Here is a 144,179-nt window from a genome sequence, read left to right on the forward strand (position 1 = left end):
AGATTTTGCATGGAAAAGGACATTCTAGAGGTAAAAATATCACAACATGCATATTATATTACCATGCACTGCTGTGGTGCCAACCCAAAAACCCTGCAAGAAAAAAAAAGAAACATGGAACCTATATGGTATTGGGTCTATTTTAATGTGTGTTGGGTGTGGGCTTGGCCACCAGAAAGCCATAAGTAAACTGAATTACAATTACAATGATTGTACACAACCCAAACCAAAACCACACAAACTGCCAGCACTTAGAACATAAGAACATAAGAAATTGCCATGCTGGGTCAGATTAAGCCCAGCTGGGTCATTAAGCCCAGCATCCTGTTTTCAACAGAGGCCAAACCAGGCTACAAGAACCTGGCAATTACCCAAACACCAAGAAGATCCCATGCTACTGATGCAATTAATAGCAGAGGCCCCACCTAAGAAAGGCCTGTCTAAGAAAAGGCAACACTGCAAATATTGGGCCGGATTTTAAAAAGGTTACAGTAACCGGTCTTACACGCGCCGGGCCTATTTTAAAAAGGCCCGGCAACGCACGTAAAGCCCCAGGACGCATGTAAGTCCCAGGGCTTGCAAAAAGGGGCGGGGAGAGGGCAGGGCCAGAGGCTCCAGGCACAGGGGCCATATGCTGCTGTGCTTGGGATCGCGCGCTGGCACTCGGCCGGCGCGTGCAACTTACTTCAGCCCCAGGGCTGAAGTAAGCCCCGGGGCTGAAGTAAGTTTGGAAACAAAAAAGGGGGAAAAGGGCGGGGGAGGTAGGGGAAGGGAAGGGAAGGTGGGGGGGAGGTAGGGAATGGGGGAAGGCAGTGCGGCTTGGAGCGGGCTCGGCACACGCAAGGTGCACAATTGTGTACCCCCTTGTGCGCGCCAATCCCGGATTTTATAACATGTGTGTGCATGTTATAAAATCGGGCATACATGTGTGCGTGCCGGGTAGCGCCCAGACATGTATGCCCGTGTGCAGCCTTTTAAAATCTACCCCATTATACTGGGCAGTAAATACATCTATTAAGAGAAATGAACAAGCCAAGCTGCTTTTGATCAGTACACAGAGACTACATGCCAGCACAATACCTCACCTCGGTCACACATGCAGAACACAGACAACCCTCACCAAATGCAGAATAAAGATACCATAAATATAAATAAAAACATGAAGACAAAAACTGAACTGGAAACTGCAATAAGCCAGACTCTACATATAGTGCAAAAATGGAAAAAGCAAACATTTTCATTCCTCATAAAACATCAACCAATAAAATCAAGAAAAATAAAAATCATAATAATGAAACCATACAAATAAAAAGAATACATATTTCAAAATAGTTGACACATTGACTAATATCCAATAATTAATAGCTCATATTTAATTTTTTTAAAAATTACCAAACATCAATAAAATATGTGAAGGGTGAGTACGCCCGGTCGTAGGCTTTCCGCGGATGGGACTTGCAACAGTGGGCGGCTGTGTGTGTGTGTGTGCACATGCATGCATGGGAGCCTTCCTGGGATGAGCAGGGGTGTGTGTGAGAATGGGAGCCTGCCTAGAATTTGGCTGAATATGAATGGAAGCCTGCCTGGGGGTGTATGGGTATAAATGGGAGCTTGTTTGGGGTATGTGTGTGTGTGTGTGTGTGAGAGAGAGATAAAGAGAAAGAGAGAGAATGGGAGCTGCTTGGGTTTTAGGTGTGGGTGTGTTTGTGTGTGTGTGTGTGCATGCATGTGAGAGAGAGAAAAAGAGAGAGAAAATGGGTTGCTAGATCCCAACAAAGAAGAGCTGGAGACACTTGTGGGTTTGTCTGAGAGGGAGAGAGAGAGAGATAGTGAGTGTGTGTGTGTGTGTGTGTGTGTGTGTCAGTCAGAGAGAGAGGATGAAGTTTGTGCATCCCACTCCCACTACTCTACTACAACCCCAGGGTGACTGGAAATCAAAAGTTCCCAGGTATGGAGAGCATCAATTTTTAAAACCCTTTTTAGTTTTATTTTTCAGGTGTAATTTGCTGTGTCTGCTGTTTTGAAATATTTTATTGGTGTTTAGGACATTTAAAAAACTTGTATATAAGTTTTTAATTATTTGATCTTTTAGTCATCAGATTTTTTAAAAATAATGGGGTAGATTTTCAAAGGGTTACGTGCGTAGAAAATGGCACTTATGCGCGTAAGTGACAGGAGCGTGAATTTTGCACAGGGGTATTTATGCATGCAAATGACCCTGTGCGTGTAAATTTACGTGAATAAGAAAGGGGCGTGTCGGGGGTGTGTCGGGCGTATACCTGACGTACGCGCACAAATCCACCGGCGCGTGCTGCCATTGTGACGCGTGTATATTTACTACTGCTTGCCTGTGTGCGCAAGCGACTACTGAAGCATCCACGCCTGCTGCCTCTCATCACTCAGGGACCCTACAATCTGGAGATAGGCAGAAGGTGGAAGGAAGAGGTTGTGGGGGGTAACTGGTGATAACTACACATGTTTATAATAGCGATATGGGTCCTGCGCTCTATACGGCTCAGAAGAGAAAGAGAGAGGAGGAGGAGGAGAAGAATGCTGAGACAGAGACAGTACCCTTTACATAGAGTTTACAGGACTCGCACACAATTTCTGGATCTGTCTGAGGAGGAAGGAATGCACCGTTTCAGATTTATTTAATTGTTTTTAAATACCGACATTCGATCGAGATATCACATCGGTTTACATCTATCAGAACAAATAAGGCAAGGTCTGCTTATTTTACATTGTAACATGGTAACTTGTATAAAAATTAAAGAGGAAAATTTATATAATAGGATTATAACATTCTGATATTGTAACATAAGAAGGATAATTTAAAATTAACGATCTACCTGGAGCAATATAACATTGTGACATTGTAGCTTGAGAGGATAACTTAACAATAACGATCTACACATGGAGTCAAGGAATGGATAAATGTAGAAAATGTCTTAGTGAGGTAGCACTTAGCAAGTGGCTAGGGTGGGATTAGGGGGAGAGGCAGGGAGGGGAGGGATAGGGTACTACTAATTTAATAAGGATACCATACTGTACCTCTGCCAAATGTTAGAGGCTGACTTGCAACCTATCACCCAAAGGGGCCATGCCTTGCCTGTACACATCAAGGTGACTACTGCCCTGGCTTTTTTGGCTACTGGCAGCTTCCATACACCGCTTGGAGTAACTTCCGGAATCACTCAGTCTGCCACATCAAGGTGTCTGGAGCAGTTCCTGGCTGCCTTGCTCAGAAAAACACACTTTATCTCCTTTCCCTTCAGAAGGGAGGAACAGCAAGAAATAATGAGAAACATTTACCAAATTGCATGCTTCCCCTCAGTCTTGGGAGCTATTGATTGCACTCACGTGGCCCTAAGGGCACCAGGAGGAGATGAGGCCACTACCGCAACCGCAAGGGTTTCCACTCTCTAAACATGCAAGTGGTGTGCAACGCCAAGGGCATCATCACCAATGTGGTGCCCCTCTTTCCAGGATCCACTTACGACGCCTACATTCTATCACAATCCAGAATTCATGACCACTTCCAGCAAGGACACATCACTGGGGGATGGATCCTAGGTAAGCTTAGAAACTTCTAACATAATACCTCCCACCTATATGTCTGGAAAGCTTCTATTTAGGGTGGCACGGCATGCCTCATGTTTGCTTGCCCTCTGAGCTGTGCCACAATGAAGCACAGAAGGAATGTAACCTTGATGTGCTGTCTTCTCCTAGAGGTGACAGAGGCTATCCACTTAAAACCTGGCTCATGATCCCCATTGACTCCCCCGCAACTGCTGCTGAGACTCGCTACAGCAAGGCACACCGTAAGACCAGGGCTGTCATAGAGAGAACATTTGGCATCCTGAAATCCCGCTTCCGCTGTCTCGAAAGATCTGGAGGATGCCTTCTGTACAGCCCCCCTAAAGTGTGTGAGATCTTTCTAGACTGTTATGCTACATAACCTTGCACTTAACAGACACATGCCTTCTCCAGAAGAGGCCCCTGATCAGAATAAGGAGGAGGCAGAGCATTTGACTCAGGAAGAATTGGCAGAAATCCATCGCTTGAGTCAAAGGCAGGCTATACAACAAAGGAACACTCTCATAGAAAGCCATTTCATAAGGTGATAATGCATTTATTTACAAGTGTGTATTGAAAGTGGATGTATGCACAAAAAGTGCACAGAAATAAAAAGTAGAAACCAATAAAATAGATAAATACAGTGAAAGTTCACTTCCTTGGCTGTCCTCTCTTTCAGCCCTCAGGAAACTTCGGCTGCCCCAACCGGGAGCTTCTGCGCAGAGGACTCCGCCCACTGCTGATGCTACCCTCAGAGGGCAGAGGAGGTTGGGGCAGTTCATGGCTGCAGGAAGGTACAGCCAGTGACAGCAGCAGCTCTGGTGGTGGTGGTGGAAGCATGACTGGTGGCACAGGTGGGGGTGGTGGTGCCATCCATGGATAGTCTAGGGCAGGCTGAGGCGCAGGTGGCTGTCCCACAGCGGGCTCTTCAGCACGGGCTGGTACCATCAATGGGAAGGGTGGCCCATAAGGTGGAGGGTAATGCATCCAGGGCCACATGAAAGCCCATGGTGCCACTGGTGACTGCAACTGCACAGGAGGCATCCGCTGCAGCATCTCCCTCCACACCTCAGTTTGTTCATCAGTAGCCCGGCAAAGGTCCCGGATTGCCTGCTGAATCCCCTGTCCTTCCTCCCTGATGGTATCACGGAGGGCTTGTGATTCCTCCCCGATGGTATCACAGAGGGACTCTGCTTCCTGCCACACCACATCAGGCAGGCTGGAGATAGCGTCCAAGAGTCTGGCGCCCTTCTGTAATAGCAGTCTCTCAGCCTGACTGGCAACCAGTTCAGGTTCGGGCTGGTCCAATGTACTGCTGTCCTGCAGGCGATCCTGAAGCAGATCAGCCAGTGTGTCCTCCGGCTCCTCTCCCTGCTGCTGCAGCTCCTCTTCCTCCTCAGGCTGTTCTGGCTGTTCACAGGCTCCCCCTTCCTCCTCTTCCGACGAGTCAGACGGAACAGCCTTTGGAGTCGTCTAGGTGCAAGTCCAGGTTGCTCATCATCTGGCTCCCCTAAAAAGATCAGAAACAAATGAGTACACACTGCCAAATGGTGTGTCATGTCCTTAGGTTCATATGGCATGCATGGTACAGTACATACACCTCACTACTAATCCAGTGGTATTTTGATCCCTATCTGCACTACACCCCATGTTTACTGTCTAAGCAAATAAACCTAAATATCTCCTATTACCTTAATGCCTACACTGCCCTGTCTCCCTATGCTCTCAGTAAAGTAAACATTGTTAGGAAAAGAGATGACAAAGATATTTCTATGTCCAGGTCAGTTAACATCCCAGCTGTATGTCTGCAAGAGATGTTGTTGGCCATCTTTTGCAGTCATACAGACGATACCACTCCTTGCCTTCCAAGATGACCACTGGATGATTATTTGCAGTCTTACTGTACCTATACTCTCCTTCCCTCCCCCACCTTCCTTCCTTCCCTTCCCCACCTTCCTTCCTTCCCCCACAGGGACAATACATGAGCCCCTTCCACCTTCTACCCTTACCTGAAATGAAAACACCAGTTTAGAAAATCAAACTTTTATCGGTATCAAACAATATTTACAATGAAAACAAAAAAGTATGGGAAGAGGAGAACTAAGGAGAAAAACTATTTACATAACCCCACCCAAGAGTTAGGGAGGCAGGGACCAGAGAGGATGATCACGGACTATGGATCAGAATCCCCAGGACCCTTACATTCACGGCCCTCAGTCCCTCTCGGATCCCCCTCAAAGCCATAAACTGCCTTTGCATCAGAAGCTCATCTTCCGGAAAATGTGCTCCGGAGGATGAGCCTCTGCGCTGCTGCCGTGAGGTGGGGGCGGTGAGGCACGAGAGGGCCATGAATGCCTCCCTGGGTCAGCAAAGGCTGACCCCTGGGTACCCCAGCATCCCTAACTCCCTGGGCAAAATGAGGAGAATGTCCTATGGGAGGGGCTAGGGGGAGGCCTGGGATGCACCTCTGCCTGGGGAGGTGGGTGCCGTCGGTGACGTCTCCTCGTGGGGGGGGGGTGGAGAATCCAGCTCCCCCCCCCCCCCCCCCCCCCAGAGCAGCTGCGGCTCCTTCCCGTGGAGCTGGGCCTAGCCTGGCCTCTTCAGCATCTGTCAAGCAAAAGGAGAGGTCAGAATAAACAGTACATTCAGGTTCAGAAAGGAGATAGAACATTCCAGTAGCTTGGAAGGATCACTTACCACCAGGCTCAACCCGCTCTGCCCACAGCCACTCCAGCCACCTCCACCTCTTGAGGCACAGCCACCGGGCTTTCTTCTTCAGGTCCTCTAGCTATTAGAAGGAAAGGAAGAGAGAACCATTACTGTATTCTGATTGTAATAATAGGAACTGCATACTTGAATGTGAGTGTTATAACATTAATGAATCTTGAAGAACCATGATAATAAGCTTAAATAATCATGTAGTTATCAGCTTTGCCAATTAACATTACAGTAAACTATAACACTACAATATTCTGACTGGTTCCTCCTCTGAGGCCTAACCTGACATTCACACTCCCACATTAACCCCATCTGCTGTAGTAAAGTCTACTTACTCCACGTGGGTGCGATGCTCGCTCATTATAGCGGGCCTGCAACCACCTCCAGGACCGCTGAAGGCGAGGGAAGTCGGTCCTACAGCTATGCACTGGAAATAGCGAACTTTCCCTCTCCACCACCAGAGATGCCAGCAGTTTGACGTCCCTGGTGGTGAAATTTGGCTGCCTTCCACGTCCTGCCATTTTGGGGTGTGGGTGAAATGGGAAGTCCTGCCCTTGCATTCGCATGCGCACGGGCATGTGCGCGCGATTGTGGGAGGCGCACAGATATAGTGGTGCGCACAAATTTACTTGCGCGGCACCTCGAACAACACGCACAAATCAGGGTCCACATATACGCTGATTTTGATTAGTGCACGCACAAGTGCGCAAACTATGCAAAATTTATGTGACCCGCCTTGTACGCAGCAGCGCGCGCCGTTGTACAGCCACGAGCACTTCTTTTAAAATCTACCTCAATATTATTAGTATGTTTTTAGTATTATGGCTATGTATTTATTTTATTTCTTTGTTTTATTGTTTGATGTTTGAGGAATGGTGATGGTTCAGTTTATTTCATTGTTGCACTGCATAAAGTGTCTGGCTTCCAGATCAGTTTGTGTCTGCGCGTTTGTATTTCTACTTTATGGTTGCTCTATTCTGTTTATGCCTGTTTATGTTCTGCATGTGTGAGCGAGGTGAGGTATTATGCTAATATGAAGTGTATTAGTGTATTCGGGCTTTCAGAGGGTCAAGCCCACACCCAACATACGTCACAATAAGTCTAATACCATATGGGTTCCAAGTGCCTTTTTTGCAGGGATTTCTGGTTGGCATCACAGCAGTGCATATTAGGGATGTGAATCGTTTTTTGACGATTTAAAACAATCGTCAGATATATTTTAAATCGTCAAAAATCGTTAGAGCCGCGATACAATAGCAATTCCCCCGATTTATCGTCAAAAAATCGTAAATCAGGGGAGGGGGGAGGGCAACATATGTCGACATAGTGAGGGCAAAAGTAGCGCTGGCGCCATTTTGAATATTGGCAATACGGCCCGCATGCAGGAGGTCGCTCCCGGACCCCCGCTGGACTTTTGGCAAGTCTTGTGGGGGTCAGGAGGCCCCCCCAAGCTGGCCAAAAGTCCCTGGGGGTCCAGCGGGGGTCCAGGAGCAATCTCCTGCACTCGTGACATCGGGTAACAGGAACCAAAATGGCGCCAGCGCTACCTTTGCCTTGTCATATGGTAAGGGCAAAGGGCCACCGGCGCCATTTCTATTAACGCAGCCGTGGCCCGAGAGCGGGAGATCGCGCCGGAACCCCCCCCCCCCCCCCCCAGGTAATTTAAAACATTTTGGGGGGCTTCAGGAGGGTGAGGGATTTGTTTTAAAGGGTCGGGTGGGTTTTAGGGTTGTTTTGGTGTGCCGGTTTTCCCGCCCTCCCCCGATTTACGATTTTTTACGATTTTTTAACCAAAAAAACCATGACGATCAGATTTCCCTCCCCCCCAGCCAAAATCGATTGTTAAGACGATTGATCACACGATTCACATCCCTAGTGCATATAAACATAATGTAAGTGATATTTTTACCCCAGAATACTGTTCTTTGATATTTTTCATGTAAAATATAAATGCATAATTTTTAACTTTGTTTGTGGAATAGGGCAGGGGTGTTGTGCAAGGTTATGAGGTTCACCCTTGCACCAGCTATGTGTTTGGGGGGGGGGGGGAGTCAGTTTTTAAAGTTTGTATCACTGAAGGGTGCTGAGCTTTTTTTTTATGGGCCTGGGACAGAGAATGAATAATTGGGGGGGGGGGGGGGGGGGCAGCACAGTAATTGGTTGCACAGGGCAGCAAAATACCTAGCGCCAGCCCTGGTGTGAGTTGCAGTTGTATTTAAGGAGTATGTGGGCAGGTGCCAGGGACTGATCATTTGAGAAAGGGGTTCAGAACAACAGGAGGGCTCTGGAGGGTCCATGCCATCGGGTGAGAAGAGAAACAGCAGTGCTTCAACCAGAAGTGCTACACAGTACTTACCAGGGGTTATTGGAGGACAAACAGTGCTTCTTCCAGGAGTTCTGCCAAGGATCCACAATGTGGATGTGAATTACTAAGAACCTACAGTGTAAGTTGAAAATTGGAGAGACAGAGAGCAGTGTGGATTGCAAGGTGTGAGCCCAGAGGTGAATAGAAGTGTCAATGATTTGGAGCACAAGTTTTGGATTTGGATTTGGATTTGGATTTGGGATTTGGGATGCAGAGATTGTGCTGGGGAGGGGGACGCTGGCTGCACCTAAGGGGAAGCTTGCAGCTGGTTATTTCAGTGCAGGGCTTGAGACTAGCACTAAGCTTTGGATTTGGATCCTCACTTTCACCCACCCTCTTCAACATCTACCTCCTCCCTCTCTGCCACGTACTCGCAAACCTTAAGCTTACCCATTACCTCTATGCAGATGACATACAAATCCTTATCCCGATCACAGAATCCCTTCAAAAAACTATTACCTTTTGGACTGACTGCCTTCAACCAATTAAAGCCCTACTCTCTAGTCTCAACTTAGTTTTGAATGCCAATAAAACAGAAATGCTCATTATCTCCCATGACCCCCCCCCCACCATCTCATCAAGCTCCTCTCAATCAACAAACCCAAATATCAATCTCTCTCCTGACGTCAGGGATCTAGGAGCTCGGTTAGACAACAATCTAAACCTAAAAAAGTTTATAAATACAACCACAAAGGACTGCTTTTACAAACTACCTCAGAAAGCTAAAACCCCTCCTTCACTTCAACGACTTCCGGCTAGTACTTCAATCCATCATACTATCTAAGCTCAATTATTGCAACTCCCTTCTACTCGGACTCCCCATAAATACGATCAAACCCCTACAGATGGTACAGAATGCCGCCGCCAGAATCCTCACAAACTCCAACAAAAGAGAACACATCACTCCAATCCTCCGTAACCTTCACTGGCTACCTATCAAACACAGGATCCTCTTCAAAGTTCTCTCAATCGTTCACAAAGCGATTCACAATCTCGCGCCCATCAGGTTAAGCACACAACTCCAACCCCATACATCTTCCAGACCCATCAGAAGCGCTTACAAAGGCACTCTATATTAGGGGTGTGCATTCGTTTTGAACGCATTTGCACTCCGCAACTTATTTTTTTTCAAACTTAAAAAAAGTGATGATGCGCAACGCATCACGACTTCCAACTTATTCAACATAGCTATGTTGAATACGTTGAACCTAAATAAACACTTAAACCCCCCACCCTCCTGACCCCCCCAAGACTTACCAAAACTCCCTGGTGGTCCAGCGAGGAGTCAGGAAGCCATCCCTGCACTCCTTTGCGATTTCCTCATGGCGCCGATGGCCTGTGTCACAGGGGCTGCCGGTGCCATTGGTCAGCCCCTGTCACATGGTCACCGGCGCCATCTTGTGCTCCTACCACGTGACAGGTAGGTCATGTGGCAAGTGGTCGCTCCGGGACCCCCGCTGGACCCAACCGGAACTTTTGGCCAGCTTGGGGGGGCCTCCTGACCCCCCAAGCTGGCCAAAAGTTCCGGTTGGGTCCAACGGGGGTCCCGGAGCAGAGTCGCGGAGGAGCACGTGACGCCAGCGTCACTCCGCTCCGGCGTCACATGCTCCTCCACTCCCGGACCCCCGTTGGACCCAACCGGAACTTTTGGCCAGCTTGGGGGGGTCAGGAGGCCCCCCCAAGCTGGCCAAAAGTTCCGGTTGGGTCCAACGGGGGTCCCAGAGTGACCTCCTGCCACATGACCTACCTGTCACGTGGTAGGAGCACAAGATGGCGCCGGTGACCATGTGACCGGGGCTGACCAATGACACCGGCAGCCCCTGTGACACAGGCTATCGGCGCCATGAGGAAATCGCAAAGGAGTGCAGGGATGGCTTCCTGACTCCCCGCTGGATCACCAGGGAGTTTTGGTAAGTCTTGGGGGGGGGATTAAAGAGGGTGGGGGGTTTAAATTTTTATTTAGGGAACCGGGAAAAGTATGGACAGATCCTCAACTTATGGAATTCTCCATGCGTCCATATTGAACGAAATCGACACCCCACGAAAACGTATCAACGATTCAACGACTACTTTTTGTCTGCACATCCCTACTCTGTATGCCCCGCCTGCTAAAACATCACTAAGGAAACGAGCACTATCTTCAGCAGGCCCACACCAATGGAACGCGCTCCCCCCAGATCTAAGACTCGAACCAAATCATCATGAGTTCAAAAAAAGACTAAAAACATGGCTCTTCCGCCAAGCCTTCCCAGACACTTAACGCAGCTAGATGCTCGCATACTCGCGTACTATTTATTCAGTAGTCCCTCACGTCAACCCGTCCCCTTGTTCCCTATTAAGATACTGTGCCTAATTGTTTTACTTGTTACTGTACTATGATACTGAGTTCAAACGTTTCTTGAAACTATACCATACTATGTTTAATTTGTACTTTGTTCTATTGTTACATGTAATATGTATATATTTGTTCTATTGTTATATGTAAAGCCCCTCCCTTTTGGGCATTTCAATGTTTTATGTAAACCGGAGTGATTTGTATTTCATACAAGAACCTCGGTATATAAAAATTAAAAATAAATAAAATAAATAAATAAGCTCCAAAGGACCAGGGAGGGTGCACTGTCTCCAGAGCCGCTTCTGTGTGCAGAGGATGGATTGTGAGCTGAAGCTGAATAGTGAGTACCAAGTGCTGGCAAGGGAAAGAGTGGATTTGGACTTAAGCTCAGGAACTGTGTTGGGGAAGCTGCCTGAACCTTGGGGAGAGGGGGGGGGTGGCGGTTGGTATTTCATCACAGAGCTGGGAACTGACACTAAGCCTGTCCAGACCCTGATGCCACTCCTGTTCTATGTTTCTGGATGGGTGTTATTTCTGAATAGAGTGAACAGCGGCGGTGCCTTCTGTAACATTATCCTGTCCCCAGCCCACATCCAGAGACTGAATCTATCCCACCCTGTGGTCACCAGACAAATGCTCTCTAGGGCTGGGAAGGTGGCCCCTTGACACAGGGCTTACATATAGTATCTTCAACATTAGTGCAAAGACCTAGAGCACATACCATCTGAATTTGTAGTAGAATTAGTACAAATAGTTTTATGTTACTAATTTTTCTGTTTCAACCAGGAATTCTATTTACAAATTCATGGCATAGCTGTGGGAGTTGCCATGGCCTCAGATGTGGTCAATCTCTATATTTCTTGTTTTTGAAGAAAACTCCTTATACCCATGTACATGGTACACATATATTCATATGTGAAGGAGGTACATAGATGATGGATTCTTCATTTAGACATCTTTTCTAGAGCATCTTAACCAGTTTCTTTGTTAGATCAATTCCGTGGATTCCAATTTAAAATTCAGTATGAAGTCAGACTCAGAATCTATATCCTTTTTGGATATAAAAATTTTAAAATATGAGGGATATCTACCAACTACCACAATTAAGCTCTGGAATTTGTTGCCAGAGGATGTGGTTAGTGCAGTTAGTGTAGCTGGGTTTAAAAAAGGTTTGGATAAGTTCTTGGAGGAGAAGTCCATTAACTGCTATTAATCAAGTTGACTTAGGGAATGGCCTCTGCTATTACTGGCATCAGTAGCATGGGATCTTCTTAGTGTTTGGGTACTTGCCAGGTTCTTTGGCCTCTGTTGGAAACAGGATGCTGGGCTTGATGGACCCAGCATGGCAATTACTTATGTTCTTATTTCAAAAGTCAATTGACCAGAACAACTTGCTTAGATTTGAAAGCTTCCAGCCATACAAATTATATTGTACCTTAACTATTAGTCATTTCGTAAGAATTCATCATCTGTGTTCTTATTTGACAGAAAACGCACACCTGCAAACACAGAGGTTTTTAGAGAGAGGATATCCCACAACAGCAGTTTGATCATCGTATAAGAGGACCCGATTTGCCAACAGAGAATTATTATTGAAGTACAGCCAGCCTTCTGAATGCACCGAGTTAAGTATATTGTAGCACTCCCTAGCTGCAACTGGTGGAAATGGCGACTCTCTTCTTACGGTGTTTCGAGTGGTGGTGGAGTAGATTGATGGTACTGGAGTTGAGTTGCAACTAAAGGGGTTTCACACATTGCCCTCTTCCCAACTAGATAATTTAAAAGAAATGGGAAATCCCACTGCTATGCCCGTCGGTCGCAGACGGCTACGACCACTAATGCTCACCTCTTTCTTTGCTGCCTTGTCTTCATTGGGTAGAGTGGAGGCCTCCGCCAGCTACCGCCAACCCTCCTGGCTTTCCCAGGACAGCGTGGTCGCTGCTGACTGCCATCTAGCCTCTGAGATCACTTAGGCGCGCGTGCACAGGCCAGTCTTAAGCACGTCATGGCGGGAACATCGGTGGCATCCTCTCCGGATGACGTCTTCACTCTGCTGTACTTAAGCTGGTTGGCCCTGCCTATTGACGAGTTAGCAAGGAGTTCCCTCATTGCTGAATTCCACTTCATGTTTTCAGACTTCCTGTTCCAGTTCCTGCACTTCGGCATGAGATGCTCTGGGTACCCACTCCACGGGGGCCCTTCCTCGTCTCTGGCTATCCAGTCCTCAGAGGGCCTTCTACCTTGGACTGCTGTCTGTTCCTGTTCCCCGGGACCTCTACTGGAACTACCATTCTGAGTACCTTATCTCCAAGGATCACTACTGTACCAACTTCATTGTGAGATCCTTTGTGGTGTACCTCAGGCCTTGGGCCACTACCGCATCTCTGCTATAGGACCCTCACTGGTGTACCCCGTACCTCAGGCCACTACCACACCATCTGGAAGTGAGGAATCCCTCGGTGTACCCTGCACTGCAGCCCACTACCGCATCATCGCCACAGGACCCTCACCGGTGTACCCGTGCCTCGGGCCACTACCATACCATCTGGGAATGAGGAATCCCTCGGTGTACCCTGCGCTGCAGGCCACTACCACATCATCCCTACGGAGTAACTTCTTTGGTGTACCCCACTCTATGGACCATTACCGGATCTCCACGTCTGAGGTATTCCCTCTGGGAATACCCCTTGCACAGACATTTTTATTTCTTTCCTGCACTTCCCACTCCACGGGCTGTGTCTTTCTACCTCTCTAATAGATTCTATTCCACAGCTGTGTCTGATGTCCGCTGAGACCTCGCTTCCCAACGGTGAGCCTCACAGGGCTCCTCCTGGGTGGTACCGTCTCTCACCTTGGCCCAAAGCCCACATACCTACATGCCATAACACCCACCTAGTCAATGGAGCTCCCAGAGGTTGGGAGGAAAAGCAGAGTGTAAGAAAGATATTATGTAGGAAATAATAGTTTCAAATTAACAAAAGCTTTATTGTGGTAACAATTATGAAATTCAAATTTAAAAAATTTAATGAGCTAGCAATGATGTTAAAACCAGGTCCAGCAGCTATTGTGTACCAGCAGTAAATGCAATTCACTTTAAATCTTTTGCAATTGAGATATCAGAACAGAACAATCTTTACCAACTAAGTCATTATGGTAATTAGCATTTCCTTCTAAGTCTCTCTCAAAAGAAACAAGATGCATTCAAAATAGTTATTCAGGTAAGTCACAATATTGTCCAGTCTTGTTCTTTATATTGTATTTTACTTAACACCAGTGCATTCTTTGAACTTGAAGTTTTGGACTGCTCTCTAGCTTGCAGTATCTTTGAACATGTTTTCTTATGTATGTATAATTTTCTTCCTGTAATTCTGCTATATATTTCTTTTGTTTTGGAGTGAATATCACTAGTGTCTGGCCAGACCTAGGCAGTTGTAAGAGTGCAAATTTAGCTGTAGGATGCAGGGTGCATTGTTTCTGATGCTCCAAATAGGTGCTTGTGGTACTGATTGAGAGCAAAGCACTCCTGGTTTTGTGGTTCTGGTCCTCCTCTTTTTGGTTGCCTTCCAGGATTCACTGGAACAACCTATTGACCTGACTTTAAGAAAATTAAAAAGAGAAACTATCTGCCTCTCACCATATATCTTCCAGCAATCTAACAATGTGGCCCTATTATGTGTGCAATAGGAACCTACCATGTACTGAAATTCTAACTAATAAAATAAAAGGATAAGCAATTGTCCTTAACTACTGTTATTTTCTCTTTCTGTGGGAACAGATAATATTTTAATTATTTTTCCTGTCACTCTTCCACAATGTCCCACTCCTTCCTTGTGCAGAGAGGAGTTTATCTGAATTTGGAATCTCCTTTAGAAGTCTGGCTTTTTGCCTGGATTATTAAAAAAAAACAAAAAACAGTTTAATTGTCCTGTTTAATGTCTTCTGATTGTTCACCAAACAGTAACACTGGCTCAAAACAATGATTTTTCTTCAGTGGAATTACTTCTCAGTATATAGAAGGCAAAATGGGGTAAAGTCACTTCTCACTGACTCAGTCCAGCTTTTTCCCCTTTGTCCCTTCTGGCAGAAAAGTATATTGCACTTCATGGCACCTTCTGGCAGAAAAGTATATTGCACTTCATGCACTTCATTTCCCCTTCTGCTTGGAATCTTGACTTTACAGTTTTCCTGGTAACATTTTAACTGGCAAATCACTCCTGAATAGAATAGGTAAATTCCACGTTCCTGTTCATTTAATTATTTTTTAACTTTGTCTGCATTTCTTCCTTACCTTGGCAGTGGATTTTCTTATTTTCACAATCTCCTCCACTCTTTGACTTGCTCAGGCTTTAACAATGATAGATTTTCTCTCTCTGTTCCCACTATTTCTGTCTCAAACAGGGTTTTCTCCTTTTTCTCTGATTCCAAGGCAGAGCTTCAGCTGTAAGCCCCTGCCTCTGCACAAGACCAGTCTCTTTCTGCACGTGGCTTTTACTCCACAAGGAAGATTACTGCCCTGGATGAGGCCACAAAACAGAAAATAGTTCCTCACATAGTGCTAATATATCCTTAAACACTTCTTACTAGACTCTTTTATAACCTCCTTAAGATGGCAGAAGTGTGACAAGTAATATCATCCAATTAGAACTTTTGTTAAACACAGTACTAAACATTTATGAAACATAGTCAACTCACAGATCCTTGATTCTTCCACAGCCTTTTTACAAAAAACTAAACACAAGCTTTCTTGCAACTAATGTCAGCATCCATGCAAATTAGCCTGTCACAGGGGAACTATGGACATGCGGATCCTTATGGTGCCAGCTGAATGGTGCAGCTCCTTGACCTCCCATAGATTTGTATTGGCTCCAGCTGCTTCCTCTGAAACACCATCTTGAAACTCCAAAACTTTTTTAAAGCTTCATTTTGAAATAAAAATTATATGAAGGGATTGTTCAATGCTTGCTCACATTTAGTCTGGCACTGGTTTCAATACTTTTATTCCTTTTTTCTCAGAGTGATTTACATTACTGGAGATCTGTGCTGATGTCACTTCCTGTTTCCTTTCCCTGCAGACCCGGTTGATTTGAAAGGTACAACTGCAACTTTCTCAGTGTATTCTCTTTGTTGTTGTTGTTTGTTTTTTTCTGTGAGTCCTGCTTCCTCTGTAATAACAGGAGATGGATCCTTTCTCTTCTGACTTCTGACCTGGCTGAAGCCTGCTTTTTGCTGTCCTTTCAGAGCCATAAAAGGTAATCAGGCATGGGTGAGATAAAAATACATCCTGTTTTTAACCACTGCAATGTTTCTGGGATTTCTTTCAACATGGCATACAGAATGCAAGTATTTTTCACTTATTTACAATATCTTGACACATTCTGAAAAGTCTATGGCCATTTAGTCTAGTATCTGTAAGCTCTGGCATATTTTGGCATTGCATGCTGTATTTAAAGAGCAACCCTGTTTTACATATACAAGGGAACATAATATCAAGGCGTATGTCACACTAATGGTATTAACAGGTTTTATATCTCTTCTGGGAGATAATGCGAGTTGTGATTCACAGGATCATAGCACTTGCAGCAATTGCTCACATTGTGCATGGACACTGACAGGAGCAACATAGATATGGCAAGCTACAGGAAAGATTGTAATATTAAAGGGATGTACAGATTGTACCTGTACATGAGTTATTACATCATTTTTTGTCTGTGCTCACTGTTATGTGTTGACTATACAAAAAAGGTCATCAACATAACAGCTGAATGAACACTGGAGCTGCATCACTACTCTTAAAACCGCAGCCAATTTGTTAGAACATTGCATATAATAGGCCCATTTATTCAATAAACTGAAGTAGATGATTATCAAGCAGGTTTTGTTGGTTTTGTAGACCCTTGGTCCGAGGTGGGAGTTGACTCTGCCTGGGGAGTTGAGCCTCATAGGGCCCCACCGTCGAGAGGCGAGTGGAATGGAAACACAGGCAACTGGACCATGGCTGTGGCCCAGGAGAAAGGAGGCGTAGACAAGTTGTCTGCGTCACAGCCACGTGATCGCAGACACCTGCACTGAGGCAATACTGCGGGGTGCCCCGAGGAGTGGGGTTTGAGAGAACAGTCTAAAGTATTGCAATGCCAGGCAGGTCAGGAGACAGGATAAACCAGAGGAAGGATCTCCAAGATAGAGATGCACAGGGCAGGCCCAAGGAGTGGGGAAGCATGGAGACAGGCTCTCTGGTGTAGTAACGCTGAGGCTGCCCCGAGGAGCGGGGAGGCATAGAGACTGAATGTCCGAAGTGGTAAAGCTGAGGCTACCCCGAGGAGCAGGGAAGTGTGGAGACAGGAACTCAAGTGTGGTAACGCTGAGGTTACCCCAAAGAGTGGGGAAGTGTAGAGACAGGAACTCCGGTGTGGTAATGCTGAGGCTACCCCGAGGAGCGGGGCAGCGCAGGACAGGATCTCTGGTGAAGTCACGCTGAGGCTACCCCAAGGAGTGGGGCAGCGCAGGACAAAGTCCCGGAAAGGAAGTGCAGAGCAGGCCGCCGAGGAGCGGGTACTCAGAGCCAGAGCAGGGATCCAAGGCAGGAACCGCAGGTCCGGAGGATGGTACAAGCACCACAGGAGCTCAGGGAACTCGTTTCCAAGTCAGATAGCGTAGGCCAAAGGAGGTGCTTAAATATCTCAGACTTGTGATGTCATCAGCCGGGGACAACCCTGGAGTTCCCGCCAAAGGGCCTTTAAAGGGAGGCCAAGTGGTGCGCGCACACGCCTAGGGAGGCCCAGAGTCAGAGTGTAGGTCGGCGGCGTCCCAGCCGCCACATGGAGTCCCGAAAGCCAGGAAGAATGTGGCGGTAGCAACAAGCCACAGCCGCAAGCTTACCAGGAGAGGAGAGCAGGGCATGACACGACGTGAATTGTGGCAGCCATGGCCGCCCGCAGCCATGCGGTCATAACAGCAAACATATCAATCATGGAGAGAGAAAATAGAGAAGGCCATCTCAACACCCGGAACAATTTTGGATTTTTTACCTGAATTCAGTGACTCCTCAAGGGTTAAACTTTGAAATTGAGTGGTACTGTCATTTGAAGGAGGACTAATATTTCATTACTGCTATGATCAATTTTACCACATAAGCCAATGAGATGAGACATATAATATGACATAGTTAAAAAAGAATGAATCACTCATAAAAACATATTATTGGATGTGTCTAGATACATTTTTTAATTCACTGTGTTTGGTGTTTCTCCACTTACAGATGCCATTGATGATCAAATTATCTCCAGTTCTCCCTATGATGCAGATCTAATATTAGTATTAAAACATGGACCCATGTCGAGGGACTCAGAATTTGGGGACATGCCATTTAAGGTAAGAACAGGTTTTGACATATAATGATAAGATAAGGAACAGAGATTTGAAGCATTTTGGTTTGATGTTTTGAAGCATGCGTATTCCAAGTTTTACCTGCAAGTTAAAAATGTTACTTTAAAAAAAAGGACCTATGATTAGAGTTTGTAAGAATCTCTGAGCATAAATACTTTTGAATGCAAAGTGATAAGTATCTGGCCACACAGATGACAATCTTATACTTTTAGAGATGGCACTATAGGAGTAATTGAATCATAGGTAAAATTTAGACTTTTACAAATTTCAAATACATAAACTCATGTTGAGAAAATTTTCTGAGCCACATTAATAGCTGAATTTCTGAAGATATGCTACTTGCTGGATTTTTTTCTTATATAGAAAGGAAAAAGAAAAAATATAGGACATCTTGGGAGATATTCACCTCTGTCCTATGTGTACTATTTGCACCCCTCCAAATTTCAAAGAATTGACAAGAAGAAGAAGATAAAGTTATAATGTCCACTGTTTTCATGGCCACATGATGAACTTCCTTCAAAGTTTGATCCTGTAAAAGCATCACATTTAGTGGCAATTTACTATTGCCCTGACCAGTTTCTTTAAACTGCTATTAGCTATTATAATATTTTTTTACACCTGTAATACAGATAAAGTCCTGCTTAGTCAAAGTGAAGGTACAACAGACATCTGAGCGTGCTGGTCAGATGTAAGCTGCAACGACAGGATAAGTTGTGTTTTCATAAATCTGCTTCTTCAGCATACTTTCCACTTCTTAAAGCACGTGAACTTTTGCCTTGTTTAAGTAGAAAATAGAAGAGGCGGTTTGAACACCAGCTGGTGCGTCTCACTGTAACGTGACATATTTGCTGCTCTCAGCTTTGGCAGTTAGTTCAGTCCATAATTACAAATGGGCATAGCTACAAGAAAAAGTGGAAGCTGAAAGAAAAAAAATAAAATATTTAAAATGTACTTGTGGATAGAAATAGGAAAATCAGAATAAAACCCAACAAGCGAGCAAATTAAAACATTCAGGACTTGCTAGAGAGATAAAGTTCCTGGATGGAATAAATGACAGTTTTTTGGAGCAATTGGTTCAGGAACTAATGAGAGAGGGAGCCATTTTAGATCTAATTCTCAGTGGAGCACAGGATTTGGTGAGAGAGGTAACGGTGGTGGGGCCGCTTGGCAATAGTGATCATAATATGATCAAATATGAATTAATGACTGGAAGGGGGACAGTAAGTAAATCCATGGCTGTAGCGCAAAACTTTCAAAAGGGAAACTTTGATAAATTGAGAAAAATAGTTACAAAAAAACTGAAAGGTTCAGCTACAAAGGTAAAAAGTGTGCAAGAGGCGTGGACATTGTTAAAAAAATACCATCCTATAAGCACAGTCCAGATGTCTTCCACACATTAAGAAAGTTGGAAGGAAGGCAAAACTATTACCGACATTGTTAAAAGGTGAAGTGAAAGAGGCTATTTTAGCCAAAAGATCTTCATTCAAAAATTATAAGAAGGATCCAACAGAAGAAAATAGGATAAAGCATAAGCATTGGCAAGATAAATATAATACATTGATAAGACAGACTAAGAGAGAATTTGAAAAGAAGTTGGCCATAGAGGCAAACACTCACAGTAAAAGCTTTTTAAAATATATCTGAAGTAGAAAGCCTGCGAGGGAGTCAGTTGGACCATTAGATGATCAAGGGGTTAAAGGGACACTTAGAGGTCATTGTGGAAACATGAAATGATTTCTTTGCTTTGAGGTTTACTGAAGAGGATGTGGGGAGATACCCGTTCTGGAGAAGGTTTTCATGGGTAATGATTCAGATGAACTGAACCAAATCACAGAGAACCTGGAAGATGTGGTAGGCCTGACTGACAAACTGAAGAGTAGTAAATCACCTGGATCAGATGGTATACACCCCGGGGAACTAAAAAATGAAATTTCAGGTCTATTAATTAAAATTTGTAACCTATCATTAAAATCATCCATTGTACCTGAAGACTGGAGGGTGGCCAATGTAACCCCAATATTTAAAAAAGGCACCAGGGGCGATGCGGGTAACTATAGACCAGTGAGCCTGACTTCAGTGCCGGGAAAAATAGTGGAAACTATTCTCAAGTTCAAAATTGTAGAGCATATAGAAAGACATGGTTTAATGGAAAACAGTCAACATGGATTTACCCAAGGGAAGTCTTGCCTCACAAATCTGCTTCACTTTCTTGAAGAGGTTAATAAATATGTAGATAAAGGTGAACCAGTAGATGTAGTATATTTGGATTTTCAGAAGGCATTTGACAAAGTTCCTCATGAGAGGCTTCTAAGAAAAGTGAAAAGTCATGGGATAGATGGCAATGTCCTTTCATGGATTTCAAACTGGTTAAAAGACAGGAAACAGGGGGGCACTCTTTGCAGCATAGCAAGATGGATGCCTGATTCTTGAGCTCCTCACCCAAGCCCTTAAACATTTCAAAATTGAGCCTTCCTGTGACGTTTCACATTCCTTAGTGCTCCTTATTCAACCTGCTACCTAGATGGCTTCCTGAAAACTTATTGCGGACTTGAAGCAGTTCTCTTTTAACAAACTTGCTACTGGCCTGCCGGGAGAAGATGGCAGCCTACCGGATGGGGGTGACACCAATAAAGATCACGACAATGGGGAAGCCCCTATACTGTCCCTACATCCTAGCACGGACAGATCACCAGATCTAGATGAACTTCCTACCAAAACTGAACTCTGAGAGTGATTTATGGAACTGCACGTCGACATGCGCCAGCACAAAGCTGATTTACTAGCGTCCATTACAGAGGTCCACGAGGACTTAATGGCTCTGGGGAACAGGGTTGATTAAATCGACTCTCACACAGAGAACCATGGCGAGGCTATAACCACCCCATCCCAGCAGAATAAAGCAATGACAGATGAAATTGCAAGGCTAAAGGAGAAAATCGAGGATCTAGAGAATTGGTCCCAAAGAGCAAATATCCGGATTAAGGGAGTACCTGAAATGGAAGACTTTATTAATTGCCATCATACTGCCGCAGCAATTTGCTCATTCTTGTCATCACAGGGCCAAATAAAACAGGTCTTGATCAACCTGCAGGAGGCCTTATCAAAATCGAAAGAGCTCACAGAGCCTTAGTCCCGGTGAGAGACAATAAAGCCATCGTCCTCAATTTACATAGCTACTCCCAGAAAGAATAGATCAAGAATATCGCAAAATCAAAGCCCGAATGGATATGGAATGGTGTCAGCATTGCTGTTTATCATGATCTAGCCCCCAGTAGTCTGCGGAAACGTTATGAACTGAGGGAAGTAACACAGGCCTTCTGATAGGAAGATATCCGATATAGATGGGCATTTCATTTTTCTCTTCTTTCCAAGTAAAGGGCATTACCTATCATGATAAATCCATTATTGAAATGACCAACACCTTCAAGCAAGCAACCTTAGCAATTGCCTTCATCTCTTCAACAACCACTCCAACATCAGCGATTGCAGCCTTGCCTCCAAAATGGCAGTGAGCAGGGCTCGGAGGTCGACGTCCGTGACGCCATCTTGCAGGAATCCGAGAAACCTTAAGTGAGCAAGGCTGATTTTGAACTCTTTGGTTTCTTCTGAAGGCCATCTAACTTGGTTACTTTTTAAAAATACCATGTTACTGAAAAGAACTCTGTGGTATGCTCGTTCAATTAATTTTTTCTAGATATTTATTCTCACTATAAACATGCCGAACATTTACCTACGTCCTGTTGACGAGTTACTATTATTATTATCTATGTAATATTTAATTTATTATTAATATCTATATGTTATAGGTTATATGCTATATGTTATACGTTATATGTTAAGAAACGCTGTTCCATGTAACGCCTTTTGTGCGAAAGTTTTGTTATATGTAAACCGACCTGATTCGATACTTGTATTGAGAATGTCGGTATATAAAAATCCGAAATAAATAAATGATCGCCTAGATTTGGGCTTGTGCATTTAATGTTTTTCCTTTCCGCTATTTTGTACTTTCTGAGGTGGGTGGGTAGGATGCAATAGTGGGATTTTCCTCTGTGGTTGGAGATCCGTGAGGAGATTTTGAGGATCTGTTTTCAAATAGGAATATTGTGGGTTAAGTTCTCTACTGGATATTACTCTACCAGAATTTTATTTTCCAGTTATCTTTTTACACCATACATGTTCCTATGGACAAAGTTTCTGACCCTGCGGCCATTCATAGCTATGTTAATGCTATTTGTAAATTTTTGCCCCAATGACTCGAATTATGTCTATTAATGTTAAAGGCCTCAATTCTCATAGGAAGTGATACTTACTACGTAGGGAGTTGCTTTCCCATAATGTGGCAATTGCATTCATACAGGAGACTCATTTACGCTGAAGATATGAGCATGTCCTATCTTTTACAGAGCATCCCCATATCTTGCCGCCAGTGGAAACACTAATCACTATGCAGGCACTGGTATGCTTATGTCTATAAATCTTGTACATGACTGGTTATTGTACATAACCGATCCGGGCGGCTGTTATATGTTTCTCAAAATAAGGGTGGCCACGCTCTATTTTGTCTTTTAGCAGTATATGCCCCAAACGCTGATCAAGGGACTTTCTTCAACCATATTCATTTTAATTTCATTTTATTATGAGTTTTTGGGATAAAGTGTTAATGACTTATCCAACTTTTATATAAACTGACGTGAAGTGCATATGATATTTTCGGTATACAAATTGCCTAAATAAATAAATGAATACATTTTGGAAGATCAAGCATAAGGCTATATAATTCTTGTGGGGGGACTTTAACCTCTCGTTGAACCCAAACCTAGACAATTCGGTGTCTAAACCTTACTCAACTCAGCCTACTGGAAAGGGATCCAGGCACATACTTACCTCTTTGATATCTGGATGGGACCTGGTAGATGTGTGGAGATGTCATTACCCCACTTCGAGAGTTTATATTTTCCACTCCACTCCACACAATACCTATTCCTGTATAGATTTTTTCCTGATGGATAAAACTTTACTGCCTAAGATTTAAGCTGCTGATGTGGGTTCTATTACATGGATGGATCATAGCCCAGTGTGGATAGATATCTGCTTACAGGAGAGAAAGGGGAAACAGCACGGATGGTGGTTAAATGAATCTCTCTTTAGGGATAAAATATTTGTTCATGAATTTGATTCCCAATTGTGAGAATATTTTGACCTGAATTCTCAATCTATCACATCATGGGGAGTAATTTGGGAGTGCTTAAAAGTGGTGGCAAAAGGTTTGCTTATTTCCAAAGCAGTGACTTGTAAGAGGGAGCAGGAGTCTTTACACAAGTCTTTATTGGTTAAAATTGATCATTTTTCTCATTTCCATATGCGCTGTCAGTCACATAAGATATACAATAAGCTTCTCACCACTAAAGCAGAACTTCATCAGTTAGATGATCATAACATACTTCATTCGTTAGAACTTATTAAGCAAGCCTATTTTGAAGGCGGAAATAAGGCAGGTCATCTCCTAGCCCGCCAACTTAAGTCTAGAATAGCTCATAGAAACATAGAAACATAGAAATGATGGCAGAAGAAGACCAAACGGCCCATCTAGTCTGCCCAGCAAGCTACGCACTTTATCCATTTTTTTCCCCTTTTTTTCTCTCCCACCTGTTACTATTGGCTTCCAGTACCCTCCAGCCCTAATCAAATAGGGGTAGCAACCGCTGTAATAAGCAGGCCACACCCTTACCCCATACTCATACCCACCCCTGTTTTTATTTTTATTTTTTTTTAGATAGCAGCCCTCCATCCTTCCGCTCCGTGAAGGTGGAATACCAACTACTGGCCACTGGCATCCCGCTCCGTGAATGTCTCTATGGCTACTGCCGCTCCGTGCAGTGTTTGAATGCCTCCTCTTTATTCACGCCCTCTAGACTTGATGGATCCACAGTGTTTATCCCATGCCCCTTTGAAGTCGTTCACAGTTTTAGACTTCACCACTTCCTCCGGAAGGGCATTCCAGGCATCCACCACCCTTTCCGTGAAGAAATACTTCCTGACATTGGTTCTTAGTCTTCCTCCCTGGAGCCTCAGCTCGTGACCTCTGGTTCTGCTGATTTTTTTCCGACGGAAAAGGTTTGTCGTTGTCTTTGGATCATTAAAGTTTTTCAAGTATCTGAAAGTCTGAATCATATCACCCCTGCTCCTCCTTTCCTCCAGGGAGTACATATTTAGATTGTTCAATCTCTCCTCGTATGTCATCCGATGAAGACCCTCTACCTTCCTGGTCTCCCTTCACTGTACCGCTTCCATCTTGTCCTTGTCTCTTTGTAGATACGGTCTCCAGAACTGAACACAGTACTCCAGGTGAGGCCTCACCAAGGACCTGTACAAGGGGATAATCACTTCCCTTTTCTTACTCGATATTCCTCTCTCTATGCAGCCCAGCATTCTTCTGGCTTTTGCTATCGCCTTGTCGCATTGTTTCGCAGACTTCATATCATTAGACACTATCACCCCAAGGTCTCTCTCCTGCTCCATGCACATCAGCCCTTCTCCCCCCATCGAATATAGTTCATTCGGACTTCCACTCCCCATATGCATGACTCTGCACTTCTTGGCATTGAATCTCAGCTGCCATATCTTCGACCACTCTTCCAGCTTCCTTAAGTCCCGTCTCATTCTCTCCACTCCTTCCGGCGTGTCCACTCTGTTGCAGATCTTAGTGTCATCCGCAAAAAGACAAACCTTACCTTCTATCCTGTCCGCAATGTCGCTCACAAATATATTGAACACCAATCCTTGTGGTACACCACTTAAAACCTCCCTCTCTTCAGAGAGAGCTCCATTTACCATCACACATTGTCTTCTGTCCGTCAACCAGTTTGCAATCCAGGTCACCACCTCGGCACTCACTCCTAAGCTTCTCATTTTATTCACCAGTCTCCTGTGCGGGACCGTATCAAAAGCTTTGCTGAAATCCAAGTAGATGACATCGAGCGCTCTTCCTTGATCCAATTCCTTGGTTACCCAGTCAAAAAAGTCAATCAGATTTGTCTGACAGGATCTTCCCCTGGTGAATCCATGCTGCCTCTGGTCCAGCAATTCTCCCGACTGTAGATAGTTCACTATTCTCTCTTTCAACAGTGACTCCATTACTTTTCCCACCACCGAAGTGAGGCTAACCGGTCTGTAGTTACCAGCCTCCTCTCTGTTCCCACTCTTGTGAAGCGGAACCACCACAGCTCTTCTCCAATCACTCGGCACCACTCCCGTTTCTAGGGATCTATTGAACAGGTCACACAGCGGACCCGCCAGCACATCTCTGAGCTCCCTCAGTATCCTGGGATGAACCTCATGGATCAACAGTGGACCAATCTAAAAGGAGCAATTGCCAAGTCAACTAATCTATATGTTAGAAAAGTAAAGAAAAGCAAAAGAAAAATGAAACCTATCTGGTTCTCAAAGGAGGTGGCTGACAAAATAAAGGCTAAAAGAACAGTGTTCAACAAATACAAAAGATCCCAAAGAGAGGAGCACAAAGAAGAATATCTGGTAGAACTGAGGGAGACGAAGAAATTAATCAAGAGGGCAAAAAGTCAAGTGGAAGAGAGGATTGCCAAGGAAGTAAAGAGAGGTGACAAAACATTTTTCAGATACATCAGAGAAAAGTTCAAAGTAGTATAGTGAAATTGAAAGGTGGAAAGGATCAATGTGTGGAGAGAGACGAAGAAATGGCAGAAATATTAAACAAATACTTCTGTTCTGTGTTCACGAAGGAGGACCCTGGAGAAGGACCGTCCCTAGTTAACAAGATACTGGAGGGGAGGGGAGTAGATGTAACTCCATTTACAGTAGAAAATGTATGGGAAGAGCTGGGGAAACTGAAAGTAGACAAAGCCATGTAGGCGGACCCTGGAGAAGTTTCCAAAATTAAAGCTCCCACTGGGAAAATGTGTACAGACACAACTGAAATCCAGAAATGCTTTACAGACTTCTACTTAGGCCTATATACCAAAGACACAACAATCCAAGAATCAGACATAGACCACTACTTACAATCTTTAGATCTGCCCTCTTTATCTAGTTCCCAACAGCAAATTCTAGATTCTCCCATTTCTGCTTCTGTGGTCTCCCAAGTAATTAAGGCCCTTAAAGCCAATAAAGCACCAGGACTAGATGGAATTTCTAGTGCCTATTATCGTACATTTTCCACTACCCTGGCTGAACCCTTATCTACATTCTTTAATTCCTTGAGAGAAGGTAGATCCCTCCACGCCCACACTAACTTTGCAGGTATCTCTGTCATTGCCAAGCCAGGCCAGGACCCTTCCCTATACAGTTCTTACAGACCCATTTCTTTAATCAACCTGGACCTTAAAATATTGGCTAGAATGCTAGTTCTTCTTTTGAACCACTTCCTACATTCCCTGGAGCAACCCGACCAGGTGGAATTTATCCCCCAGTGTATGGCATCAGATAACGTGCGCAAAATTATTGATCTCATCTGGTGGACATAGAAAGAACATGTACAATCTGTCTTATCAATTGACATGGAGAAGGCTTTTGACCTTGTCCATTGGCATTTCCTCTTTTCTACCCTAAGGAAAATGCAATTCGCCCATTCTTTTTGTAATGGCTACAGCAATTATACACTTCTCCCAGAGCCAAAGTAAAAGTGAATGGGGGATATGGTTCAGAATTCACAATTGAGACTTGGCAAGGATGCCCCCTCTCCTCTCTCTTATTTTCCTTATTTTTGGAACCTTTTGCTACGAGAATTAGATCATTATCCATTATTAAAAGACTTACACTAGAAAAATCCACATTTAAGCTTTCATTGTTTGCAGATGATATTCTGCTCACTTCATCTAACCCTTATGCCTCCTTGGCAGGGGTTGTAGCTAAAATAACATCGTTTAGTAAAATTCTGGGCTTAAGGTAAATGCTGAGAAATCTGAACTCCTTAATGTTAATCTCCCAGATTCAGAGGTCTCCTTTATGAAAAAAACATTCTCTGTCCGCTGGGCGAATTCCACTCTCAAATAACTAGGGGTCTTCGTGGGACCTAATGTATCAGATCTTTTCGCTTTTATGTTCCTTTAATGTGCGTGATCGGCAAGGATCTAGATAAATGGGATAGAGGCTCTTACTCTTAGCTTGGATGTATAGCAATAATCAAACTGAATGTCCTGTCCCATTTTCTATATTTGCTCACCATGCTACTGATATTTATTACTACAGCCCTTCTACAAAGGTGGCAGAAAAAGATCTTTGATTTTATATAGAGATGATGCCTTCCTTGGGTATCCCATCGTGTCCTTCATTTACCCAAAACATATGGAGGTCTAGGTGTCCCCAATCTTCTTTTATATTATGCTGCTTCTCAACTCCGAGCCCTTGTCGATATTAATCAAAGAAGAGGGGATAAACGTTGGGTACAAATAGAACAATTGATATTAGGCGACATGACCTGAGTGCTTTATTTTGGCAACCTCAAATTACATGATGTATAATTTGATGTATTCCCTGGCCCATTCACACTACACTAAAGATTTGGGTAACTTGAAAGGCGAAACTAGAAGGGGATTTCTCTTTTTATTATCAATCTCATCTTTTTCATAATAAGTTGTTCCCACCTGGTTTCTGTTACACGTGCCATCCAAGGCAGACCCTCGGCATGGCCCCCTCACCTTGCTACAGTATCTCTAGCTCCTGGTTCCTCCTCGCTGGTGGCGGTGGGTCATCAGCTCCATCGTCGGGCCTCCCCCGGTGCCTCCGGCTCCACTGCAGTCCCTGGCATTCCCGGTCCAGCCACCGCGTCCATTGCTTCTTGTCAGGCCTCTCATCGTGGCCCGTGGAGAGATGCTCCCTCTCGGCGTCGTGCCCCTCCCTAGGAATGTGCGAGCACTTCAGTCTGGCTTAAGTAGGGACCGCGGTGGGAACCTAGCTGTGGCCCCGGATGATGACATCAACAGAGCTACTGTATTTAAGCGCAGGCTCCTTTTCAACAGGTCCCCTCGCTGGTCAAGTACTCGTTGCCTCTTAAGAGATTTGTCTCTATGCTCCTGCTCCTCATTGTTCCTGGTTCTTGCTCCTTGTTCCTATATTCCTGCCTTGCTTTTTTCTACGGATTGCCTACACGGACTTTGACTCTGCTTTGCCTAACCACACCATTGACTCTCTCCAAGCCCGGACCTCTGCTTCACCTGACTATGCTACAGCCTATCTCCAGACCCATACCTCTGTTTCACCTGACTACGCTACTGCCTTTCTCCAGACCCAGACCTCTGCTTTGCCTGACTACGCTACTGCCTACCTCCAGACCCAGACCTCCACTTTGCCTGACCACGCTTTTACCTATCCTCAGATCCAGACCTTGCATCATCTACTCATTGACCTTCGTGTTCAGACCTCTGCCTTGCTTGCCACTGTCTCCAGATTGCCGCCAGCCCTGACTCAAGCCTGTACTTTGACACCTCTTAAGTTTATCGCTTGGACTTGGTTCATCCAAGCTTTGGCCTGCTCTTGCTTGAGTGATCCCTGTCTACTTCCGTCCCACTGGCGCCCGAGTTTCCAGTACCCTACCTCATCCAGCATATGACAATACCATCTTTCACCTGCTGTCTCTGGGCTGAACCGATCTCCACATTGACTCTATACAGAGGCCCACCAAAGTCCAGCCTGCCCTGGCACCCAAAGGCTCAACCCATGGGGAACGAGGGCTGGTAGTTATAAAGCTCCAGCTGGCCTCTGTCCATCAGCCTAGTCCACCTGCATCAACCCCACCTCGGCCCAAGGGTCCACCTCCGGCAAAACAGTTTCCAGACCTCATTGTTCCGGACATGGCAGCTTGCTGGGATCAATAATATTGGACACCTTTTTAGGCAAGGCAACCTCCTTTCTGCTGAGCAACTTTTGCAAATATACCCCTCTGGAGAATGTCAACTTTTTAGCTTATGCCCAGATTAACCATTTTGTAGACTAAGTCAAAGACAAGCTTTGTGTTCTAGCAGATCACTCTTTGAAAACTATTGCTCCCATGCAAATTCCATTACTGGTTTAATTTAAAAAATGTATAGCTTACTTATTAAACCAGTCATACTTATTCCCGCACATTATTAAATGGGAAAGGATCCGGGGAAAACTTTAGATTTGAAAGTCTATCTCTAACACAACAATATGAAGAACTGAGATAAAGAAATAATTGATTAATTATTGCTTTTTTACTATTGCAATAAGTCTTATTTTTTGCGATAGATATCTCAGTTCTACTTTTGTATGAGTCTTGTAGTGTGTGTTTTGCTATCCTCATAACCCATGGTATCCAACAATATTTTCTGTGGAAACTGAAATTCTTATAGCATTACAATGTTATACTTTCAGATTAGAGAACTGGGGAGATGGGTGGGGGGAGGTAAAGGGCCCGGTGCTAGCTGAAATATATTGGATCTTAAGCTATGATTTTGTAATGCAATTTTCTGGCTGTATAAGCACTGTATTATGTACCATATGTTTAAAAATTGAATAAAGTGTAGGATTAAATTGACAATTTTCTCAGTGGAAAAGTGTAAACAGTGGAGTGCCTCAAGGATCTCTACTAGGACCCGTCCTTGTCAATATATTTATAAATGATCTGGAAAGGAATATGACGAGTGAGGTAATCAAATTTGCAGATGATACAAAATTATTCAAAGCTGCTAAATCACAAGCAGATTGTGATAAATTGCAGGAGGATCTTGTGAGCCTGGAAAATTGGGCATCCAAATGGCAGATGAACTTTAAAGTGGATAAGTCTAAGGTGATGCATATAGGGAAAAATAAACCATGCTGTAGTTATATGATGTTAGGTTCCATATTAGGAGCTACCACCCAGGAAAGAGATCTAGGCGTCATAGTGGATAATACATTGAAACAGAATGTTAGGAATTATTAGGAAGGGAATGGTGAATAAAATGGAAAATGTCATGTCTCTGTATCGCTCCATGGTGAGACCGCACCTTAAATACCGTGTACAATTCTAGTCGCCACATCTCAAAAGAGATATAGTTATGATAGAGAAGGTACAGAGAAGGGCAATCAAAATGATAAAGGGGATGGAACAGCTCCCCTGTGAGGAAAGATTAAAGAAGTTAGGGCTGTTCAGCTTGGAGAAGAGACGGCTGAGGGGGGACATGATAGAAGTCTTTAAAATCATGAGAGGTCTAGAATGGATAAATGTGAATCGGTTATTTACTCTTTCGGATAATAGAAGTGTTAGGATTCGTGGGTTTGTGGACCCTTGGCCCGAGGTGAGTGTTGTTACAGCCTGAGGGAAGGAACCCCACAGGTCCTCTCCGTCAGGAGGTGTGGTCAGCAGTAGTAGAACACACAACTGTAGTATAGCGTAGTAACAGAGTCTCTGGTATGATGACGTAGGGGCTGCCCCGAGGAGCGTGGAAGTGCAGAGCAGCAGTGATGTAGACTGTTCCGAGGAGAGGGGAGCAGGAGCAAAGTCACTCGAGTAGAGATGTAGACGCTGCCCCAAGGAGTGGGGAGGCGTGCAGCAGGTTGCTGATGTAGCAACGTAGGCCCTACCTCGAGGAACGGGGAAGAGTGGAGCAAGTCATTGGAGTGGAGATGTAGGCACTGCCCCGAGGAGCGGGAAGTGCAGAGCCAGTTGCTGGTGTAGAGACGTAGGCACTGCCCTGAGGAGCAGGGAAGTGCAGAGCAAGAGTCTCTGTAAGGTAGTTCCAGGGTAACCCCGAGGAATGGGGAGGCCAACAGGCAGGACTTCTGGAGAGGTGCAGGGACCACCCCGAGGAACAGGGAGGTCTGGAGACAAGTCTCCTGAAAAGCACACACAGGCGCCCGAGGAGAGGATACCTGAGCCAGAGTCCAGGAACTGAGGTAGAGATCCGAGGAGGCACAAGCACCAGTAGCAAAGAAACTCGTTGCCAAGTCGATTAGTGCAAGCCCATGGTGGTGCTTATGAATCCTGGCTGGTGATGTCATCAATAGGAGACGCCCTTGAGGTTCCCGCCATAGCATCCTTAAAGGTAGACTCAGTGGCACACCCATACGCCTAGGAAGTCCCAGAGGAGGCAGGGAGATCGGCAACATCCCAGCCGCCAAGAGAAGTCCTGGGAGAAAGACGGTGCGTCGGGAATGGCTAGCCACAGCCGCAAGTTCGCCCGGAGAGGAGAGCAGGGCTGCACATGACATGAGTTGGGTCAGCTGCGGGTTGCCGCAGCCGACGGTCATAACAAGAAGGACAAGGGGGCACTCAATGAAGTTAGCATGTAGCACATTTAAAACTAATCAGAAAATATTATTTTTCCCTCAATGCACAATTAAACTCTGGAATTTGTTGCCAGGGGATGTGGTTAGTGCATTAGAGTAGCTGGGTTTTAAAAAGGTTTGGATACATTTTTGGAGGAGAAGTCCATTACCTGCTATTAATCAAGTTGACTTAGAAAATAACCACTGCTATTACTAGCAGCAGTACTTAATTTTTGAGTACTTGCCAGGTACTTGTAGCCTGGATTGGCCACTGTTGGAAACAGGATGCTGGGCTTCATAGTCTGACCCAGTATGGCATGTTCTTTATACAGGATAGGAAATAACGGGGTCTATTTTAAAAACAGTGCACGGCCATCCATGTGTGCATGGTTCCCAGTGCAGGGGGGTGAATTTTCCATAAATATGCACGGCGACACAATAGGGCTTCCCCCCGTTCCCTCCCAGTCCACTCCAATTAAGGAGCGGACTGGGAGGGAACTTCCTACCCCCCCCCCCCCCCCACCTAACCTTCCACCCTCTTTCCCTCTCCTCCCCGATCTCTAACCCCTTCCTATCTACTTTTTTTTTTTTTTTTGTTTCATTACTTACTGCTCCTCAGGAGCAGAAGTAATCTGCACGCACAGGCTGGCTGCCAGAGCACACTTCCCCGGGACAGCATAAAATGGTGCTATCCTGGTGCACCCCAGCCCCTCTCTTCCCCATCTAGATCCTGCCCCTGGCCCGCCCCTTTGGAGAGGTCTGGAATTTGTGCGCATACCGGTGTTTATGCCCGTGTATGGGCCGGTTTTAAAATGCACGCAGTGTGCACAAGGCCCAGCCACGCACATAGACCCCGGTTTTTACGTGTGTGGGCCTTTGAAAATCCAGGCTAAAGCTTTCACCCTAAATTCCTCATAAAGTGGTGTAGTACTTGAGAAAATATTGGAGATTATTTTGTCATAGATTTCACAACACACTTATTTACAAGCATTAGGGATGTGAATCATTTTTTGACGATTTAAAACAATCGTCGGATATATTTTAAATCGTCAAAAATCATTAGAGCCACGATACAATAACAATTCCCCCGATTTATCGTCAAAAAATCGTAAATCGGGGGGAGGGGGGAGGGCGGGAAAACCGGCACACCAAAACAACCCTAAAACCCACCCCGAACCTTTAAAACAAATCCCCCACCCTCCCGAACCCCCCCAAAATGTTTTAAATTACCTGGGGTCCAGTGGGGGGGTCTCGGCGCGATCTCCCGCTCTCTGGCCACGGCTGCGTTAAGAGAAATGGAGCCGGTGGCCCTTTGCCCTTATCATGTGACAGGGCAAAGGTAGCGCCGGCGCCATTTTGGTTCCTGGTTCCCGACATCACGCGTGCAGGAGATCGCTCCCGGACCCCCGCTGGACCCCCAGGGACTTTTGGCCAGCTTGGGGGGCCTCCTGACCCCCACAAGACTTGCCAAAAGTCCAGCGGGGGTCCGGGAGCGACCTCCTGCACGCGTTGGGTTGGGTCAGCTGAGGGGTATCACTGTGTTCGGGGGGATATGAGAAGGAGCTCCGTTTTGGTGGAGTTAAGTATCAGGTTTAGGCTGGTGAGTAGGAGGTTGATGACTTGTAGGCAGTTGTCCCAGAACTTGAGTGTTTTTGTAATGGAGTCGGTTATAAGGATCAGGATTTGTACATCGTCGGCGTACTTATAATTACCTGTTTGCATAGATTTTGCCATGATATTCATAATAGCTAAATAACATATGTTAAAATGGCAAATAATACATAAAATTTGGCAAATGGAATAGCTGATTTAGTGTGCATTAATGTTTTTGCAAACAACGTCGTGCCTTACTAAATCAGCCTCAAAATGCAGACTGAGGTTTCCAGAAAGACATAAAAAATACTGACAGCCCTTATTGCATATATTAGCATTATATCTATAAGATCTCAGTAATGATCCAATTTCATATACAATGGAAAAAGCACATTTTCATTGACATTGTCCTTTAAAAATGATTTTACTGGTCGTTTTTTAAAGGAGATCGATTTTGGGCCATGTGCGAGCAACACAGATTTTAAAAAGCTGAAAATTACTCGTTTATGTAACCATGAGCATGTAAGAAATAAGGGGCAGAAAAGGGGCGGAGACTGGGCAGGGCATGGGCATTCTGGGGCGGGGCCAACATTTACGCATATAATTCTATATTTTAAAACCAAAAACCTCAATGTGCATCGGCTAGATGTCTATGGAACTTTTCTGCTGCTGATAATGAGAAGCAAATATGCAGATCTCAAGTTTTAGGGCTTATAGGACAGGGTGAGGGGTCCGGGTCAACTGGAGGAAGTGCAGGATGAAGAATCAGAGGGGTTCTGAAAGATCTCAATTTTAACTGGACAAACTGATGGACTAATTGGAAAACTGGGAATGTGCCTCACGCAAGCATGTTTTAAAATCCACTTTCCTATGCACATAAACGCCAACAACGACCTATAGAAGATATACGCGCACTAGCTGTGCTTGAGTAACCTCTTAAAATTAGGAGCAAATGCACGCACAATTTAAAATCCCAGTGTATCTTTGCTCGCGCGCTGACATGCACGTGTATGGGCCGATATGCACGTGCTCTTTTTAAAATTACCATCTATGTGAATTTATAGTAGTTCCACATGTAGGGGTAGATTTTCAAAAACCGCGAATAGGCGTACTTTTGTTGGCGCTCCAGGCGCCAACAAAAGTACGCTGGATTTCAGTAGATACGCGCGTAGCCACGCGTATCCGCTGAAATCCGGGATCGGCGCGCGCAAGGCTATCGATTTCATATAGCCGGCGCGCGCCGAGCCGCACAGCCTACCCCCGTTCCCTCCGAGGCCGCTCCGAAATCGGAGCGGCCTCGGAGGGAACTTTCTTTTGCCCTCCTCTCACCTTCCCCTCCCTTCCCCTACCTAACCCACCCTCCCGGCCCTGTCTAAACCCCCCCCCTTACCTTTGTTGGGGGATTTACGCCTCCCGGAGGGAGAAGTAAATCCCCGCGCGCCAGCGGGCCGCTAGCGCACCGGGACGCGATCTGGGGGCGGGTCCGGAGGGTGCGGCCACGCCCCCGGGCCCACCCCCGGAACGCTCCCGACACGCCCCGAAAACGCAGCGCGGTTCGGGCCCGCCCCTGACACGCCCCCGACACGCCCCCTCCGAAAACCCCGGGACTTACGCGAGTCCGGGGCTCTGCGCGCGCTGGTAGGCCTATGTAAAATAGGCTTACCGGCGCGCAGGGCCCTGCTCGCCTAAATCCGCCCGGATTTGGGCGGATTTAGGCGAGCAGGGCTCTGAAAATCCGCCCCGTAATCCCTATCTGCGCCCTATAAGGTATGATAAAATACACTTGAAGATCCATTGGTATAATTCATATCCAGCTGTAGTCAGAATGTTTGTATTAGAAGACAGTTAAAAGACAGGAAACAGAGAGTAGGATTAAATGGTCAATTTTCTCAGTGGAAAAGGGTAAACAGTGGAGTGCCTCAGGGATCTGTACTTGGACCGGTGCTTTTCAATATATATATAAATGATCTGGAAAGGAATACGACGAGTGAGGTTATCAAATTTGCAGATGATACAAAATTATTCAGAGTAGTTAAATCACAAGCAGACTGTGATACATTGCAGGAGGACCTTGCAAGACTTGAAGATTGGGCATCCAAATGGCAGATGAAATTTAATGTGGACAAGTGCAAGGTGTTGCATATAGGGAAAAATAACCGTTCCTGTAGTTACACGATGTTAGGTTCCATATTAGGAGCTACCACCCAGGAAAAAGATCTAGGCATCATAGTGGATAATACTTTAAAATCGTCAGCTCAGTGTGCTGCAGCAGTCAAAAAAGCAAATAGAATGTTAGGAATTATTAGGAAGGGAATGGTTAATAGAACGGAAAATGTCATAATGCCTCTATATCGCTCCATGGTGAGACCACACCTTGAATACTGTGTACAATTCTGGTCGTCGCATCTCAAAAAAGATATAGTTGCGATGGAGAAGGTACAGAGAAGGGCAACCAAAATGATAAAGGGGATGGAACAGCTTCCCTATGAGGAAAGGCTGAAGAGGTTAGGGCTGTTCAGCTTGGAGAAGAGACGGCTGAGGGGGGATATGATAGAGGTCTTTAAGACCATGAGAGGTCTTGAACGAGTAGATGTGACTCGGTTTTTTTCACTTTCGAATAATAGAAGGACTAGGGGGCATTCCATGAAGTTAGCAAGTAGCACATTTAAGACTAATTGGAGAAAATTCTTTTTCACTCAACGCACAATAAAGCTCTGGAATTTGTTGCCAGAGGATGTGGTTCAAAAAAGGTTTGGATAAGTTCTTGGAGGAGAAGTCCATTAATGGCTATTAATCAATTTACTTAGGGAATAGCCACTGCTATTAACTGCATCAGTAGCATGGGATCTTCTTAGTGTTTGGGTAATTGCCAGGTTCTTGTGGCCTGGTTTTGGCCTCTGTTGGAAACAGGATGCTGGGCTTGATGGACCCTTGGTCTGACCCAGCATGGCAATTTCTTATGCTCTTATGTTCTTAGAAGAGCAGTTCCTTGAAGAACCGTATAACCTAGTATATTAATTTGCCTGAGGTTTATACTACTGTGTACATTTGACAGCGTAGTCTATGTCCTTTAATTAATTAATTAAATATATTGCATAGACATAAAAGAGCTACAACGGTAGCTCTGTTGTATCCTTATGTATTTCTAAAGTTCCTGATCCAGCCTTTTCAATTTGTACCATATTTGCCATAGTAAATAACTTCCCTGAAACCTCGTATTTGTTTTATCTATGTGTTTTGACTAGATTGTAATCTCCATGGAGCAGAGTCTGTCTCTTATGGCTATCTGTACAGCATTGTCTTTGTCTGTTAGCAGTACAGAAATGATAAAACGTAATAGCAGAAATGAATTTCCAGTGTTATGCACTAAGCTGCATTAAAAAGAATGCAGACACTACATGCAATCTGAGCTAATGACCATGCTCACTAGGCCACTTTTAAAGAAGGGGGAGGAGATTCCTACCCACCCACTTACCCCTGTTTTTGTTGCCAGCGCTCCCAACTTCCAAACAATTTCCTCTTCCCCAGGCAGGTTTCCCAGTTTGACCTTGTAGCCATGCATGGTGATGACGCAACACTTCCTACTCAGCCAGGACACAGAAGCGGCTATATGCCCAAGATGTTCCAGAGGCCCACGTGCGCTGCTGATGTGTCCTGGAAGTAGCCACATGGAAATGCTGCATCTGGATCCAGAAGTTTGCAGCATGTCACTTTCTTCCTGACAATTAATTCATGCACTCCAGCTGATTGGGGTGGGTTATTCACGGACGTTTACTAACAGCAGGTTCTTCACAAATGTGGGACTGTAGGGCAGTTTCCCTTTCACACGGGAATCACAGACTGTGGCGAGCATGTATGTGTGGTCTTTTGTTAAAGGTTTTAATCTCTATTGCACCTGCTTCTGCAAAATGTCCAGACAATGCAGCACCTCTGCTGTCATTCCCTCTTCCTGTTTAAAGCCCTTCACATTTTCCTCCAGAAAATTAACTATAGGGATGATGTCAGCCAAGGTGGCACTTCTGGAACTCAGCTCCTCCGTGGCATTCTTGAAGGGCTGCAGGATTTTTACCAGCTGACTCATGACTAACCAATCATGATGCCCTAGGGGACTCTGCACACCTATGTCCATTTCCACAGAAAGGTCATGAAGGGGTGTCTGCTGCTCCACTAACCTCTGCAGCATCATATAGGTGGAATTCCACCGGGTGCCAATGTCTTGAATGAGACGCTTGTGAGGCATCCTCAAATCAGTCTGCTTTTCACGGAGAACCTGCCCCGCCTTCACACTTCTGTGGAAGTACACTGCTATGTTCCTGCACTTGTGTATTAATGTATGCAGGTATTCATTCTCTTGGTGACTGAACTCCAACTCCAGAGCTGACTTCACTACCAGGTGCAGAGTGTGTGCAAAACATCGGATGTTCTGAAAGCACCCGTCGCATATTGCCTTTACCATGTTTGCACCATTGTCTGTGACAAGGAACTCTGCCTGAAGATTCCTGTCTCGCTGGTTTAGCTGCCAGCCCATCAGCATCTGTCTGATGCATGCTAGAATATTGGCTGAGGTATGAGCTTCATCGGTCAGGTGGGTGTGCAATAAAGCCCACCTCCACCCTGATACTTGTTCACTAATAGAGCTGCTGCCTGACCCTGCCTCAGCCAGGTCCCACCAGTGTGCTGTCAGGGAGAGGTAAGAGTGTGCAGCATTCATGGCGGTCCAGATATCGCAGGTAAAATGCACACTCCCCTCTGCCTTAGCTAGCAGCACTTGGATGCGACTTGCGACACTGGTTGTACAGGCTGGGATGACCTTTCTGCTAAATGTAATTTGGAACTAAGACCTTCAGAAAATGCTTGAAACCCACATTCTCCACTACCTGCAAGGGCTGGTCATCAAGGGCAATCATTTCCCCAATGCTCCTGGTTACGACTTTTGAGGCTCCTGCTCCAGGATAGCATTACCGAACACCACCCCATTTCCTCCATGGTGGGTTGTCGCTTCTGACACATGGCAGGGGGCTGCTGGCCTGCCACCTGACTGCTAGAAGGGGCTGAGGGCATGGGATGACTCTGCTCCTTTTCAACCACTTTATGCTGCCTGGAAAAAGGGGTCCCCTGACTGGTACTGCCACCATCTCCAGATGTCAGTAATGTTGGGTGTTGCTTCTGCATATGATGCATCATGCCAACATTAGATGCCCTGGCACAGTAATTACACTGAGCAAAACGTGTGTCCTCTGTCACTTTAAAGTGATTCCAGATCATCGATTTCTTTTGTGATCCCTTCTCTATAGCCTTCGGGGTGGATGCTGGCACTGGAGTTGAAGTAGTGGGTGCACCCTGAGAAGCAATGCCAGGGGCATCAGTCACACTCTGTGCCTGCGCTGACTGCTCTTCCTCCTCTTCCTCCTCATCATCATCAGTTTCATCTCTCCCCTGCATTACTGAAGTGAAGGCTAAGACAGAACTAACTTATCCTCCTAAATTTTCTTCAGCTAATACTTCTTCCATTTCTGATAATGAGAATCCCATACAAGATGATTCTTCATCAGAATCAGAAGCAAACAGTGTCTGTGCTACATTGTCAGCGCTAAATAGAGTCTGCTGTCACACTGCTGCTTTTGAGTCTCGCCCTTTTATCTTGCATGACTCAGCCTCCCCTACCCTCACCTCCAAAACAACAGGGTCAGAAACAGGTGGTGGCGGTGCATCATCTTTAAATTTCAGTTTTTTCCAGATGGAACTACCTGCCCCTCCAGAGATTTTAGATTGGAACAGTTCTCTTTTTAACTTTAATGGGGGACTGGCACTGCCTTTTGAAGTGCCACCTCTGCCGGTCCCAATCACTCGACCACGACTATCTTTCCCTGACATCATGGATTTAATGTCACTGCCTACTAGGGATTTCAACTAAAACTAAGAATTATTTCTTTATTGGTGACTGAACACCTCTGTACCAATATATGTGAGTGTGGAAAACTACACCCACACACACACACACATACACAGTGCATTGCCTCACTGTACACTACAACTGAGACTGCTGTATGTGCACAAAAAAATTTAAACTCCAGATGTCTACTGGGGATTTGGATTAAAAGAACACCACTGTACCAATATATGTGAGTGTGGAAAACTACACACACACACACACACAGTGCAGTGCCTTGCTGTACACTACAACTGAGATTGTTGTATGTGCACAAAAAAAATGTAAACTCCAGATGCCTACTGGGGATATGGATTAAAAGAACACAGCCGCCAATGAAGAGTGGGTGACTCGCCAGAATGATAGCTACTGCCTGGAGACAATACCCTTATTAAATAAACATACACATGCTTACTGTGACTCCAACATTGCTCTAAGCTTCAAAAACAAGAGGAAATGTGGAAAAAAGGATTCACACTCACAAAGAGGGGAGTAGCTGGCTTGTTACGGCGGTTACTACCCCAAATCAAATAAGCCTGATACTTCACTTTCAATGCATATACAGCATAGTTCTCTGCTTCAACGGCAGGGGAGAAGAAAAGAGGGTTCGGCACTCACAAAGCGGCACTCAACGGCACTCAACGGCAGGAAGCTTCAACGGCAGGGGAGAAGAAAAGAAGGTTCGCACTCACAAAGCGGGGAGTAGCTGGCTTGTTACGGCGGTTACTACCCCAAACCAAATGTGCCTGATACTTCACTTTCGATGCATATCCAGCATGGCTCTCTGCTTCAACAGCATGGGAGAAGACTGATACTTCACGCATATCCAGCATAGCTCTCTGCTTCAACGGCAGGGGAGAAGAAAAACAACCAATAAGGGCTGTATAACATAGTCTGGGTATAACAAATAAGCATGGGTGTAGCTTGCTTATTGCGGCGGCTACTACCCCTAACTAATCAAGCTAGATATTTCACTTGGATGCAGCTCCATCACTGCTATCTACATTAAAGGTGGGGGAGGAAGGGAAACAGAACCAAGAGCTAAGAGAAACAGATAAGTATGAGAGATAAAATGTGTGAAGCTTGCTGGGCAGACTAGATGGGCCATTTGGTCTTCTTCTGCCGTCATTTCTATGTTTCTATGTTTCTATATATGTGAGTGTGGAAAACTACACACACACACACACACACAGTACAGTGCCTTGCTGTACACTACAACTGAGACTGCTCTGTATGCACAAAAAAATGAAACGCCAGAGAAAAGACTGGAAGCCTGAGCAAACACAATTCCTAGTGATGCTGCTTGTTGTTTGAAAATACCAACTCCCAGACAGCCACTGCAACTCTCACACTATCTCCCACCCAGACCACCCAAACCCTGCCTGCAACCTACCCCAGTGAGGTAGATCAGCAGCAAAATGCCACTGCTGGCAGTTTGTCTCAGTGGGAGAGACAGAGAAACAGTCTGAGTTCAATTTAAAAAAAGTGCAGTAAAAAAAAAAGCCTGGCTGGCACAGCAGCAAAAATGAACAAATATTTTTTTCAATGGAAAATTCTATCAAAGTAGCAAGCAATAGCAATTGAATACAGATTTGAGACACTCAGAGACTAGTGCTAAGTAAAGCAACCTCCCCAGACAAAAGCCAAGAAGAAAGAGCATGGTGCGCCACGTGCTTAAGGTAGAAATACAGCAGGAACAGCATCACAGAGCACTGAGAGCAGCAATTGGCTGAATTAGAAAAATGCTTCGCTCTGATACGTTGGCATTCTGGGCTCCTTGCCATGTGTCTGACCCACTCTATGACAGGGCTGTGAGGTCACTTATGACTCACAGGAAAGGGCTGGTTGTTGCTATAGATTCACCCACATGGCCTTCTCCTATTTCAAATGGCCACTAAGAAAGCACTGTGAACCAAAAGAATGAAACTAATATGATATGTTTCATTTGTGGGGGATCGCCATGCATTTCGCGAAACCAAGAATCAAACGAACAGGGACCTATTCATTGTGGATTGCACATTCATTGAAAATGAATGCACATCCCTACTGTTTAATGAAAAATAATGCATAGCTATTACAACTTTATCCTTGGGAGGTTCTGTAGTGTGTTTTATGCGAATTCCTATGATCATTGACCTTGACTCCCAGCATTTGAAATGCAAACATTACTTTTTCTATCAGAGAAGCTTCAGAGAACCTTTTGCTATTGAGTAGCCTATTCATTTTCAGTTCAGTTTTGATATAATCTGGCTTGGATTGAGCTGCTCAGCAGAGCAGATGATGAAGAACCAAGTGCAGTCACTAATTTTAATCATCCACCTATCTGAAAGTTAAACCAGTGTGCTGTGTGCCTAGACAGGAATGTGGTAATCTATAAAATTGTACTTTTTTGACTCAGTAGTTCCTCCTTTCTCATTTGTTTTCCAGCTCAGTTGGAACCAAGGCAGGGATTCTGATGACATGAGCCTTCATTCAAAATTACTCAGGGAGTTTTCCCTTATTTTATATTCTCCCTACCCTTGCACCCAGTCTGGTGATTGCAGTGATGGTCCTGGGCCAGGGGCTATGCACTAGCTCTCCTTCCAGAGCCCTGCAATCATAGGCACAAAGGGAAGCCACTTGGTGTCACCCATGAGCAACAGCCATGGCTCCCTCGCCCCCTGCGGGCTGTGAATACTGAGTCCTCATATCCCCAGTCACAGCCGATGCGAGAACTGGAAGACCTAACTTGGGATTGAAGTGGGCACATAGCAATAAGTAGCACTGCCACTGAGCCACCCGGTCAACTCAAAAATTGTACTTTATGGGCCTTACCTTCAAAAGCATTTATGTGCATATACACAATTTTATGCAAGTAAATGGGCTTTCGAAAATTGCCTGGGGGTTAGAGAGCCCAAAAGTACATACAAAAGCAATTTCACGCATACTTTTATGCGCACTAGAAAGAGTCATTCAGTGGAGTGGAGCTGTGGCAGGAATAGCACTTACACACATATACTTTTGATTTTTGAAAGGCTACATGTAAATCTATATGCCCATATTTACACCTGCTAACGAGCAAACTCTAGCTCTCTGCAGACTGCCGAAAATTATTTTCCGTAATGTTACTTTGCATTACTTTAAGGTACCACAAGATAATGTTGCATGTTCTTCTTTTGGATTTTCCGTGAATTCTGACTGTAACCTAATCATGTTGATTTAAGACTTTCACCATCCAATGCTAGTAATAACAGGTGACTTGTAAAGTTTATTCATTAGTTTGGATAATGCGGCCTTTCAGACTGGCTGATGTAATAAAAGGTTGACTAGGGTAAGATGGAAAAATTGAACAGTTTTTTAATATATAGACTGTAATAATTTTTTTAATTACTTCCATTCTTTGCCCATCAAGCAATCATCTCCCCTGTATTTTTTTTCTTTTTGTACAACACAGAGAGGAGGGATGGGGTATGTCGAAGTTTGGCTCCTGGCAAACTGCCGGGGTGGTATGCTGCCTGCCAATGCCAGGGCATCTCATAACAAGGACCTCGCTGGCAGTCCAGACCCACCATGAGAATGGAGAAAAGTGGTTGTGGGTCCTTTAGTGCACAGGATTAGCATTCCCCCACCACATAGCAACTCAGGACATGCACCCAGGAAAATGACATTAGGTGGCATTCCTCGCAGCCATAGCAGGTATGACGAACTGAATATGCCAAGTTGCACAGACTAGAGAAGACGCCATGAACTAGAGTGTATGAGAGCTCTCTCTCATGGAGCTTGAGTCTGAAAAGAACAGAATAATTTCCCAGTTTCTTCGCAAAAGCCTTCAATTACAAGAGCAATAAAACCAGCTTTACTGAATCCACACAGCCTCGATAAATGAAAGTGATATGTCTGTCAAGGCGGGCAGAAACACTGTGCTATGAATTTATTTATTATTTGTATTTGATAGTCTGCTTTTTATTGCAAACTAAGAAAGCGGATTGACAAAATAAAAATAAAAAAACAGCACAGCATGATCATGTGGATCCCACTCTCCTCTTCCCATCCATCCTCCCAATAATACGACGACAGTCGTAATAAATCCATTATTCCATATCACAAAATCAAACCCAATAAAAAAAATCTTATCATTAAAACAAGAATCCGTCACTCTCCTCTCATTCTTGTCATTCTGTATCATGTGTGACATCCATCTTGTGATTCTATCTCGTATGTTTGTAAAACATCCCAGACTCACAAATTAAGAAACCTCCCAGTTCCTTGCATCCTGCTCTGATGGTCTCCACACAATGTGTTTGCCAAAGTCAGCTATAAGAAAGCTTGAGCAGACAATGAAATCAGAGGACCAATTTTATATGCAAATGCCAATTTAAAGGAGGTGTGGGAATAAGGTAGGATTTTATGTGCATAAATGGCTTTGAAAATTAGCCCCCTACATGGGTGGCTATTGTATACTCAAACTACTTGTGCAGTTCCATTCTCTGTCTTCTCCCACCCCCGGGACTGCCTCCGCAATATGCAGGTAAAATCACCCATGCTGTGATAAACACTCATACTTCTACCCGCATGCAGGGCGGGCAATATTCAAAGAACTTTTTTCCACAAAAAAAGAAAAAAAAAAAACCACACTACTTTACCCACGGAAATGCCTTTGATCGTTGACCTCCCTACCTCTCCAAATTTCCACAGGTGTGCAGTGAGACGTGAGAAAAGGCTGTGTAGCTGGGTCAATAAAACGAGGTCAGAGCAATAATTAATCAGGTGATAAGCTGTAACACAGAGCACCATAATCAGCAAGGAGAATAACAAGTCAGAGTATAAAAGCAGCGAGGAGTGCGCCATGCTTTTTAGTGGACAACATGTGGGTCATTGTCCTCCTGTTGGGTACTGCCGCAGCTGCTGCTGCCGAACCGCACAGCTTTCATGGGTAAGGCGGTAGATTAAGGTGCATGCGTTTCTCTTTTTCGGTGGATAAACCTTTCAAATGTTTTCCCTCAAACTATGCCATTTTCACTTTCAAAGGGAGAAAGTGTTCCGTGTCATACCCAGAAACGAAGAGGAAGTTGAATTCATCAAGTCCCTGGCCAGCAACATACAGGTATTCAGTGCACGCTGAAAACAGAATATACAGTTGCTTAATGAGCTCGTTGCATAAACCGTATTCATATCGAAAAGACGAAAGAAATGCATTCTAGCTGGGCAATTCCCAAAGGGAATCTCTGTGGGTAAATGTTTACCTGCGGCCAAAAAAAAAAAAAATGTGAAACTTGCTCCATTCCCCTTTCCCCTTCCATATGAAGTAAAAAAGGTGGTGTGGGAGGGGCCCTCGGAAATGCACCCAGGGATATACTTTTGAAATCTCTGTGCCTGCTTTAGCACGCAAAGTATGAGGGGTAAAGACAGCTCACAGCACCAGCTTGCTGCGAGGAGTTTCTCTTCGAAAATTGGGGGGAGATTTAAACATTGCCCTCATATTGCATTTACATTTTAAAACCTTGGAAAATGCTTAGTGGTAAAAAAACAATTTATGAGCCAGAATTCCATTTTCTTTAATTATCATGGCCACTGCATTAATACCTTCCGCTCCACGCACAGACCTCCTCACAAACATCTAGCCATTTACATGCATGCCTTTTAATTACTTCCCAGAGCTCTGTATCCTAAATACACTTATCACAGAGGCATAGATACAAAGGGGCCAACAGGGGCCTGTGACCCCTCACATTTGGCTCAGGCTCCCTCCCTTAGCAGGAGGACCATGTCACATCTGAATCAGCTCCTAAAGGTGCAGCAGGTAGAGGGCCTGAAGGCACTGTAATCACTGCCAATCCAGGAAGCTAACTTGAAAAGGGAAACAGCACTGCCTTTGGGCTAGTCCTGTAAAGGTTTGAGGCCATCAAAGTCTTTCTTTTTTTAGGCAGGTACCTCTCTGTACCTTAAAATTTCAGGAACGCCTGGGTGGTTAGACGCCTGTTTACATAATTGCTCTATAGCAGAGCAATTAGCAGGTGCATAAAATAGCCAGGACAAGGAGAGAGTGAAAAGACAGATGATACAGTGTGTTGCTAAAAATTAAAGGATTTTGGGGCCGATGCAATGCAGTGCGCTCAGCCGTGTGCACTGTTTAACCCGCAGTTGGACGCGGGTTATGTAGGCACTACCTAATTCCCTTATGAAATGAGGATTAGCGCCTCCACAACCTGCGTCTAACGCGTGGCGAAACTAATAGCGCTCATCACATGCAAATGCACGTGAATGAGACTATTAGTTATTCACTCCCAATGCAAAAAAAAAAAAGTGTGTCCAATATGCACATTTTTGCACTCAAAAATTAACACCTGCCCGGAGCAGGCATTAATTGCTGATCACTCCCAAACATTGTACAGAAAAGCAGAAAAAAACTGCTTTTCTGTACATCCTCCTACTTAATATCGTTGCGACAGCCGACCGCTCGCAGGATCCCACTGTCAAGGAGGCACTAGGAGTGCGCAAGTGACTCTTGTGCCTCTTTGATAACGCGACCCCTAATTTAAATATTGCATGGCGCCCAGGACGGGTGCCTGGGGGCACGCTAGGAAAGCAATCATTTTCATTGGCCCCTTACTACTGCCGTGAAGACCATTGTAGGATGAGGGAAGCGATGGGGACAGAGTGGGGAGCTAGCACCGTCCCCATGCCCCCCCCCCCCCCCCCCACCATGTTAACCTCGCGCCTCTCAAAAATTCAGTTTTGGCTATGCCCCTGATTTTCCGTAGTCAAATGCGCAAGTAGCTGCAAATACTATTGCAACCATGCAACTCCCTTTACTTTCTATTGAAATGATTTTTTTTACTTTTGTAAGCTTGGAGAAAATTAGAAAAGCCAATTTTTATACCCTTCTAATTTATGCAATCAGATAATAGGCCTCATTTTTGAAGGCTGTTCTTAGTTTCCTGTACCAAAACCAGTCTATTTTCATTTTCTTTCATGCTTTGCATTCTTTCACTCATTCCATCTCACCTTAAACTTGAAATGTAAAGACTTCCTACATGCACATAAAATCTTATTTGCATAGCCAACTTTCAGTTACTCAGTTTAAATTCATGGGAAGGTGCATTGCTAAAACAATACGACTATGAAAGAATACATATGGCACTGTCATGCAAGTTATTTTTGCAAACAGCTATTTAAACTGGCAATAGGGAGTACTGCTACAAACAGTCATTTGTCTGGCATGTCACATCAGGGCGGATTGCAGGAAAATATCAGCCCATGGGATGTTTTGAAAATCAGCCCACGGGGTATCTGACTTCCATGTGCACTTTCTCTGCAGCACATGAATTAACAGCTCCCAAAAGTATACCGTCAACCCTGGAACCTGGCAGAATTAAGCCAATATCTCAAAAATAAAGTTCACATTCTTCCTAAATAACTAAGAAGTAGAGAACACTCTAGACCAGTGGTGAGCAAAACAGAGCTGTAGCCCCTGTTCCATCCATGCAGATGGACTGATATTTTCCTGCAATCCACCCCTGACTTGCAGGCCGATACAGTGAAATCTCGGGAGAGCGGGCGAGTGCCCGCTCTCACAGCACGTACACAGGCCGCTCTCTTGTGCGCGTGATACAGTATTTTAATTTATTTAAATTAGGCCCGGCGGTAAAAAGAGGCGCTAGGGACAAAAGTGCGTCGCTAGCACCTCTCTTTTTAGACCCGGAGCGGCGGCTGTCAGCGGGTTTGACAGCCGACGCTCAATTTTGCCGGTGTTGGTTCTCGAGCCCGCTGACAGCCAGGGGTTCGGAAATTGGACGCCGGCAAAATTGAGCATCCGGTTTTCGACCCGCCAGCCGCGGGCCCATTTTAAATTTTTTTTTTAAATTTTTTTACTTTTTTAAACTTTTGGTACCTCCGACTTAATATCGCAGACAAATACCCCGTTCCCCTCCAAAGCCATGGTCTGTTCTGGATGCTCTATGACACCCCCCCCCCCCCGAAGGGTCCCCTACATCCCACCAGGGATTGGAAAAGAAATTATAAGTACCCGACATTAATTACCAAACAACAAAGCTTATCTTAGGCTTTGGTCCCCCACCATACTGGAACATCATGTGGAATCTACCCCCATACCCCCTCCCCTTCCCTCCCAACCCGTTTCTGTTATTGATGGACCAAAATAACACCAACATAACAAAATTGGAGGAGCTTATAACTGCTCTGATGGAAAAGGCTGAACTGAGCTCATAGATCAACTTCCCAGATTCCCCATTTTATAAAAATAAAGGAAAAGGCTTGCCCATAATATATACAGGCCCAATCCCCAATACTTTCTAATATCTGACCATGATAAGCAATCTAAAACTGGTGACCAAGATTAAGAAAAAATGCAAGAGAAAGTTAAAGACTTCTCAAGTCTTTCCGTCATCCTCTCCCACTGTCTTTTGAGGATATAGAATCTCTGGAATTTCTCCTCAGCCTTCGTCTTCCTTTCTCCACTCTTTGCCATCGAGGTACTTCATCTTTAGCAGGAGTCACCATTGTTTTCTGCCCATGCAAAAGTTTGATCACCATGCCCACCACTGCCAAAATGTCCTCCGCTTCTGATACTCTCTTTACTTTAGTAGTGTATTGTAATTGCCAGGCCCATGGGGAACAGCCATCTGTATCGGTGACCTTATTTACACAGCACAGAGGTGATTTCACAAAAATCCAACCGTTTCCTCATAGTAGTCGGGGATAGGTCCGTAAACACTGTAATTGTGTGCGATTCCCATAGCCAGATTGGTTGTTTTCTGGCTACAGCCAGAATTTGCTTAAGGGGAAATCGCAAGAAGCAAGCTACTATATCCCAAGGCTTGTTCCCACCTTGGGGCCCAGTGAGCGGTGGGCTCTTTCAATCTCCACAGTCAATGCTGAGGAAGGCAAGTTCGATCCATCATAAGAACATAAGAATATAAGAAATTGCCATGCTGGGTCAGACCAAGGGTCCATCAAGCCCAGCATCCTGTTTCCAACAGAGGCCAAACCAGGCCACAAGAACCTGGCAATTACCCAAACACTAAGAAGATCCCATGCTACTGATGCAATTAATAGCAGTGGCTATTCCCTAAGTCAACTTGATTAATAGCAGTTAATGGACTTCTCCTCCAAGAATGTATCCAAACCTTTTTTGAACCCAGCTACACTAACTGCACTAACCACATCCTCTGGCAACAAATTCCAGAGCTTTATTGTGCATTGAGTGAAAAAGAATTTTCTCCATTTAGTTTTAAATGCGCTACTTGCTAACTTCATGGAATGCCCCCTAGTCCTTCTATTATTCGAAAGTGTAAATAACCAAGTCACATCTACTCGTTTAAGACCTCTCATGATCTTAAAGACCTCTATCATATCCCCCCTCAGCCGTCTCTTCTCCAAGCTGAACAGCCCTAACCTCTTCAGCCTTTCCTCATAGGGGAGCTGTTCCATCCCCTTTATCATATTGGTTGCCCTTCTCTGTACCTTCTCCATCGCAACTATATCTTTTTTGAGATACAGCGACCAGAATTGTACACAGTATTCAAAGTGTGGCCTCACCATGGAGCGATAAAGAGGCATTATGACATTTTCCGTTTTATTAACCATTCCCTTCCTAATAATTCCTAACATTCTATTTGCTTTTTTGACTGCTGCAGCACACTGAGCCGACTATTTCAATGTATTATCTACTATGATGCCTAGATCTCTTTCTTGGGTGGTAGCTCCTAATATGGAACCTAACATCGTGTAACTACAGCAAGGGTTATTTTTCCCTATACGCAACACCTTGCACTTGTCCACATTAAATTTCATCTGCCATTTGGATGCCCAAACTTCTAGTCTTGCAAGGTCCTCCTGTAATGTATCACAGTCTGCTTGTGATTTAACTACTCTGAATAATTTTGTATCATCCGCGAATTTGATAATGTCACTTGTCATATTCCTTTCCAAATCATTTATATATATATTGAAAAGCACCGGTCCAAGTACAGATCCCTGAAGCACTCCACTGTTTACCCTTTTCCACTGAGAAAATTGACCATTTAGTCCTACTCTCTGTTTCCTGTCTTTTAACCAGTTTGTAATCCACGAAAGGACATCGCCTCCTATCCCATGACTTTTTAGTTTTCGTAGAAGCCTCTCATGAGGGACTTTGTCAAACGCCTTCTGAAAATCCAAATACACTACATCTACCGGTTCACCTTTATCCACATTTATTAACTCCTTCAAAAAAATGAAGCAGGTTTGTTAGGCAAGACTTCCCTTGGGTAAATCCATGTTGAACTGTGTTCCATTAAATCATGTCTTTCTATATGCTCTACAATTTTGATCTTGAGGATAGTTTCCACTATTTTTCCCGGCACTGAAGTTAGGCTCACTGGTCTATAGTTACCCGGATCGCCCCTGGAGCCTTTTTTAAATATTGGGGTTACATTGGCCACCCTCCAGTCTTCAGGTACAATGGATGAATTTAATGATAGGTTTCAAATTTTAACTAATAGGTCAGAAATGTCATTTTTTAGTTCCTTTAGTACCCTAGGATGCATACCATCCAGTTCAGGTGATTTGCTACTCTTTAGTTTGTCAATCTGGCCTACTATATCTTCCAGGTTGACAGTGATTTCATTCAGTTCATCTGACTCACCCCTGAAAACCATCTCCGGTACTGGTATCTCCCCAACATCCTCATTAGTAAACACGGAAGCAAAGAATTCATTTAGTCTTTCTGCAATGGCCTTATCTTCCCTAAGAGTCCCTTTAACCCCTCGGTCATCTAATGGTCCAACCGACTCCCTCACAGCTTTCTTGCTTTGGATATATTTTAAAAAGTTTTTATTATGAGTTTTTGCCTCTATGGCCAACTTCATTTCAAATTCTCTCTTTGCCTGTTTTATCAATGTTTTATTCGCAGGACCTGGAATGCCTTAGTGGCATTCCAGGTCCTACGAGAAATTAAATTCTTTGTATTCCTCCCATTTCATACACAGATATTTAACAAACTGTTGTGGTAAAGCAATGCAGACATTTTCCACTGCGGTTTATGACCCCCAATATCAGCCAAGGCAAACTTACAAATGATTAGGGAATGATCTGAAAAAGGAACTTCATACATTTCACATGATTGCATCCTAAGAAACCAGGTTTCCGATATTAAAATGCAATTGATTCTCATAAATACTTTATGCACATGAAAATAAAAGGAGTACTCCTTATCCTGTAGGTGCAACATAAGCCAGCTGTATACCACCCAAAGTTTTTGGCAAAGAAAACCTATACCTGTATTCGCCTGTGTCTTTTTTGGATCTTTGACAATAGACAATCCACAAGCAGATTGCCCGTTACATTGAAATCGTCCCTCACAACAAACATATAACCCTCTCAACATAATATCTTGGCAACCATAGAGGAAAAGAATTGGTGTGAATATTTATTTGGGGCATATACATTTGCAAAAACTATTTTAGTACCATACAACGTACCCATCAAGAGAAGAAATCTTCCTTCAGGATCAGAGATCTGTTTCTCAATCACAAAGAGAATATTTTTGTTAAAGAGAGTGGCAACTTCTCTCTGCCTAGTGAAATAGAATGAGAAAAAACATTGTCCTATCCATTCTCTTTACAATTTGGCGTGTTCAAGATAATCCAATTGCATTTCCTGCAGAAAAGCTATGGGCGTCTTGCTTTTTTTGAGATCTGCCAATAGTTTTTTCTTTTGATCGGTGAATGTAACCCATCAACATTAAGGGGCGGATTTTAAGAGCCCTGCTCGCCTAAATCTGCCCAAATCCGGGCGGATTTAGGCGAGCAGGGCCCTGCGCGCCGGTGAGCCTATTTTACATAGGCCCACCGGCGCGCGCAGAGCCCCGGGACTCGCATAAGTCCCGGGGTTTTCTGAGGGGGGCGTGTCGGGGGCGGGCCCGAACCGCGCGGCGTTTTCAGGGCGTGTCGGGAGCATTCTGGGGGCGGGCCTGGGGGCGTGGCTACGGCCCGGGGCGGTCCGGGGGCGTGGCCGCGCCCTCCGGACCCGCCCCAGGTCGCGTCCCGGCGCGCTAGCGGCCCGCTGGCGCACGGGGATTTACGTCTCCCTCCGGGAGGTATAAATCCCCTGACAAAGGTAAGGGGGGGGTTTAGACAGGGCCGGGCGGGTGGGTTAGGTAGGGGAAGGGAGGGGAAGGTGAGGGGAGGGCAAAGGAAAGTTCCCTCCGAGGCCGTTCCCTCCGAGGCCGCTCCGAAATCAGAGCGGCCTCGGAGGGAACGGGGGTAGGCTGCGCTGCTCGGCGCGCGCCGGCTATACGGAATTGATAGCCTTGCGCGCGCCGATCCAGGATTTTAGCGGCTACGCGCGTATCTACTAAAATCCCGCGTACTTTTGCTGGCGCCTGATGCACCAGCAAAAGTACGCCAAATCGCTCGGTTTGAAAATCTACTCCTAAGAGAGCATATCACAGTTATATCGAACTCTAATCCTCGAGTGCCACAAACAGGCCCGGTTTTCAGGATATCTACAATGAATATTGCCTCCATTGTATGCAAATAGATCTCATGCATATTCATTGTGGATATCCTGAAAACCGGGCCTGTTTGTGGCACTCGAGGACTGGAGTTTGCCATCACTGGCATATCATGACATCACCATTGGGAAACCATACCTGGAATTGTTCATCGATAAATTGAACAAAACCAGATGTGAACCCCCCAGCCTAGGCTTCCCCCACTATACTCAGGGTCAGCAATATCTAGAGGCAGTAAAAAATTGTTATTGTCACAGATTCAGAACCAAAATTTTATTATTTCTGTAGCTGGCCCATTAATCTGGAACTCCATTCCTGACAAACTAAGGCCAGGATTCGCCCTGGTGGAAAACCTTTAATCTAGCCACGAATTGTAGGGAGAATCGCACCCCCCACCAGAACAGCTGCATGCAATTTGGTGAGAATTCTCTCCAGGCAACTTGGAGCCAAGAAATCAAGAAATATCAGCAATTTTGAGCTACCATACTTGAGCTCCGAAGCCTTCCTGTAGCCCATCAACATTTTGGTTTTATCAGTAAAGTTAAGGAATTTTACAATAACTTGTCACGGCCTGTTGCCATCCAGCCCTCCTGCTCCAAGCACTTGTTCAACAAGAATTTTTCTGTTAGCAGTGGAAATTTGGAGTGCCTCTGGCAACCATTGTTTGCAAAATTTAATCAGCTCCTCTCCTGGAATATTTTCCGGTAGCCCCACAATGTGAAGATTGTTGTGACAACTATGATTTTCCATATCGTCGAGCTTGTCCTCCAGCTGTTTGTTATTTTTTTCTAAGTTCTACAGTGGTAGTGGCAAGGGACTCGATATGTTCACGATGTTCACTCACTCTATTGTTAATGCCAACCAACAACACACTGTAATTGTCAACTTTGTCATGCAGCTCCTCAACACAAGCTTGCAGCTTCTGGATTTGATCCATTATTGCTGCTGTACAGGGCACATAAGACTTTTTAGCCCAGCCTCAGATAGGCCCTCCATGGGAGTCTCAGCATTGGATGCCATTTTGTCTTCAAGACCCACCACACAATCAGTTCCCAATCTCCTCGATCTGTTAAATATCTTGCACTTTTTACTGAATGATAATATGTCAATGTGTATCCCCACCAAGAAATGTACGAATTTAATGCAAAAAACTGTGTAAACAGGGCAAGATCTTAAATTCTGGTGATCCCCAGGGCTTAGGAGCGTCTGCTCAGCTTGTCGTCTTTGCCACACACTCCTATTGACCTCATATTTTTCTAAGTCCTAAATGTGGATGAATTGACCCCTGACTAATTTGTATTTTTTAAACATAATCCAGGACTGGAATGTAAATGGTTTTTAAGCTGCTGTTTAATGTAGTTGAAATTTTAAGGTGACAGAAGTAAATTACTAATCTAAGGGCCTGATTTACTAAGGCTTTTCCCGTATTCTGTATCTATGGGAAAAATGCTTAGTAAATGAGGCCCTAAGTTTTTCTTTTGGTTATTTTTTGACTTTTTTCATGCCTCCTGGAGCTGAGGCAAACTTTCAATTACTATGGCCTATAACCAAGCTGCATGATGCTTTTAGCTTTTTCCTTGACTACATCATGATGTGTTGTGAGAAAATAGAGGTACACGGTATTTCTATTACGCCAAAATTGCTGTGCTAAGAGAAATCATTATCTGAGATCTAACAGTATGGCATTTTTAATTAGCTGTAGATATGGAGGAGGCAGGTAGAATCAGAAGAGTAGACAATTAGGAAGCCACTTCTCCCTCCTCTACTACCCTGCTTTCCTTCTCCATTCGTCTTCATCATCCTAACTGGCCAATGACAAAGGCATACTAGTTAACAAGAGGGCATGGAATAATAAATATACTTGGTTTGCATTTTAAGCATTCATATGAATCTCAGCACCATCATAGGGAAACATTGCTAGATACATTGATAGAGCTATTGCTAGATCCAAATGTTTTGCAATCCTTGGGGAACTAATGACCTCAATTCTTAAGGATGCCAATTCTGCTGAAGGCACCACTAGTACCTTATTTCATTGGGAGGAGTCTACTTGACATTGGGTTCCCTTAGGCTGCGCAGTTTGTGATCGTGTGGACAGGAAGATGAAGTGCAGGGATCCTGCTGGTCCCCTACTAGATTTATTTAAGTTTGGAGTTTCCAGCAACTTGGGACTCAATTAAGCTTATTTAAGGTTTACTCTATCATCTGAGAGAGGTTCACTTCATGCAAGATAGACCCGAGATCAACTAGATCCAACGAGAGGATGACTTCTAGTCATCATATAGAAAGGAGGAAGGAGAGAATGGGAGAAAGGAGTTGGAGTGGACCCCAATTGGGCCCTGGAACATCTAAAAAAGATTTACAGGTATCATAACACTGAATAGGAGGGAAGAAGAAGGTCATGTGCCTTTCAGATACAGTGAGGAAATTGAGGAGTTTTAAGGTGAAAACTACAAAAAGGAAGTAGGAGATAAAAAATGACTGTGTAATATAATTTCCATCAAAGGATATATCACCTACATTGTGAAGGAAGCCATTAACTTGCCCTATATCCAATTGGAGAAAATATATAAAATTTATGAAGTAAATTAAATTGCTTTAACATCTTGAACATGGGAAAGACTATGAGAAGTCAATAACTTAAAGAACTGACTTAATTGGCTTTAACATCAGAATTAAGAAAGACTGAAAGAAGTCACAAACTTATTAAAAAGTACCAGCTGTAAAGATTTTATTTCATCAATTGTATCTTATCAGTAAAAGAGAAACATTAGAAGAAACTACCAAAAGCTCTTGTGTTTCATTGATTTGTGACTTTAATGCTTATTACTGCTGAGATTATTACTGCTGTATACAATATATTTACATGGGACCTAAACTTAATGCAATGCGAAGGGCCTTGAAAGCTATCTCCACCCCTCACCCTCATGAAGAAATTCCTGGGAAATATATTTCATGGCATAACAACAGTGTTCCACCCAGGGGTGGATTCCCGATGAAGACCAGCCCAGGGATTCGCCGCCCAGGCCGGCCCAGGAGATACCACGTGGTCTGCTGAGCGCAGCTCTGTCACAGCCGCGCTCGGCAGACCACGCAACTAGCACGACCGGCCCACCGGGGGATGCCCGATCCCCCGATAGGCCAATCCTCCCCTGGTTCCACCTTTAACAGAAATGTGAGATATGACCTCTGGAACTGTTATCTAGATTCGGCCATCACAGGGGTTACAGACAATTAAAAATAATTAAAACATCTCCAAAATGATTATAATGCTTTTTTTTTCTTTTTTCTCTTTTTTTTAAAATGTCACAAAAAGCTATGGCAAATCACAGACCCCACTGCAAGCTTTTCAATATGATTCTCTATAGCTGAGGCACATATTAGGAAGGGTCTATTATCAAATGCTCGCCTTCTAGTTTAGTGCCTGTGGCAAGCAAAACCTTTCAAAGTAGGGCCCTATTTGTTTCCATGTGTTTTCAAATTTAACTTAGGAAAGTAAGAATTGAGGAAATATGTTCTATCCTTATTAAACTGTATGGCTGCTATGTTGGTCTGCTTGGATATGCAGACATAAAAGCCGACAAATAAGTAGCAGGTAATGCCTTTTTATTGAATAAGGGCCGGATTTTAAAAGCCTTATGCGCACCGGGCCTATTTTAGAAAGGCCCGGCCATGTGCGTAAAGTCCCCGTGTAATTTCCAGGGCTTCGAAAAAGGGGCGGGGAGGGGGCAGGGCCGGGCAGGATCAGAGGCTCCCGGCCCAGTGGCCATTTGCCGGTATGCTGGTGCAACAGGTATGATAAAGGTTGGGGGAGGGGTCTAGGTGAAGGCTAGGGGACAGGAGGGTTAGGGGAAGAGGAAGGGAGGTTAGGTTAAGGGGTTAGAAAGTTCCCTCCCAGGCTGCTCCAAAATCTGAGTGGCCTGGGAGAGAAAGGGGGAAGGCTGCGGGCGTTAGCCCGCGCAAGTTGCACAATTGTGCACCCCCTTGCGCGCGCCGACCCCCGATTTTATAACATGCGCACACCTGCGCGCGCATGTTATAAAACCGGGCATCCATGTGTGTGTGTGCTGGGTAGCGCGCGCACATGGACTTTTGGCAAGTCTTGTGGGGGTCAGGAGGCCCCCCCAAGCTGGCCAAAAGTTTCTGGGAGTCCAGCGGGGTTCAGGAAGCGATTTCTTGCCGCGAATCGTTTTCTGTACGGAAAATGGCGCCAGCAGGAGATCGACTGCAGGAGGTCGTTCAGCGGGGGTTCCGGGACCCCCGCTGGACCCAACCGGAACTTTTGGCCAGCTTGGGGGGGCCTCCTGACCCCCACAAGACTTGCCAAAAGTCCAGCGGGGGTCCGGAACGACCTCCTGCGTCGAATCGTTTTTGTCTATGGCCGCCGCCATTTTGCGGTGGCCATTTTGCAAAATGGCGCCGGCTGAAGACAAAAGGATTCAATTGAGGGGGCCGTTCCGGACCGCCGCCGTTCTGGACCACCGCTGGATCCCCAGGTAATTTAAAGCATTTGGGGGGGGGTTCGGGAGGGTGGGGGATTTAATTTAAAGGGTCGGGGGTGGGTTTTAGGGGGTTTTAGTGTGCCGGTTTTCCTGCCCTCCCCCTTCCCCCGATTTACGATTTTTTAACGATAAATCAGGGGAATTGGTATTGTATCGTGGCCCTAACGATTTTTGACGATTTAAAATATATCGGACGATATTTTAAATCGTCAAAAAACGATTCACATCCCTATTCTACATAAATTGTATTAAGAAATCAAAAGTTGATACAAAAATGTATGCTTCATCCTTGCATTAGAAGCTGATAATTTCCAGCAAACATATATAGGAATACTATAATACTAAAGCCAGAGTCCCCAGTCTCCTCTGATGAAGCAGCAGGGCCAGCAAAATTCAGCCCTTCCCATGGTACTGGCTACTCTCCCACAGAATCATGAGGGACTGAGGGCAGAGTCAGCTCAGGGAGGCAGTGACTGGCCAGGGGCATTTGCAATACCTTCCTCCTCCTCCTCCTTTTCTGACAATACTCTCATGTTCTGATCAGGCTGGCAGTGGCACCTCGGGCTGACTGGCATTTTCAATCGCAGACGACTGTGTCCTCCCCTGGTCCAAAACATGACACGGTCCCTGGGCAGCAGAGGTTAAAAGGCAGCCAGAAGTGTCACTGCTCTCCTCCTACTACATACTTGATCAGCAATGAAAGGGGAATAGACCAGTAAAAGAGGAACTGGGATGTGTGAAAGAGAGGTTAAGGAATTAGGGTGGGATGAAATAAGGGATGGGATATGTAGGGCTAGGGGTTGGGGGGGTTAGGTGGATGTGCATTAAAGAGGGGCTGAGATCAGGGAGACTGACTGCGAGATATAAAAGAGAACCTGGGGAAGGGGATGTGTTTGTGTGCCATGACAACAAACTGTCCATCAAACCATCCAATCTTGTCGAAAGGTGCCTGGGTGTCTCTCAGGTCCATTAACATGCTTTAAAAATGTCTAGCTGTAGAGGGAGAGAAGTATAATTTGGCTTTCCAAAAGGCCCACCCTCTCCCACTCATTTCAATTCCTGATTATTTCACCTAGATCCTTGCAGCTTTCCTCTGTTAGCTCATGACCCCTTGTTAGTTATTAGTTCTGTCAGGGTGTCTTGTCTGTATAGCTTCTTGACCAGATTGTAAGTTCCAAGGATAAGACACTGTCTCTTATGTTCAATACTTAGCTGGACAAATCCTGTGTTTTAAATTTCTCTCCAGGCTAAATGATTATATTTTAGGCATGTAAATCCTTTCATGGCTAAAACTTAACCAGATGAAACAAGGGGCAGGACAGGTACGTTTTGGGTTCTTTCACTGACAGCTGTCAAGGAGGGGGACCAATCAGAAAGCTTTAAGCTTTTTTCCTAAAATTCAGGTAATCAGCCTCTCCCTGCAGCATCCAGGGTAAAGTATTCTACATTGTTGGCCCCAGGAAAGTAACTTGACCCTACGTTCTTCACTCTTCACTCAGGTTATTTGTAACACTTTTTCTTGATTTAGTTTATTCATGCATGTTGCTGATTTTCAAACGGATTTATGCACATAAATGGGCATTTGAAAATTGCCCAGAGAGTTGTGCACATAAAAATATGTGCAGAAGTGATTTTGCGTACATTTTATCATGCACTAGAGAAAAGCATTCCAGGGCGGGTGGAACTGCGGTGGGGAAATCTTTTGTGTGCATACTTTCCATTTTTTTACATGGGCCACCGAAATGTGCCCTCTATATTTGCCCAATTTATATACAGTCCATTAAATAGAAAAGGTAAGAGTTCAGCCACTTATAAACTCTACCAAATGTATCTCAACCTGTTTCCTTTTGGTCCTGGCTTCAGGTTGATTTCTGGTTCCCAGAGTCTGTGACACAAATCAGACCAGCCCTGCGTGTGGACTTCCGTGTCGAATTTCATCAGGCTTTGGATGTCCAGTCTCTTCTTGCACAGAAACGAATGAAATATGAGTAGGTTTTTCTTTATTATCATATCATATATTACATTTTAGGATTCACGCTCCAAAACCTTACTAGAAGAAAGAGGGCACGTTGGAGCTATATGTGCCACGTTCATGACGTTAGAGAAAAACCTGATTTAGAATGATGATTATATTTTGAATGGTAAAGATTTACTTGCAATAGTAAAGACTCGTGCGTGTAAATTCTACTTCTTTGCGCATTAACACCTTTGAAAATTCACTCCCTAGGGCTGAATTGTTTAAAGGTTTTACATGCATAAATGCACTTTTCACACATAAATGAGCTTTTGAAACTTGCTACAACATATGCAACTTTTACATATGGAGCTCCTTTGAAAATTACCTCCCAAGTATGTTATTTTCCAGGAATAAACTCCACATACATAAAGGAGATGGAAAGGTTCACAAATATTTTGTACCCAGGGCAAGTTTCAAAGAAAAAGTACAGAGGTACTTTCTTTCTGAAAATTGGTGGAAGTCTGCAGGGTAAAAAGTATCCATGGATTTTGTCCCAAAGCAAGAGTGTAAAGATTGCCCCCACAGTACATTACAGTACAGTACAACTATTAGCCATTTGGATACTTTAAATATTGTTCATTACGCATGTGATCCTCTTGCTATAATTAGGACATCTCAAGCGTATGTTCATAATCGGCCAAATTTTAAAAGGCCTGCATGCGTAAAACCAGGGGTTTATGCATGTGGCCAGGCCTTGCGCGCGCCGCATACATTTTCAAACGGTCCCAGCCACGCGTGTAATGATGCATCAGAGATGGACCCTTGGGCTGAGGTTGGGTTGATGCAACCCGTAGGTAGGGACCTACGGGTCCCCACCATCAGCATGCGAAGTGGCTGATAGAGGCCGCTGGAGCTTCACCTATACCAGCCCTCGTTCCCCGTGAGTTGAGCCTTTGGATGCCGGGGCCGGCAGAACTTAGTCAGGCCTTTGTGTGTAGTCGAAGTAGGAATTGGTTCAGCCCAGAGACAGCAGGTGAGAGATGGTACAGTCTTACTCTGGACAGGATAATGTCCTGGAAACTCAGGCGCCAATGGAACGGAGGTAGGGGGCACTCGAGCAAGAGCAGGCCGAAGCCTGAATAGACCACGTCCAGGTAGTAAGCCAGAGAGGCATCGAGGAACAGGCTTGAGTCAGGGCTGGCGGCAATCCGAAGGCAGTGGCAAGTAAGGGTGAGGTCTGATCACGGAGATAGTCAAGCATAGTCAAGCGAAGCAGAGGTCTGGAACCGGAGAAAGGCAATAGCGTAATCAGGTGAAGCAGAGGTCTGGGTCTGGAGAATGACAATAGCATAGTCAGACAAAGCAGAGGTCTGGGTCTGGAGATAGGCAATAGCGTAGTCAGGCAAAGCAGAGGTCTGGGTCTGGAGACAGACAATAGCATAGTCAGGCGAAGCAGAAGTCTGGGTCTGGAGATAGGCAATAGAGTAGCCAAGCAAAGCAGAGGTCCAGGCTTGGAGAGAGTGTCAACGACGTGGTCAGGCGAAGCAGAGGTTCAGGCTTGGAGAAAGTCAATGGCGTGGTCAGGCGAAGCAGAGTCAAAGACCATATAATCAATCCGAGGTATGAAGCAAGGTAGGAACAAGGAGACAGGAACCAGTAACAATGAGGAACAGGAACGCAGAGATGAGACGAATCTCTAGGAGGCAGCGAGTACTTGACCAGCGAGGAGACCTGTTGCAAAGGCAACGCTAGGGAGCGGAGCCTGCACTTAAATACTGTAACTGAGTTGAGGTCATTATCCGGGGCCGCGCCTAGAGAGGGGCGCGGTGCCATGTAGCAGCATATCTCCGTGGGTCACGCAGAGAGGCCCGACGAGAAGTGGTGGCAGAACCGGGAATGCCAGGGACTGTGGCAAGGCCCGAGGCACCGGGGGAGGCCCGAGGCACCGGGGGAGGCCCGAGGACGGAGCTGACGGCCACCCGCTGTCAGCGAGGAGGAACCAGGAGCTGGTGAGGGGGCCGTGCCGCGGGTCTGCTGCAGACAGCACGCGCGACAGTAAACCCTGGTACGTGCACAAGTATGGGGCCTCTCCAAAGGGGCAGGCTGGGGGGCAGGCTCTGGGTGGGGAGGGGCGGGGACGAGCCGGGACAGGACCATTGTACACTGTCTCGATGACTCACGCGCCGGCCGGCTGCCAGCACGCGCAACTTACTTCAGCTCCAGCCGTGAAGTAAGTTGCAAAACAAAAAAAAATAGGATAGATGGAAAGGGTTTATAGGGTGGGGAGGAGAGGAGAGGGGACGAGGGAAAGAGTTCAGGTAGGGGGGTAGGGAAGTTCCCTCCCAAGAGCAGACTGGGAGGGAAAAGCCTGATTTCGGCGCTGCACATAATTTGCAAAAATTCACACACACACACACCCCCTTGCGCGTGTCACCTGCACACGCACACACTCGCGGATTGTAAAATCCGGCACACATAGGCACACAATCACCCGATTTTATAACATGTATACGCCAGGAACCGCATGCACATGGACGCAAGCACGCATCTTTAAAAATCTAACCCCAATATATCCAAGTTAGTGTTGGGTGCTGAGATTCAACCTTTGCGTTCAAATCAATCCAGCAGAAAAAATGCACACGCCACTTAATAATAAGTTCCAAGCAGCAGTTTAGTGTTTATTTGAGAAACAAAACATCTATGCAAAGCATGAATTAGTAGCTGCAGCCCATTTGCAGGGCAGATCAGATGATGAAACTGAAAGCAGCAAACAGGGAGAGAGAGAAAAACAAGATGTGTTTTATGACATCAACTCAACCCTCTTGTCCAATAACAAGTAGTAAGTGCTAAAAACAGAAAGAAGGAAACATAACTGTGCATTAGTTCAATACACACAAATGTTTACAAGAACCTTCCCTCCCTTTTACACTTTCAGGACTTCATCTTCCCAACCAACAGGCCAAATATGTCTGCCCCTGTGATCAACGTCCATTTTTATATTTTCTGTAATCTCCTGAACAATTCTAAAGCTCTTCACATGAGTTATACAGTTTCATTTGTTATAGCAATGCAAAAATTCAGGAAGAAAACAGCAGAATAATCTTTGAAAATAAAGATCCTTATACCAAAAAGTTTTATAGAGAGGATCAAGATAAAAGCTTTGGAGTTTTTTTTGTTGTTGTTGTTTGCAAGAGTGACAGATTATAGGAACGCTCATCAATACCTACAAGGAGTGAGGATTAATACAGAATTATTTAAGTAAAGGTCAATTTTATTCCACATACTGAAGAAAATTGCAGTCAACAGTCCCATTTCTTCAACAGCGCCAACTTAATTAAAGTGAAATCATTCTTCTGACCTGTTACCGGTATTATCACAATATGTGTCCGAGCAGCATCTATGATCTCCTGTGGCGACTCAGGCAGTATCTTGTATATACTGTGTCATACATTATTCTGATACTGTCACTCATACTGTGTGCACAATCTATTATGCTATATTGTCAAGAAATACATCTAAATAAGTATAATCCTGGGCGAATCTTTGCCAGTCTTTATCCGAGCCCCATGCTGATATCTCCCTGGTACATGTAAAATATGAATAGTGCACAAAGAAGAGCACACTTAGAAAATAAGTCTTTTAAAAGCAGGGAAATGTGGACTTAATTAATGATGTATATATTTAACAAAAAAAATAGTAAAACCATAAGAAATTAAATATATTAGAATGAAAGAAAATCTAAAAATAAGACCAAAAAAGGACCACAGACAACAATATTTTGTAGATTCTGATACAAGGAGTATGCACATCTATTACTGTTGTTTTGGTTGGGTATTTCATAAAATTTCTGAGTTTTTCATTTTGTTTATTTTTTTTTTTACTTTTGTTTTGTTTTCCTTTAGTCTTTGTACATTTTACTCTTTTAAAAAATACAAAGACAAGAGGACAACCAATGAAGTTACAAGGTGATACATTTAAGACAAATAGGAGAAAATATTTTTTTACTCAAAGCATAATTAAGCTATGGAATTCACCGCCAGAGGATTTGGTGAAAGCTGTTATTGTAGCTGTATTTACAAAACGTTTGGACAAGTTCCTGGAAGAAAAGTCCATAAACCATTCTTAAGGTGGAGTTGCAGAAATCCGCTTTTTATTCCTGGGATGAGCAGCTTGGAATTTATCTGATCCAGGCCACAAGTACCTGCCAGGTACTTGTGGCCTGGATCAGCCATTATTGGAAGCAGGATACTGGGTCTGATGGACATTTGGTATGACCCAGCTTAGCAAATCTTATATTCTTATGTTCTTTTTGTGCACATAAAATGAAAATTGTGCATATAAAATGGAAAATGAAATGAACACAAAAGCAAATTTCATTGCTACTTTATTTGTTTTGACACAAAATCGCACAGCTTATGTGGTTACATTTTTCATGTCCTTTCAAAACTAATGCACATCCCTCTAACTGACACTGCTGCTTCAAATCGTGTGGCAATTATCTATCATGCCACCCTGGACCTGGCATTTTCTTGAACACTATTTTTCTGAATTTGACGGTACACCAAGTGATAATGCTGGCAATATATTTTATCCAGAAGTTTCTCTGAAGTTATCCAGGTGTTCATTGCATTCTAGTTCCCACTTCTTCATGTAAAGAGGTCTTGTGTGTCAACTTATGATGAGAAAACTCATAGAAAACACATGCATCAGTCATACTGGAAGCACACCTCCATGCATTCTGACCATTGCTTTCACAAAATAGTACTGCACATGTCAGAAAATTCATTAGGACTCATACTAATAATATAGAGCAAGCTTTTCAGTCCATGGTAACCAGTCACTGGAATGGAACATGAAATTAATCATCACCAGGAAAGTGAATGCTGAAGATTTTGACAGAGGGAAACATATTTGGTGCAGTGCCAGCGGCTTATCACTGACATCCACGTCGACCCTGAGCAGCTTGTCACAGATTGTCAGAAGCTCGTCATGGCCATCTCTCTAATTGCGTGCTAGTGGTTCATGGAACTAAATTTATTTCAGTATCCTGCCACTTCTAGCAGCAAGAATGTGTGATAAGCCAAGCAAAATGGTGAGCTTTATACAGCTTGGATGGTGCACTTAATATTGGACAAAGTTAACATGGATGAGTTCACACAGGGCTGTAATACATTCTTGACCCAAGTCATACAAGTACAAATAAGCAAGTTTTCTGCTCCAGACAGGTTTCTATCTACCTGGAAAGAAAAGAAGATATACATGAGGTATAAGGGCCAGTTGCTGGAATGATGTGGCATTCACAAAGACAGCGGAGGATTTCCAAAGCTACTGAATTGCCTCTGGAAAAAAAGAATCTGCAGGTGGAACTACAAATGAAAGAAGAGGCTGCAAGAAATTAATCTCTCGGTATTGACCACAAACTTGGAAACACTGACCTGTTTTACAAATTAAATCCACTTGAATTATTTCCAAGAAAATACAAATCTACTTCACTACAGTCTAAACAGAAAATATGCAGAAATTAATAGGAAAAATAAGGTCACTTAGCTGGTATCAAGTCCACAAAAGGGAGGGAAGAGAATAGAAAAAAATAATTCAGAAGCAAATGCATTCATCATGGCTAATACATAGGAAGAGTCATTTTCAAAAGCAATCTGATAGGTAAAACAGTGCTTTACCCGCAGTCATGACCTGTTATAAAATTGCCCACCTGATGTATGGGTAAATTTATGCTCAGTTAGAGGATAACTTTCAAAACTGCTTGAGTGCGCACATAAACGTATGTATATGGGCACATGCAGATTTACTGCTGTATTTTATAACCTGCATGCAAATGATATGTACATCTTATAAAATGCAAGCACATATACGTGCATACATGCTTACATATGTAAAATCTACAAGTTCAAACTTGTCCAGAAAAGTAGCAGCACTTAGCTGGATAAGTCTTAAAAGCACTACTTGTCCATCTAAGTAGCACTTTTCCAACTTATCCAGGTATGTAAGATAGCCAGATAAGTCCAAAAAAAAAAAAGCGCTATTTATCTGTATAACACAGAGAAGTTGGAATTTAGCCAGATAAGTGTGCGCAAATGATATTCACTCGTATTTGTACTTTGAATTTTAAAGGGATACGTGAACAGATTTTATCGGATTATTGAGACGCATTTACTTCCCCGTAAATTGGCTTTTACACATGTAAGTCAGGGGATTTTCTAACATGCAACAATGAAATAACCAGCTCTACCAATGAGTCTAGCAGTTTGCTCATTTCATCTGCAGCTCATGAAGACCCTCCAGGCTTTTCAGCCTAAAGTCCCCCCCATTTCACCCAGACCACCTACCCAGTCATTTTTTCACTAGTGAGATGTTTACAATACCAGATATTGAGCAGGAGTAAATATATGCAAGTAAAATGCTTAAACTCGTCACTTTGGCAGGTTGCAAAATAGCAACTTATACGTGTAACTCCGCAGAACGCACTTGGCCCATCCCTTTTATATGCACACAAGTTCACTTGCAGTCCCTGATATATACGTATATGTTCTGGTTTTTAAAACAGTGTATACTCGTGGCCATGCTATTTTACGCGCATACATGTTATTTTTTACCGACGCATCTTTTGAAAATTCACCCCATTGCCTGTATGTGCATAAGTTTATCTACAGTGAGCAGAGGCTTTCCCCAGGGTGGAGTTCGGAAGGCATTTTCTTTTTTTTTTTGCATTTTTCAGAAGTGCCTGCAGAAATTCCCTTGAAAAAATTCTGCACACAACTTAGCAGGTATAAACATGTGCAGGTAGCTTTGATGGGATAATTTTCAAAGGGGACGTATGCGCACACTGTCACTTTAAAAATTAGTGTAACTCATGCACATTATGTGATGGAAAATTTCTGCAGGGCTGTTTCACAGTTATCACCTAAGAGTAGTCAATCCCCGCAGGGAGAGTTTTCAAACATCCAGCAGAACTTAATGCCACATATACATGCAGAAGTTACACCACCTTTCAAAGTGAACTTGCACACCTTCAACTTTGAAATTACTCCACCAAATCTACCCTGCACAAGTTAGACCTGGTATGTGGTGCACACAAAAATTCCCTGAAAATGTCCATGCATCCTGCCGAATTTTACAAAGTATGCATGTAACTCCCAACCTCACCCCAATTCCACCCCAGAATCACCTCTGCTCGATCCGGATAAACTTATGCCGAACATAATATACACACATAAGTTCACCGGATATTGGGTGGGCAATTTTGTAAAAGGCCTTTTCTGAGAATAGAACACTTTTACCCACAGTCGTCTCTTTAAAAAGTATTCCCTCTAAACCCAGAGCAACTGGGAAGAATCCTTGACAGAAGAAACTAAAGAAAATTTATGACCACTTTATTGATAAGAAAAACTTCCAAATGAGCTGGCTCAGAAATATGAATTTATCCCACTTAAATAAACAGCTGCACAGAAATTTAAAGGAAAAAAATAGCATAAGTATGGAAATATTGACACTTGATTTGAAAACCTTTCTTTAATTTTGGAATACTTGCTGATTTCTTTCAGAATTCTGATAGACAATCTGCAGTTGGCCCTAGAGAAGGAATTGGATAATAATGCCCGTGCTATCGGATACAATTATGAGAAGTACAACAACTGGGAATCGGTATGGTTCATAAGCATGCTTCACTTTCTTTTTGGCATTGCCGATTCTGCACTTGGATTCCAAGTTTCATTTCAATGAATGTATCCTTTTCCTCTTTATTTTTTTTTATTTTCTTAAACAGATAGCTGAATGGACTGCGAGTATTGCCGCAGCGAATCCGGCTCTCGTTTCCCGTTCCCAGATTGGAACCACCTACGAAGGTCGCCCCATGTACCTCCTTAAAGTAACCACTTTTTATTAGTAGTCAGTATTGGTGATTAATAAACATTGTGCTGATTTGATTCATGCTCTACAATAGATGCAAGATGACAATAGAGGAATTTTCTCTGGACATAATATAGCCTAAAGATTACGCAAGAAACTTTCAGGTCATGCCCATTCCAGGCATGGAAGCTGCAAGCTTTACGACAGATATTTTGAAACTATCCTTACTTTTCGTGTGCAGTCAGGGTACTCACAAATTCCTGTACTTTTATGGAGCCAGCAGACAAGACATTACCAGTACTATTGCCGCCACTGCAGCTTTTCACACACACACACACATCCTCCCCCCCCCCCCCCACCCCAAGGACCACAGAGCCTTCCTCCCAACCCCAATGGACCTCCGAACTCTGATCTCCCCAGTCCCTCTGGACTTCTTATCCTTTCTTTCCCACCTCAGGGCTCTGGCTCCAGCTCTTCTATCAGCAGAAGCCACTTCAGTGGCCCTAACTCCTTGGGGCTTCCATGTGAGATGCAGGGCCTGTGAGTGCAGGCTCACTCAGACCCCCTCTGCTCAGTGCTTTCTGATGGTTCGGCCATGGGAACTCTGAGGTTCATAAGGCATGGCAAGAAGGAAGCCATAGAGGTTCAAAAGGAGAAGGGGGAGGCAAGATTGGAGATTTTTAGGGGAGGAAGGTCATGAGCTTCTCACCCCACCCCCCCATCCCCCCTCCCGAATTTTTCCACTTTAGACACAAGTCTAGTTGACCTGCGCATAAATTCTGGCTTGTACGGTAAATTAATGTTCTTTCAAATAAATTTGAAATGATTCACATTTTAAACATATTAATTCAAATGTGAATATAATTCAGACTGAATATGTTTTCAACTCGTTTGAGAGAACACTGAAAGGAACAGTTCTATATAATGTATTCTATTCTGAGACCATGAGATATATATTTTTAGGTAGGTAAGTTGATGGCGTTTGTTAATCTTTTAAATGAAATGTAGTCATTGTTGAATCCTGATCCTTGTAAATAAATGGTAATTTACCTCTGTCCTATTTTGTCCCTTTCAGGGAAATAATCTATAAATGTCAGCATCTGTCTGTCATACATTTGTACGCTCCTTCTCGCAGAATATCAGCTAATCCTTACGAATAAGATTCTGTGGCTCAAATGACAGAAAAACATCCATATTTATTGAAAACCACACCAGTATTCATTTTAATTATGAAATCACATTAGTAATGTCAATGAACGATAACAAAAGGTGAAGGCAGAAAGATCATGAAATATCGTTAAGCGCTATTTTTGTAATAATGCATTAAAGGTTACTAGGAACTTTCTGACTGCCTGTAAAAGTAGAAACCACAGCCATCGGCCTTGCCTGAAGGGCAGCACATCCTACAGCATTTAATTAGCTTTTAATTACAGAATTCGGTTTATGGCTTCCCGCCCTTGCCACATTACACCTGCTGAGTTTGTAGGACGAGCTTTTCATAACTGGTTTAATTGTTTCCTCTCAGAAAACTGAGTTATTTTGCTTTCTTCTTGTAACAGGTTGGTAAAAGTGGTCCGAATAAGAACGCCATCTTCATGGACTGCGGCTTCCATGCACGAGAGTGGATCTCCCATGCTTTCTGCCAGTGGTTTGTCAAGGAGGTTAGTCCTGCCATGAGTACATCCACTAATGTTTGCAGAAAAAAATATGGGTACATTTATTGCAAGTAAAGGGCCTGCATATGCCAAATTCAGGAAGCAAAAACAAAAAAAATTACTGCTGTTTGTTTATCAAGTAATAAATCAGAACTGTATATGGAGAAATAAAAAAACGTTTCTTGCCACCGTGTCAGGCCTCACAAACTTCCAGAAGATCCTCTTACTCTTGGTCCTGCATGTAGACACATGAGATGTCTTCATAGAGAATTTCTTCTTTTAGGGTGTCCTGATCCTCCCTAGGAGCCTGGCAGCCCCACCAGAGAGTTAGGCAGTTATGTCCTTCTCTATGCTCAGCATCACTCTCCCCTTTTTTAGGAAGGCTCCCTCTAGTGCTGCTTCTCTCTCTTTCAGAAAAGAGACTCAGAAGAATGCTCCTCCCTATACATGCCCATTTATTCTCTGGAGCATGGACCCAAAGACAAAGGGTCTTTCTACAGGCTGGCACTAGGGCAAATGGTGCCCTGGGTGAAAAGTGCCTCTCCCACCAGCTGTGGCAGGATGGGATCTGCCACGGCTACTGGACCTCTCTTTGGCCACAGTGGGATGGAATCTGCCATGGCCATGCCACCGCAGGATAGGTGACACTGGTGGTTAGGGATGTGAATCGTTTTTCGACGATTAAAATTATCGTCCGATAATTTTAATATCGTCTTAAACCATTATGGAACACAATACAATAGAGATTCTAACGATTTATCGTTATAAATCGTTAGAATCGTGAGCCGGCACACTAAAACCCCCTAAAACCCACCCCCGACCCCTTAAATTAAATCCCCCACCCTCCCGAACCCCCCCCAAATGACTTAAATAACCTGGGTGTCCAGCGGCGGTCCGGAACGGGCTCCTGCTATTGAATCTTGTTGTCTTCAGCCGGCGCCATTTTCCAAAATGGCGCCGAAAAATGGCGGCGGCCATAGACCAACACGATTCCACGGCAGGAGGTCCTTCCGGACCCCCGCTGGACTTTTGGCAAGTCTTGTGGGGGTCAGGAGGCCACCCTCCAAGCTGGCCAAAAGTTCCTGGAGGTCCAGCGGGGGTCAGGGAGCGATTTCCCGCCGCGAATCGTTTTCCGTACGGAAAATGGCGCCGGCAGGAGATCGACTGCAGGAGGTTGTTCAGCGAGGCGCCGGAACCCTCGCTGAACGACCTCCTGCAGTCGATCTCCTGCCGGCACCATTTTCCATACGGAAAATGATTCGCGGCGGGAAATCGCTCCCTGACCCCCGCTGGACCTCCAGGAACTTTTGGCCAGCTTGGGGGGGGCCTCCTGACCCCCACAAGACTTGCCAAAAGTCCAGTGGGGGTCCGGAAGGACCTCCTGCCGTGGAATCGTGTTGGTCTATGGCCGCCGCCATTTTTCAGCGCCATTTTGGAAAATGGCGCCGGCTGAAGACAACAAGATTCAATAGCAGGAGCCCGTTCCGGACCGCTGCCGTTCCGGACCGCCGCTGGACACCCAGGTTATTTAAGTCATTTGGGGGGGGTTCGGGAGGGTGGGAGATTTAATTTAAAGGGTCGGGGGTGGGTTTTAGGGGGTTTTAATGTGCCGGCTCACGATTTTACGATTTTTCACGATATTTTACCCCCCCAAACGGCAACAATACGATTCCCTCCCCCTCCCAGCCGAAATCGATCGTTAAGACGATCGAGGACACGATTCACATCTCTACTGGTGGTGCCCCAGCTCACAGTACCCCAGGCTCACCCACCCCAAAATCCAGTCTTGTCTCTACAAGGATTTATTAGGACATACCATTAACTAACCAGAAGCCTACAAAACTATCAAATATTAAAATCCTATTCAGCTTTCAACAAAATAGTATGACATCAGTTAAATTGTGCTACTGCATCATATACATTCTGATATATCAAATAATGTAACTGGCAATTTTTCAATGAATGTTTTGTTATTACTATAGCTGCAGCAGAGTTAAACAAAAAGTGGAAATAAAACTTTTTGTAGATATAGCAATAATAAGATTTGTCCCATGTATAAATAACCAAGCTTTCCATTCTCCACAATGTGTATTATATATATATATATTTATGAGCGAATTTTAAATCTCACATTCCCCCCCCCCCCCCCGCACTTAACATGTCAGCACACACATGTTATAAAATCAGCACATAGGTTTAAAAATCTACCCCTTAGGGGTAGATTTTAAAAGACAGCGCGCGTAGCCGCGCATATCTTATAAAATCCGGGGTCGGCGCGCGCAAGGGAGTGCACATTTGTGCAACTTGCACTCGCCGAGCCCTGCGCGCGCTGCCCGTTCCATCCGAGGCCGCTCCGAAATCCGGCCCTTAGTGATTAAGAGCACTTGCTATTTAAAAAAATCTCAAGAGGTTCCTAAGGGATTTCCTGTATGTTGTGCAACAAGAGCAGTTAAAATGGTGAATACCCAGGTTGCAGCCACATCCCAGCACCAGTGAGCCCCAGGATCCAAATCCAGGACTTCTATTACTAGTTTCATGGTCTGAACCATAGTTCATAAGGCCTGTTTGATAGATTTTATTTTGGCTCATATCACAAGAGCTACAATCACCACTAATTTCATGTATCCGACTAAGGAATTATATTTCCTGCTTGTTCAGTTTGCAATGTAAACCGGCCTGATTTGCATTTTATGCAAGAAGGTCGGTATATAAAAATTAAAAATAAATAAATAAATAAATAAATGTAGGAATGTTTTTTTTTAATTTTATTTTATTTATACGAGAGTTAATATTCCTGTCTCTCTTTTGGTTCTGTAGGCTGTCAATTCTTATGGTACTGATGAGCAAATCACCAATCTTCTTAACAACCTGGACTTCTACATCCTGCCGGTCCTAAACATTGATGGCTACGTCTACACATGGACCAATGTATGTATAAATACAAAAATCAGATAGGGTAGCAAAAATAAATCCAAATGGAAAAACAAGCAAAATTTCTTTGCTAAATATCTGGAATTCAAAAGGGATACTTTAAACATACTTCATTTTTTTATTTTCTGTTTATTTATTTAAGATTTTTTTAGGAGGAAAGAAGACTTCAAAAACTTGGCAAGGGTTACCACCACTACCATTGCAATCATTGATCTTAAAGCTGCCTCCCTCCCTATTTGTGCTCCTATGTGATGATTCATGTCTAAAAATGTTTGTGATATTGAAAAGTGCCCCAAAAAATACAATGCAAAGTCCAATTTCCAAACCAAGTAGTACTTCTCTTTTGGTTTTAGCTTCAGAGTTTTTGTTTCTAGCTTCAAAGATCAGTCACTGTGATGTACAACAGAGAACTGCTGACTTGCATGCATTTTGCCATCAGCTGTCTCAGGGTTTTCTTTCTCTGGACATTGAAAATAGCAGAAATTGCATTAGAGAGGCATTATTTCCAATTCAAGCTATCCCATCTTGTTGAACTTACTAATAAGAAAGCTGCTGTTTTTTCAACTTCAGCAGTGAACATCTTCTACTATACGTCTTTAGAAAATGGTGCAGAAACATGGACCAGCGTCTTCTCCCATTATTACATGGTTTTATATTCACATAATATTATAAAACAAAACTTCAAAATCTCAGTGCAATTTTAAACAGTCAAAGCGATTGCTTAAAGTTAATTTTATTTCTCACTCTTGTTGTAATAAATTTAATTTGAAAAAATGCTTTTCTTCATTTTCTTTCTTTTTGTCAGAAAGGCCCGTTGATAACATCAGAATAGTTATAGAATTAAATCCAAATCAATACAAATATTAAATGCTTATAATTCTAGGCTGTTTCAATGTGAAAATACAAGTCAGCTTTTTTTTGCTTTAAAATAGATCACAGTTTTCTTTCCTTTATTCTGAAGGTCCATAATAATGCAGTATTCATGGTCATACTCTACTCAATGGGAGGCAATACATGCCGTTAGCTTACACAGCCTCAGATAATGCCAAGGTTCCACCATAGTATTAAAAAGGCTTAAAAAATTTTGCCCACATGAATCATTAAGTGTAGACAGACAATTGTAATAACCTCAAAATACATTAGCATGGTTAAAAAATAACGTAAAACCTATTACCTTTTATCTAAAAGATTTCCAAACTCTTTTCTAGAGATTATAAACTTTCATAATAAACACTAACAGTGTCATACTGTTCCATACTGATTCTCCTTCAGCAACAGACATTTGTCTTTTCTGTTTTTAGCCTCAAAAATAGGACAACATTTTCCCCTAACATTTTTATTTCTTCACTAGGCAAACATGATATAACAGAAGTTCAAAGCCTCAGCCCAAGGAATTCCTTTAAATTCGATTTTCTTTCACTCTTATTTCTAACATACACACACGTTTCACCAACAGCTGCCTCAAGGCTTGTCTTCTCTTAACTACTTTAAAGTATGTTCTCTAGGCACTTTTGAATTCTAAATATTTAGCAACAAAATGTTTTTCAATTTTTCCAATGTATGTATTTGCAGCCATGAACTGACTCCTGCAATTAGATGGCAAAGATCGGTTTTAGATTGTTAAGCAATGTCAACATTTGATTTCAGAATCGCATGTGGAGAAAGACCCGTTCCAAGAATGCTAACAGTAATTGCATTGGTACCGACCCCAACAGGAATTTTAATGCTGGGTGGTGCAGTAAGTATTGCAAATTCTTCTTACAAGTTCACAGCATGGCTTTCTTACAAATAATAAATAGTTCCCCCACCACCTATTATCTAGTAGACAGCCTGAGCATAGATGAAACATGACAACCAGCCTGCTGATTGCACAAACACGGGCCACATTTCAAGTATTCAAGCTGGTATGTTTCAAACAGTCATTGTACAATACTGTACGAATAGACACTATAACCTCATTCCTCAGAGTACAACCAGGAATAATATTAGTTACAAATTAACTATCTACTTTTTTTGTCACTGGAACAGACAGCGATTCCAATTCTTTCACAGATTATACAGTTTTCTCCCGCACCTCTTGGGTTTCCATCTCAGAGACAGCTCCTGTTTCTGCTACAGTCCTATGAGCCTTCTGTCACAGTTTTAGCCTAGATTTTCTCCCCATTTCTTTACAACCAACTCCCTCTTCCCAGTCATCCCAGCCAACACAGTGACAATCCCTGGCCAGGTGTCCCTGGATTTGGTTCCCTCTGTGAGCCAGACCTTGTGCACCCTGAGCGGAGCCAGTAGATATTTATGGTGTACGAAAACTGGGGAGCCTTCTGACCCCAGGAACTGTGAACGCTGCCTCTGCAGAAACCATGCCTTGAGGACCCACAAAACTGTGGCAGCACGGTTAATAGTTTCTTGTTCTGTCAGTGATCACAGCACCCCAGGGTTTCAACAGATGCATTGGCTTCCTGCAAGTCAGAGGATTCAATTTAAGGTTGTAACATTGGTGCCGATTCAGTAAAGTTTGCGGGAGAGCAGGCGAACACCCGCTCCCCCGGCGCACACACAGGCCACTCACCTGTGCACGCGATTCAGTATTTAAATGAGGCCCGGCGGTAGAAACAGGTAAAAGGAGGCGCTAGGGACACTAGCGCTTCCCTAGCGCCTCCCTTTGGCCCAGAGGGGCGGCTGTCAGAGGGTTTGACAGCCGACGCTCAATTTTGCTGGTGTCGGTTCTCGAGCCCACTGACAGCCACGGGCTCGGAAACCAGACGCCGGCAAAATTGAGCATCCGGTTTTCGACCCAACAGCTGCCGGCCCATTTAAAAAAAATTTTATTTTTTTTTTACTTTTTTTACCCTTGGGGACCTCCGACTTAATATTGCCATGATATTAAGCAGAAAAGCAGTTTTTACTGCTTTTCTGTGCACTTTCCCGATGCCCGAAGAAATTAGCGCCTACCTTTGGCTGCACATTTTGTTTTCTGAATCGCACGGGAATACCTAATAGGGCCATCAACATGCATTTGCATGTTGAGGGTGCTATTAGGTTCGGCGGGTTGGACGTGCGTTTTTGGCGCACTGTACTGTATCGGCCCGTTTGTGAGGACAACTTGGCCTACCTAGCCAAAAAGATGATTAGGTAAGCCCCCCTTAGACCCTAAGGTCCACTGACAAAGGCCTTTTGGTAGTTCCTACTCTGAAAACTCTGCTTTTGCAGGACCCTCGGATGAGGCATTTTCCATCATTGACCCTGCCTGTGGAATGATTTGCCCACAGAGCTTCGGGGAATTTCAAATTACAAATGTTTCAGGGGAAAACCTGAAATCTTATTATTTTAAGCTAGTCATCTCTTGATCTACCACTGTATTGGTAGATCAAGAGATAGCACATTGTCTTATTTTTGCTGTTTTATGAATTATTGTTTCAGAATTCGTATGTTGTATTGTTCATCTGGATTTATGCATTTTTGTTTTATGGTTTGTTGTATCTCTTTTTGTATTTGATTTTATGATTTATCTTTATACACTCTGTATTTTATTGTGTATGGTCTGCTGTAAGCTGCCTAGCATAATTTCTCCTAAAAGTGGTATATAAGAACTTTCAAATAAATAAACTGGAGCAAAAGCAAAATGGAGGCTTGGAAATCTAACCTAGGTCTTCCACTGATTATATTCTGAGAATAGAATGACTTACATAGTGATGTCCAAGAACCATTGTAAACATGTCATTATTTAAGTGCTGTAGAATATTTAAGACTTCTCTCTTCTTTATAGCTGTTGGCGCCTCAAACAGACCATGTGATGATACTTACTGTGGCTCTGCTCCTGAATCTGAAAATGAGACCAAGGCTCTGGCTGATTTCATTCGTTCCAAACGCTCTACCATCAAGGCTTATTTGACAATTCACTCCTATTCTCAAATGCTGCTCTTCCCCTATTCCTACAAAAGTTCCCTTACGAAGGACCACACTGAATTGGTAAGGATAGATCTGAGGAAACATACTTTACTTGCCTTTGTCATTTTCTTTTTCTGAAATCTGTATCCTTAGCTGAAGTTCCAACCAAAGCCTGTAATTCAGTCACAAAGAACATTTCCCAGTCAACTAATCAATCATCAGTTAAATCGTAATTATTGGAAGTTAAAAAATGTAGGGTATCAAAATTTGAAAATACTCTCTCATGTGTTTTGAAGATTAGTAATGATACCATAGTTAAGAGAAAGGAACAAATGTAAAGGGGTAGGCAAATCCAGTCCCTGAGCACCACAAGCCATCTTAGTTTTTAGGTTATCCACAAAGAATAGGCATGAGATACACGTGCATGCATTGGAGGTGGTGCAAAGCAAGTCATCTCATGCGCATTCAGTGAGGTCCATATTCAAAGGCATTTAACTTGTGAGTTATCTGGCTAAATGCCTACTTTTTAATATTTAGGGAAATTATCCAGCTAAATTTAGCCACACAAGTCATCATGCAGCTAAATTCTAGCTGGACAAAAAAGAGGAGCTCCTGGGCAGAGCTAACTTATCTGATTTTCAACTGTATCTGGCTAACTGGGCGATGCATCAGGCCGTGGTAGCACTCTAATGCGCATTAAACGTTACAGCATATATTGCAGTAATATTGAGTGATATACCTTCCACTATTACAATTACCTTCTTTGCATGTGATTTCCATTCATTAAGAATGCAAATGCATGCAAAGAAGGTCGTGAATAGGAAATCCGAAGCAAACGTTTTATCACAGCCAACAAAGAAGGTGGTCAGCTGCAATAAAGATAACAACACCCATTTCAAATGTAGAAATGTCAGACGAGAGGCCCGGGACCCTACCGCAGGTCCCAAGGTTCCCATCTCACATTTAAAGCTGAGAAAAAAAAAGTTGTGCATCAAAATGGAGAGGTTAAGCAGTGATCAGTGATAACCCCAGACAAAACTCAGGACCAGCACTCGAGGCAGCCCTGACTCTTCCAAAGTAAAAATATAGTGCACTTTGCCATGTGGTGGCAGCCCTGGTCCCCGTACCCCCTTCCCCCTTCCTTCCCAAAGGGGTCACAAAATGAAACAGGGTCCTAAGTCCCTGACACCTCTGTCCTCAAAAGGTCAAAAACAAAAAAAAAAAGAGGATTCCAGACCACAGCCCCTCTTTCGGACATTTAAGGTACAGTTGCAGATATCAACTGCTTATTCTTGGATAAGCAGCAAGGTATCTATCTACCCCTTGGGATCCTGCTAGGTGCTTGTGTCCTGGATTGGCCACTGCTGGAAACAGGATGCTGGGCTTGACAGACCCTTGGTCTGACCCAGTATGGCAAGTCTTATGTTCCTATATCCCCCCCCCAAAGGTTAAAATCATTGGGGTTCAGTGGCCTCCAAACTCCCCTCCCCCAAAGATAAAATATAAGGATTGGAGGTTCGAGTCCCTCTACCCCCCAACCTCCCCTGGACCCCTCCCCCTCCTCAAAAGTCTAAAATGTAAAAGAAGGATCTAGGCCCTGGCCCCCCACCCCCAACCTCCCTCCTGCATCTCTGAACCTTTAAAAGTAGTAGAGGGTCTTGCACTGGGGCTAGCGTACACTCTTGCACCAAACTCAGTCAGCGCCATTTTTCAAAATGGCGCCGACCTGACCTTGACCTAGTCATGTGACTGGGACAAGGTGCAAGGATCAGACCCAGGCCACGTGGGTCTCCCTACCTGATAACTTTTCATTTCCAGTTACCCTGAGATTATCCTGGTTTAGTGGGAGGGAGGGAGGCTGCACACAAACGTTGTCCACTCTTTCTCTCTTATATACACACACTCTCTAACACACACATGTTCATTCTCACACACTCTTATTCACACTCACATGCTTCCTCACACATTCATGCTGACATACACACTCTCACTCACATGCTGTCTCTCACTCACAGTCACACACACATATATATACACTCTAGAATGCACAAGCGACAGCAGCTTCCACCTTCAGTCCACACAGCTGATGGAACTCTTCCACTTTCCTCCCAGGTGCAGACCAGTGCTGTTCCTTTCTTCTGGGCACATGAGCTGATGTTAAGCCTGATGCTTCAGGCTGGGGCAACTGCACCTCCTTCTTCTCATCCACCACAACTTCCTTTTCCGGGCCTGCGTAGGAGGGAAGAATACCCACTGGTCCTTCTTTCTGTCCATGGGGCCTGAGATCCTTATGGGCCCATCATTAACTTGGTGGCTCCACTGCCACTGCTGGCGTTTTCTTTCTGCTCACAGGGTGTGGCAACCCTGTGGACACATAATTATTTATTTAGGTTTTTTTAAATCTTATATTACACATCATTAGAACTGTTAAAATTGCATAATTAAAACATTTTAAAACAATAACAACATTTTAAAATAATAACAATAAAAAAACATTCATGAAATAAAGCAATCACATACAAAAACTGACAAATTTAGCCATCATCCAAAAGCATCTTTAAAAAGAATGGTCTTAATATTCTTCCTGAACACCTTCCTGAACACTTTCTCTCTTCTCTAATCTGTGCTGGCTAGGCATTCCACTATGTCAGAGCTATAACGAAAAAGCCCTAGCTTTCATCTGCCGAAGCTGATATTCACAATTGGAAGGCAGTTGTAACAATCTTTACTCAGCTGAGCATAAAAAAGCAGGCTGGTTTATACCAATGAATTTTATTTCTGATTGAGCAAGGGTGCTCTTCATTCAATAATTTAGTCATCAATACTAACATTTTGGACCTCCGTTTAACCAAAGGCTAATGTAAGTCCTTCAATGCAAGTGTTATATGATCCCTTCTAGCCAATCCCCTAAGCAGATGAGCAGCAGCAGCATACTGCACTAACTGAAGCACATGCATTCATTTTTCTGGGAGTCCAGATGAAAGGCTAAATAACCCGGGTGCCCTAACTCCAGGGTTCGAAGCACAGTTCAGAACAATTCCGGAATGTCAGCCTGGGAATCTAAAACAAGTCTCAAGCTTCACATATCAAATAGAATGGATAAAGGGATACCTTCAAAACTAATAGAAGCTACATTAGTACAAGGAGAATATTTTCCAACCCAGAGAAGTCTTGTTTACTGTACATTCAAGGGCATCCATTATGTGCTAATCAAGATTTAATCTCAGACATGCAGCACTGTCTGCCATTGGTGACTTTTTTTTTCCTGCGGAGTGTGGGAAGGGATGTTTTTTGGGGAAGGACGTGTTGTCACCCCATAATATTGCCATCTGAGGTGGCCATCTGACCCTGCCTACCGATAGAACTGCGCCTGGTGATCACATTTTTTAGAGTGTTTAGCAAAATGGATCTATGTTAGTTCAGATTGAAATATGAACTTTTGAGAGCTCAGTGGTTATTCCCCCAGATTTCCTCAATTCCGGTTTCCATGCAGGCCAGCTCAGATTATCAAGAAGAAACAATTATGAATTTTGGTGAGACCTTGCTCAAACTCTGCATGTGAATCTTCATGGAATGTCAGTGTAAGTCTTCTTGGATTTGACCAACTTCAAGGGAAATGGCAGGAGTAGGAAGATTATGTAATTTCTTTGAACTTTCCTTCTTCAGTTGTAATATTTTGCATCATTACTTTGCAGTTTTTTCAGCAGTATCCAACTCATTGATCATGCATGTCCTAAGACAAGTAAAGCTCAAAAATAGGAATGCAAATACAATTGGGGTTGGTTCAGAATCTTAGTGAGTTGGGCAAATCATTTCAAATGAGTTACTTCAGAAGTGCTCCCTAAAACCTGTGCCATATCTGACACTGAGGGTCATGAACTAATGCATCATTTTGCATGCACTATTAAGGAATTTCACATGCTTTCTTTATCCATGTAAATGAGCTAGGTAGACAAATTGCACATTAAATTTAGCAATGCAAAATTTCACAAAATAAATTACACTTCATTGAGATGTATAGAGATGTGTATCTTTTTTTTTGTTTGTTTCATGGTTTGGTTCTGGTCCCCCGCAAGTAATTTTGTTTTTTCCGCGGTTCACGATTTTTTTTTCGTGGTTCCTGAATCTCGTGTTAGTGTACACTAACACAAAACAAGAATTTTTCTGAAATTCTGGAAAAATTTCCTTCGTTTCAGAGCACTCCCGAACCATGACGAATGCACATCTCTGGAGATGTACTTATTTTTTTGTGACAAACATTATGTGACATCTATTTCACATGTAATTTAACTATGCGCTTATAGTTAGAGCTGCTTTGCATACTTTAGCATTGCAGTAGCTCATTAATTATTAAGTTGAATAACATTTCACACACAGAAATCTATGAATGAAATTATATTCAAAGAGACGGTGAAAAACTTTTCAATTAGTGCTTTTTGCACTGAAAAGCCATAGTACATATTATCACAAATACTGTGCAATATCAGGGCTTTACTTTTAAAATGGTTTTTTCCCTTTATAAATGATGATAGTGTTCATTCATTTAGTATTCTCAAAAAAATTCTGTGGTAGTCCTCCTTTAAATAGAGCATTGCAAACTGAAGTCAGGGTCAAATGGCTTAAAAAAATAAACATTCGTAAAATCCAAGTTACTCAAAAATATTAAAATTAATGATAATCACAATGATTAGTCTTACAGACTAAAATAGTAAACTATTCATGCTCTAAATAGCCTTCCTCAGGGAATAATGTGAAATTCTTTTTTTATGATATCTTACATATGTTTTTATATTAATATGGGCTGTATGCAGCAAGGGCTGGATTTTAATACCTACACGCGGGCATACATTTGTACGAGCAACCTAGCCGCACTCGTGTTATAAAATCCGGGGTCGGCGCACGGAAGGGGGTATACAATAGTGCACCTTGCGTGCATCGAGCCCTTTGGGAGCCCTGCTGGCTTTCCCTGTTCCCTCCAAGTCCACTCCGAAATCGGAGCGGCCTCGGAGTGAACTTTCCTTCTGCCCCCCCCCCCCCACCTTTCCCTCTCTTCCCCTACCTATCCCGCCCCCAGCCCTACCTAAACCCCCCCCCCTAATCTTTATTTTATAAGTTGTGCCTGCCTCCGGGTAGACATAGTTTGCGCGCGCTGGCCGATGGCTGGCCTGTGATCCCGGGCACAGCGCCAAATGGCCACTGTGCCTGGAGGCTCCAGCCCCGCCCCACCCCACCCATGCCCCACCCCTTTTTTCAAGCCCTGGGACTTACACGCGTCCCGGGGCTTTACGCACGCTGCCGGGCCTTTTGAAAATAGGCCGGGTGTGCGTCGTGTAAATCCTCCCAGATTTACACGCGTAGGTCTTTGAAAATCTGCCCCCAAGCATTTTGTCAATAGACACAAAATGGAAGAAAACCTTCAGTACATTGACCCCTAAGAACAAATTATTTATGGCACACATGGTATGGCTCAGCTCATAACCTTCAGGATATATGACTGGGGTGGTTAAACTGTGCAAGGGTCAGCTCTTCTTTTCTCTTTATTTTACATGGCAAATGTAAAATACCACACCTCGTTTTTTCATCAAGCACAACTGCCAGCCAGGCAAATAAACTAATAATGAAGAGAATGCAGTGGCGTGCATCAGTTACACAATATTATTGCAATCTTTTGTTTGAAAAAAAAAATGTACTGAGTTCATCCCTATACACATTCTGTGTGTTCTTGTAACTTCAACTGGCTAACTTTATAGTACGCTCATGGGAACTTTGCATACCAAAAGTGGAGGAAGTCAGCCAGGAAAGAGTTCCTTTCTTCTGAAAGTAGACATGTCCCCAAAAAATATGATTGGTTCAGCTTTTAGTTAGCAATGTCTGAAATGTTTACTTATCCCTACTTACACAACAACAACATACAAAAAAGGACAGCACTTTCTATACTCAGACTGACTTTGCTCTAAGACCATCCAAGTCAAACTCTCTTTATCATCCAGGATGAGTCAGTGTACTTAAAGTAACAATATATGTAGGCAGATAAGGGCCTAGTCAGTCCAGTTGCTGCCAGCTATGCTACTAAAGTTGAGAGTATCTCCCACCCTGTCAGTTTTTTAAACATAGAAACAGAGAACATGAAAGAAGATAAAGACCATATGGCCCATCCATTCTGCCCATCCACTTCACCTGTTCAGCTTTATAGTCCTTCCTCTCCCTCACAGATCCTCTGTGCTTGTCCCATGTTTTCTTGAAATATGATATGGCCCTTGTCTTTTTTAGATTGCAGTCTTCTGTTAATTTATAATCCCCCCTGATTCATCGAATGAATTTATTAATGAATTTATGGTGAGTAGTAGCCAGCTCATGGGTGATTTCAATGTACATACTAAAAACACTATTAAACAATATGAGAACCAGTTTCTAACTTCAGAGAAGGATCTTGGTTTGACTCAATGGATTTATGAACCCACTCACCAAGCAGGTCATTCTTTAGATTTAATATTTTCTACCCAACAATATCCAACTTATTACAAATTTACTTCAGTCTTTTCAGAATGTTTGGACAGATCATTCTTTAATAACTTTCTCTCTTGAGTCTATAGTTACTCCAGGCTCTTCAAAATGCATGCCATTTGTAGAAGTTCAGAATATTAAAAATATTGATATGGTTGCTTTGGCAATTGAATTAGACCTCTTCCCATAAAGGTGAATTTTAAAAGCCCTACGCAAGCCAAAGCCAGGAGATACGTGCACACGTGGGGCCGGCGCACACCACGCAGATTTTAAAAGGCACCCATGTACGTGCGTATTTCCCGGTACGCACACAAGTCAAAGGTTCAGAAAAAGGGGTGGGGCATGGGCGTGTCAGGGGAAGGCCAAGAGATGTGTGTGTAAATACGTGCACAGGCGTGCGCCGGTGTCCCCTGCCGTGTAACTTAACTACTGCTTTGGATGGCATGTCAGTACAAAATCAAAAGTCTTGGCTAGTCAGTGGGGTTTTAAGATTTTGAGCTAACAGGGGGGGGAAAGAGGCTAATAAATTAGGGGGGGGTGGAAGTCCTATCCCTAAACTGGGTGAACTGGAAATGAACTGGGAAAACATGGTATGGCTTCGGCGCACACCCCTTATAAAATTCCCCCTAACTTAGGCGGTAGAGGCGGCATTTGCATGCACGTGCATGCGTCCATATAAAAATGTGCACACGTGTGCGGGCTGTCAGCCTATTTTATAACATGTGAGTAAGTTATAAAATGGCTGCATCTCTGGACACGAGCTGACATGTGCACCTGCCTGTTTAAAAGTTACCATCTTTGGATTCTGCAGATGTCCACTTACAGGCACAAATCAAAACTTGGGTTAAGACTTGGAAAAAAATCCTTCATAAAGGTTCTCCCAATGTGCTTTGTCCAGTGAGAAAGTCTAATGGGCAGCCATGGTTTCATCTTGGTCTCAGGTTCTTAATAATAGAAAAACTAGACATTTTGAAAGGCTTTGGCATACTCATAAATCTTACTCAAATAAAGATCTTTGTCACTCTAGTATCGCATTCTATCAAAAAGAGATTAATCAGCTTAAAAAAGTATATTTGGTCAGAATTTTTCAACAATTTAGGGAGAATCCAATACTTCATTGGGAGCTTACATGAAAGCAATAAATCTTACTAACAATATTACAGGAGGCCAAACATTATAATATTCCTTCCAATACAGGTTAGGTAGCACTTAAACTTTCAACAGGGGTATGAGAATTAAGAAAAGAACGCAGCTGAGCAGGCTCAAAAAACACATATCTTACACTGTTTATTTTTAAGATGGATTTACTTGGGTATTTTATATTAATGACTGCTCCCAAAGATCTTGCTTCTTGACACATCGCCAAAAAGTTTTTCCTCCGAACCTGAGTCTCTCTCGATATGTGCGGGTATATCCATATCTTCTGCCCTAGGTAAATTTTTTTCTCTATTACGTAGAAACATTCTTAAGATTGAATCCCATTCTGAAGGAAATATAAAACTAACCAACATAGTTCCACGATGTTCGATCTGAGATTTATTCTAAAATATCTGTTATATTGCCAATCCCTTCTGGCTGGGTAATAGGTGTACTTTGTATCCTCTTCTCAGATTTTCTCTCTTTCAAAAGATATATTTTTGCGATTGGAGGTATCGCCTCCTGAGGTAACATTAATATTTCCATTAGATATTTTTTGAACTGCTCCAAAGGTGATATTAACTGTTATTATTTGTAAGGGTTTTGGGTGGATCCCTGGACCTATGGCAGCTGACCACGCCCTCGGGGGAAGTCTCGTATCAGGCTCAGCGTTGGAGACACACACATACTAGTTCTTTTATTATACAGGATTGGTGAACCACCAGAGGTGACAGTAGTGAGCTGAAAAGTAGCCCGGTTGGGCTTGTAGTCCCTCAGGCTCTGGAACAGCGATCCCACAATGGCTGTGCTGTAATAGAGAGAACTGAGATGGTGAGCAGTAGCAGGATATGCAGAGTTCAGGAATAGAGCCTCGTTGGTAATGTACTCACGCAGCGGTCTCTCAGCGTGGAGCACAGGAGCTGGAGTAAAGGCAGGCCCTCGAGGAGCGAGTACCTAGTTCCAGGGAATAGCTCTGAGAGATAGAGATGGTAACTCACAGATGTTATAGGCAACGGTGTCTTCCTGGCAGAAGTGGAGTCCAAGTAGCGAGTCCAGGAACATGGGCCCTCGAGGAGCGAGTACCGGTTCCAGACTGCGACCTGAAAGATAAGAAAGAGAGAGAGGCCCCCGAGAAGCGGGTACCCCAAATACAGTAGGTCCGAAGGAGGCAGAGTTGCAAGGTACGGAGAGCGAATCCCATCCGTTAGGAAATCTTTGCTAACTCGATTAGCTAGCAATCGCGTAGGCCTTTTGTATCCTGGATGCATGACGTCATCACAGGGGGACGCTCCTGAAGTTCGCGCCACTGAAGGTACTTGAAGCAGGGCTGCGCGGCGTGCACGCCCTAAGGCAGCTGAACAGCATGGTGGGAGGCAGCGCCCAAGCCAGTCCAGAGATGCCGGAGAGGACGGCAGGCAGAAGCTGCGGCAGCCAAAAGTCCGTCAACCGCAGGAGGAGTCACCAGAGAGGTAAGTAGGGCGGAGTGGAGATGTCAGGCAGCAACAGTTGTAACATTAACTTAACCTGTGGAAAGTTTAGCACACAAAGGTTTTTATATCTCAGTTCATTCTCAATGTTTTCCAATTTTCTTGAGTTGGACATTTTACCTTTAGTCATTCCCTCTTGGTTTTTCTGTAACTGAGAAACTTGTTTTTCTAATTCATTGATTTTATTTGTATGTGAGGTTATAACTGGATTGATCTGTCGTACGTGTTGTTGGGTTTCAGTTATTATATTTGACAATGTGGAAATTGAAATTTCTAGCAAAATCAGCGCCTTCCAAACATTTTCTAATGTTATCTCTTGCTTTGTAACCATGCCCAATAAGGAAGATTGTGTGCTTACCGTACCTCCCTGAAGATGTTCTTGCTCCAAGTTTGGAGCCGTAGTCAGGGCCGCTCTCCCCATCGGTGTTGAGGTCATCGGGGTGCTCACCAGGTTATCCCCTCCGGTCGCACCCAGCACCAGCTGCCACGTCTGAGGTGGAATCCCCGCTCCTCCGACGACTCTGATGTTAGCCAGCTCAGCCTCGGCATCCCCCACGACAGGCCCAAAGTTGTCTAATGCTTGCCGTAAGTCGCCTGGACCTGGATCCCGAGGTTGTCCGTAGCAGGGGGGAGACGGAGTCAATGGAGCTCTGGGGCTTAAAATTGTTTATAGGTCCAATAGTGTCGGCGTTTGCTCCATGCCAGGCACTATAGCGGACAATCCTCCCAGAGTTTGAATGCTTGTCAGCGAAAAAAACCCCTCTAGTTTGGATTGTGCAAGGGCAGTCATTCGAGGCATTGGGGAATCCAGATGAATTTTGCCCTTGTGCTTTGTATGAGGCATGATAGTAAGAGGAAATTCCAGCAGAGATCAGAGCACCTTAATCGCCATCCTCCCCTTAGGCAGCCATCAGATATTAATAATTTTAAACCTATGTCAAAACTATCATTTCTTTCTAAGATATTGGAAAAAATTATCTATGTCCAGCTATCCAGTTTTTTTGGATTAGATGTTGGCATTTCATCCTAGGCAATCCAGCTTCCACCGGGGTTATACTACAGAAACAGCCTTGATAGCTTTGATGAATGAGATCTGGTCTAGAACAAAAGATGGGAAGACTATGCACATTGCCTTTTTAGACATGAATGCAGCCTTTGACAACCTATCCCTCTTGATACAAAGATTTCAAGAATTGGGTATTGAGAGACAGTGCTGGATTAGTCAATCTCATTTATGGATAAATGCTCATACCAAATTAGTTGGAAAGATGAACTATCTTCTTGGCAGCTGTCTTGTGGTGTACCTCAAGATTCAGTTTTACCCTCTCTTTTGTTTAATCTTTATTTAACTCCTTTGTCCAACTTAATTCAGGATCTTGGTCTGAGCTGCTTTCTTTATGCAGTCAATGTTCAGAATGTAGGTTATCTGGACCCAGACTGAGCAAATATTTAAATGAAATGAACAACTTGATAGGACTGCATGATGGCTTCAGGCACATGGATGAACGTTAACCCTCGAAAATAAGAAGCGATATGGATTGTGAGGAAAGCTCTTTTCTCCAGAACTTCACCTTTTATGCAAGGATCCGTAATTCCACTAAAAGAAGTTGTCTCTGCATTGGAAATTAGAAATTATGAAATTTTGGCCCTCATATCTCTTCCCTGATTCATTATTAATTTTATTATCCTGATCCTCATTTTATTTGGCATTTAAGACCAGTTTTAGAACACAAGGATCTTCAGATCCTTGCTTACACTTCAGTTTTTGATTGGTTAGATTATTGAAATATGCTATTTCAGGGACCTTCTTAGAACATGTCAAATTCAAAACACAGCAGCCAAACTTATTTTTGGTTTTAAGAAATGTGATCATGTCACTCCTTTATTCCTTGCATTGCATTGGTTACCAATTGGGTGTAGGGTAAAGTTCAAAATTTTTTTATTTTTATTTAAACTTTTTATATACAACGTATTCAATTTGGGTAGACCTAAGTGGTTTACAAAGAAATACATACATAATAAATTAAAATATTACAAAGTAAGATAAATAAAAACAATTAGAATCATACATAATACATAAGGAAGAAGAGTGAGGGAGAAGTTATTTATATGCAAGTGAAAATAGATGGGTTTTTAGCTATTGCTTGAAATCTTTAGAAGTGGATAGTGATCTAAGGTGATCGGGGAGAGAATTCCACAATGAAGGGCCTGCAACAGAAAAGGCTTGACATCTGGTAATGTCTAGTCTTGCCAGCTGAACTGTTGGTACCTCAAGTACATATTTATTAGAGGATTGTTTCAAGAGGGCTGATAAAGTCAGAGAAGAGTACATTGCCAGACATCTGTAGGGTTATGAATTAGATTATGGATTAAGCAAAGAATTTTGTATTGTATGCGAAAGCTAATGAGCAACCGTGGAGAGAGAAAAGAACTGGAGAAATGTTGATTCTTTATTTTTTATCCTGAGAGAATACAAGCAGCTGCATTTTGAACTAATTGTAGAGGGCAGAGAGAACAAGTAGGAAGACCAAGAAGTAGGCCATTACAGTAGTCAAAGCCATTCTTAGACATCATCCTAGTTACCTGGATAACATGCTTTGCACAAACAAACCTCCAGAACTCTTCATTCTTCTCAAATGGATTTGTTACTTATTCCTCACCAAATGAGATGAAAGAATGTATCCAAACTCGTTTTTTTTTATGCCAAGTGCATCCATTATGAAATGCCATTCCACGTGGCATACGTCAAATGGAATGACATTTATTCAGTGAGCAGAAACTTTATCCAGCTAACTTTAGCCAGATAAATATTCTGTTCACAGCACTGCTAAATATTGACCTCTCTAAAAATATGTCATAAATAGTATACATCAAATAACTATTAATTACCAAACTGCTGATTGAGCATTCCTAACTACTGCAATTATTTGATCAACTTAAAAGGATCCATTTTTCAAGGGGAGGGGGCAGGGTTTGTGAGTGTGAGACAGAGTGGATTGTGCCTAGTGTGTGCGTGTGGTGTGTGTGTGTATCATATTGGGTAGGATGTTAGAAAGGGGACGCAATGAGGAGCAGGACTAGGAATACCTCCCTCCTCTCCCCACCCAATGCAATTCAAATCCTCTCTCCCTTGATCCTGGATTCTATCCACCAGATCCTGGAACTTCTATTCCTTCCTTCCATCGTTCCTACCTCTTCTCCCCAGATTCTGGAACCCATTCCTCAACCCTTCTACTTCCTCCTCCCCTTCCTCAATCCAAGAGTTTCTCTCTCTCCCCCATCCCAGATTCCTAATCTTCCTCATCCTCTCCATCCCTAGTCCTCGTTCCTTCTCACTCCTCTCCCTTTCTTGTCACTCCATTCCAGATTCTCCTTCCTTCCTCTCCCCATCCCTGACATCTCTTCCCTGTTCTGATACTTAAGATCACTTTTCTTGACCCAATAAAATAAAATAAATCATACTAATAATTATAGGATAAGATTCTTTTTATAATTTAATGTAAAAGATGGAAATGTTTGCCAATTTGCTTCAGAATATTTTTTTTGCCACAGGATCTACCTCTGAGCTGCCACAGAAAGCTTTTCCCGAAAACTTCAGGGGTGGAAGAGAAGGGGCGGGGGCACCAAAATCTTAAATCCGTCAATGGTGGACATGCTGAGGATGAGGGCTGGTGGCAATGGATTCGGGGATTGCCAGCAACCTTTACCTTTTTATTTGTCAGTCCTGTATATTAACTGATTTACAAATGCCTGCTGAAAGTTATTTAACATTACTGTTCTTAATTCATCTCCAGTATTTATTCTTTACAGAATAACCTTGCTAAAGCTGCCGTAGGCCAGCTGACCTCACTGTACAGCACAAGATACACCTATGGTTCAGGAGCTGCAACAATCTGTAAGTAACAGCCTTATGGACTAATTATAATCGGAGGCCCCATTCTTCCCAAAACAAAAATTCAAAGATTCCGTGATATAAAACTGAAATTTCTATGACCCAGAATTAGATTACTTTTCACCTTGTTTTGCTCTTTTTTTCAGTGCTTATTTTGCCCTTTTTCTGTTTTGTGCAATTTTATTTCTTCTTTTTGCTTGTGTTACTTTTCTGTTGTTTATCTTGTTTCTGTCTTTTTTTTTTTACAGTTGCCCTGCTTTCTTCTTCCTGTCCTGCTATTCCTTCCCTCCCTTCCAGCTTCTCTCCTTTTCCTTCTTTCCCCAGTTTCTCATCTTCCAGCCCGTCTCACTCCGAGTCCAGCCTCGCTCCCCTGCTCTAGCTGGCATGAGTAAGATGCATGTTTAAATAACAGTGGAAATAATTTGGCCGTCACTGCATCCTCTGGATCTAAAAACAAGGAAGTTATTAAATGGCAATTAGAAACTTGAATGTTCCCATGTCAGCCAATTAGCTGCAAGTTCTAGTGAGCATTAATTAACAGCAAAAGTTTCCTGGAACTTCAAGTAAAAACTGAGAGCCAGATTTAATGAAATAAAAAATTAAGGGACTTATTAAGGGACTGATTAAGACTGTTCTCCCTATAAAAATAATACATTTGTATTTCTAGTAGTCTGCCTTTCCACTTCTAGCTGGTTTATAACATTTTTTCAGGTATGTCCCTTCCCCAAAGAGCTTACAATTTAACAGGTGAATTTTCAAATTAGTTACACATGTAAATGAAATGTACCATCGTAGCAATTTTCAAAAGCCATTTACCCATGTTTAATGCAGTTAATGTGGGTAAAACCTATTGACAATTCAATGACATATATTGTAGCAATTTTCAAAAGCACACTTACATGAGTGCATACATGTAAAACCTAGTTTTAAGCATGTAAATATTTTTAAGAATCGGGGAGGTAAATGGAAGATAGTGATTTACCAAAGGTCACACCAAATGTCAGTCAGAGAAGTGAAATTTGAATTCTGCTTTCTCTAGCCCCTAGTCCAGGGGTAGACATCTGCGGTCCTCAAGAGCCACAATTAGGCCAAGTTTTCAGGATATCCACAATGAACATGCATGAGATAATTTTGCATACAATGGAGGCAGTATATGTACATTTATCTCATGCATGTTCATTGTGGATATCCTGAATACCTAGCCTGTTTGTGACTCTCAAGGACCAGAGCTGGCTATCCCTCCCCTAGTCCATTGCTCCAACCACTAGGCTACTACTTTTCTCCCTTTCTGTAACTGATGAATCAAGTTATTTCTTTTTCTCTTAAATTCTATTTTCTACAAGTAACATTCCGCTTGCTAGAAAGCTCTATGACTAGTGTAACTTCCTGATTAACTCAGTCACATACAAAAATTCATTGTACTGGCGGTTTCTTTCCTAGGAAACAATGCGTCTGTCAGGCTCTCTAGTGAACTGAGACAACATACAAAGCCCCAACACTCAATTTCTTCCAGAAATACACCACACACTGTGGTGCTGGCGGTACTTTACAAAATAAAACTGTCTCTACGGAAGAACATTTATAACAAGGATGAAAGCTGCCAGTTCAATTATTTTTCTCTACCCCTATTGACAGGGCAGGATAAAAAAGTACAGATGATGTCCAGGCAAAATGTATTCAGTATCTTATAGCACTGGGAAGAATTATTACATCTGTTCACAAAAAAAGTCTTTTTTCACTAGAGGACTACAGATGTTAGAATTTTCATGCCGATGCACTATCAGTGAGTAAAAAAACGTGTGTCCAAACTGGGCGCATGCTTTTTGAACGTGCACACATCCACCTGTCCTGGGCGCTCGATGCGTTCCTAGCTCTTTGAATCGGGCGCCTAGGAGAAGTGGCTGTGCATCTACAACAGCCTGGCCAGAATTCCCTCCCCGCCACCGGCAGGGCTATTCCTAATTGGTCCTTTTCACTGACAACCTTCTGAAAGGGGATTGGTCCTTTCACTGACATGTGACAGTGAACAGACCAATCGGCAGGAAGTGAAGGAGTGAATAAATTAATAGCAAGTACCTGACACTTAATATTAATGTAGTCACTCCTTCATTCATTCCCTGCAGGGGTTCCGACTGAGCCAGACCTTGGGGATGCTGCTTTCTGTAGTTCCCCCTATAAGAAACCACAGAAAGCAAGATTTTTTTTTTTGTTAAGCAGTTGATCGGGACCTAATTCTGCTTTCTGTGGTTCCTCCTATTTAGTATCGCTAGGATACTAATAGGAGGAATCACAGAAAGCAGGATTATTTTTTTTTCATCAACCCTTGAGCACGCATGCTTTAATGCTTACTCCCAGGCAGACATTAAATTTGCAGTGATAAAATGGGTGCCATGGCTGTATGGCAATTTTTTGCATCGTGGTAATAGCTAATAGCCTCATCAACATGAATTTACATGTGAGAGTGCTATTAGTTAAGCGCTGGTTTGGACACACATTTCGGATGCGCTAATCCCCTTATTACATGAGGGGTTTTGGACTCACATCCAAACATGTAAAACCGTGCGCCCTGCTGAGTGCACTATGTTGCATCGGTCTGTATATTGCATACTGCAAAAAATATAATCTAGTCCTTTAATTCCTTCTTTAATCAGTGCTTACCAATCTCTTTCTTTCTGAGAGATAAAACTTGACATTTCTTAAGACCATTCAGGCTTAGGACCAGTTCCCATTTCACAGCTGTCAGGACTCCTTTTTGCATGGCATCCTAAGCTTCCCTCTTGTACACCGAGCCGTCTCCAGAAGAACACTGCTCAGCTCTTTTCCCTATCACAGAACTAACCCCCAATGTCTGTGTCCCCTTGCCATGACTGCAGACTCAGGGCCTGAAGAAACTGTACTATTTGGTAGAAGAAGCAGGCACTAATTCTATATTTCCCACCAAGGGATAACCTAAGCTTTCCTTACTGGCACTCTACTGTGGCCCCTGCTGGAAGATCCCAGTCACTACACTTTCCTCTCTACCTTGAAATTTCTCTTACTAGAGCATAAAATTACCTTTTCCCAGGATAAGTTATCACAGGGAAGCTATACTAGCATGCCTTTTGCTTCAGTAGATGCCACTGCCTTCTACAAGAATTATCTAATAATATGCATCATTGCTTGACGTTCCGGTGCTAGGAGTGGTGGGCATTAAAATTACAATGATTCCAGTGATTGATTACTTACATGTTATCAATGGCATAGTCTATACTAGAAGTTATATCACAATCTGAGAACAAAATAAACATAATAATAGCCCAAAGCCTGCACTTCGTGCTATAAACAATGGCCAGGACGTCTTAACACTATTTCAAGATCCAGTTTGCTTTTTCAGATCCACTGCAAAATATATAGTTTATCCATCTGCATCCTACGAGTATATGAGTACCAATTCTCCCACCAGTGCAAACTATTTTGAATTTGTGTTTTTACAAGATCCTAGAAAATAGATAAGAACCCCACAACCATGAGAAGTGCAACTCACCTCCTACCCCCAGCCTATTTACATAGAAACATAGAAACATAGAAATGACGGCAGAAGAAGACCAAATGGCCCATCCAGTCTGCCCAGCAAGCTTCCCTCATTTCTTCTCCCATACTTATCTGTTTCTCTTAGCTCTTGGTTCTAATTCCCTTCCACCCCCGCCATTAATGTAGAGAGCGGTGGAGGAGCTGCATCCAAGTGAAATATCTAGCTTGATTAGTTAGAGGTAGTAGGAGTAGTAACCGCCGCAATAAGCAAGCTACACCCATGCTTATTTGTTTTTACCCAGATTATGTTATACAGCCCTTATTGGTTGTTTATCTTCTCCCCTGCTGTTGAAGCAGAGAGCTATGCTGGATATGCATCGAAAGTGAAGTATCAGGCACATTTGGTTTGGGGTAGTAACCGCCGTGACAAGCCAGCTACTCCCCGCTTTGTGAGTGTGAATCCTTTTTTCTTCTCCCCTGCCGTTGAAGTTATGCTGGATATGCGTGAAGTATCAGTTTTTCTTTTCCCCTGCCGTTGAAGCAGAGAGCTATGCTGGAAATTCGTGATGTATCAGTCTTTCTCCGATGCCGTTGAAGTAGAGAGCCATGCTGGATATGCGTTGAGAGTGAAGTATCAGGTACATTTGGTTTGGGGTAGTAACCGCCGTAACAAGCCAGCTACTCCCCGCTTTGTGAGTGCGAACCCTTTTTTCTTCTCCCCTGCCGTTTAAGCAGAGAGCTCTGCTGGATGTGTGAAGTAACAGTTTTTCTTTTCCCCTGCTGTTGAAGCAGAGAACTATGCTGGATATGCATTGAAAGTGAAGTATAAGAATGGAGTGATCAAGCTAGTTGAAAGGCATCAGGAATAGAGGAAGGTGGAGGTAGTAATCTGGATATTTGGTTTGGGGTAGTAACCGCCGTAACAAGCCAGCTACTCCCGTCATTTATTGCCCATCCTTTCCCCTCAACCCATCTCCCCCCTCCTCCAGCCCCATTTTTTTTTAATTATTATTTTTTTTTTTAACTGTACCTGTAAGAACCCTGTATCATACTGCTATTTGAAAAAGAAGATCTTTATTGGATGTATATGGTCGCAGCATAAGTCAATTGCATACAACAAATCAATCCTGAATATAAAGAAATGTGCCATCTGACAAGGAAGGAGGATTTCTTTGTCAGCACAGTGAAAACCTATACAGGATCATTCCTAGCTTCCACAGAACTAACACAAAGGATGACAACAAATGAAATGCATGGGGAAGGCCTGAGAGATGCAATATTCCTGTGCTGTTTGCCTGACTCACATATGGGAAACTACCAAAGGGAAGCTGAACGAGAGAAAGCGAGCTATTGGTACAAATCCCCACTGATGCTAAATGAATGAAAATAGTAACCATTTTTGTGAAATACATACTTCCCAAGCTCCACTGAAGATTTTTCCAAGTACATGAAGACTTACCTTTTAAGACACCCAATTAAAACACTTGAAAGTTTAAGGCGTACATAGCAGAGAAAATTAATAAAAGGTTTTATGGTAAACTTTGAATGGACCACATGTCTCAAGCCTAGAGCCCCTCAAGGGCATCTCCAGTGGGTGCCATGGCATTGGTGCCCTGAATCATAACAGTGTGGCTGAGAACAAGAGCTGCTAAAATAAAGGGAATGTGAAGGAGCCTGTCACTGGATGCTAACCATCCTGTAAAAACCATCTACAAGGGGAAAAAAAAACTTTCGTGAGCCACCTGAGGAGTTTTGGCTGCCAGGCCTACATACGTGTCCTGAATGGGAATCATTTCAGGATAGCGGACAGAGAATGAGGAAAGAGATACCAAATCATACTTCTCGGGGCAGGCCCAATGATAGCCATCCAGGGTATGAACTTCAGTAGGGCACCCCGTATTCGTGAGCATTACCACAAACATAACCTAGGGCAAAGTCATGGAACAATCAGAGATTGCCTTTTCCCGAAATGAGTCAGAGTCGCAGAATGACCAGCAGTCACTGGGTATAGAAACCTGGGACCTATATGAGCCAGCGGAACAACCAGCTGAGACAAGCTGCAGACTGGTCAACACCATTGACCAGCTGACTTAGCAAGGGGGTTAACACATGACCTCAATCATAATGATGCAGCCGAGTGGACTAGGTGCACACAGATGAGGAATGGCGAGATGACATGCAGAAAACCATGCAAGGGTCACCATAGAGGCAACCCAGCAGAAAGCATCACATCAGTAACCTAAGAGCATTTGACTACCAAGCCTATATATATGTCCTGAATGAGAAGAACATCAATGTGCCTGGCTGAGGCAGAGAGGGCATGATATACTAGAATGTGATTTCCAAAAGCGTTACTACCATCATGAGTTAACGTGAAGCCATGAAACAAACAGATATGCTTCTAGTATCCAAGTGACAGAACAACCAGACCCTGCTGCAGATGGGAGCCCCCATACGAAACAGTGGAACAACCAGCTGAGACAACACAGGCCTAGACATTGTGAATGAGAAAATACAATGGCAATAAAAGCAGCCATCCTATGTGCCTCATTACCGACCAGAGACAGTATGATGCTTCTAAAAACTGAAAAATACTACCTGATCATATCGAATGCTTGGAATTGGAGGGTCTGTGCAAGGATTACAAGAGAACGCTGCAGCCTTCACTAAGCAACAGTTGCAACCCAGGGCAGTAGTGATATGGCTGCATTGTGCTTCCTGCATGGCATGAGGAAACTTGCATGGAGCAGGAGATGCAGTTCAAAGAGAACACAATGGGATTGGGGGTTGGGTTCCATGTAGAAATTTTAATGCACTTTGGATAAAATCACTACTGGGTAGGCTAGATGGGCCTTTTGGTCCTTATCTGATATCATTGCTCACCTCAGCCCCACTGCTTCCAGATTGGGCAGAAAGGGGGGCAGTGTATGTTCTTGCCAGCCCTTCCTACAAAATCACACTGGGGGAGGGAAATTGGCCGTCTGCTCCAAATCTCCATTACCAGCTGTGAATCCAACCACTGCTGCCCACCAAAAACTTTGCTTTGTTAGAAGGCTGCAGCTCCATTCGCTTGCTTAAGTCAGCTGAGCCAATTGCAAGATGGCCACCAAATGATTAGCTATGTTGGACCTGGAGAACAGACAAACACAAAATGGCCACGAGAGATGGAAACAAAATGGCTGAGTTCCAGGCCAATTGAAAGATGGCTGCCAAACTAACTTTGCCATACTGACTCAGAGGACAGCCAGCAGAGTATACCTTTCCTGCAGCACCCCATGCACTCCATTCCCAGCTGCATGCAAAACTAGCTGCCACTACTGAACCAATACTGCCCAGCCACAATGCCCATGGGCAATAATTTGTATCCCAGCACTGGAGCAGTCGACCATACCTGGGCCTCCTGCAGGACTGGATGTAGAAATAGGCAATGTAGGCAACTATATCCCATACCAAATTTTTATTGGTGCTGGAGTGTTGTCACTGCTGCCTAAGTCTAAATCAAACTCTGCTGCCTCATTTCTTTAGTGCAGATTCCGATGGCAGCTCAGGGCCTTCCACAGCCCTTCAGAGCTGTCAGGACTCTGCAGAGCTTCGCTGCTCACACAGGTTTCCCTGGTTGCAGGAAGTCCATGCAGAAGGAGACAACAGAGTGCCGCAGGGTCCTGTCAGCATGAAAGGGATGTGGAAGACTCCGTGCTGCCTTTCTCCTATTTTATTCCTGCTGCCATCGGAGCTGGTGCTGTGACTGCAAGGTGGGGGGGGGGGAGCAGGGAGGAGGGATCATAGCCTCCCTCTGTCCCTCCCCCACAGGAAAGAGGAGGAGGGAAAATTCCCCTCTCCCTCTATTGCCTATGGGCGCACATCAGCTTATCTGGGCCCACAATTGAAGCTGCACACACACACGAGCCCTGGGAAGTGGTTGATGCTGAAACAACCACAACTTGGTCTGGCCACCAGATGAGCCACTTGAAGGGGGTGATAGGGACAGAGATGCCTCAGCTACCCCCCACCTAGCACTCCCCAGAGAAGCAGAGCCAGAATGGGCAGCCACAGCCATGCCTTTATGACCCTAACTTGAGCTGAAGTCTGGCAGGGCATCCGAAGTCATCCAGGGGTGAAGGGAGGAGGAAACCAGATGCTCATCACCAGGCACCTCAGCAAACCTTGGTGAGCCATTGCACATAGCACACATCTGGAGCAGAGAGCCACCAAGCTTACAGTAGCAGGCCCCCCCCCCCCCCCCTTTTTTTTTTTTTTTTTTTTTAAATTACTGGTCAGACCCTAACATGGCGGCCTTGCAAGCCAAAAGGCGCCCTCTCTGGCACTCTCACTCTGTATCCCAGGCCAAATTACGTGGCTGCAAAAAAAAGTACTAACCCAGCCACCAGGCACAAATGTCCTTGGCTCATCTCTGTCACGATGGGCAATTCCCCAATAGTCACTGCAGAAGATTCACAACTAGGAAGAAGCTGTCCAATGCTGCCACTTTAGGGTGGGTGGGGGCAGAGCCAGGTGGCCACCCCCCTACTACATTGTTGGTCTCCATTCCATTTTTATTAATAGCTTACAAGCAAGGAACGGGTCTTGGCCCCATGCAGGCAGCTAATCACCGGCTCACAGAACTGATGTCCATGGGAGGATGGGACACCACACGGCCCACACCGAGACACACACAAAATGCCCCAGCAACACCCTGCAACCGGGAGTTGTGGTGGAGGGAAGGGGGCACGGACTAAACGAGAAGCAGCACCAGGAGCTGCCGTTTGCAGTGAAGCTTGCCAGGCCTTTGCCTACAATTGGAAGCCTGCCTGGACTGATCCCCCCACTCTTTTAATATATATATATTTTTTTTTGGAAAAATAAAATTACCAGTCAGCCATGGTCCAAAAGGGGCACAAGCCAAAAACAACATGAAGACTGCAGGGGCAGGCCGCAAATCCTGCCGCATTGAAGAGGTAGGGTCTTCCAAAAGCCACTGAAAGAAGAGGTTAGTGGTCGCCAGCCCACCCCTCAGCTTCCACTCTTTCTTCCTGGGCCATACCACTGGGATCTGGGGGTGATGCGCTGCCCCAGTTGTGACCTCCTCACCCCCTATATGGAGATGGTTTGGACCCTGAAAGCATCTACTTCTTAGCACAAACAGATCTTTCCTTTAAAAAAAAAAAAAAATTGTGATTTCACACAAGATGCAAGATGAGTCACAGTTTATAATTCAGATATTGACAAAGCTGTTTCTCAGTGATAGAGTTCTTGCATAAATATATACTTCTGGCGTATGCCAAGTATGTACAAATCTGTAAGCTGTTGATAGCTTCGGTTGTAGCACAATTTATAGTCTGAACTGCCTGTGAGTGGCCATAAAGTACGGTTTTATTTATTTATTTATTTATTTATTTATTTAAAAGTTTTATATACCGACATTCATCAATGATATCACATCGGTTCACAGCGTAACATGAAACTAGTGCCTGTGGCGGCGCTTTACATCGAACATGTTTAACATAATACAATTGAAACATATTGAAACATTATAACTAGAGAGTAAAGGAAAGGTAGGGGAAATAAAGATTTAAACTAAAATTAAAATAACATGTTTACAAGAGGGTAAAAGAGGAAAAAAGGAGGGGGGGAAAAGTGACAGAAGAAAAAAGTTAGGTTAATAAATTATTGTAGGCAAAGTTTGCAGGTATATACAATATGTACAATTATAGGGAATAACATAATTTAACAAATGTGCAGGGAGGGGGAGAAGGAGAGGAGAAGGGGGGGAAGAGAGATAGGAAGGGGGGTAGGGTAACACAGAAGGGAGGGAGGGGAGGTTGGGTGAATGCTTTAGTGAAAAGCCAGGTCGAGAGGGGAGACTCACCCACTATTAGTGAAAAACAAGGTCGAGGGGGGAACAGAGAAGGGGGGAACATAGATGAGAGCAGGGAGAATTTAAGTGTATGCTTTGGTGAAGAGCCAGGTCTTAAGCTTTCGCTTGAAAGTTTTTGAGCATTCTTCTTGGCGAAGTTCGACTGGCATTGTGTTCCAGAGGATAGGCCCGGCGATCGATAGCGCACGGGCTCTCGTGGAGGTTAATTTGTAGAGTTTAGGCGAGGTGGTGGGCATGGTGGCAAGATGAATGTGTCTAGTGGGTTTATTAGATTGGTGATATCGGAAAGTGTCATTAAACCAATTCATTTCGGGATTGTACAAGGCCTTATGAACAAGAGAGAGAGCCTTATATTGTATACGTGAGGCTATGGGGAGCCAATGTAGATCTTTTAGGACCGGTGTGATGTGATCGTGTCTGTGTGTGTTGGTCAAAATCTGGGCTGTTGTATTTTGTAGTATTTGAAGGGGGTGGATGGCGTTATTCGGTAGTCCGAGGAGGAGGGAATTACAATAGTCGGTTTTGGCAAAGATAATAGTTTGTAGGACCGTACGGAAGTCTGGGGGATGAAGAAGAGGCTTAAGTTTCTTAAGGGTTTGAAGTTTAAAGAATCCATCCTTTAGTATATTACTGATGAATTTCTTCAGTGTGAAGTGACCATCGAGAATGATTCCCAGATCACGGACTTGTTGAGCAAATGGGATGTGTGGAAGGGGGGAGGAGTTAAGTTGGTTTTGTGGTGAGATAAGCATGATTTCAGTTTTAGTGGTATTGAGAGCTAAGTGGATGGAAGATAGGAGATTGTTTATGGATTGGAGAGTATCTTTCCAGATATCCATGGTTTTCGAAAGAGAGTCAGTAATGGGGATGAGCAACTGAACATCATCAGCGTATATATAGTGAGGGAGGTTGAGGCTGGAAAGGAGGTAACAAAGGGGTAAGATGTAGATATTGAAAAGGGTTGAGGAGAGGGATGAACCTTGTGGGACACCTTGCTTGAGGGGTATGGCCTTGGAAACATGGTTTCCTAGCTGAATTTTGAAATTTCTGTTACTGAGGTAGGAGTTGAACCAATTGAGGGCAACCCCTGTGATGCCAATTTCAGTTAATCGCTGTAGGAGAATGGAGTGGCTGATGGTATCAAATGCAGAGGAGATATCAAGAAAGGCGAGAATATAAGATTGTCCTTTCTCGAAACCTTTGAGTATATGGTCTGACAGAGAGAGTAAAAGAGTCTCAGTGCTGTGAGATTTCCGAAAACCGTACTGAGCAGGTGCAAGAATGTGGTTGTCATCAAGGTATTCAGTGAGTTGTTTGTTTACGGTTTTTTCGAGGTTGTTTGTGATATAATCCATTGTCTGATTTAGGTAGCCATAACCACACTTTGGGTTGTCTTTGAATTTCCACTTCTAAAAATGAGAACAACATCCAGGTGAGGTTTTAAAGCAATTTATAGAGAATGAAATATTCCTTGGACAATCTAAACCATATGGAGCTCTTGTAGAATTCCCAACGAGGAATTATTAGGAACATCAGTGAAGTTCCACAGTGCAGGCCAATGTTCAACAATGGGACCACTTGCTTCCAGTTGTTTTGCACACATCCAAATTTTGTTACAGGGCCCGAGATAGTGTTGGGCAGGATTGTGTAGGTCATGAAGTAGCAGAATCTCTAGGCGCTCTTAGATCATTTTGAGCTGTTTTAATGTTGCATTGTTTCTGCAAAAATTGAAGGCATGATGTAAACCAGGACAGATAACCACTCTGTTAGGGATATTTTTATGTGCCTGTTATTGACCGGGAATACAATTAATCTGGACCTTTACTTTAAAATGGTTGCTTGATGCCCAGACAAGTACACATTAGCCAGCACCAGAGTACACTTGAGCGAGTGTAGCTGTCTGGAGTCTAAATGGAAACCAAGTGCAAATATAAACTGAAGTCAGTTTACTAAACCAAGGGCTGGAGGGTGGCTATTGACTAAGTTATTTCATTGAGTTGGTTATTGATAATAACTCTTCTCATATCTCTCCAAGGAAGTGGAGAGGAAGAATAAGAGTAAGCAGTGTGCTCTGATTCCACCAGGCTGCATAGCATATGCTGTACTGTAAGTCAATCGAATGGATGAATTAGCCATCTTTTGCCTCATGCATTATCATCATCAAAATATACTCAGACTTCTCGGAGTCATTCTTTGCCTCACACACAGGGCAGGTCTTTGGGTAGGGTGAACTAGGCTGGCACCTGGGGCAAATAAATAAATAAATAAATAAAGGGGCATCACTGGCATCACACATTTGGCTGGTCTGCCAGTGAGCCAGGCAGCACTGGTGCTGGCTGAGCATGGACTTGGTGGTATCCGACCCCCTGAGGAAGGAGGTTTCCCCTCCGAAACACGTCGTGTCGGAAAGAAGTCGGACCTTACCATCTCCTTCACTAGCTTTTGCCAACTTGACATCGGTTATTGAAGTTGCAAGTTAAGTACAACTCTTTCAGCACTCTTGAGACTATTAGTGCATTGGGACAGCTGTTATCCATAAGCGTCCCGTAAAATTTAGCTCATTGAGACCTATGATTATACCATAAGGAGAAGCTTGCGCCACTATAAGTTCTCATTAAGCCTAGATATTGGGCACTCAACATATGAGGTCTCAGTGAGTCTCCCACCCTCCATTTTCTTCAGGAATATTTGATTTATAGACAACATAGACAATGTCATTGATATTGTCTATGTTGTTTGAAATGAATGCACTCCTCAGAAACAATCTGCCCAGCAAAATTTAGCCGCGGAGAGGGGGCAATAATCTAAATCTTGGGGTTTGTCCACTATCTCCAAATGTTAGCAAGACAAACCATTTCAATATTGACTTCATACAAATTTTCCAAGTGAGCTAAATTCTTTAAAAGAAATCTCCACATGAACATGAAAATCCTTTTACTATATACAGAAAGTACAGTTATTTGATGTGGGGAGTTTCTTTTGTGAAGTATTTTTTTCATACTTGTAAGAAGCACAGGAAGAGACTTGTTTCAGGCTGTTTTGGGGGGAGGAAAGAGAAGAGTTGGAGACTGGTGGGGGGAGAACAGTATTTGGATTGTGGGAGAAGATGGGGCATGTAGGGATTCAGAGATTTGGAAGGTAGGGAGTAGAGCTGGGACTTGGGACTGGGTGGTGAGAGTAGGGTCTAGGAGACTGAGCAGGGACTGAGGTAGAGGGACTCGGCGATTGGGTGGGGAGTGTTAGATTGGCTGGGGGTACGAGTGGGTGGTGTGAGATGGGGGCTGTAGGGAGTCAAGCTGGAAAAAATAAAATGGGTCCATCCACAGACGTTTTCTCAGCGCTACATAAGTGGTTAAAGCAGCCCTGGATCCAGGACAGGAGGAGCACCGGCCCTGAGTGAGGAGGAATGGAGCCGCTGAGCTTGGAAGGGCAGGACAGAAAGGGAGGGAATGCCTGGAGAGAGAGGGAGGGGAGAATGCTAAAAAGGAACAAAGGTGGGGGAAAAAAGGAGGAAATGCTTGGAGTGAGGAGGAAAAGGGGAGAGAATAGCTGGAGGGAAGAGAAATGGGAGAATGTTGAGGGAGGGAAACAGGAGAACAAATAGATGGAAGGAGGGAGAAGAGGGAAGAATGCAGGAGAGAGGGGGGAGGGGTAGACTGCCTGGAGAGAGTAGGGAGAGAAGGGGGAATAATGCCAGGAAGAAGGATAGAGGGGAAGAGAGCATGTCAGGATGGAGGGAGGAGGAGGGAGAAGGGGAAGGGAATGGTGGTTGGGAGGGGGTGCTATCAACAATCCACACAGGGTGACATTTGGGGTAAACCTGGCCCTACTCACACATTGTCTTTCTCTCCATGGCAGGTGGTAAACAAACCACATTCTGGAGAACAATGGGATTTCTCAAAAAAGTGACCACAGCATTTTAAATAAAAAGGAGGATTTAAGAGCACCTTTTGGAGTGCTCTTTCCTTTCTTCAAACTGAATGGAGCCCCCTCAGCACAACCGCCACACTTTAATCTGAAGGGTTATTTTCTGCTGCCGGTGTCCATTCTTGAAGCCCCTTAAGCTTCGCTCTCCCCCATCAATCGTGTTTGCTGCTGAGCTTCTTCATTTTTCAAACTTTGCTTAAAATTAGGGCCAGCCAGGTTTGCTGATTCATGTCTGCGTGTGTGTGTGTGTGTGTGCTTAAAGGATAACTCTTCATCCCAGGGCTTCCCAGACAGGTCTAGAGGACCCCCACAGTCACTTAGGCTTTCAGGATGCCCACAATGAATCTGCATGAGATACACCGAAGACCTACTATATGCAACTTGATCTCATGCATATTCATTATGGCCATCCCGAAAATCTGTCTGGCTGTGGGGCCCTGCTGTATCCCGAAACATCCTTTCTCCCAGGTGAGCATAAACTATGGTTCAGACTAAATCTGGACTAGTTTACGTGTACCTGTTAAAGGGGAAGGACTGTGAGAGAGGGTAGTCTTTGTGTTATAAATTCAGATGTAATTCTCTTAGTGTTTCATGACTTCTCTTAGTGTTTCATGACTTTTTCTGTTTCTTTCTTTTCCTGCTGCAGATCTTGCTGCTGGCGGCTCTGATGACTGGGCTTACGACATGGGAGTTAAGTACTCATTCACCTTCGAGCTGCGTGACACCGGCAGATATGGCTTTGTCCTCCCGGAGTCGCAAATAAAACCAACCTGCGAAGAGACTTTCCTGGCAGTAAAATACATCGCTAACTATGTCCTCAACAATCCCTATTAAAGAAGGGCGTCAGGGTTATTAAAGAGAATTTGCTTTACATGTTCCTCTGTGTTGCTGCATTTCTTTGTGTCATTCAATGAAATTACTAGCCATAACTCACGGAAATGAATTAGTAAGTCTATGCCTTAACAGAGTTTGTACTTGCTGCTGTTTCTTGTGTAACCCTTTGTCCGAGATTTTACTGCTTCCCTAGGACCATAAAAACATTTCTTATCTGAGGCGGTCTTCACAGGCACATTCCCCCTTCTTGCAGATCCCAAGGTGTGAGTTTTTTCTATGGGGATGAAGGTAGGCCTTCGTGCCCTGGGCACTGGTGCACTTCTCCTTAAGTGTGTGTATTTCTCTGTAGTTGTCTTAGCTGCTGGGACAAACAGGCTGGACACAAACTGGGTAGTCAAATAAAATGTACTGATTATCTCAAAAACTTCCATCAATGTCCAATAGGGATTCCACAAATGAAACTGTACCATTGGCATATTTACACTGTCTTCCTGGGTTCTGCGCTCATGTGCTAAGTTCCTGGGAGGGAGCTTAACACTTTTCCTCTCAGTGTATAAACTGTCCCGGTGGGTTAGGGAAATCCCCTGAATCCTGGAAAAATCTTACCTGAATCCAGTGTTCTGTCGCTTGTGTCCTGGTTCCTTAGGGTAGAGATCCTGTTGAGGGTCTCCTGATCATCTTCCTTCTTCCTGAACTTTCAATAGATGTGACTTCTCTGAAGGAAAAGTCTCATGCATGCAAGAAACCAGCTAAAGCAGCCCAGCTTCCTGGAGAAGAGGGATGGATCAAAATCCTCCTCACAACAAAAAGGGGAAACCTTCTGCAGTTCCAAAAATCTCTCTCTCTCTCTCTCTCTAAATCTCTCTCTCGCTCTATCTCTATCGCTCTCTCTCTCTGGCTGGGGTGATGCTGTCGCTGGTCTTGCTCCTTCTATGGGTAGAAGGATAGCTCATAGATCTTTAGCCCTTGTCCTCAGGATCCAGGAACTACCTTCACCATAAGGGTTCAAGGTTTTACTCCAGTCACCAAATATCCAAAAATCTCAATAAAGTCTCTTTTTAAAATAAGGCAGACCCTCTCAGGCAGGGAGTGCACTGAGAGGGGGGGTCTCTTCTAAACTCAAGTTCACTAAGTTGGGTTAGTAGGCCCAACTTAGCAGGGAAACACTTTCCAAAGACCAATTCAAACTGACCACACTGCTTCTACTTCTAGCCACCCCCCCCCCCCTCCCAAGTAGACTGAGACCGCCAATCACAGCCAGCCTCAACGGAGGGGCTGCCTAGGACTGATGTCTCTCACTGAGCTGGCAGGAATCGAGGGCCTTTTAGTGGCTGACTAGGAGGTTGCCACACTTGCTTATTTCCTTTAAACTGACTAGGAAAAAATCTTTGACAACTTCAGAAGATTAGACTCTGTATTGATTTCTATCCTAGTTTCCTACAAGAAAAATGTTCTTATAAGATCAACATGTCTGTGTGACTGTGTCCCCTTCCATAAGTGGTGTCCCCTCCTCCCCAATAATTTTTGAACCATAGATTCAATTTCATTCAAATATCTGCCACAGACACTAGAGCACCCCATGAATCTCAGCTTACACTTTCCATGTGCTCATGACAATCACGACTCTTAGAATCCCAGTTTCTTTCGATTCAGTAATGTCAGAGAGGTCAGAGCACATTGTGATATCATCAGGTTGCCCTGATCACATAGGGCTTTATTTACTAAGCATTTTTCCCATAGATAAATACATGCCACACGTCAACTCTGTCTAAAGAAGAAGAAGAGAAATTGATATCTCAGGGAGATCAGAGCTCATTAGGAATGTGCATTCATTTGAAATGGAAGCAGGAATTTTATGAAATTTCCCATTTTATTTCCATTTGTTTTTAAAATGAAAGAAATGTTGTTAAAAAAATTAATACAGCTGCCAATCTGCAGCAAAACAAAAAAAAACTATTCCTGGGCCCACCCATCTCTAGACCCTCTTACCCTCTTGATGAAAATGTAATCACGGGGTAGTAGTGAACCCCTGTCATTCCTACCCAGCCAGTGCCATTATTGGAAATGGTGCCAGCAGACTAAGACTGACGGCATTGTATATATGGACAGACACAATGTCAGATGACTGACAACAGTTTTACTGAATGCAACAAGAATAAGACCACAACTATAAAAATCTACAACACAACCCAGATTTGATATAAAGAGATGGCTTTACATGTAAAAAGAGATCTGTAAATGTAATGATAGACTACGTCTTTAATAGACAATTGCCCTTTTGTAGACCATATGAGGTAACATTTCTCTAGCAGCTTTTATCGATATATATGATGTAACCATATAGCTCTTTGTCCAGGAGAAAAAGCTAAGTCAGTCATATTGTATGCAGGCAGATCCATTCCTATTATTTTGTAGAAAAATCAGTTGGGAATTCAGAACTGTACCACTATGCATGCAATGAGGCAAAACCAGGACAGGCTCAGTCTGTCTTCTTGACATGGAGCTATCTGGTTACCATATCTACGAGTGGTAATTTTTGGTCCTTGTGGTTATATGTCAGAGGTGGCCAACTCTGGTTTTCAAGAGCCACAAACAGGTCTAGTTTTCAGGCTATCCACAAGGAATATGCATGAGAAAGATTTGTATTGAGAAAGATTGCCTCCATTGTATACAAATACATCTCATGCACATTCATTGTGGCTCTTGAGGACCAGAGCTGGCCACCTCTGTTATTTGTTTATAAGTCTCCTCTTGCGTGATCAGGAATAAGCAACCTCCAGTCCTCAGTTAGGTTTTCAGGATATCCCTAATGACTGTGCATGCAGATCTATCTCATGCATAGTCATTAGGAATATCTTGAAAACCAGACTGGCTTGGTGCTCTCGTGGACTGGAATTTGCTTACACCTGTGCATGATAGAAGACTTCAATCCTGGAAATGGGTTGTACTGCTTGGAGAAAGTAAGCAACTAGGTTTGTACTATGTGACTCTTTCTAAAAGACAGGAAACAGAGAGTAGGATTAAAAGGACAATTTCTCAGTGGAAGGGAGTGGACAGTGGAGTGCCTCAGGGATCTGTATTGGGACCCTTACTTTTCAATCTACCTTATAAATGGCCTGTGACCGACGGCCCGCAAATGCGCAGTAGAGCACAGCTCTACTGCGCATGTGCGGGCAAGGACGTCGGTCAGAAAAAAAAATGGCGGTGGGGCCGCAGGAGCGGGAGGAGAAGCAGCGGCGCCGCGCGCGCGCGGCGCCGCTGCTTCTCCTCCCGGAGTTAATGGAGCCGGGTGCCCTCACCCGGCTCCATTAACTCCTCTCGCTCCTGCCGGCAGATCTCGGGGGGGGGGGTGTCACTCCCGCGCCCCCCCCCCCCCCGAGATCTGCCGGCAGGAGCGGGAGGAGAAGTAGCTACTTCTCCCCAGATCTGCCGGCAGATCTCGGGGGGGGGGGGGGAGAGACAGAGGGATGTAGCCCGTTTTAACGGGCTTAACGGCTTGTATATTTATAAATGATCTGGAAAGAAATACGACGAGTGAGATAATCAAATTTGCAGATGACACAAAATTGTTCAGAGTAGTTAAATCACAAGCAGATTGTGATAAATTGCAGGAAGACCTTGTGAGTGGAAAATTGGGCATCCAAATGGCAGATGAAATTTAATGTGGATAAGTGCAAGGTGATGCATATAGGGAAAAATAACCCTTACTGTAGTTACACGATGTTAGGTTTCAAATTAGGAGCTACAACCCAAGAAAGAGATCTAGGCGTCATAATGGATAATACATTGAAATCGTCGGTTCAGTGTGCTGCGGCAGTCAAAAAAGCAAACAGAATGTTGGGAATTATTAGAAAGGGAATAGTGAATAAAACAGAAAATGTAATAATGCCTCTGTATCGCTCCATAGTGAGACCGCACCTTGAATACTGTGTACAATTCTGGTCTCTGCATATCAAAAAAGATATAATTGCGATGGAGAAGGTACAGAGAAGGGCTACCAAAATGATAAGGGGAATGGAACAACTCCCCTATGAGGAAAGACTAAAGAGGTTAGGACTTTTCAGCTTGGAGAAGAGACGACTGAGGGGGGATATGATAGAGGTGTTTAAAATCATAAGAGGTCTAGAACGGGTAGATGTGAATCAGTTATTTACTCTTTCAGATAGTAGAAAGACTAGGGGGCACTCCATGAAGTTAGCATGGGGCACATTTAAAACTAATCGGAGACAGTTCTTTTCTACTCATATCTAAATAACAGAACTTTTCAAGTTCAAATTAAAAACACTCTATCCGAAAAGATCAACCTAAAAACAGGAGTCCCACAGGGGTCAGCACTATCTGCTACGCTGTTCAATATATACCTACTGCCATTATGCCATCTCCTTGCAGGTCTTGGAATCATACATTACATTTACGCTGATGACATCCAGTTAATCCTACCAATTGATGAAACTATTGAAAAAACATTAGGCTTGGCCATGATGTATCTGGACATAATAAAACAACTACTAAACCAAATGGAGCTGATAATCAACATTGACAAAACCGAATTTATACACTTAGGGGCGGATTTTCAGAGCCCTGCTCGCCTAAATCCGCCCAAAACTGGGCGGATTTAGGCGAGCAGGGCCCTGCGCGCCGGTGAGCCTATTTTACATAGGCCTACCGGCGCGCGCAGAGCCCCGGGACTCGCGTAAGTCCCGGGGTTCTCCGAGGGGGGCGTGTCGGGGGCGTGTTGGGGGGGGCGGGCCCGGTCGTCGCGGCGTTTCAGGGGCGTGTCGCAGCATTTTGGGGGCGGGTACGGGGGCGTGGCTACGGCCCGGGGTGGTCCGGGGGCGTGGCCGCGCCCTCCGTACCCGCCCCCAGGTTGCGGCCCGGCGTGCAGGAGGCCCGCTCGCGCGCGGGGATTTACTTCTCCCTCCGGGAGGCGTAAATCCCCGGAGAAAGGTAAGGGGGGGGTGTAGACAGGGCCGGGCAGGTGGGTTAGGTAGAGGAAGGGAGGGGAAGGTGAGGGGAGGGCGTTAGAGGATTCCCTCCAAGGCCGCTCCGATTTCGGAGCGGCCTTGGAGGGAACGGGGGTAGGCTGCGCAGCTCGGCGCGCACCGGCTATACAAAATCGATAGCCTTGCGCGCGCCGATCCAGGTTTTTAGCAGATACGCGCGGCTCCGCGCGTATCTACTAAAATCCAGCGTACTTTTGTTTGCGCCTGGAGCGCAAACAAAAGTAGGCCTATTCGCGGAGTCTGAAAATCCGCCCCTTAGAAAGGAAAAGCCTGAATATCACACAAACTCCAATATTGATCAATAACAGCAAACAAATTGACTTAACTAAGAAAGTGCGCAATCTCGGAGTAATTATTGACAATGAACTAAACCTCAAACAACACATATCTCTAAAGGTAAAAGAAGGATATGCTAAACTCATGATACTCAGAAAACTTAAGCCATTACTATCCCTACCAAACTTTCGCACTGTTCTTCAATCTCTGATATTTGCAAGCACAGACTACTGCAATGCTCTGCTACTAGGCCTACCCAACACCACAATAAGACCACTACAGATTTTACAAAATGCTGCAGCTAGAATTCTCACTGGAAAAAGCAAAAGAGATCACATATCCGATACACTTGCCGCTCTACATTGGCTACCTATAGAACAAAGAATACAATTCAAAGCACTGTGTTTAATACACAAACTCATCCACGACGAAAAAGCAGAATGGCTGAACACAGCACTTAAAGTACACGTCCCACACAGAAATCTAAGATCAGCAAACAGAGCACTTCTACCCATTCCATCCGTAAAAACAGCAAGACTCACCCAGGTGAGGGATCGCGCATTATCCCTAGCCGGACCCACATTATGGAACTCCATGCCCCTTGACCTCAGACTACAGAGCAATCATAAATTTTTCAAAACGCAACTCAAAACCTGGCTTTTCAAACAAGCCTTCAAGAAGGAGAACGAAGCAGGAAATTAATTAAATGAAGTTAAAGATAAGCGGCATAAAGCACCCAACGACTATTTTCCAGCCCCTAATGGAATTAGTTCAACCTATTTTAACTATAGTCAACCTTCAGAATGAAACTCTACTCAACACTCATCCACAGTAATGTCTTTTGATATAAACTCATATTTGTTACCGAATTCTAATGGCACCACCCATGTAAATTATGAGATATATTTTCCTTTGATATAGGTGCCCTATTGTAAACCGTTATGATGGTGAATAACTTAATGACAGTATATAAAAGCGTTTAAATAAATAAATAAATAAATAAATAAATAAACAATTAAACTCTGGAATTTGTTGCCAGAGGATGTGGTTAGTGCAGTTAGTATAGCTGTGTTTAAAAAAGGATTGGATAAGTTCTTGGAGGAGAAGTCCATTACCTGCTATTAAGTTCACTTAGAGAATAGCCACTGCCATTAGCAATGGTTACATGGAATAGACTTAGTTTTTGGGTACTTGCCATGTTCTTACGGCCTGGATTGGCCACTGTTGGAAATAGGATGCTGGGCTTGATGGACCCTTGGTCTGACCCAGTATGGCATTTTCTTATGTTCTTATGTTCTTATGTTCTTATGTCTGCAGTACTTGGTGTTTAATTAAAATATTATAATTCTGTCGTCAGGGGCTCACTCCTGCATTGATTAGACTGACTTTCCTGGAAAACCTAGAGAAGTCTAGCACCAAACTTTTCAGTTCAGTTTGTTATTTTGGTTTTGGGGAGTTCATGTTTTCAGTTCGCTAAATGCTTTTTTTATTTGTTTGGTGTGTTTACCAAAACATTAAAATCACAAAAAATACCTCCAAAATGAAAAAAAAAAGACCCAGTAAAAAATGGGCTTCCCTCAGCTCTAACCACCCTCCCACCCTGCCAAATTTTAAGCCAGATCCCGGATCTGCCCAGCCGGGGACTCTCTGGTCCCCTCCGATCCCCACTCCTGCCACAAAATATATCTAGTGCAGGGCTTACCCAGCTGGTCCTCCCTAGGCCCAGCTGGGGCTTTCTTGGGTCATTCCTACCCCCCCCCCAGTTCAAATTTTCCAGTGCCAGGGAGCTCCCACTGCACCCAGAAATGCACCTCCCCTTTCTGGGTCCTTTAGAAAAGCCTAAAGGGCAGGAGCAAAGCCTCAAATCCAAAGCTCAAAAATTGCACCGTCTGCTTAAAGGATGCCGCCAAAGTGATGGGCCGCAGTGGATTTATTTTGTGGTGGAAATTGGGATAGGAGAGGCCTAGGAAGGATAAATGTTGGCAGGGAGAGAAGGTGATTGGGGCCGTGGAAGGCACAGTATTTATTTGTTTATTTTGTCGATGCGGCTATGAAAATCCCCTAAACATTTGGGTATTTTTATAGGAGGCCATTTTGGGCTTGCTCCATTCAGAACAAACTGAAAGTGGCCTTTTATTTTTGGCATTCATTTAAAAGAAATGCACCTCCCCAGGAAAATCCTCACAGTAGAGGCTGGTGACGTCGGCAGACTTTTACTGTGTCCCACAAAACACAGGAGGCTCAATTCACCAGCAGAGGTTTGGAACTTCACTAGACAAATGGAAGCTGAACAAATGGTTTTCATATGGTAATAAAAGGGGAAACTCAGCTGCTATTCAGTGTGGTTTGAAAGAATCCCAAATTTGTGCAGAAAAACCCGAATGAAGATATTCAGAACACGCTAGAGGTGGACCTGTCTTTATTGCTCCATCATCAGGTTCGGCTCTGCCTCTGGCCCCACCCCCATAGATAAGTGGCTTTCATTTGCTTCCCCAAGGCCTGAGAGCAGAAGCAGGTCCAAGTGGCCTCCCTTTTCCCCACATAGCTCTCATTATTTTCTAGAGAAGCAAAAATGTGTTTTTAGCCTACTTTCTGAAGGATAAGAAACAGATGGCTTATGAGGTTGCTATATCTGTATATGTGTGTGTGAGTGTTCCTAATAAGTTTTTGTTTTGTGTCCTGGCCACACCACATTTTCAGGAAATGTCAAGGATGACATGAGGACTCTAACAAAGGGGATACTTGGGATCCACGCATACATAGAGACCACGAATGCACACGTGAAATTAGGCTCCTTCACTTGTGGGTGGAACTTCTTGTTCTGTTTTCAGATATCTGATGAGTGCTAGTCAAATGTTGCTCAAACATCTGACATATGGCTGCAGCATTAACCTCATGCCCCTTATGTATGCCACGTAACTCAGCTATAGGTTACATCAGTTGATTTTCTTCAGCTAATGAACTCAACAGTTCAGGCAGTTGCTTAAGCCTGAAAACGTGCATCATATCTCCTTTCCAGCTGCGGATTTCATTATAGGGCTGACCGCCTTGCTGGAAGCTCTTTGGGGTGCTAGCCACTTCCTTGGACTGACTGAAACAGGAGGAGAGTGTGGAGAGTGAGAACAAACACCTAGCCTGTTTCTCATGAGAGGAAAAGGGAGTCTCCACTTCAGACTCAGAATCAAACGGCCGGCTGTACAGTTTAAGTTCCTTCTTTACACCAGGAACTAAATATTTCTATGTTTCTTTTCTTTATCCTTTTTGGTTATCAACCTTTTTTGGCCTTCTATCTGAGATAGAGAGCCTGAACAAAATCAGGGCTTAACATCCTACCACTTGCACCCACTGAGGAAACAAAACCATTTGAACTGTGACCAAACGGGGTTATTAAATCTCCTGTAACACAAAATAAAACCCCGATATAACTGATTATGTAAGTGGTTATTAGAAAAGTCTTTTTGACACAAAAATATATCATATTACAATCGTTTGGAAGAAAGAAATCGGCGTGAAGCAAAATGTCTCTATCTGGTGTTCTAATACCTAGTTGACTCTGCAACGGTACTCATTTGATGCCATCATTGGCTCCTATTAGCTTATCTCAAACTCAGACTCAGTTCAAAGCAAAGCTGGCCCATTCCATGCACCAAGATCTTCAAAAGACAAAAAGAGAGATTCTTCTGCTGGCCACATATATAATGGCTAGTAGGAGGGAGAGAGAAGACAAAAAGTTAGGTCAATTGTGAATTTACTTCACTTGCTGAGAAGAGTTTGGTAATTCATATTTCACCATAAAAGTTATTTCTTAATTATTGGTATCTATTTTAGGCACTAAAGTGGGGATTGACTGTTGGGAGCTTCTCAGAGCATTAGCAGCTCTCCGTCATCTAAGCTAGGAGTTGGAGGCCTTGAAAATGCAATGGTAAAATTGCCGGACCAATTCCGGCATCAAATGAGTACTGTTGCATAGTCAACTAGGTATTACAACTCTGATACTCCTCTGTGCCACAGAAATCAGGAGACTGCTGAGGGCACAGGTTGGGTAGATAGGGTTTTCTTCAGTGGCTCTTGGATACTCGCGTCAGATACTAGTACTGCTGGCAACACAGATAAGGGCATCGATGTTTGCATCTGTATTTCCTCCGGGGCTGCAGGCCTTCAGGACGTAGGGATGTGAATCGTTTTAGGACGATTAAAATTATCGTCCGATAATTTTAATATCGTCTTAAACTGTTATGGAACACAATACAATAGAGATTCTAACGATTTATCGTTATAAATCGTTAGAATCGTGAGCCGGCACACTAAAACCCCCTAAAACCCACCCCCGACCCTTTAAATTAAATCCCCCACCCTCCCGAACCCCCCCCCAAATGACTTAAATAACCTGCGGGTCCAGCGGCGGTCCGGAACGGCAGCGGTCCGGAACGGGCTCCTGCTACTGAATCTTGTTGTCTTCAGCCGGCGCCATTTTCCAAAATGGCGCCGAAAAATGGCGGCGGCCATAGACGAACACGATTGGACGGCAGGAGGTCCTTCCGGACCCCCGCTGGACTTTTGGCAAGTCTTGTCGGGGTCAGGAGGCCCCCCCCAAGCTGGCCAAAAGTTCCTGGAGGTCCAGCGGGGGTCAGGGAGCGATTTCCCGCCGCGAATCGTTTTCGTACGGAAAATGGCGCCGGCAGGAGATCGACTGCAGGAGGTCGTTCAGCGAGGCGCCGGAACCCTCGCTGAACGACCTCCTGCAGTCGATCTCCTGCCGGCGCCATTTTCCGTACGAAAACGATTCGTGGCGGGAAATCGCTCCCTGACCCCCGCTGGACCTCCAGGAACTTTTGGTCAGCTTGGGGGGGGGCCTCCTGACCCCCACAAGACTTGCCAAAAGTCCAGCGGGGGTCCGGAAGGACCTCCTGCCGTCCAATCGTGTTCGTCTATGGCCGCCGCCATTTTTCGGCGCCATTTTGGAAAATGGCGCCGGCTGAAGACAGCAAGATTCAGTAGCAGGAGCCCGTTCCGGACCGCTGCCGTTCCGGACCGCCACTGGACCCGAAGGTTATTTAAGTCATTTGGGGGGGGGGATTTAATTTAAAGGGTCGGGGGTGGGTTTTAGGGGGTTTTAATGTGCCGGTTTTGCGATTTTACGTTTTTTCGATTTTTCACGATTTTTCACGATATTTTACCCCCCCAAACGGCAACAATATGATTCCCTCCCCCTCCCAGCCAAAATCGATCGTTAAGACGATCGAGGACACGATTCACATCTCTATTCAGGAGTTGGCTGCTCAGACCTGCTTGATATCATCATGGGGGCTTTCACTGTGTGGCTGAATGGTATGCACAGAAATCCAGTAAAGCAGGTCAGACCGCCAATCAGTGTTCACCTGGGTGGTAGGTATGTATCATGGTTTGAACTGCTGGATGTAGTCCCCTACTGACTGACCAGAACTGTATTTAAATGGGATTTAAGTTGTTACTTGTTAACAAATTTGCCACTTAGCCATTTATTTCATTTCAATGAATAGATGATGAGGATTTGCCTCCATAAATCTGAAAGGAAAGCACAAATTGTATCCCATCTTTTTAATTGATAACACCACCTGATGGGCCAATACCTGAGAAAGCCTTCCTTAGGAGGATGAGGCTTCCTTTCTCCTTGACAGCTTAAATTCTGACCTCCACACTGTAGTGCAGGGGTGCTCAAAGTGGGCCTATGAGTCCCCCCAGTCAGTCAGATTTTCAGGATATCCCTAATGAATATGCATGAGAAATATTTGCATACCTAAGAGGTATACTGCTCTTAAGATGTACTGCCCAAACAGAACACTCTGGTCAGGATCCCAATTGAACCTAGATGTTCCTTCTTTAAAATGTGTTCGCCTAGAAGAGTTTAAGGATCATCTTTTTTGTATTCAGGGACCAAAATCATGGAATGCATTATCTAAACAGTTAAAAAAAAGAAACAGTCAATTGATTTTATGGAGATGCTAAAGACCTATTTATTTATGCAAGCTTATCAGTTATAAATTGTAGATAGGCAATAAATAAATCTATAACTAAATGAATAAATCTCATGTGCATTCATTAGGGATATCCTGAAAACCCGACTGGCTGGGGGGGCCCGGTGTGAGCACCCCTGCTCTAGTGCTTCAGAGGAACGTCTTCATTTCCTCTGTCCAGGTATTTACTGATAGAGAGCAGAACTCCAGTCATCCTCTTTCAGGACAGGCTCCAACACAACTCGTTAAGTCTATCTCCATTCTGCCTGCTGCCAACAGGGAAGGTATAACTAGAACATTCTCTACACCAAGGAATGTATTTACCCTTTATCAAAGTAATTTACTCTGAGGTAAGGCCAATTGACCCTTACAGGCACAACAGCATTTGGAGGTGTTAACAAGAAAAACACAAGGTTCTTACGTTTCCAAGTGTGTGCTATTGAAGCCCAATGAAGAACGATTTGGCAATGAAACAAGAAAGTTTAGATATAAAGTTGGAATTTTGGTTCTTGAATTCTTCTAAATGCCAGAACAGACACTGATCTAGAATAGCTTGCGATGAACGGATTCATAAAATTGGTTTTCATATTTGCAATAAAGAGTACAAATAGTCTTGTTTCATAACATTTACATTCCAGAATGTATGATTTTTTTATAGCTGTTAAAGGAAAGTTAAATACAGGAAGAATTCATGGTCGATATTTTGGGCTTTTGATGTAACTATTATGTCTGAAGTTCTTTAATTCTTTATTAGCAAATAATTGTTAATGCAGATATAATTTTAACCTTCAGGATATTTCTTATAGGACTGATTCACTCATTTAGAGTCTGGTTATTCAGGGGGGGAGGTAAAGGAATATCATATATGCTATCCTGAGTTTGAAAAGTGTCACTTCAGGAGGCTGAAATACCAGACAATAGGCCAATAATAAGCATATAATAAGAGATTTAGGGCTGGCCTCTCTCCGTGGTTTGGAATGCCTTATCTGCCTCATTAAAATATGCATGAGGCTCATTAATCCATTTCAAACCTCAAAGTCGTTCCTCTGACATCAGCAGCATCTGGAATTGGACAGAGGAAGTATATGGCACATACTCAAAGGGTGATGTCAATGCAATTTAAGTGTTACGGCTATGGCTGCTGTGCAACCGCCTCACCACCAGGGGTCCCTCTAGAGCTGGCTCTCCTGACAGGCCCAGTCTATCTCCCTTCTCCTCTCTATGTTCTGGGCTTTCCCTTATAACCCTGCCTGACAGTTCCCTCAGTGCTTCGGCATCGAGCTCGCCTGGGCTCCCTGCTCTAGCCTTCCTTCCTTCCTTGCTTGCTGTGCGTGTGGTCCTTTGACCTTGCTTTGCCTAGCCTTGCGTGGCCTTCGGGCCTTCTGTCTTGCCTTGCGTGGCCTTCGGGCCTTCTACCTTGTCTTGCCTTGCGTGGCCTTCGGGCCTTCTGTCTTGCCTTGCCTTGCCTTGCCTTGCGCGGCCTTCGGGCCTTCTACCTTGCCTTGCCTTGCCTTGCCTTGCGCGGCCTTCGGGCCTTCTACCTTGTCTTGTCTTGCCTTGCCTTGCCTTGCATGGCCTTCGGGCCTTCTGTCTTGCCTTGCCTTGCCTTGCCTTGCCTTTGGGCCTTCGGGCCTTCTACCTTGTCCTGTCTTGCCTTGCGCGCCCTTCGGGCCTTCTACCTTGTCCTGTCTTGCCTTGCGTGGCCTTCGGGCCTTCTACCTTGTCCTGTCTTGCCTTGCCTTGCATGGCCTTCGGGCCTTCTGTCTTGCCTTGCCTTGCCTTGCGCGGCCTTCGGGCCTTCTACCTTGTCTTGTCTTGCCTTGCGTGGCCTTCGGGCTTCTGTCTTGCCTTGCCTTGCCTTGCGTGGCCTTCGGGCCTTCTGTCTTGCCTTGCCTTGCGCGGCCTTCAGGCCTTCTACCTTGTCTTGTCTTGCCTTGCGAGGCCTTTGGGCCTTCTACCTTGTGCTGTGTATGGTCTTCGGACCTTCTGCCCTGCCCTGCCTTGCTTACTGTGCGTGCGGTCCTACGGGCCCTCTGCTCTACTATCTGTGTGTGTTTGGCCTACGAGCTCTCTGCCCTGCTTACTGTGTGTGGCCTACGGGCCTTCTGTGTGGGTGTGGCCTACGGGCCTTCTGACCTGCCTTGCCCCGCTTACAGTGTGTGGCCTACGGGCCTTCTGTGTGTGTGTGGCCTACGGGCCTTCTGACCTGCCTTGCCCCGCTTACGGTGTGTGGCCTACGGGCCTTCTGTGTGTGTGTGGCCTACGGGCCTTCTGACCTGCCTTGCCCCGCTTACGGTGTCTGGCCTACGGGCCTTCTGTGTGTGTGTGGCCTACGGGCCTTCTGACCTGCCTTGCTCTGCCTCCTGCCCTGACCCAGCCTGAACCTAGACACTGCTATCTGCCGCCTGCCCTGATCCAGCCTGAACCTAGACACTGCTATCTGCCGCCTGCCCTGATCCAGCCTGAACCTAGACACTGCTATCTGCCGCCTGCCCTGACCCAGCCGGGACCCAGACACGGTTTCCAGCCATCCCTGTCTCTCTCCACCTGGAGCCACCCTTTTGGGTGGTGTTCACTACCCCTGAACTCAGCCCAAGCGTAACAGTATGCCGAAGCCATCAAATTCCAGGGGAAGAGATAGGTCTGTGTGCTACCGGTGAGTCAACTTTTTTTTCACTATTACAAGATGCCTCCTTCAAAGTTTTATACCTGCAATTCCTGTCAGACCTTGAATTACCTAAGCTATCAGAACTGTCTAGCCTGTCAACTTGCTGGTCAGGAACACTGGTCGTGCAGTAACTGCAATAAGAGAAATGTCTCTGTCTATCAAGAGTGTTTAAACTGTTCTACTCCACAGCCAGGATGGTGGAAATGTTCATGTATTCCGTGCCTTTTGCCTCCAGGCGAACCCTGCCCCCGCTGCAAAGCTAACGGGCCATCTGTTTCTCCCAAAAGCTCAGCTAGTTCTACTACCGGGCGTTCAGCTTCTGGCCCAGTTAGCAACATTATTTCATGTAACAGTTTATGGATTAAGCATTCTAGCACTTCATCTCTGGACACTTTGGAAAAAACTTGCTACCAGGAAACAAGTATTAATTCTGAAAATCTTAGAACTCACCGGGTTAAGAAGCCTTCTATAACTTCCACGCTAGAGCCTCAGAAACGAAAGCTGAGAGAAGTAATTAACTCTGGCAGAGCTCTGCTTCCCACAGCTGCAGTTAAGACACTAACGAGCACCTTCCCTAGACGTCCTAGAACTGCCTGTGCCCTCTCTAAGCAGCTCCTCCAGAAACAAAAGCAGGAGCTTCTGACTCAAGGTATCAAGCCCACGGCAGTACAATCTTTGTCCTCCCTGCGCCTTAATTCTAACCTTGTTGCTCTGCCATCCAAGCATGCTGCACCACCCCAAGAGGGGTCCAAGTCTGCTGCATCTCCCCGCAAGGGGTCCAAGTCTGTGGCATCACCCCGCGAGGGGTCTGAACCTGTGGCATCACCCCGAGAGGGGTCCAAGCCTGTTTCATCACCCCGAGAGGGGCCTGAACCTGTTGCATCACCCCGAGAGGGGTCCAAGCCTGTTTCATCACACCGAGAGTGGTCCGAACCTGTTGCATCACCCCGAGAGGGGCCCAAGCCTGCTGCATCACCCCGAGAGGGTCCTGAACCTGTTGCATCATCCCGAGAGGGTTCCAAGCCCGCTGCATCGCCTCGAGTGGAGTCCGAGCCCGCTGCTTCACCCCCGGAGGGGCTCGAACCGGTCCTGCTGCTGGCCCCGGAAGGATCTGAACCGGTCCTACTGACAGACTGTGTCTCTCAGCCGTCTGAAACTGCCGAACCGGTCTTGCTGCCGCCCCTGGAGGGGTGTGAACTGGTCCTACTGACAGACTGTGTTTCTCAGCCGTCTGACACTGCCGAACCGGTCCTGCTGCTGCCCCCGGAGGGGCTCGAACCGGCCTTGCTGCCGTCCTCGGAGGAGTCCGAACCGGTCCTGCTGTCGTTCCCGGAGGGGTCCGAACCGGTCCTACTGACAGACTTTCTGACTCAGCCATCTGAGTCTACTGAACCAGTCCTGCTGCCGCCCCCGGAGGGGCTCAAACCGGTCCTGCTGCCACTCCCAGAGGGGCTCGAACCGGCCCTGCTGCCGTCCCCGGAGGGGTCCGAACCGGTCCTACTGACAGACTTTCTGACTCAGCCATCTGAGTCTACTGAACCGGTTCTGCTGCCGTCCCCGGAGGGGTCTGAACCGGTCCTACTGACAGACTTTCTGACTCAGCCATCCGAGCCTGCTGAACCGGCCCTGCTGCAGTCCCCGGAGGGGTCCGAACTGGCCCTGCTGCAGTCCCCGGAGGGGTCCGAACCGGGCCTGCCAACAGACTTTGTTACTCAACCATCTGAGCCTGCTATACCAATCCAGCTGCCGACTCGGGAGGGGCCCGTACTGGTCCTACGGTCGCCGACCCTGGAGGAGTCTGTGCCGGCCCTGATGCCGATCCTGGAGGGGTCCGGACCAGTCCTGCTGTCGTCTCAGGAGGGATTACGGACTATTTCTCTGCCCCAGGTGGGGTTTATGTTCCCCTTGTCGCCCCAGGAGGGGTTATGGAAATCTGCACCGCCTCTGCTACCCCAGGAGGGGTCTAACTCTGCCGCCTTGTCCCAGGAGGGGTTATGGACTATGTTGCTGCCCCAGGTTGGGGTTGCGTCTGCCTTATTCCTCCAGGAAGGGTTATGGACTGCCTTGCTGCCTCGGGAGGGAGTTGAACCTGCCGCATCGCCCCCGGAGTGGTCTCACGTTATTATTGAGTACCTCCTGCAAAAATGGGATCCAGGAGGAGGGGGAGGCCTTGAGGGGGGGGGTACTGTTATGGCTATGGCTGCTGTGCAACCGCCTCACCACCAGGGGTCCCTCTAGAGCTGGCTCTCCTGACAGGCCCAGTCTATCTTCCTTCTCCTCTCTATGTTCTGGGCTTTCCCTTATAACCCTGCCTGACAGTTCCCTCAGTGCTTCGGCATCGAGCTCGCCTGGGCTCCCTGCTCTAGCCTTCCTTCCTTGCTTGCTGTGCGTGTGGTCCTTTGACCTTGCTTTGCCTAGCCTTGCGTGGCCTTCGGGCCTTCTACCTTGTCTTGCCTTGCGTGGCCTTCGGGCCTTCTGTCTTGCCTTGCCTTGCCTTGCCTTGCGCGGCCTTCGGGCCTTCTACCTTGCCTTGCCTTGCCTTGCCTTGCACGGCCTTCGGGCCTTCTACCTTGTCTTGTCTTGCCTTGCCTTGCGTGGCCTTCGGGCCTTCTACCTTGTCCTGTCTTGCCTTGCGTGGCCTTCGGGCCTTCTACCTTGTCCTGTCTTGCCTTGCGTGGCCTTCGGGCCTTCTACCTTGTCCTGTCCTGTCTTGCCTTGCGTGGCCTTCGGGCCTTCTACCTTGTCATGTCTTGCCTTGCCTTGCGTGGCCTTCGGGCCTTCTGTCTTGCCTTGCCTAGCCTTGCGTGGCCTTCGGGCCTTCTACCTTGTCTTGCCTTGCGTGGCCTTCGGGCCTTCTACCTTGTCTTGTCTTGCCTTGCCTTGCGTGGCCTTCGGGCCTTCTGTCTTGCCTTGCCTTGCCTTGCATGGCCTTCGGGCCTTCTGTCTTGCCTTGCCTTGCCTTGCGTGGCCTTCGGGCCTTCTGTCTTGCCTTGCCTTGCGCAGCCTTCGGGCCTTCTACCTTGTGCTGTGTATGGTCTTCGGACCTTCTGCCCTGCCCTGCCTTGCTTACTGTGCGTGCGGTCTTACGGGCCCTCTGCTCTACTGTCTGTGTGTGTTTGGCCTACGGGCTCTCTGCCCTGCTTACTGTGTGTGGCCTACGGGCCTTCTGTGTGTGTGTGTGGCCTACGGGCCTTCTGACCTGCCTTGCCCCGCTTACGGTGTGTGGCCTACGGGCCTTCTGTGTGTGTGTGGCCTACGGGCCTTCTGACCTGCCTTGCCCCGCTTACGGTGTCTGGCCTACGGGCCTTCTGTGTGTGTGTGGCCTACGGGCCTTCTGACCTGCCTTGCTCTGCCTCCTGCCCTGACCCAGCCTGAACCTAGACACTGCTATCTGCCGCCTGCCCTGATCCAGCCTGAACCTAGACACTGCTATCTGCCGCCTGCCCTGATCCAGCCTGAACCTAGACACTGCTATCTGCCGCCTGCCCTGACCCAGCCTGAACCTAGACACTGCTATCTGCCGCCTGCCCTGACCCAGCCTGAACCTAGACACTGCTATCTGCCTCCTGCCCTGACCCAGCCTGGACCCAGACCCTGCTAACTGCCGCCTGCCCTGACTCAGCCTAGACCCAGACACTGTTACTTGCTGTCTGCCCTGACCCAGCCGGGACCCAGACACGGTTTCCAGCCATCCCTGTCTCTCTCCACCTGGAGCCACCCTTTTGGGTGGTGTTCACTACCCCTGAACTCAGCCCAAGCGTAACATTAAGGACATGAAACAAAAAATGCCCACATTTCATTCACAGCACTGCCTTGTTTGAATATCCTTTCTAGCACATACACAGCCCAGCTCCATAGAATATAATGGGGGAAGAAAGCCAATCAGCAATATACATATAGAAAATGCCTTTCAAAAACCAAAAGTCCAAAAACCATCTGCAACCACTTAGAAAGTTAAAATGTATGAATAGCTGCTTCATGAAAGAACAACATACATGAAACATTGCAAAAATCTTTTGCCAACTACTAAAAATGGTCAACAGTCTTCATTATAAAGCATAACGGGACAAATGTAAAGATCTAAATATGTATACCCTGGAGGAAAAGAGGGAAAACAGAAATAAGATCGACATTTATAGTATTTATTTTATTTATTTAAAAATTTTTCTATACCGTCGTTAAGTTAAATACCATCACAACGGTTTACAGAAGGGCACGATAAAGAGAAATATGGGTGGTATAGATTACAAATTACTCGTGTGCCATCATAGTACGGTAACAATGTAAAATAATAAACTAGGTGTGTAAATTAAACCTGATTGTTAGGAACAAATTAGGCAGTTTGATTTTAACATTAATATGCTTATATAGGTTACTAAAAACTTCTAGCTTGGTGCATCCTTATGGCTCAACTATTTTTCTCCTTTTCTTTATCTTTATAAAATGCTTGAATAGTAAATATCTCCAAGGTGTTAATGCACAGGAGATGAACTTCTTTCAACAGGAAAGCGGCTCTAGAACAAGGGATCAAGGGATAAGGGTGCAAGAGAGTAGATTTAAGAGTAATCTCAGGAAATATTACTCTACTACCCTCAGCTCTCGATCCTAAGATTGAGTGCCTATGCACTCAGTTAAACCTTATTCTCAGCTTCAAATGCTAGAGAAAACTCAGTCCTTAAATACCAACAACATTTATTTGCACGATGAACAGTTCAAACATTCACAGAATGAGAAGGCATAAAGAGTAGCCACACGGAAAGGAGAGACCCTCACAGCTGTGATAAGTTCTGTGAAGAACTTATCCTCCCTGGAGGATAGAATCTGTAGAATGTGAATGGTGAAAAGAAATGCCACTGTGTAGTTTGAAACAGGAATCAGGAAGAGCTGTTAGCCTGTAGAGAACCCAGTTCCAACTGAAGGAAATCAAAAGAAGCAAATTGTCCCAGGCATTCCTAGTTGCAAGTGTTGAAACTCCAGGAGGTGGACCCCTTGCCCGAGGTGGAGTTGGCACCACCTGTGGGGGAAAACCCCACAGATCACCACCGTCGGTAGGTAAGGCCGGGATGGAGCAGAGACCCTGCTGGAGCTTCACCAGTACCAGCCCGCATTTCCCTCAGGTTGAGCCCTTGGGTACTGGGGCCGGCTGGACTTACGTGGGGTCTCTGGCAAAAGAGGAGACGGTGCTGGATGGAGACTGGGACCGGGTCCAGAAACCGGCGTGAAGACTCGAGAGTAGAGTAATAGGTGAGAGTCAGGGCAGTTCTCATAATCATGGTTACAGGCGAGAGTCAGGGCAGTTCTCGTAGTCGTAGTTCCAGGCGAGGGTCGAATTCCAGACGAAGATCAAATAGCTCAGGAATGCAGGAGAGATCCTCCAGGGAGGAACAGGATACAGGATCTAGAAAACAAGAAGCCAAGGCAAGGTCTGCAAGCCAGACCTTGCCTTAAATAGGAAAAGGAAAGGTGGAGCAGAAAGGAGGGGGCCATGGCAATTTCCTGCCATGGTCCCTTTAAATTTAGAGCAGAGATGCGCACGCGGGCCTAGAGAGGCCCTGAGGGAGAGGAGCCCGCGTTGAGGACGGTCGCATGTCAGAGAAGGCCCCAGCAGAGAGGCCTACTGGCACACCAGAGGAGAGGCCTGCGAGGGAGCGCCCTGAGAGCGGCTGGCCGCCGTAGCCAGCATGCTCGGCCCCAAAGGTACCACGCCGGAGAGGTGGGTGGAAGAGGCGGGGAGCCGCAGCCGGCAGATATAACAGCAAGGGACCAATGAAAGCAGGAAGAGAAAGCAGACAGAAAAACAAAGGAAAGATCCAATAAGGAGCTCAGAATCATTCAAAAGACAACCAATCAGAAAAGGAAGCTGTACAACAAGTAGAGAACCCAAACTGTGCAATATCAGTAAGATAACATAGATTGACAGCATAACAAGGAAACATATATACATATTTTCAAATATACTGCAAAGGCAGTGGAGACTGTGGAGACAGGGACAGCACCAGACTTAAAGAAACCATGGGATAACAGCAGTATGGATGGGCAGACTGGATGGGCCAAAAGGTCTTTTTACAAGAAATTACAAATATCTTACTGTCAACAACAAACACCTCACATCCTTTTATATTGTCACTTGTCATTCAAGACAAACTGAATACCTGCTGCTCTTCGCCACCAGGAAAAGCATGAGGGCGAAATGAAACTCAATGTTATTATTAGTTGGTTATAACTATTTTTAAGATGAATAAAATATGCTTTATCCTTCTATAAAAACAATCAGAAGGCAAGGTCATCCATAAAATCATTTAAATATATTTAAATATCCATAAGGATAATACAATTCATCTCTATGATGGACTTCTAATTTAAATCAATAGTGACCTCCTGTGGCTAAAGTAGCATATTCTGTATGTCACTATACTGCAAAGATCCACTGAAACTCTCTGTATGAGACATTCATTTGAAAAGAAGCATCAAATACTTTTAAACTTGAATCAAATGTAAATAATTAATAGCTTGAAAAAAAACTGAGAAAAAATATTCTGTTGCTTGCAAAGGCCTAGCATCACGTGCCAGTAAAAAGTGAAATCCGGCTAGCAAACTATTGTACTGCAAAGGAAAAGAAGGCAGTGTGAGCCATAACCGAGCTTTACTAGATGAGTCAGAAGAACTCATAAGAACATAAGAACATGCCATACTGGGTCAGACCAAGGGTCCATCAAGCCCAGCATCCTGTTTCCAACAGTGGCCAGTCCAGACCATAAGAACCTGGCAAGTAGCCAAAAACTAAGTCTATTTCATGTTACCGTTGCTAGTAATAGCAGTGGCTATTTTCTAAGTCAACTTAATTAATAGCAGGTAATGGACTTCTCCTCCAAGAACTTATCCAATCCTTTTTTAAACACAGCTAAACTAACTGCACTAACCACATCCTCTGGCAACAAATTCCAGAGTTTAATTGTGCGTTGAGTGAAGAAGAACTTTCTCCGTTTAGTTTTAAATGTGCCACATGCTAACTTCATGGAGTGCCCCCTAGTCTTTCTATTATCTGAAAGACTAAACAACCGATTTACATCTACCCATTCTAGACCTCTCATGATTTTAAACACCACTATCATATCCCCCCTCAGCCGTCTCTTCTCCAAGCTGAAAAGTCCTAACCTCTTTAGTCTTTCCTCATAGGGGAGCTGTTCCATTCCCCTTATCATTTTGGTCGCCCTTCTCTGTACCTTCTCCATCGCAATTATATCTTTTTTGAGATGCGGTGACCAGAATTGTACACAGTATTCAAGGTGGGGTCTCACCATGGAGCGATACAGAGGCATTATGACATTTTCCGTTTTATTCACCATTCTCTTCCTAATAATTCCCAACATTCTATTTGCTTTTTTGACTGCCGCAGCACACTGAACCAACGATTTCAATGTGTTATCCACTATGACGCCTAGATCTTTTTCTTGGGTGGTAGCACCTAATATGGAACCTAACATTCGGGCCGATACAGTACAGTGCGCTCCGGCATTTTGGACACACTAGCTTATTCAGTAAAGGGTAATAGCGAGTCCAAAACACGCGTCCAACCCCCCCTGAACCTAATAGCGCCCGCAACACGCGAATGCATGTTGATGGCCCTATTAGGTATTCCCGCGCGATACAGAAAGTAAAATGTGCAACCAAGCCGCACATTTTACTTTCAGAAATTAGCGCCTACCCAAAGGTAGGCGCTAATTTCTCCAGGCACCGGGAAAGTACACAGAAAAGCAGTAAAAACTGCTTTTCTGTGCACCCTCCGACTTAATATCATGGCGATATTAAGTCGGAGGTCCCGAAAGTTAAAGTAAAAAAAATAGAAAAGAAAATTGAAATAGGCCCGCGGCTCACGGGTCAAAAACCGGCTGCTCAATTTTGCCGGCGTCCGGTTTCCGAACCCATGGCTGTCAGCGAGCTCAAGAACCAACGCCGGCAAAATTGAGCGTCGGCTGTCAAACCCGCTGACAGCCACCGCTCCTGTCAAGAAAGAGGCACTAGGGACGCACTAGTGTCCCTAGCGCTTCTTTTTACTGCCAGCCCTAATTAAAATAAATTAAAATACTGAATTGCGCGCACAGGAGAGTGGCCCAATTGTGTAACTATAGCATGGGTTAAATCCTACCCTCATATCCTACCCTTGCACTGACTCTCTGTCTAAACAAGTACTCAAAAAACTCAAACCGCTCCTATTCCATTATGATTTTAGATCTGTCCTTCAAGCCATTCTGTTTTCCAAAATCGACTACTGCAATTCCATTTTGCAAGGTCTCCCGGCTGCTACTATAAAACCCCTCCAGTTGCTCCAAAATGCAACGGCGAGAATTTTGACGAATATCAATCGGAGAGCGCATATCTCCCCCATTCTAAAAGATCTTCACTGGCTCCCAGTAAACTTCAGGATTCTCCATAAATCACTCACAATTATCCACAAATATATTCACCATCAGACCCCTCTTGATCTGCTACACCCTCTCAAATTGCACTCGACGGCCAGACCCTTAAGGGATGCTTACAAGGGATCCTTACATGTTCCTCCTATCAAAGTTGTGCACCACTCAAACATCAGAGACCGGTCATTCTCTATCACAGGTCCCTCCATCTGGAACGCCATGCCTCCGCACCTCAGGCAGGAAACTTGTCTACTAACTTTTAAAAAGAAATTAAAGACATGGCTGTTCTGCCGAGCCTTCCCCGCCACTAGCCCAACAGCCTGACTTAGAATTGTTCCAGCAATTATGTAAATAAATAAACACTAAATCACGCTTACTAGTTATCATGAGGACTGCTCCTTGCCTCCCTCCCATACTCTCTTGTATATAGTACTTTATCTTCGTTCTCCCTTTCTTATTCCTACTCCCAGTTAAGGCATCCTTGTTATAATGTAACTTTATGCTCCTTCAAATTGTCTCTTGTTGATTGGTTGGTTATAGTTACTGCTTAGTTCGATGTAAACCGAGTTGATTTGATTTGTATCAAGAAAGTCGGTATATAAAAGCCTTTAATAAATAAATAAAATAAATAAACTGGGATCTCTAGGTACCACAGTTTATCCAGCAGTTGGTAATAATGATAAGAGCATCATTCCTGTTTCATCTGACACACATTATCTTCTATCTAGCATGTGCGATACGAAGGGGACAAACTGTAGAACATTTTGTGATCACTTATCAATCTTCAGTATTCTTTTTTTCATTTCAATTTCAGACCCTAATCAGATGTAAATGAGCAGAGTCAAGATGTTTTATTTCCAACAACACTGTTTAGACAGCAAAAGTTAAAGATGTGACATAAAAAGAGAGAAAAAGATGCTGTTTACTGAAAAAAAAATGGTTTTATATTCCAAGTGAGATTCCAGGAGAATTTCCAATTGATTGTTTAAATCGCTATTTTGCTGCTGTTAAAGACTGGATGGATTTCAATGGTTTCGTTTTAAACTGGAAGAAAATATCTATTTTATGATGAGGAAAACCTGCTCCTCCTGAGTCCCATTAAATTAAATGCTGGTAATTCTGATGCTTAGTACAGAAGGCAAGAATGTGGTTACTCTATGAGATTCACTTCTGCAACTGAAATCTCCAGTGAAAAAGGAAGCACGCTCCGCCCTTTTCAAGTTGTGACTGCTTAGACCCTAAAAGAAGATTTTGGCTATACAGAATTTTAGATTAGTTGTAGAAGCGTTGGTGCTTAACAACTTGATTTTTTGCAATTCGCTATATTTGGGGCTACCATATTATTTAATCCATGCCTTTCAATAGGTACAAAATGCCTCAGTGCTCCTTATTTGTGGTTTGTCTTGGGGAATGAGTGTAACCCCAAGCATGAAACCACTTCACTGGTTGACTATAATGCAAAGGGTGATGTTTTAAGTTCTTATAAAGCTGTGTTTTTTTATTCTCATTGCTTGGCCAGTCGTTTGCACTGGTACATTGCTAATCATTAGGGATGTGAATCGGAACCAGAATCGGATCCGATATCAGTTCCGATTCACATCTCTATAGATGTGAATCGGAACCAGAATCGGATCCGATATCAGTTCCGATTCACATCTCTACTAATCATTCCTTAAGTGTGTCTTGTTATATTCTAATCATTTACTGAATTTTATTTGCAAGAAACAAGAATGAAAGTCTTTTTTATTGCGGCTCCCTCTGTTTGGAATTCTTTACCTGTTGAGGTGAGAAATGAGGGGGAATTACTTGAAGTTTAGAAAAGGAATGAAAGCAGTATTATTTACTCAAGCATTTCCAGATTAGGGAGTGCAGAACTGGTCGGCATGTGTTGTTATTTTTTCTAAATTGTTTAATGTATTTTATGATTTGTATGTTATGTTGTATGTGTTTTGTATTTTTACGTGTTATTATGTGTCTATTATTCTAATCCGCATTGAATTTTATTAGAAATAGTGGAATATATGATGAAGTAAATAAATGTAGTGATGTAAGGTGCTGAAGGAGCAGCCTGCATGATACAGCAGCACCACATAATCACACTGCCACACCCATCAGAGCTACCATCACAGCATATGGTATTCTTCATTGTAAGATTCAGGGTCCAGTGGCAGCTACTAATCACCCTAAGTGAGGCTCCCTCGCTCTTTTCCCCTAATACACAATTTCTCTCCACTGCCTCCAGAACAGTAGTTCTGTTTTCCTCTGGCATTGTGTGGCTCTCAGTGCTTTTCAGCACACTTTAGTGCCCAGTCATGCTGTTCTTGTTACGGCTATGGCTGCTGTGCAACTGCCTCACCACCAGGGGTCCCTCAAGTGCAGGCTCTCCTGGCTGGCCCAATCCATCTGCTCTATGTCCTGGATGTTCCTTTATAGCCCTGCCTACCCTAGACTCCAATGCTTCGGCATCGAGCTTGTTTGGGCTCCCTGCTCTAGCCTCCCTTGCCTTGCTGTGTGTGGCCTTCGGGCCTTCCGCCTTGCTTTGTCTTGCCATGCGTGTGGCCTTCGGGCCTTCTGCCTTGCCTTGCCTTGCTGTGTGTGTGTGTGGCCTTCGGGCCTTCTGCCTTGCCTTGCCTTGCTGCTGTGTGTGGCCTTCGGGCCTTCTGCCTTGCTTTGTCTTGCCATGCGTGTGGCCTTCGGGCCTTCTGCCTTGCCTTGCTGTGTGTGTGAGGCCTTCGGGCCTTCTGCCTTGCCTTGCCTTGCTGCTGTGTGTGGCCTTAGGGCCTTCTGCTTTGCCTTGCCTTGCTGTGTGTGTGTGTGTGTGGCCTTCGGGCCTTCTGCCTTGCCTTGCCTTGCTGCTGTGTGTGGCCTTCGGGCCTTCTGCCTTGCTTTGTCTTGCCATGCGTGTGGCCTTCGGGCCTTCTGCCTTGCCTTGCCTTGCTGTGTGTGTGTGGCCTTCGGGCCTTCTGCCTTGCCTTGCCTTGCTGTGAGTGTGTAGCCTTCGGGCCTTCTGCCTTGCCTTGCCTTGCTGTGTGTGTGTGTGTGGCCTTCGGGCTCTCTGCCTTGCCTTGCCTTGCTGTGTGTGTGTGGCCCGACATTGACTCTGTTTGCCTGCTGCCTGCCTTGACCCTGCCTGGACATTGACTCTGTTTACCTGCCACCTGCCTTGACTCTGCCTGGACATTGACTCTGTTTGCCTGCCGCCTGCCTTGACCCTGCCTGAACTTTGACTTTGTTCCCTGCCAGTACTCTGCTCCATATCTCAGCCATCGCCCAGCTCCATTCACTCCTGCCTGCATCTCATTCCTTCCCAGCCATTCATCACAGACCTTCCAGCTGTCTCTGTCTCTCTCCACCTGGAGTCACTCCTGAAGGTGGTTTTCACAACACCGGACCACTGCCCAAACGTAACAGTTCTCACAACATTGTGCAAACACTCAGTGAAGGAGTTAGGCACCACATGGCTCAAAGTCATTGAGAACTGCCTGGTGCTTGAAGAAAACAGAGCAGATGTTCTAGAGGAGGTGAAAGCAGTAAATATTCTGGGAAGGTGAGATAGAATAGCAAAACGGGGTGAGGGGGATCTGGCTTAAAGGGATAAGTGACAGAGACAGGATGGAGCCTGAATGATGGGAGAGGTGGGTAGGTGGGTAGGAGTTAAGACTGGCTAGATAAAGTTGGATAAGAGTGCGTATTGAGGGAAGAGATTGTGTGGGGGAGAGGAGCTGGGGAGAGGGGGGAAAAGTTCATTGGAAGAGATTAGTTTGCAGGAAATGCACTAGGAGAGAAGTCTGAGAGAGCAGACTTCATTTTAGTTATACAAATCATTCTGAGTGCGCCTGAGCAACCGGGTTGGCTGCATTATTGGAGGGGGAACATGGCTGCTCAGAGCACTTGCTCTGTGATAGTACTGGCTCTCACTTTCAAGATTTTTCACTAAAATGGCCTATGCTGGAAAAATAGTAACGATCACTGCAATGGAACAAGTAGTAAAATGGCCCCCACAGAAATATTGATATTACAGACCCACATTCCCACAGCAAATCCATCCTGCAGGCTTCTAACTTTGATTTACTCTCCACTGTGTTGTGCGTCCCGGCCACGCTGGTGCCACGACTGTCTCTCCAGTATCCTGTGTTCCTGTTCCGCGTCTTCAGTTGGCTTGCTTATTGGAACCTGACCCTTGCTTTGGATCTGACCACATACAGGTTTCCTCTCTGGAACGACCCCAGCTTCGGACCTGACCATGTACTGCTTGACTCCTCGGAACTTGACCTTGGCACAGCTGACCACCCTTTGGATCGATAATCTGGATCTGACCTTGGCTCCTCACTCGGACTCTCTCCTTCATCTCTCCACATCACCTCTCCAAGAAAGCCCCAGAGGTCACCTAAGTCCAGGTGGTCCGGTTAACCAAGGGCTCAACCCGCAGGAAGACCAGATTGTTATTGGCGAAGTTCCAGTTTGCCTCTGTCTTCTTGTGTGTTCCGTCTCCTGGCAGCAGGAGCCCCCTGGGGCCACCCAGAGGGCAGCGCTGATCCTGCTCCAGGCCAAGGGTCCACCTTCTGCGCAACAGATTGCCAAGGCCATGGACTCGGCGGAGCCGTCTGCCTTGCAGGTCACTCCCGGTCTGGCTATCCAGCTCCAAGAACAACAGCGTGACAACGAAGCATTGGCAACGTCTGTCGAGAAACTCCAGGGCCGATTTGAGAAAGTCACTGAATTTACTAGCTCTATGGCACTTCTGATCAACTCCACGCCGGTGACTCCACCATCCAGGCCGTTGCTGGCCCTCCCTGCTCCTCCCCGCTACAATGGGGACCCACGCCTTTGCTGGGGATTAGTCAATCAATGTTATATGCAGTTCGCCTTGCAGCCATCCTTGTTCCAAGATGAACTGACAAGTAATTTTCATTCTCTCCCATCTGGAGGGGAGAGCCCTGGCATGGGCCTCCCCACTATGGGAGCTTTCTGACGTGCTCCTTCAAGAACTTCCCCGCTTCATTGCCGCCTTCTGGCGCAGCTTTGATGACCCTGGCCACCAGACTATCGCCGGTCACCATCTCCTCCAATTACATCGGGGAGCAAGACGCTGAATGAATATACTATCGAGTCCCGAATGCTGGCTACAGAACTCGCCTGACAGGAGAACTGCCTTCGGGCCTTGTATCTTGAGGGTCTCTTGCCAGCCTTAAAAGATGAACTAGCCGCCCATGAGATTCCTTCAGCGCTAGAGGACCTCATCACCCTCGTTGGGTGGATCGACTATCGCCTCTGAGAATGCAACAGGGAGAGGAGACCAGGCCAATGGGCTGTCATAAAGTCACCAGCGGAGGAACCTATGCAGCTCAACCGTGGACACATTACCCCAGAGGAACAACTTCGCCGAATGAAGTCCGGCCTCTGCCTCTATTGCGCGGGATCTGGGCACCGTATCCAATCCTGTCCCGTGCGTCCGGGTAAACTTCAAAGCCTGGGCCAGCGGAGATCCCGAGCTTAGGCGCGTCTGTCTCAGGCCCCCAACTACTGCTTCCAGTCTCCCTGTCCAGGGAGGCACACTCCTTTGCTACCATGGCCCTCTTAGACACCGGGGCCAGGGGGAATTTAATTCTCAAAGAATTGGCCACACAGCTGCAGATTCTCTCTTATGGATTGCCTCCATCCATGGGGAAATCTTACCGGACCGCATCACCTGGATCACAGCCACCATCCACCTGTCGGTCGGAATGCTCCATGAGGAGGAGATCACCCTATTGGTTCTCCGACGGTCCATCCATCCCATCGTCCTTGGTCTCCCCTGGCTCCAACTGCACTCATCTCAGTGGGGTCCTCAGTGCCACCGGTGGTGCCTCCTGAAGGTGACACCACAGGTTCTAGCCTCCATGGCATCGACAACTGCGGGCATTCCGGCTCCCTACGCTGACTTTCAGGATGTATTTTCCAAGCAACACGCAGATCTACTACATCCACTACGCAAATTCAATTCCCCAATTGAATTGCTGCCCGGCACGACACCACCGAAGGGTAGGACTTACCCTCTCTCCTTGCCTTGCTGGAGAGAGGGTTAAAAAGAAGGATGGGTCCCTCAGACCCTGTATTGATTACAGAAGCCTCAATGCCATCACTCGCAAAGACCGCTATCCCCTGCCACTGATTAGCGAACTATTTGACTACCTCCAGGGGGCCGTGATTTTCACAAAGCTCGACCTATGGGGAGCATACAATCTGGTCCGGATACAGCCAAAAGATATCTGGAAGACTGCATTCAATACCAGAGACGGGCACTATGAGTATCTGGTAATGCCCTTTGGGCTCTGCAATGCCCCTGCCGTTTTTCAACGGATAATGAATGAGATCCTCCAAGATCTCCTCTACTCCTTCGTTGTAGTCTACTTGGATGACATCCCAATCTTTTTCAAAGGATCTAAAATTCCATCGATCCCATCCTGCAATGGCTGAGGGAGCACCATCTCTATGGCAAGCTCGAAAAGTGCCTGTTCGAATGGACCAGTCTCCCAGTTTTAGGCTACATCATCTCCCATCAGGGATTTACCATGGATCCAGATAAGTTCCAGGGGATCAGCGATTTGCCCCAGCCTGTCAGGTTGCAGGCTCTACAATGGTTCTTGGGGTTCATGAACTACTACTACCACCACTTTATCACAGATTACTCCATGCTGGCAGCTCCACTCAACGCCATGACTAGGAAAGGCTGCAACCTCCAGGACTGGAGTCCCAAAGCCCAACATGGATCCTTGCCTTCAACATGGGTACTTGCCTTCAACATGGGTCCTTGCTTCCACCATCCCGATCCAAACTGCCCCTTTATTGTGAAGGTTGATGCATCTGCCATTGGCGCGGGGGTGGTTCTCAGCCAGTACTCAGCAAAAAGAGTCCTAGTTCTATGCTCCTTCTATTCCCACCAAACGCAACTACACAATCGGAGACCGCGCGCTCTTGGCCGTGAAGCTGCCCTTCAAGAGTGGTGCCCCTGGCTCGAGGGGGCCCAGCACAAGGTCAACATCTACACAGACCAAAAAAACTTAGAGCACCTCAAAGAGGCTCAGCTTATGAACGCCCAACAGGCTTGCTGGGCTCTCTTATTCGCACGGTTCAATTTCGAGTTGCATTACTGGCCGGCCACGAAGAACCTTCGTGCCGATGCACTCTCGTGCTCGATGGATCCTGAGGACATCTCCAAAGGTCCAGCCCACATCATCGATCCAGCATACATTTGCCTCGCCATCACTACTATCATGCCACCTGGTAAGACAGTGGTTCCTCGTCGCCTCCGCAAACGAATCCTGCACTGGGCCCATGATTCCCGACTCGCGGGGCACCCTGGTTGGGCTCAGACCCTTGAGATGCTCTGCAGACATTACTGGTGGCCCAGCATGGTAAAAGATTCCCGGAATTATGTCAACTCCTGTCCCATCTGCACCCAGCAGAAGACACCCACTGGACAGCCGTATGATCTTCTCCATCCTCTTCCAGCTCCTTCAGAACCATGGACTAATCTAGCCACAGACTTCATCGTCGACCTACCCCCTTCCAAGAAGAACACCATGATCTTGGTCATCGACCACTTCTCCAAGATGGCCTATTTCATACCGCTCCCTAGCCTGCCTTTAGCTCCCGAACTAGGATGCTTATTTCTGACCCTCATCTTCTGCCTCCACGGCCTACCACAAAAGATCATGTCAGACAGGGGGCATCAATTCATGGCAAAATAATGGAGATCCTTATGCCGCAAATTCAACATCACCCTCAATTTAACCTCCACCTGCCATCCTCAGGCGAACAGACAGGCCGAGCGGACAAACCGGTCTCTGAAGGCCTTCATTCGGTCCTATGTGACCGACCAGCAGGACAACTGGGCTGACCTCCTCCCATGGGCAGAATTTGCACATAATACCCACGTGGCAACTGCCACAGGGAGCTCTCCTTTCCACTTGGTGTATGGCTGGCAGCCTCGTCTTCCGCTTCCTGTCCCGCTGGTTGTACCTTCTCCAACAGCGCAAGCAATGGCCCAGTCCATCCAGCGCCTCTGGGAACAAGTGACCGAATGTCTGGGCCAGGCTGCTGAGTGGCCAAGGAGGATCGCTGATGCCCATCACCGCGCAGCCCCCACGTTTCTTCCAGGCCAGAAGGTATGGCTAAGTACACGCCACATCCGGCTTCATCTACTTTCCTAGAAGCTGGGGCCCAGGTACGTGGGGCCCTTCCCGGTGTTCAGGCGAGTGGGGGCAGTCACCTATCAGCTCCATCTGCCACCTAAGATGGGAATCATAATACATTTCATGTTTCTCTGCTAAAGCTGCTAGTCTTGTCATGGCCGTCCCGCCGGCCACCTCCACCAACCCAGGTGACCACCGAGCCTGACAACAACCTGCAGATAAGGGAGGTTCTTGACATCCTTTGACGCCAGGGCAAGTGGGAATACCTTCTCTCCTAGGAGGGATTTGGGTCCAAGGAGAACTCATGGGAGCCATCTCACAACATTTTGGACAAAAACCTTCTCTTCTCGTTCCATCAGGCGCAACCTGAGAAACCCCAACCAAGAAGGGGGAGGCCTAAAGGGAGGGGTACTGTTGCGCGTCCCAGCCGCACTGGTGCCACAACTGGGCCTGCTTACTTCGAGCTCCCCTCCATAGGCCCGGCCCATCCTCCCTTGCTGCAGCGGCCAGTTCCTGGCGTCCATGGCGCCCATCCTGAGCGCCTCTGGCGTCCTCTGCTGCTCAGGCCTCTCAGCAGAGCTCAAGCAGGGGCTCCACGTCCGCAGCGTCCTTGGCCCCAACCCAGGCGCATGCGCGGCCGACGCTCCACCCCTTAAAGGGCCCAGGGCAGGAACCTCAGCCAGGGCACCTCCTGATGACGTCATCTGAGCCTGATATAAAGGCCAGGCTCAGTTTTAGCTTCCTTGCCTCGGCAACAGGTCCTCACCCCCGAGTGTGCGTGTTGCCCTCCGAGATTGTTCCTGTCCTTGTTCCTGAGTTCCGTTCCAGCATTTCTGTGTCTGTTCCTATCCAGTGTCTTTCCAGTGTCCTGTGTTCCTGTTTCGTGTCTTCAGTTGGCTTGCTTATCGGAACCTGACCCTTGCTTCAGACCTGACCACGTACGGTTTGCCTCTCTGGAACTTGACCCTTGCTTTGGACCTGACCACATACGGCTTGCCTCTCTGTAACCTGACCCTTGCTTTGGACCTGACCACGTATGGCTTGCCTTTCTGGAACTTGACCCAGCTTCAGACCTGACCACGTATGGCTTGACTCCTCAGAACATAACCTTGGCATGGCTGACCACCCTTTGGATCGATAATCCAGATCTGACCTTGGCTCCTCACTCGGACTCTCTCCTTCTTCATCTCTCCACATCACCTCTCCAAGAAAGCCCCAGAGGCCACCTAAGTCCAGGCGGTCCGGGTACCCAAGGGCTTAACCCGAGGGAAGACCGGATTGTTATTGGCGAAGTTCCAGTTTGCCTCTGTCTTCTTGTGTGCTCTGCCTCCTGGCAGCAGGAGCCACTTGGGGCAACCCAGAGGGCAGCGCTGATCCTGCTCCAGGCCAAGGGTCCACCTTCTGCGCAAAACATTGTATTCCAGAGAGATATATTTTCTTCAGGCAGTGCTACAACAAAATTATCATCCCTGTTTCCTACTGCTTGAGGTTCCCTTTTATTTTCTGATTTCCCTCATTTACTTAAAATACCCCAGATTAGACAGGGGGAGCACATAATATTTTTAGGAGTGGATTTACCAACAGGGAGAGTAGGCAAGCACCTACAGGAAACATTCCCAGTGGGGCAGCCTCCCTGCTGTGTGACATTTATTTTATATCATCAGCTGTGGCATCATGGAGGAAAGGCTGTCCACTACAGGCAGCTGGGGTATAAATCTGTTGATGCCGATTTCCTCAGATTACAGAAATAATAGCTCAATGCTGTTCACGTTTCTCTAGGTTTGCAGATGTCAGGTTGCTCTGTTTCACCCCTGCACTCATTACATGTCTAACGCTGCACCCACACATTGTCAGAAGCTTCTGAACAATGAGAAGAGGGAAAGGAGTTACAGTGAGTCATCAGATGTTACACCAAAGAGCCTCACAAATAAAAACACTCTGCGTTTTTCAGACCCCCTGCTCCTGGAGCATTTCAGTACAAAGACTGCTAATTTTGAATGGAAGAAGCAGAATGACAAATGTTGTGATGCATTATAATGTCATTTAAAAAAAGAAAAAAGGAGTGGACAGTGCTAGAAGGTACTCCGAAGGCTCTTGGGAGCGTCTCACTAAATTACTTCATGGAAGCCAAAGCAGAGTGCATAAGAGGAGCAGAGGAGGTGAGATCCCATTGATGAAAAATAGGTAGGACGGACTGAAATCCTCCTTCCATTGTCTGAGTGACTTGGCAGGTCTGCACTAGCATACCTACCTGATCCGGTGTTAGGTAGGGGGGAGTTGAGACATTTCAGTTTTTACAGTCAGTTGAATTAGCCAAGCCTTTGAAGGCAATACATTTTAAGAAAGCCTAAATCAGTAATAAACCCAGATGCACCTAACTGAGCTCACAGTAAAGTATGGAAGAACTCAAGCCAAAATGCTATGGAAGCCTTAACATTTTTCTTGATGCTCTGGAAAGTCAATTTTTTTTTTTGTTTGCTGTTTTTAAGTTCTAATTTGGAAACGTGTGAGGAGCACTCATTAATAGCATTTTCTTCCACTGATGTTCAATGCATTGCTTTGTAAAATTCCTGGCAAAAGGTTTGCTTGATTCATTCCTTATTCATTACCCAATTTCTTTATAGCAGTCTTTTAGTCTGTCTTATGCTTGTGTCTCTAAGCCAAGATGCACTGCTTGTGCCTCTCCTGCCCTACCTCTCCAGCTTGTCATCCCACACATCCTCCTTAAAGCCCCTGTCACTGAAAGAAAACCTCATCTAAAAAGAGAGGACAAGAGACACTAGTGACCATGTAAAGCAGCTCACAAATAATCCATTTATAAAGAGACTTTTTAGGCCCTTGCGCACAGAAAAATAAAAATGGGCCTTGCAGTTCATGGTTAATGATGAAGTACCGCTTAATTCTAAACTCGTTACAAAGTTCTCAATGCATAAATCTGAGGGAATGCAAGTATGTGAGAATACTATTTTAGCAAGAACTTTTTAGACTACTTGTACTAATGGTTGCTTAAGTTTGGAAGCCACAAAATTAACAATCCAAAATGTACCTGCACCATCAAAATAAACATCCAGAGAGTGAAATGAACTGCACAGCAGCCACTGTTTTAGTGACCCTACAAGACCCCAGAGCCTGGCTCCCTAATATTTCATTGAGCAAAGCCATGGTTTTGTAGAAGCCCATTATACAGACACTTATAATTTCAAGAAGCCTCTCTATAGGAGCTTTGTATCACAAATTGTGGCCAAGATGGAACAATTGTCAATTCAAGTTGTTTATTTTATTTTAATTTGGATACGTAGATCATATGATCCATTCCCAAATGTGATTGAGGGTACAATCTGCCCTGTATGGGCAGTACAACTGTGTAGCTGTCATTTTTGTCATCTGCTTTGCAAATATGGTAGTTTGCTAGCATAAATGGGGATACATGTCAGTACATAGCTATGCCATGGAAATAAGGGCACCTGGTTATTTTTATTTATCTATATAATTTATATCCTGTCTTTCCAAAATGTACTCTAGGAAGGTACAACAAGCAAAATATATACCAACAAACAATAATTATATATAGTAATAAATAACACATGACAAACATATACATCATAATAAAATCGAATAACCATAGACATAAAAATACCAGATAAAAGCATATCTATAAATAAATCATAAAATAATACTAAAAACCATACCTATATACTAGTAAGACCCAAACTAAAGGTTAAAAACAGAGCAGTATTAGCCAGATATCCAACTCCCAAGGATCACACAGTCAGCAAGTAGTCATATGTATGGACTCTAAAGCCTTTCTGGCTGAAAGTAACAGTAGTTTGAACAAGCCACTGTAATTGTGCTTTATTTTCAGGTTTATTAAAATATGAGTAGCTCTGGGCTTATCTCACAGCACTGCCTGTGCACTTTAATCCCATGTATGTCCTGAATGCTGCACATCACAAACCCATCTTCCTGTTCTTCTGTAAGAGGAAGTCTCTTGATCACTTGATCAGGCATACATAAAAGAGGATAAGAACAACTGCAAAAGAAAGCAGAAACATGAAGTCTGTCCTGCTTGTCATCTCAATTGCGGCTGCTTTTGCCATTGCAGGCACTCGAAACTTTGATGGGTAGGACACTTTCATTTTCTACCAGACATGGACAGAAATGTTATAAAGAAATGCTATGGCTAACACTGCTTGCCAAATCTGAATTTTTTTTTTTTTTCATTTCTGTTTTTCCCAGGGAGAAGGTTTACCGAGTGAGACTGCGGAATGAAAAACAAGTGGGTTTCATAAAATACTTGGCCAGGATCGTACAGGTAAGAGCACGAGTTTTGGGAAGCGTTCATTTTGGGAAGCTCTTCTATTGGGTTTCATGCAGTGTTTTATTTTCATTTTAGTTAGAAATTTCTTTTTTTTTCACTAAATAAAAAAATAATTCTCCATCTTCAAAAGATATAGCTATTATTTTGAAAATCAATCACATCCAATCTTTTTAAGTGAAAGACCTCCAAAGTCTTGGTGAAGACGGCATTGCTTCAGCTTTGGGGGGTTTTTTGGGTTTTTTTTTACAAAATATTACATTTCTCATGCCATCATGACGTAGGTCTGTTGGTCTCGTGGTTAACATGGGTGCTTTAGAAATGGTTCTTTCAGTTGTTAAATTTGTCACCTGGAGATGGGCAGGAGACAATTCTCTTGGTTTTACCTAATGCAGCAAATATCCATATAGGAGGTGACATTCAGGTGTGCAAGAGTCACCAAGGCAGTCAGGGAGCTTGCACCTTAGCCAAATATCAAAAAATATTTAGAATCCAAAAAAACTGTTATCAGTAACCCAATGGACAGAACTAGAGAGGGAAAACGTTTTGTGCACAATGGCACTTTTTCAAAGGGAATACATTAGCTGCCTAGCTTCTTCAATTTTTAAATAATCCTACTAATTAACAACACATAGAACAATTAATTGCAGGCAGCTAATGAGATGTTAAATTAAAACACCGTGGAAGGAAACATTAGAAAAAATTCAGAAAGCTTAATCTCAGAATTCATGCCAGATTCGGGGCGGGGTGGAGGGGGGTGGCAGATTTACTGTTCCCATTTGTTTCTGTCTGTTGCCACAGTGTCACCTTTTAAAGCCCCAGGAATGTAAAACTGCTCACCTGACTGCCTCAGTCATGGTTTTACGGTTCCCCGCCTGGTATTTGCTTTTACTGGCATATCTTCCTGACAGGAGAATAGAGTAGGTGATTGTACAAATTCAGTGACTTATGTGCAGGACTCTGAGATGCTGCGAGGTGAGGGTTGTTTTTTTTCGGGGGGTTGTGCTGAGCATGCCAGCTAGTACATAAATCTTTCAGTCCGTAGGTGCCGTGAAACAGTGGCGTTTGAACGGTGCGGCGTGCGGCCAGTAAAGATCGGACTTATTTTTCGAACTAGAACTCGTCACTCTGAGCGGTTGATAACAACATCCTTTTGACATCGCAGCTCGTTCCTTTGTAGAAGGCAATTCCTTCCCTACCAACTTTCTGATTTAAAAAAAATAATTTCTGGTTCTAACGGAGAGGGATATATTATCTCATTTGCAGCCATGGGGGCGAATTTTAAAAAGCCCAGCGCGTGCCAAAGCCTGGATTTACCTGCAGAAGTTAGGCCGGCACATGCCATGCGGATTTTAAAAGGTGTCCGCGTATCTCCCTGTATGCACACAAAAATGTTTTTCCAAAATAGGGGCAGGGCGTGGGTGTGGTCTGGGGCAGGGGCATTCCAGGATTTATGAATGAAGCTAGTGAGTAAATATTTACATGAACAAGCGTGCGCCAGGGTCCCCTGCCGCAAACTTTCCTTCTGCTTTGGATGGCACGTAGGTCCTAAAACAAAACAAACTAGGCTCCTCAGCGGGGATTTAAGGATAGGGGCTAACAGGGTAAAAGGAAGGCTATTTAACTAGGGGGGGGGGTTGGAAGTCCTATTCTATACCTGGGCAAACTGGGAGCAAACTGAGGAAACTGGTAATTGCGTCCATGTGTGTGTCTACTAAAATCCCCTCACTTGCACAATAGAGGTGGCATTTGCGCGTGTCCATATAAAATTGTCCACAATGTGCGTGCATACAGCCTATTTTATACCATGCATGCATATCTGCGCGTATGTTATAATATGGCCACGTCCTTTGGCACCAGTCGGCGTATGCGTATTCATGTGCGCTTGCGTGGCTGTTTCAAAGTTACTGTCCCAGTGTAAAACTGGAAACATTACTCTTGGGTTTTTTCAACAGAAAATGCTTCATAAATCAAGGCTTTAGTTTCTAGTTTGCAATTAATAAAGTCTCAATGTACAGGTTTATATTAGCTAGTAGCTATATAAAATATTTGAACTGGGGTCAGTTCCAAGACAGAAACGGAATCTGCTCCATACATAGCTGAGATACTGGACAAAAGTAACTAAGATGCTTGTAAGCAGCTAGTTCTAATTGACTTGTTACTTTTTAAAACTAAATGTTCCCTGTTGATTCTGTTGAAAGAAATCATTTTTTCTCCTTGCCTTGCTTTCCACAGCTCGACTTCTGGCACCCAGACTCAGCTCATAAGATAGTTGCCCAGATGGATGTGGATTTCCGGGTTGGTGCAGACCAGTGCCAGTTCACGGAGACTCTACTGGAACAACAGGACATGCAATACACGTGTGTTTTAACTTAGCGTCTGCATATTGGATAATCATGAGTGGCTGACGGGTGCTTGCCACTTTATTTGAACTGGAAGAGCCTCACTCATCATGGGACCCATTGAATGTGCGGGAGTGCAGTAATGGAGATACCAGTTAGGATGAGCAAAACATTTACATTTCTTCCATAACCAATTACTTCTTGAGAATTCAGTACTGTGCACCATTTCATAAAAAAAATTGTCAGCATATAAGATAATGGGAAAAAAACAGATAAAACAATCGAGCAACACTCCCTTTATTTTTCCACACTAAATAGAAGACAGGAAGAAAGGAAAGAGACAGAAACGCCAAAATTCTGATTTCTCTCAATCTATAGGGACACCTTTAGGTCTAGAACCTTCCTTTACTCCTGATGAGGTCCCTCTGTGTAATCCAGTAATATCAGATTTCTCGCTATTGTTTTACTTATCAATGGTCAGAGTTGTATATTGACTGAAGTTTCAATGAACTGTGCCATTGCCCAGGATTTAGTGACTGCTTGCACACCTCAGAAAGATTAATCAAAGAAGGTATAAGTGGAAATTGTTATCAGCTCTAAGTACGGTACTCAAGGGGCTACTGTAAAAAAAAAAAGGACCCCTTCAAACCACGACACAGCAAATTAAGGAGGAAGGAGGAGTGCTAGACTTGGTGCAGCAGTGCTCATCTTATGCATATTTATGGTGGATGTCTTGAAAACCTGACAACTTCCCTCTTCCTTGTCTTGGCCTGGGAGGAAGATGTGGATTTAACAATGTTTAAAATTACGTTTTCCCCTAATTGTTTTAATTCCTGATGCTCTTTCCAGAAAAACGTCTCCTTTTGGTTCTTTGTGAATGATTGCACCCTAATCTGGTTCAACATCGAGGCACGATCATCGCTTCTCTCAGCATATGTACATAATCTGAATTTCTTTTGTTGGGCAGAATTTTGTTTCAGAATGTACAAGAAGGGATTGAGAAACAGTTTGATGGTGGGAGACGTTTTACTGGTAGAAGATACAGCTACAGCTATACAACTTACAATAGCTGGGATAAGGTACAGTATGCCATAAATTAAAATATTACAATTGCAAACATGCTTTCTTTTATGCCTGTCCTGACCTGCTTAACTGTCTGTAATTTAAAGATTTCCGCCTGGACTGCCAAAATTGCTAAAAGGCTCCCAAAACTGGTCTCCCGCATCCAAATTGGATCCACCTTTGAAGATCGCCCCATGTACCTACTGAAGGTAAAAATGTTTATTTCTTTATGTTCACATCAAGTGTTAAAATGTAAATTTACATGTGGTCTTGCTCAATATGCTTTGAGCAAAGTGCTAAATAATAGAAAAAAATGTAGGAAAAAGGCATTAAATTAATTGCAAGATTTATAGAATTAGATCCAACAGGTTCAAATAATACAACTATAAGGGTATATAAACATTTTGAAACATTTGGTGGAAATGGAGAATGGGGGAGAAATTAGTGACAATGAAATAGAGGAGGTATGAAGGTGCTCACTCTTGAAGAATTCCACGTATGCTGCACACATGAAGCATGCATACCACCTGCGTGCAGCCTGTGCATCGTGTCAGCTCTCATAATATTCCATCACATTGCCACAGTCAGCAATCCGGCCAGACACAGCTCAGTTAAAAGCATTGAGGGCTGGCACAGAAAACTTGCAAAAGGACTCCAGATTCCACGGTTACACAGGACTCTACCGGTCACTGGTACTGAAGGCCAATGTACTGGCTTTGAATGCTACGATTACGCAAGGAAATAAAAGTAAGCAGGGCCCGTCATAGCATTAGCAAATATTTACATATGCTGGTTTCCATGTTTCTGTATTTAATTTGGTATTTGTGAAGCTATTCACAAAGGGGTAGACTTTTAAACTTACGCACGTGCGTCCATGTGCGCGCGTTTCCCGGCGCGCGCACATGGACGCGGCTATTTTATAACATGCGTGGCCCAGGACTCGCATGTGCAAGGAGGGTAAATTTTTAATTTACACGCGGCAACGCGATGGTCCCTTTCCCCAGTTCCCTACCTCCCTACCTAACCTCCCTTACCCTTCCCCTCTCCTCCCCACCCTCTAAACCCTTTGTCCTACCTTTTTTTGGTTTTTATTCTGTTGCTTACTGCTCCTTTGGAGCAGTAGCAACATGTATGCGCCGACAATCCCTTCCCCAGTATAGCGGCAAATGGCCACTGTACCGGCCGTCTCCAGCCCCGCCCCCCGGACCACCCCTTTCATTTGGCCCGGCACTTCTGCACGTAACAGGAGTTACACCATGGCCGGGCCCCTTTGAAGATGCACACGCAAGGCCCAGCCACGCGCGTAACCCCCGTTTTTGACCTGCGCAACATTTTAAAAATCTAGCCGAAAGTATATTCAAAATTTCTGAGCTGAAGAGCCATGCTTATTAGCTCATTAGCAATTTTGCCATAGCTAAATTATACACCTAAAATTGTGCATACAAATTGTTCAGCCTCTTCGGACACATTTCGAGATAAGTTTTGTTAGAGATTTATTATAAGCATCATTGTTTTTTTACAAGCAGTAAAAAAACATTTTCCAAAACAAGTGGGCATCTATTGGTGCCTATGATTACTTATGAATATGTGGAAGAAAAATATCAGACACATTTACTTTATCTCTGTCTCCTGTTATGTTTGCTACCTTCAATATTTTTTTGTAAAATACCTTTGTATTGTCCGATTTAGCCTTATGATAAAAGCATTGAGTTACATGTGGTGATTGACAACTAGCTTGCTGAGGGAACAGCTGTGGTTACCTGTTATTCAAATTAGATAACACAACAACATAGCACATGACAGCCGATAATGACCAATGATCCACTCAGTCTATGCCGGTTGTTCCAGTCCACTATTCTAGCTAAGGATACATCCCAGCTGCCAGACGTACCTGCTTGATCACCTGTAGGATATCACTCCTTATCCAAGTCAGTTTTGTTGTCTTACCTCTTTGGATCCTCTACTATTATTTTATTTTATTATTTAGAAATATTTATTACCTACCCTTCCAAATAGTTCAGGGCAGGGTACAATAATACATACATAATATTTAAAAGAAAGACAAAACAACAATTAATAAAATGTAGGGCAAAAAACATTTACTTCCAAGAATGGCCACAAGAAGAGCAACATTACCTCAGTATGCTACTTATACAACATTTGATCAAAGTAGTTAGGGAGGTGAGTTTGTCAGGAATAAGCCAGCTGAAATAAATATGTTTTAGGAGGTCCTTATATAGTTTGGAGTCTTTAGTTAGTCTGATCTTATTTGGAAGGGATTCCATAATGGGCCATGAATTGTTATCGTTAACTGTGCAACTCTTGGCAAAGGAACATCTAAAAGAAATTGATCTACAGAGTTGGAGTATGTATTCTTAATGTGGATGGAATCCAAAGCAAATTCATTGTATGAAGTAGATTGTGAATGATAACTACAACCTTGTATGAGATCCAATAGGAAACAGGAAACCAATGTAAGGATTCAAGAACAGGGTTACGTGATCATGAATATGAGTACCGGTAAATAGTCATGCAGCAGAGTTCTCTTATTATTTGAAGTGGATGCAGTGTAGATTGTGGTAACCCAATAAACAAAGAATTGCAATAATCCAGATAAAAGAGCTTGAAGAACAATGTGGAAATTGGCAGATTCCAGAAGCAGTTTGAGATGATGAAGTAAGTTTAGCTTATAAAATGAAGACAGAACAATGGATTGAATATGTGGTTTCATATTCCAGGTAGAAGAGCTGACAAGTTCTCATACTTTAACCAACACCCTGGCCTTCCTCCCTTCCATTTCTTTAACCTCTCTCAACCTTTTTCTTACCCCTGCTCTTTATATCTGTCCCAGCATGCTTAGATTCTCTCACAGTCTGATTTCCACATGTCTGCTACTAGATTATTCCATTCACAAAGATTTCACTTAAATTAACAATGTACTGCACATATTATTGCTTTCTGGAAAACGACCTCATATAAATAGGCACTTGGACTGCACCATGTAGCTTAGTGTCTCATGTCTTTAATCTGAAAGTGCCAATATGTTTATAACCATCGGTCTGGGGATAGTCCTATTGCTACCAAGTCCCTGATAATTTTTTTTTTTTTTAGTATTTTTCTATATGCAAGTAAAAATTCCCTAATAGGGGTAAAGCAAAAATGAGTAGACACTTGGGGTAGAGTGCGATCCATATGTGACAAATTTAAATTCTTGGGCGACGTGATATTGACAGAGCCTTGACAGCCTAGCAGGCACTCTCTTTCCCACTGCCATTTGTTTAATCATTCCCTGATGAAGACAAGTGATTTTGAAACTCTGCGGCATCGGGTCGCCAATGAGACAGCGCCACAATAAAAAATCAGCTCCTGTGGATTTGAAAACTTGTAAGAAGCCTGCTTATAAGATTATCATACTGGAGATTGAAGATAAGTATTTACATACCTACCTATCAGTGGTAGCACTGGCACCGAATCCCCCCCCCCCCCTCTCTTACCCCACTCAGCATCCATCTCTCACATTCCTCTCACCTTCTGTCAAGTCCTACATCCTCCTCCCTTTACCCCTGTCTACATTGCCCAGCATCCCTTTTCTCTATTCCCCTATCCAGCATCTCCACTGTCTCTTTCCCCACCCTCCACCACCATCCTTTTTCTTCTCTTCATTCCCTGCTCGGCACACCAGCATCACCCCAATCTCTTTCCCCCTTTTTTTTGTAATGTCCAGTATCCTCTCTCTCTCTCTACCCATTACCTGCCTAGAATCCGCTCTCTCGTTCTCTCCCTCTCTATCTCTCTCCTCTCTACCCACACAGCACCCTCTCTTGACAACCCCTCCACTCACCCAACTCCCACATCTCCCCAACTTCCAATCCCTTCTCTGCTTCCCTGTTAAAGTGCCATGCCCTAAAAGGGAGTAAGTGGCATCTAAAGGTTTCCAGAGTTTTTACTGCTGCCCTGGTCCCACCCCCATCTCAGATTTTGGCACCCTAGGTGACAAGCTAGTTCCTAATGGAAGAACCTACCTGGCTAGATATTTGCCCCTTACAACCATTGCATAAGGCAACGGTGGTCAAACTAGTCCATGGGACCCCCCCCCCCCTCCTCCCCTGCCAATCAGGTTTTCAGACAATCCTTCATGAATATGCATATGATATATTTACATACATTAGAGGCAGTTCTAAGGACCAATTTGAGCACCACTGTGTGCTGCAACTTTGGGGAAAATGTATATTTATAAGGATTCACATTATTGAGCTACTCTTTTGGCATGTCATTAAATAGATTATGGTTCAGTTAATTCTGACTAAAATGTGTTATGTACTGAAGAACACATGTT

At 44.6% G+C, this 144,179-nt stretch overlaps 2 protein-coding genes across 2 annotated transcripts in view; both read left to right on the forward strand.

The window, feature by feature from the left end:
* The first annotated feature begins 43,901 nt into the window (after positions 1–43,901).
* LOC115099446 (carboxypeptidase B-like) lies at positions 43,902–101,639 on the forward strand. The gene is made up of 11 exons (XM_029617097.1): positions 43,902–44,053; positions 44,149–44,224; positions 58,000–58,124; positions 65,653–65,752; positions 65,874–65,975; positions 67,516–67,617; positions 70,429–70,539; positions 72,190–72,280; positions 74,309–74,511; positions 87,369–87,453; positions 101,409–101,639. The coding sequence occupies exons 1-11, from the start codon at positions 43,986–43,988 to the stop codon at positions 101,594–101,596; spliced, it is 1,251 nt and encodes a 416-aa protein (XP_029472957.1). The 5' UTR covers positions 43,902–43,985; the 3' UTR covers positions 101,597–101,639.
* A 34,478-nt stretch (positions 101,640–136,117) lies between these two features.
* LOC115098940 (mast cell carboxypeptidase A-like) overlaps positions 136,118–144,179 on the forward strand; it is a 24,464-nt gene continuing 16,402 nt past the window's right edge. The window contains exons 1-5 of the mRNA XM_029616071.1: positions 136,118–136,245; positions 136,361–136,436; positions 138,675–138,799; positions 139,749–139,860; positions 139,951–140,052. Of these exons, the coding sequence (XP_029471931.1) occupies positions 136,175–136,245; positions 136,361–136,436; positions 138,675–138,799; positions 139,749–139,860; positions 139,951–140,052 (486 nt within the window). The 5' untranslated portion in view covers positions 136,118–136,174. The remainder of the gene's footprint in view (positions 136,246–136,360; positions 136,437–138,674; positions 138,800–139,748; positions 139,861–139,950; positions 140,053–144,179) is intronic.

This window comes from Rhinatrema bivittatum, chromosome 9 (genome assembly GCF_901001135.1).
Source record: "Rhinatrema bivittatum chromosome 9, aRhiBiv1.1, whole genome shotgun sequence".
NCBI classification, from domain to species: Eukaryota; Metazoa; Chordata; class Amphibia; order Gymnophiona; family Rhinatrematidae; genus Rhinatrema; species Rhinatrema bivittatum.

What these genes read in the sequence shown, in the direction of transcription:
- LOC115099446 (XM_029617097.1), top strand. Translation starts at nt 43,986, where the DNA reads ATGTGGGTCATTGTCCTCCTGTTGGGTACTGCCGCAGCTGCTGCTGCC. An exon ending in ACGTCTACACATGGACCAAT is followed by an intron (nt 70,540 to 72,189) that starts GTATGTATAAAT and finishes ATTTGATTTCAG; the next exon opens with AATCGCATGTGGAGAAAGAC. An exon ending in TTTTAATGCTGGGTGGTGCA is followed by an intron (nt 72,281 to 74,308) that starts GTAAGTATTGCA and finishes TCTTCTTTATAG; the next exon opens with CTGTTGGCGCCTCAAACAGA.